We start from the raw sequence: 120,545 nt of genomic DNA, 5'->3' as shown, positions 1-120,545 counted from the left end.
GTGCTGCCGTCTGGACCCTCCACTCGCAGCCGAGTCCGGCTGTTGTCAGGTCCTGTTCACCTCACCCCCCACCCCACACCGTATCTCAGCCCCGCCTGCTCTCCCTCACCTTCAGAGCCACACACGGCATTCAGTTCCAGACTGCCGCCCTTCCCGCCTGGACCTCTGCAGCCGTCCCCTCGCTCTCACCCCTACATCTGCCTTCCCTCCAGCGCCCTGCACATGGCAGCCAGCTGCACTTTTTCCTTTTCCCAGATTTTTGAAACTGTAATAAGATTTTTAAAAGATCATGACTCAGAACTGGAAAACATACATGTTTAGCACACAAATGTTGTAATATGAATAAACTCCATTTTAAAATGTGTGAATCAAATTACAGTTTTAGAAGTTAGTAATTCACACTTAGGCAAGTTAGTGCCTTGCTGAATTCAACCTTTATTTTAAAAAAAGACTGACTGCATATTGCAATGGCACAATGTGCTTCTGTGCTGTTTTGCTGATTTTCTTCACCTTATTAAACAAGATCAAGTTCTTGAAAGTTGATAGATAATGGCTCGCTTCCTATGATGTGATGCTTCCAATGGTAACAGTTACATTTTGTAGCAGAATACTTTTCTGTCGATTTCTTTTCCTATCTTAAAAAAAAGCAATCATTTGCAAGGACTGCATCAACATCAATTTAGTAAAGGAAGCTCAAGCTTTATTGAAACTGCTTGCATACAGAATATATTGCACTATAACCAAACAAATGTCAAAATAAATACCAATCTGTTGTCGCCAATATGTATGAAGAATATTGCCCAAGAGTTGTTACATTACAAACTCATTCTACCTTGGTTAATTACCCACTATATTTTAAACCAAACAGTTTACTGATGATGTATGCAAGGTACCAGTTTCTGTTTTCAGATACTGTGCATTCCCAGGGTAATTAACTAGAAATCAACAGTAATTTGGGGGGATGCTTTTAAAAGACTTTTAAATACTCTTGAAGCCATGTGCAGTTTGTTGCCATTTTTATATGCTTATTTGCAAGCAAGGAAAAAGTAAGTGTAAGACAAAAGTTCGGAGAAATAAACACTAAATGCACCAGAAGCAGAACTTTGGTTTGTATGGCTCTGTACAGGTTCGGTGGTACCCCAACTTGGAGTTGGTTGGTTGGTTGTTTTTTTTTTTTTTTTTAAGAAAAATGCCAGCTGTACTTTTCAAATGCAAATATGCTTCTATCAACCCACCCACTAAAAACACTTTGCTGGCTTCTCCTTGGTCTTACAAAGACCGAATGTCTTCCTGGTCTGGTCCCTAGTCTCCTTCATGACACTTCCCTTTCTGTGACCTGCACAGCAGTCCCGGTTTCTTTGGTCCACCTGCCTGCCCCCCTCCCTCCGGGCACAGGGCGTCACAGGGGCTCTTTCTGGTGCTTGGAGTCATCTCTCTTGCCCACCTCATTGCTTCAATCTGCTAATGTCTATTTGTCACATCTCCAAGACGGCTGGTCTAGATCTGCCTTCTTGGCCGCAGATGCTTGGAGAGCCGACCTTCGGACGCTTCACGGTGCAGTCATGCCGTCAATGGCATTCCTGTCCCCTGGGGCCTAAGCTCTAGGAAAGCATAGAGTGAGTCTGCCTTTCTGCTCGTCGTGACTGCTTGGCACCTGGTAGTAGACACACACAAAGCACAGGTAGAACAGAAGCGAGCAGGGCAAGAGTACAGGCACATTGCTCACAAATAATGTCTGCCTTTTCTAAGAACATGTCAGTGGTTTTGGATTAATCTTAGCCATGTATTTTATTGTGGACGAGCATGTGCGCAGTTGTCTCTTTGGCGAACATAGCTGTGGAGCTCACATGCGCTGAGTGGAAGCCAGCCGAGGTAGGGGCGTGGCAGCCGGAGTCCAGCCCCTGGTGCTGCACAGGTCTGCACCCTGAGGGGGCTGGCACTTGATGATAGCACTTTTGTCCTGGAGCTGGAGCCCTCCAGGTACCGCACACCCACAGGGCTTGCTCCCTCTTCCAGTTTTCATGAAAGTGAGCTGAGGTACAGTCTCTGGGGCCAGTGTGAGATTTGTCTCTCTTCTGTGGCCTCCCAGTGGCTGCCTTTATGCCAGATGGTACCTTAACAAGTGCTGGTGCCAACTCCGGGGGGAGCCAGATGAAAGGGTCGGAGAGGTGCAGCGTAGCACCCTCACTTTCACACCCAAATGGACACTGAAACCACAGCACCAGGACCTAGACTGGTACCAAGCGGGCTGGGCACGCGGAGCACACCTGCACGTGCTGTGACATGCCCAGCAGACAGGTCCTCGGGTCTGACTTCAGGTTCAGGATGACTCGATGCCATCGCTGTCATGCACTTTCCTGAATCGTGAAAATAGTCTTGACGAGTCCCACTGAGCCACATTGCTCCTTCCTTCTGTGCCGGGAGGGACCGTCCCTGCAGGAGCAAAGCCGTTGCCTGCAGTTTTACGTGCCATTTCTCATGCGCCCATGCCGAAGTGCTTGGGGTAGTAGTGGGCTGATGTCTGCAAGTTTCTTTGCCTGCATCCAAAACTAAGTAAATAAACAAGGATGGACCAAGAGATGAAGAGTTGGGAGGCTGGGTGATGGAGTGATGCAGCCAAATGTTAATTGTAAGACCTGGGAGATGGTGCTCACTGCACAATTATTTCACTTTTCAGTATGTTCCAAAGTTTTCATGAGATGTTGAAGGAAACTTCATTCAACACTTATTATTAAAATTTTATTATATTTATGAAAGCATTCATCTCTTTGTATTAAAGTAGCCTAGGCATCAGGGAGGCAGTGATGAATAGGAAGGCGTGGTCTCTGGAGGAAGGGTGTGGCCTTCCTGAGGGAAGCGCATCCGCAGGGGAAAGTAAGACAACACAGTGAGTGCAGTGAGAGGCGCTCACAGGGTGTTCTGGGAATATCAAGTCCCCACCACATTGTGTCATGCGTCACACTGAGTATGGTGGTGGCGGCGAGGGAGATCTTTCTGGAAGAGAGGCCCCCAGAACTCAGCCCTAAATGGCAGTGGGACAGAAGTTAGTTCAGGCAGTGGGGAGGGAAGACATCCCATGAACAAACCCGGTGGTGTTTGCGGGAGCGGAGAATGGGCTGGGCTGGGTCAGTCTCAGGGAGCTGGAATGTGCGTGCTGACCCTCTGGGCTCGGTCCTGCGGAGGACTTGGGGTGGCGGCAGGGAAGAAGGGGAGTGACAGGGTCAGACAAGCTCGTAGCTACCTAGATCACCAAGGTGGCCAGCATGAGAAGGCCCCCGAGGCACCGAAGCTGGAGGCCGGTAGGTGCCGGTGTTGGTGTTCCTGCCAGGACATGGCCTGAACGGCCCCATGAGGTTAGGGCTGCAGCTGAGCGAACCGGTTTGAGGAACATTTAGAAACTGGGGAGTTGGAGACGGGGGAAGTAAAGAATAGGGCAGCACGCTGCTTGCTGTACGAGAGGCTGTTGAGGAGAGGGTAAAGGGTATAATGTTAAACATTTTGAATTTGAAGTACCTCTAAAGCACCCAAGTGGGTGCTGCCCAACTGGCCGCCAGAAAAATAAAAGTGAAACTTAGGAAAGCAGTGGAAATCCCTATTTTGAACTGAAACAGCGAAGCCTGAATCTGCTGCTGTGATGGAGAAGGGAGAGCAGGCAGAGTCACACAGGAAAGGTGCGGGTTTTCCGTGCCGGGTGCCGTGCCTGGCACTCGGGACGCATCTGATGGAGGGAAGAGCCAGCAAAAGTGGGCAGGACCCTGAGACGCACTTTCCAGGATCGGTGAGGAAGGGAAGCTGATGAGGAAGCTGGGAGCCATCAAAAGGCAGAGACGATTGGACGGCCCGTTCAGGGAGTCGCCAGGGAGGCAGAGGGGTTCCAAACAGAGAAGGATGAAAACCTGTTCTTGGGTTCAACAAGGAGGAGGTGACTGGTGACCACCGCGCTGCGCAGAGTGGGGCGGGCCGCGGGGTCGGGGGGCGGCTGAGAGCCTGAGGACTGGCCCAGGGTGGGGGGGGGGGCAGCAGAGGCCCTTTGGGGAAGTGTGCCCGAGCGCTCTCAGCGGACTGCAATGGCCCGGAAGGCTTTGGCTTGACTTTCCCTCATACTCAGTTTCTCAAAGGAAGGCACAGGGAGAGCTAGCACGCCCACTTACCGCTGCAACTCATTGTCAAGTCATAATTCGTAAGTATAAAGCTGTCCTTCAGTTATGGTCAACCAGACGTTTATATGGTGCCTGTTATATTTTTAGTCACTGGGCTAAAACTGAGCAGAAGGTACAAGTGGGGGGGGTAATGACTGGACCATGAGGAGCCTGCAGGGCGGGTGCACCAGGCCCAACCACCGACAGGCTGGTCTTGAAAACGGACAGACACGTGCTCAGAGACGGGCTCTCCGGTCAGGCTGGTTGTTGAGGAAATAGGTGCGCATGCAGGGCTGGGAGGCCCAGGGGGACCGAGTCTGATGGCCTTGGTGCTCTGGAAGAAGGAGAGTGACCTCCCCCCAAAAAGGACGTTGAGGAGAGGCAAGTGTTGCCCAGGGAGCCTCAGTGAAGTGGGGAAGGTCCGGAGCAGTCATTAAGGGGCGGGCCTAGGACAGGGACCGGTGGATGAAGGTAGGTGGCAGCACGCACGTCTGGCCTCCTCAACTGCAAGCTCCCTGAGGGCGGTGCAGGTCCTCTGGTCCCTGTGGGCACTTGACTCAATGGATGAAGACCCAAAGCCATTTTGAAAGCTACTCCATGTTTTCAGTCATTTTGAAAAATGTGTTCTTGCTTCACAATATTTAATAAATCTAGGCAAAAGTGAAATTTAAAGCCCTGTAGGAGTTTTCACAAATGTATGCGATTAACCTACAAAACACATAGTGGCTCTGACTTAAAAATCAGAATTCTCAAGCAAAGGTGTGACACGAGGGTTCGTAGACCAGTCAGGGGGAGACCCTGTCCACTCAGTTCACCAAGGTGTATCACTCAAGGACACACTTGCAAAAGTCCTGATAGCCCAAGTTCTACCCTCCAATGGCATGGCAGGATTCTCCTCCTAGCTAGTTCCTATTGGCCCTGAGATGTGGGCGGGGCCGTCCATTCCTGCTGCAGCCACTAGCTCCACCCCCATTTCATGCAAATGAGGTCAAAACTCTGGTGAGCCCGTGATTGGCCACGTGGTTGATGACACAATTGCCCCACCCCTTCAATGACGTCATTACCCACTCAAACTCTCACGAGAGTTTGCACAGATGATGGTGAGGGGCTAGCAGGCCAGTCCAGGAGGGCAGGAGGGTGGTCAGGGTAGGGGGCTCTTGCAGGACATCCCCACCCCCACCCCAGAACCTCCAGTCCAGGTTTGGGCAGGGGCCCCCAGGGGTCTGTGGGGCCCGGCCCAGGGGGGTCCCAAGCACCCTCTCTTCCCATTGGCTGGTTGCACTGGCATGCAAATAAGGATGCGCGTCACTTCCGGAGGCAAATCGAGCGCCATTTTCTCTTTCTGGCAGAGCTAGGAGGAGGGGACAGGGTCGCGCGAGGGTGGGAGCGCGCCGAGGCGGGGGTCCCGCCGCGCGGGGCGGAGGCGGGCGTGGGCCCCGGCGGGGCGAGGCGAGAGGCGGCGGGGGACGCGGTGGCGCTTCAAGCGCCCAGCGGTAGGTACGACCCCGGCCCGGCCCCGCGACGACGCCCCCGACCCGGCCGGGCCCGCGAAGTCCGGGCGGCGGCCCCGCCCCGCCCCGCCCACACCCGCGGCCGCCTCACGAATCCCGAGGCGTCCTCCAGGCGCGGGTTCGCGGCCCGAACGGTGCCGGTCGTTCCTCCTCGTCACGTGCAGCCGGGTGGGCGCCGAGGGGCGGGGCCGTGGAGGGGGAGGGTCCGGGACCGGGGCGCAGTGGCGGGCGGCGGGGGAGTGGGGGTGGCAGCGAAGGGACGGAGCAGGGAAGAGGGAGGGGGCGCGGGTCGGGGGAGGGCGGCTCGATTCTTCCCCAGCCTGGCCCGGGAGCAGCCTCGGGTGGCGGCGGACGTGGGCCGCGGAGGTACGGTCGCACCTTCGTCGGCCCCGCGGCGTTTCCCCCCAGAAGGAGCGGACCGTCCGAGCAGCGCCGACGGCAGACCCTGCTCCTCTGGCCTTGAGCGTTTCGCGTGCATGTTGATCATTTAATGGGCAGGTGCTAACATTAAAATTTTAGCTTTTCGTGTGCTCGTGCTGACTGCGTTGACGTAGATTGTTTGCCCAATTTCTGCTGACATCCGGCTTTGGAATGTCAGAAATTCTAACTGCCAGATGAGATCGGGCGCAGTTGCAGAATGGCCAGTGACGAAATATTTAAAGTATTTTCCCTGCGTCTGGAGGAGAGACTTGCCCGGACGCTGTTCAAATTAGGGCGAGGGTATGCGGGCTTTATCAGTCGGGCTCCGGGGTCCGGGAGGCGCTGGCGGGGGTGGCCCCACGGGAAAGCCGGAGGGTCGTGGAAGTGGCGCGTTCGTCTCCGGTCGGAGCCGCGCAACTCGAGGGACTCCGCGCTGCTGCCGGAGGGTGGGGACGAGACCGAGGGCACCCGTGCGGGGCCGAGGCCGGAGTCGGGGCTGCAGTGATGGTGGCTTGTGGGGGGCCTGCCCAGTCTCTAGCCGGAGAGGTCCGGGGGTACCTCTTGAACCTGGACCCGGGTTTGCGTAGGCGGTTGGTGGGTTTGTGGTGCTGGCCCCTTTGCAGGAGCAGGCCCCAGCGTTTTGTGTTCCCTCCACTCCGCTGTCACACACCGGTTAAGGCAGCACGTTTTGGGGGAGGACGCACCAAGGCCCATCACTTGCTGAAGGCCCCCCAAGACCTTCTGAGTCGTGCTTCCGTGTAGGACCCAAATAACAGGTGTTTTTTGAAGTTTTTAATTTTAAGCCCCGTATTCCAATGCTTGGGACATTTCATGTAGATTTTTGGAATTAGACCCGTAGAGACTCAATGTGGGTGTTCTAAGCGCTTTCCTTGTATGAACTCACTGATCTTCACAACTGCTCCCTGGAGTAGCTCGCCTGTCCCAGTGTCCCAGGCAGCTGAGGCCCGGGGTTAAGTGAATTGCCACAGATTGCAGGGCTAAGGCCCTGGGGAGCGGATCTGCACCCGGGCAGTGTGGCACCGGAACCCTTGCTGGTGCCGTGGAGGTGCTGTGGTGCCTCTCAGGTGAAATTCTTGTAGAAGTAAGATTTCAGAGAGACTCTCGGGAGGTTCTGTGGCTTAAAAGGTGTCTATTATCTGGTTGGCTGTATGTTCTAGAGCAGGGGCGTCAAACTCGTGTTCACCAGGGGCCACATCAGCCTCTCGGTGCCTTCAAAGGGCCTTAGTAACTCTAGGGCTGTACAAATGTACCTGCTCCTTAATCAGGGACAGGCGGCTCCGCGCTGCCATTGGGTAGGATCAAGGTGCTGGGCCAGGTAAAACAAGGTGGAGGACCGATTCGGCCTGCGGGCCTTGTGTTTGCCACCTGTATTTTAGAGGGTATTTTTTCCATAATGGAATATTCTTAACTGGTCCTGATACTAGGGGGGAAAAAAAGAGAACCATTTAAGTGCCCCTTTGGGAAATAACATTTGCTTGTACCCATCAGTGGACTTTTTGGTAACTCCAGGTCTGTCCAGCACTAAGAAAGTAAAGGTAGTTTGCTGTGAACTGAGCCTGAAAGACCAGGGCAGCTGCTGTGGCCTGCCGATTCCTGACGTGCCCCATTCACCAACGCACAGATCTGACCGAGTGCTAAGGACGCGTGGAGAGCAGTGCCATTGGAAGATCTAGAAGTGCAAAAACACTGAGCAGTTTCTTCCCTGGTTAATCCACTGGGCATTTTGTATAGAATCCTGCATCTTAGACTAGATAAATTATGGTATTTTGGAATGGAAAAATCCTGGTAAAACTCAGCTGCTTTTCCCCAAAATGACAACATTAGACCTGGGCTCTTGAAAGGTTATGAAGCTTATAATTTACCTGTTTGGTTTTTTGTTATTCTTAAACAGTTAGCAAACTGCTAAAAAGGGGATCAGTGTGCTTGGTTTGGGGGGAACCACAGTAACAATGATGAGGCAATGGGGGCATGTACAGTTTGAGAATAAAAATTTCCTATTCTCCAAATTTAAGAGAGAAGATTGACAGTTCCTTGACCTTGCTCCTAACCTTGAACATCAGGTGACTGTGGAGCCTGTTTGAAACTTGCCCAATCACAGCCTCTTCACAGTCTCCTCTTCCTGAGCCAGCCGTTCTGCTGCAGCCTCCAGGCACCAGCCTGTGAAATCAGCCCATCCCCAAACTGCTGCTGGGCAGTCCACCAATCCCTGTTCTTTGTGTTTCTCAAAACGTGTAATAGGATCAAGTGCTAGGTCGGGCCAGAGTTCTGTGCAAGCAATAAACTTGGCCTCCTTGGGATGGAGAGGACAGTGGAACTTCAAGGCGGGAATGAAAACAAATCTGACGGAGTGGAAAGCATCTAACAGGTGGTTTTGTGGAGGCCTCGCTCTGCAAAGAAGGCAGTTTGGGCTGGAAAGTGGCCTTGTCTGTAGTTTTTTAAGAAAGCCGTCATGAGGTTCTTGACAGTTCCTCTGTCAGATGATGCTTTTGAAGACTAGAACCCAATCCAATGTATTTTACTCTTGATAACTTTCTTTCTTTTACCGAGGTCTATAATACTAAATGGTCTTTTCCGAGGCTGTCCAACATTTTGGCTTCTCTGCACCACACCGGAAGAAGAAGAGTTGTCTTGGGCCACACATTAAACACACAAACACTGATGAAAACTGATGAACAAAAAAAAAGGTTTTAAGTAAATTTACGGTTTTGTGTTAGTCCACATTCATTAGCCATCATTGGCTGCAGGTTGGACACCCCTGCCTCCTCCTGAGCCTACCATACTTTCCACATAAATGACTCTTCTGGAAAATTTACCCATTCCAAATCGGTTTTTCAAAAACTTCATGTTTCCTTATTATTGACCACAGCCCCTCCTCCTCACATGTTAACCTTCCCTGCTCTCCACCCGTCCCCCATTCGGTTCCAGTCTACCTTTTTGGCTTAATTTACGTTTTGCCAAACAGATTCAGACTTTTCCTCCTTTACTTCAGTCACTTCAGCCCTTTCTCCATGTCTCATGATTCTGGCTCGGAATCGCTCATTTATTTTATTTTATTTTTATTTATTTATTTTTAGAGATGGGGAAGGGAAGGAGAAAGACAGACAGAAACATCAATGTGTGGTTGCCTCTCTCATGCCCCCTACAGGAGATCTGGCTCACAGTTCAGGCATGTGCCCTGACTGGGACTTGAACCAGTGACCTTTTGGTTCCAAGATCCTTTTGCTCATTTATTATAAACATTTGCTATGTATTATGCTCTGTGATAGGTCCAGCCATGCAAATAAAACATGATTCCTCCCCCGAAGCTTAGTTCAATAGGGGAAATAGATATAAATAGATAATTATAACACAGTGAGGTAAGTGTGATAAGAATTATAAACTGGTCCTCTGGGGATTCCTGGGAGGGGCACTGAATTCATCCTTGGTTGAGGGGTCACAGGAAAGGCCCATAGTGGAACTGCTGACCCTCGGAAACCATCACTCAACATCTTGGGAGGCACCGCCCAGTTGCCCTCTAATCGTGAATAAATTACAATTTTTCTACTTTCATTACTAGTGAATATTGTCAATCTTTAAAAGTTATTGTTTTGTGCCCTGGCTGGCGTAGCTCAGTGGATTGAGTGCGGGCTGGGAACTAAAGTGTCCCAGGTTCGATTCCCAGCTAGGGTACATTCCTGGGTTGCAGGCCATAACCCCCAGCAACCGCACATTGATGTTTCTCTCTCTCTCTCTCTCCCTCTCCCTCCCTTCCCTCTCTAAAAATAAATAAAATCTTTAAAAAAAAAGTTATTGTTTTGATAATAAAAATTCAGCATTTGTTATTTTACCTGGCATTTCTTTAACTCAAATTATACTGATTTTGTTTTTAGCTTTTAAATGTAGTTGATACATTTAAAAACTTTTTTAAAACTAATTGCAGATTTATGGAAAGTTGCAAGTACAAAGAACTTTTGCCCCTGATTTGTTTGAAAGTGGGTTCCCAAATAAGATGCCACATTACCTCAAATATTGTCCATTTCCTATAAATAAGAACATTCTCTAACCTATCCAGAACACAACCATCAAAGCAGGAAATCAGTACATTATTGCCATTAAAGTTTTACCAATTCCTATAACATTTACAGTAGAATAATCAAGGTAGAATTGCATACTATATTTAATTACCCAGTTTCTTTCAATCTGGAGCAGTTCCTCAGTTTTCCCTTCTGTGATCTTTTTTTTTTTTTAAGACTTTATTTTAGACGGGAAGAGAGGGAGAGAAACATCAATGTGTGGTTGCCTCTTGCACGCCCCCTACTGGGGACCTGGCCCACAACCCAGGCTTGTACCCTGACTGGGAATTGAACCGGTGACCTCGGTTCTCAAGCCGGCACTCAGTCCACTGAGCCACACTAGCCAGGGCCACATGATCTTTTAAGTGTGTAATTCATTGATTTTTAAATGAATTCGCAGAGTTGTACAACCATCACTACAATCCAATGCTAGAACATTCCCAGCACCCCTCTGGCCCTCGTCCCAAACCTGTGCATTTGCAGTCAGTACCTGTTCCCACCCTGGCCAACCACTAATCTGCCTTCTGTCTGTAGGTTTGTCTTCTCTGGATGTCCCCTATCCGTGGGATCGGACAGTCTGAGGACGTCGGCATTCGCCGCCTTTGACCCAGCGTCGTGCTTCCGAGTCGCACTCGTGCTGCGTCAGCCCCAGCCCCAGCCCCTTCCCAGTGCCGCACTGCGTTCCTCGGTGTGGCTGTGCCTCGTTTGTTCCCCCTTCACCGTGCCATGGGCTGGGGGGCTGCTCACGCTTTTGGGCTACTGTGAGAAGTGTTGCCTTGTATGATGTGGGCACTTGACCATTTTAGGCTAGTTGTTTTTTTTACACTGTCTCTTAATTTGGGGTTCTCTGCCAGACTTCTGTGAGCTACCCTTTTTCCTTGGTTATTAAGTGTTTTGTTGGGAGATGCTTGGACATCATGTAAATATCCCATTTCTCATCAAGCTTTCATTTATTTAATTATAGCACCATGGACCTAAGTTTGTATTCTAGTGGATTATATTTTAGTTATCATTGCATGCCCAACCACACCAAACCAGACTTGGGTGGAATAAAACATTGTATTTAAAAAGCTCAGGAGCTCTTCGGTCAGGAGCTCAGGCAGGATTCCCTGCACTGGACGGCCCGCCCCTGCCCCGCAGCCTCTGGGCCGTGGTCTGGGAACTCGGGCTGTGGCCCACCAGAGGGGTTCCCGAGGCGTCTGCTCTCGCACTCCTGGTGCCTGGTGTGAACCTCCCACCCGTGGGTGCCAGGGCTCCTTGAGCTTCCTCACAGGGTGGGGTCTGGATTCCAAGTGTGGTGGGCCCCAGAGAACAGGCAGAAGTGAGGCATTCTGATGGTCTAGCCTTGGGGGTCCCGTGGCATTGACCCCGCCGTACCTGGGGAGGGGGGCAGCCATAAGGTGCTGTCCAGGTTCCAGGGGCTCTGACGCCCTCACTTCTGGAAGGCGTGTTGACGTCCCGTTAGAAGAAGGGCACGTGGGATGGGAGATAGTATTGCATTATCTTTGGAAAGCTGATCGCCACAGGCTGCACAAGCTGGTACTGGGATTGTTTAATGCCCGAGTCGTCCCATACTTGGCTTGTGGGAACTTCCTCAAGCTGGCTTCCATTGAGTCCTTTTGACACGTCTCACCGTTCTCTGGCCGGCTTCCTTAGCTTCTGGCACAAGGGGTTTCGGGAGCAGCTTGTCTTTTCCATGTTCCCGCCCTCAGATCAGCTGCTTTTTAAGGAGCCTGTTTCCTTTTCATGGACAGCGGCATTTAGAAATCGAGGTTTGCACCCAAGGAGTGTTCACTGCTGCTGGGCTGTGCGACTGCCCCTGGGGCAGAGCTGTGGCGTATACACACCCAGTTATCTTCTGTGGGGGGGGGGGGGGGGGGGGGGGGGTTCAAAGCAGGACCGTGATGCCTGTGCCTTCTTGTCCAGTCAGGTGTCACAGGGCTTATTTTAATTTTATGCCTTTTCAGGTATTTTGAAAGCAGATTTATTGGGCTGTAATTTATGTACCATACAGTTCACCTGTGTAAGGTGTACTGTTCGCTTTTAGTGTATTTGCAGAGTTGTGCTGCCATCACCACAGTCAGTGTTAGGACGTTGTCTTTAATCCGAAAAGAAGCTCCCCCTGCTCTGACCCATGTGTCTCTCAGTGGGTTGGGCACTGTCCTGCAGAGCAAAACATCGCCGGTTTGGGTCCTGGTTGGGGCAGGTGCCTGGGTTGCAGGTCCCCCGTTAGCGGTGAGCAGGAAGCAACCGATGGATGTTTCAATTGTGCTGATGTTTCTCTCCCTCTCTTTCTCCCTCCTTCCCCTCTCTCTAAAAAAATAAAAATAAATAAAATCTAAGAAGAAAAAGGAAGAGTGGTTCTCAGCCTCCACTCAGCTGTCCCCTCCTCAGCCTGGGCAGCCAGTGTTGTTGACCTGTGTCTGTGTGCGCTTCGTCTGTTCTGGGCACGGCACGGCAGTGGGTTCCGACGACACGTGGCCTTTATGTCTGGCTTCTGCCACTGGGCACCATGTTCCCCAAGGCTCCTCCACACTGACACGTGTTGGTGCTTTATCTCTTTAGAGCCAAACGATACTCATTGTGTGAGTGCATGACGCTTTAGTGCATTCGTGGTGGGTGGGTGTTCGGGTGGTGTCTGCGTTCTGGCTGTTAGGGACACTGCCACTGTGACTGCCCCTGTGCAAGTGTCTGTGTGGATGCATGCTGTTCATTTCTCTGGCGGGGTCGCTGGCGCAGGGTGCCCCGGTGTGTTCTGCTGAGGAAGGGCCAGGCTGTCCTCCTGCTGGCTGCACCGCGGACAGTGCTGCCGGCGAGGTTGAGAGGGCGCCTCCCGGTGTCTTCGCCGACAACTGTTGTCTTCTCTTTTCAGAATCGCAGCGTTCCCAGCAGGTGTGAAGCAGTGTCACCACGCTGGTTTCCGTGTGCATCTCCACCTGGCTAATGCTGAGCATCTTTCATGTACCGAGCCGCCATTGGTGTGTTGTCTTCGGAGAAGTAGGGATTCAGGTCCTTGGCCCATTTGTAAGTTGAGTTATTTGTCTTCTAGTGATTGAGTTATCAGGGTTCTCTTTATATCCCAGGAATAAGTTCCTTATCAGAATAAAATTTGCAAACATTTCTCTCATTTTGTGGATTCTCTTTTGGCTTTTTGCATGATTTCCTTTAAAGCACAAAAGTTTTAAATTTTCAAGAAGTCCAACTTACCTGGTTTTTCTTTTATTCTTGGAGCTTTATGGTGTCATCTTAAGAATCCATTGCCAAATCCAGGGTCATAAAGATTTATGCTTGTGTTTTTTCTGTGCGTTTTAAAGTTTCAGCTCTTCATGGGAGGTGTGTGATCTGTGTTGAGCAGATGTCTGTGGGGGCGGGGGCAGAGGAAGAGTGCGACCTCACTCTTCTGCACGTGGTGAGCTGAGCGAGTCGTCCCAGCAGGACTTGTTGACAATCTCTCAGCGTTCTACCAACCCTGTTACTTACTGCCACTTTGTTTTCTCCTTTCCAAGGAAAACTTCAAAAATGTTTCAAATTCCCGTGGAAAATCTCGACAACATCAGGAAGGTACGAAAAAAGGTGAAAAGCATTCTTGTGGACATTGGGCTTGAGAGCTGCAAGGAGCTGCTGCAGGTAAGAGGGCGTCGGGGTCAGGCGGAGAGCAGCCAGTGGCCCTGGGGGTGCCAGGGCCCCAGGGTTGGGCTTCTGGAGCTGAGAGTTGACCTGGGAGTTTTGGGAGGATGGGTGAGATTCCTCAAGGTGGAGATCATCATTCGTTCTAATTTATGTCTCTGTGATGTAAACTGTGTTATTTTAAGCTGTGTAAGTTTTTAAAGTGACTTTTATGAGGGTTTTTTGTAGTCGCTAGTTTTAAAACGCCGCTGACCCTGAGCGACAGGTGAAGATGCGCGGGCCCATGTGTACTCGGCGTTTCCGGTGGACGTGCGGTCGGCCCCCTGTGCCCCTGGTCTCAGTCTGTGGGTCCAGCCAGCAGCAAACCGGAAACAGCAGTTCCGACCTGGGAGTTGCAGGCGCAAGGGGCTGACTGGGTGCACTGTTCTAGGCCGTTCCACAGGGGGACTTGAAGGTCCCCGGACCCTGGTCTTCGTGGGGGTCCTAGAACCGATCCCCTGTAGCTGCCCAGGGACAGCTATACTTCTGGGGTGTTGAAAATTGTATGTGGGTTTTCAGCTGTGGGCAGAGCTCTGGGTTTGGGGGTAGGGACCCCTAACTCCCATGTTGTTTGAGTGTTAACTGTGTTATTTGTTTTTGCTCTTTGAAGGGAACATGTTGAATTATTATTTTAGCAGAAGACCCTAACTTAATCCCCCAGTATTGTTTGAGTAACAAATAAATGGGATGCATATGTGATATGATAGGGTATTGTTTTTTCTGACTTGTGAATTTAATATATTTATTCTTACAAAAGTTTAAAAATTAAGGTCACAGCCACACTACTGATAAGTTGTGTTCACTTACAATTTTATATCCTTTCTTAGAGCTTGAGAATCCATGGTTGGCACGTCTAGTAAAGAAGTAAAAATGGTTAAACAAGGCACGTTGTGTGACCTTATGGCCACTGATAATTCTATACGTATTTTATTCATAACTATTAAAGTAGTTATGAATTGTCAGCTTTGATTTTTTTAAAAACTTGTGAAGAATTTGATTCAAAGTATTTTGGCCTGGGAAGAGTTTAGTTTCTTAAATTTTCAAATCTCGGACTTCCGACCAGATTGATTTTACTTATAAAAAGGCAGTCTGATGCTGCTAGGGTGGTAATGTCCAGGGTTCTCGTTAATGGTCAGCAGGTAGACAGATGTTCATCTCTAAAGGACCCCAGGGAGCTCTTCTCGCTCCGACGGGGCCTCCCCACTGGGCTCTGCTCTGCCGCCTGCTCTGCTGCCTTCGTGGCTCCCAGGGTCCTGAGGTGCCAGGTTCCTTCTCTGTCTCCCACTCCCGAGTGTAGGGAGGCAGGGACCTCACTGTGTGGTTGTCAGCTCTCCTACCTGTGGCCGGAATTGTGTTTGGCACATAGACACTTAACAAATGTACATATATATTTTAACCAAAATTTTTAAATGACTCAGTGAGAGTAAGTACTTTTGGTAACAGATGGACTGAGAGTTCATTCGGAGATAAAGGGAGATGCTGAAATGGAAGCTCTCAGACAGACAGACAGACACGACTTCTCGGGAGCCGTGCTCAAATAACACAGCTCCGAGGGCTCTTTGCAGCCCTGTCTGCAAGTCAGATTTATGACTTCCATGAGGAAGAAGGCAGGGTAATTATTTGGATACAGGATTGAGAAGGTGGATAATAGACACATAGTCCATTAATAATAAGAAAGTATGTGCCTTTAGTATTTGCAGAGAGTGTAAAAACAAGCTAAGAACACAAGTGTATGTGTGTAGACTGAGGAAATCTCAACCAATAATAAAGGGGAAGCTCCTCGAATGTGCCCTGTGTGTGGCAGATACTAAAAAAGTTAACCCGGAAGGTATAATAGTTCCCTTCGGTGAACAGACAGAACACTGCTGAATTATTTGAGGGATAAAGAGATGCGTTTTATTTCAGTCCTGGCTATTGGGAAATGGTGTGACCTCGGCAGTGCAGTCCCCCTTTGGGCCTCAGTGTCTTCACCAGGACGGTGACGGAGGAGAGAGACTCAGTCGGACCCTGAGGCCCAGGAGGGAGGTGACGGTCCAGTAGGAGCTGAGAGCCCAGCTGAGACAGCCCTAGAGAGAAGCCCGCAGAGGGGTCGCGTCTGACTGGCGTCCCTGGGGCCTTGGTAGCGGAGGTGGGACTGGAGCTGTTGGAAGGAACGGGTGGGGTTTTCCAGGTGGGGTTGTCCGTTGGAGAGAGGGCGGGGGCGCTCCGGGAACTTGGGGTAGACGGCCATGCCCAGCTGACAGGCCTCCGTCAAACCAGAACGGGTTGATGAAGGTTTCTTTTTCCAGTTGTTCCATTTGGAAATAATTTAAACTTACAGAAATCTTACAATAATAAAAATAGTACAAGGGACACTCACTACCCTTTACTTGGATTTAACACTTGTTAACATTTAGTCCCACTTGCTCTAACATCTCCTTCCTTTGCTCGTGCGGGATGTGTGTGTTTGTGTGGGTGATGTTTCCCTGAGGTGCTTGAGAGTCAGTTGCACATCTCATGACCCTTACTCCCTAAATGCTTCAGGTGCGTTTTCTGAGAATAAGCGTAGGCTCTTGCCTTGGCTGGTGCGGCCCAGGGGATTGTGTGCCAGCCTGAGAACCAAAGGATGGCCGGTTCAATTCCCAGTCAGGGCACACGCCTGGCTTGCGGGCCAGGTCCCCAGGAGGGGGTGCACGAGGGACGACCACCAGGGATGTTTCTCTCCCCCTCTATCTCCCTCCCTCCTCCTCTCTCTAAAAGTAAATAAACACAATCTTTTTTAAAAAGCAGAACAGTCCCATCACAGGATGATTACCAGGCTGAGTGGGTTTGACGTCGGTAAGGTGCCTGTGTCTGGTCTCACCGCTTAGAGCACCTCGTTCTCCACTGTGCTGGGCCCCGTCCAGGGTCAGGTGTTGCTCTGGTTGTCACGTCCCTTTAGGCCCTTCAGTGTGAACCCGGTTTTATTTTTATTTTATTTATTTGCTTTTAAAGAAATATATATTTTTAAAGGTTTTACTTATTTATTTTTAGAGAGAGAGGGAGAGGGATATCGATGTGAGAGAGAAACAGGACCAGACCCACAACCCAGGCCTGCGCCCCGACTGAGAATCGAAGTGGCGACCCTGGTTCTGCAGGACCACGCTCAACCGACTGAGCCACCTGGTCAGGGCTGGCCTCGGTTTTTAAATGAAATTCTGTTACAAAATTGGTTTCGTTTTATTTTTAAATAAAACACCAGTAACAACTTAAATGGAAATTTTCGTCCTGGAGTCCTTCTGTAAACGTTGGCATAGAACTGAACATCCTTCACTGACTTGTGCTGCCTTAGTCGGCCTGATGGGTTTGCTCGTGTGATTTGCTCAAGACTCGACCTTTTCTTCCAGGGCAGGACACAGCTGTGCACACACCTCACAGGGCAGGTTAGGAGGTCTGAATCGCTTACAAATATCATTGGTTAGACTAACTGTTGGGTTAAATGTTATTAATTCTTTTGTGGGAAGTTTTTTGTTTTAATTAATTTGTAGTTGGTTCTATATTTACTAAATTTTTAAAAATTCAGGCAGTGTAAAGGTTTATCACAGAGCAGTCGGAAGATGCCGTGCACACAAATGTAGCGGAGAGGGGAGACTGGGCCGTTGCCCCGAGTGCCCGCGGCTGCTGCTGGGTGTGTCCTCCGCGTCTTCCCAGACGGGGCTGCCCCAGCGGGACCGTGCGGGTCTGCTTTCACCTTTCCACGGACTCTCGCAGTGAGAGCTTTCCCCACGCCACACGCCACACGCGCCACCCTTAGTGCACCGTAGTGTTCAGAGCTTCTTGTTTCCAAGCAACAGAAGCTGCGCCGACCAGCTCGGAAGGGGTCATCCGCCGGGAGACGGCGAGCCCTGCAGACGGCCCGCAGTTGTCTCTGCATCTTTAATTTCTGTCGTAAATGGCTTCGGTTAGTCTGGTAGCATTTTCAGTGTCCTCGACTGTCACCTGCCTGGTTAAATTTATGCTTAGGCAGATTATTTTCGATGGCATTGAAAAAGGAATTGTTTTCTTTATCTCCTTTTCAGATCGTTTATTGCAGGTTTGTAGAAACACAACTGACTTGTGTGTGTGTTGGTTTTTAACCTGTAGGTCTACCGAATTATTACTTCTGGTAGGTTTGTGGGGGGGGCAGGGCTGCCATTTTCTACAGATAGGATTATGTGATTTGTGAGTAGAAATAGTTTTCCTTCTTCTCTTTCAACTTGGATGTCTTTTATCTCTTTTTCTGACCTAATAGCTCTGGCTAGAGCTTGAGTACAGCACCGTTGACTAAGAGCGGTGAAAGCCAGCACCCTTGTCTTCTGCCTGATCTTAGGGGAAACCTTCAGCCTCTCACCGTGGAGCAGGATGGCTTTGGTAAAATGCCCAGTGTCCTGCTGAGGGAGTCCCCGAAAGCGCTTTGTCCTGGGAGGATGCTGGGCTCCGTCCGAGGAGCTCTGTGTCGGTGACGGCCAGTGTGAGGCTCTCTCCCTCCTCCTCCGGTGGCGTGTGGTGTCGTGTCGATGGGTTTTCTCATGTCGAACACTCCGCCCTTGTGTCTTTGGTATCAATCCCACCTGGATGTAGTGTGCAGTCTTTTTAAGTATACGGTAGGGTTGTGTTTGCTAGTATTTTGGTGAGGATTTTTCATCTTTATTCATGAGGACCATTTGTAATTTTCTTTTTTGGCGATTCCTGGGCTGGCTCTGATAGCAGGGTCCTGGACATTTCCGCGTTGGACGCGTCTGATTGCTGTTTTAGTCTCCACTTGTTAGTTGTCCTCTGAAATTTTCTGTTTGTTCTCGAATCAGTTGAGGTGATTCTGTATGTTTCTGGGACTCTTTCCAGTTCATTTCATTTATCTGTGTGCATACGGTGTCAATAGTGTTGGTGCTTGTCTGACCCTTTTACTTCTACGAGCTCAGTTGTGATGCCCCCACTTTCATTTCTGATTTTAATTATTTTTATCTTCTCTCTTTTTCTGTCAGTATAGTTAAACATTTGTAAATTTTGTTAACTTTTTCAAATAAGCAGCTTTTGGCTTGATTTTACTTTTTTAATCTTTGCTCAGTTCCCAGGTGATTTTGATCTTAATGTGCTGCTGGACGTCGAGACCCCTTCTCCCCATGTGTTCTGCTCGGGTCCGCTCTGCACGCCAGGCAGCTGAGGCACGGAGCACAGGAGCTTCTGCTGAATTATATTTTAATGCTACAAGACAGTCGTGTGAAATTTTCTTCTACGTTTGCTCTTAACCTGCTTTCACTTACACTCATTATTTTGCTGAGAGTCCCCCATGTGAAACGTGACAAGAAGTTTCTTTATAGAGCCACCGTTGGGAGTGTATGTGGCATGTGTGGGCGAACCGGACGCACCTCTCGGGTCAGCCCGCCCCTCCTGCTGAGAGGTCACCCCGGCCAGGTGCACGGCCCCTCCGATGGCGGCTCTGCTTCGCACCCGCTCGGAGGCGAAGGACTGCGGCGCTGGGCCGGACTCAGAGCACAGATGATGGGGTCAGTGGAGAAGCAGGGGAGACACCAGGGGTTCTTTCTGGGTGTGGGGCGTCTCTGTGTTTATGGTGAGAATGTTGGAGACAGCATGGAGGTGGGCCTTGTTTTTGTACCCAGCCTGATAGTCTGTGTCTCTTGATTTGAGAATTTTGACCAGGTGCAGGCACACTGTGGCCCAAGGTGGGGGCCGGGTCTGGCTGCTGTGTCAGCAGACTTTCCAGAACACAGCCGCGTGCTGGGGCCTGCGTGTCGTCCCTGGCTGCCCCACGCGCGACGGTCGGGTCGAGTCGTGGGGTCAGAGCCTGCGGTGCCGCGGGGACTTGCCGAGGGCCTGGCTGCGCCTTCACGGAGGCCCGCCAGCCGCCATCTCTGAAGGTGCTCGTTGCCCGTCGGCGCCGGTTCGTCCCCCAACTCGCTGCTCCGTTTTACTCGTCTGTTCTTTGTTCCTTTTCCCCTGCTTTCTTCTGGCTGGCGTATTTTTGTGATTCCGTTTTCACCTCCACTACTGGCTTACGAGCCCCGTGCTGTCGCTGGCTGTTTGGATGGCGTGCTGCTTGCTGCCCCGGTGGCGCGCGAGCCTCACAGTGCATGCTCTGTCCTTCCTGCCTCTGTGCCGCCACCCCGCTGCCTCCCTGTGGTGTGCGGCAGCCCCACGGCCGTGTTCCCGGTTTGCATCCCTGTCACCGTGGGTGCTGTGCTCTGGCTCCGAACTGACTCGTGAGCAGTGCGTTAGCACAGGTGTATGCAGGGACAGCGATGGCATTGACTCTCTCTTTCTGGTTTAGGTAGCATTTTTTCTTTTTCTTTTTCTTTTTTAAAATCTATTTTATTGATTATGCTACTACAGTTGTCCCATTTCCCCCCTTCACTCCCCTCCACCCTGCACACCCCCTCCCACCCACTTCCCCCCCTTTAGTTCATGTCCATGGGTCGTACATGTAAGTTCTTTAGCTTCTACATTTCCCACACTATTCTCACCCTCCCCCCGTCTACTTTCTACCTACCATCTATGCTACTTATTCTCCGTACCTTTTCCTATTCTCTCCTCCTCCCACTCCCCTGTTGCTAACACTCCATGTGATCTCCATTTCTGTGGTTCTGTTCCTGTTCTAGTTGTTTGCTTAGTTTGTTTTTGTTTTTGTTTTTGTTTTAGGTGTGGTTGTTAATAATTGTGAGTTTGCTGTCCTTTTACTATACATGTTTTTTTTTAATCTTCTTTTCTTAGATAAGTCCCTTTAACATTTCACATAGTAAGGGCTTGGTGATGATGAACTCCTTAACTTGCCCTCATCTGAGAAGCACTTTATCTGCCCTTCCATTCTAAATGAAAGCTTTGCTGGATAGAGCAATCTGGGATGTAGGTCCTTGTCTTTCATGACTTGGAATACTTCTTTCCAGCCCCTTCTTGACTGTAAGGTCTCTTTTGAGAAATCAGCTGACAGTCTGATGGGAACTCCTTTGTAGGTGACTGTCCCCTTATCTCTTGCTGCTTCTAGGATTCTCTCCTTCATTTTTACCTTGGCTAATGTAATTATGGTGTGCCTTGGTGTGTTTCTTGGGTCCAACTTGTTTGGGACTCTCTGAGCTTCCTGGACTTCCTGGAAGTCTATTTCCTTTGCCAGATTGGGGAAGTTCTCCTTTATTATTTGTTCAAATAGGTTTCAATCTGTTGCTCTACCTCTTCCCCTTCTGGCATCCCTATGATTCAGATGGTGGAACGTTTAAAGATGTCCTGGAGGTTCCTAAGCTTCTCCTCGTTTTTTTTGAATCTTATTTCTCCATTCTTTCCTGTTTGGTTATTTCTTTCTTCCTTCTGGTCCACTCTATTGTTTTGAGTCCCGGTTTCCTTCCCATCACTATTGGTTCCCTTTGCATTTTCCTTCATTTCTTTTATGGTAACCTGCATTTGTTCATCTAACTTGCAACCAAAATCAACCAATTCTTTGAGCTTCCTGATCACCAGTGCTTTGAACTGTGCATCTGGTAGGTTAGTTATGTCTCGGTTGCTCAAAAGGATGAGTTCTGGGGCACTGATATGTTCTTCTGTTTGAGCCATCTCTCTCTCTTTTTTTTTTTTTTGGTCTTGTCACTCCTGTTATGGTGAGGGGCGGAGCCTTAGGTGTTCACCGGAGCTGGGCACCCCAGTTGCTAGATTGTGACGTTGTATGTGGGGGCGGGGGCGGGGGCGGGAGGGAACAATGGCGGCAGCCCCACTCTCCTGGGACCTCAGTCCCTTCCCTGGGATCCTGGGCTGCGCGCTCTGCCCTGCTCCACAATCGCCGTCTCACTGGGTCCGCCAGCTGCCGCCTGCGTACTCAGGGTCCACCCGCTGCGATCCTGCGCGCCCCAGATGCCTTACGCGCTCCCGGTTGCCTTGTGCGCCCAGTTCTCCCTGCTCTCCGTGCTGGGACCCGCGCCCGGATGCTCCTCTCCGCCCCTCCTAGGTCTGGATGAACGGGTCTGCTTCAACTTCTTGGCTGTCCGACTTCCATTCAGATAAATTCCCTATCAGTTCTGGGTGTTGTTCTGCCTCTAAATTGTTGCTGTTCCAATCTTGGTTGTGGGTGGAGGTACGGTGCGTCCACCTATGCCTCTATCTTGGCCGGAACTGTATTTTTAATAAATTAAAAAGACCTTATTACAAAAACAGTAATACAAACTGTGAAAGAGAAACTGCAGGCACTTATTTCTTTAGAAAGTAGAATTTTAAACGCCACACTTCCACCATGCAGGGGTCACCAGTCCTGACACCTGAGTGTTCAGCCTTGCCTCCGTGTGTGGTCTCTACCCCTGGAGCTCGCGTTGATCGCCCTTGGCTTTTCTCTGTTGCCTTCACCTTTCTGTCTGTCTGTCTTATTGCCCAGTTTGTACCCAGACTTCTCCAGTTCCCCCCAGATACCTTTCACACTTGGTTTGTTGAGCCCTGCAGGACCAGTCTGGGCCGGGCGGCCTCTGGTGGCTGGGTTCTCAGCGACGCCATCCCCTTCCGTCTCGGCGCCCTCGCTGTCCCAAGCGCCGCACCTGGCCCACAGGGCCTCCCTGTGGCTGGCGCCTGGGGTCCTGGTTTGCGTGCCGGTGCTGCTCCCCCCGCACACCCCAGCGCCCGGCAGTCCTCACTGCCCGTGGGGGTGGTGCAGGCTGGGGCTTCTCTCTCTTAGAAACTACTTGTGGGAAGTGCCATCTGTTTATTTCTCATAAAACTGTAATTTTAACTTGGGTTCTTTCAGCCTTTTCCTCGGACTCATACTTAACGGGCGCTCTGTCACGGTTTACTGGTGGGCTGCAGTTTCACTCAACTTTCCCCACGTAGAGCCCGAGGGTGCCGAGGGGCCCCTTCAGGCTCTAACGACTGTTTCTTTATCTGCTGACATTCCGTAATGATCTCTCTCCTTTTCCCCTTTTTCAAAAAGGACCTTAAAGGCTTTGACCCAGGAGAGAAGTACTTTTATAACACATCATGGGGAGACATTTCTCTCTGGGAACCTTCTGGAAAGAAAGTGGTATGTATTTTTGCATTCGATTTTTGTGTTTCCTCCAAAGTGGGGCGTGAGGGCCAACTCAGTTCTGAGGGGCGGAGGGGGTGCATGGGGGCCATTGCTGTCCCCAGCCTGTGGCTGCTCCTGCTGGTTTTGCACTCTGGCTCTCACCGAGCGGAAGCTGTCTGGCCGTGATGGGGTTCAGTGTATTGTTTCTTCCTTTTATGGATTGTGTTTAAGACGTTTTCTGCCAGCCGAGAGATCCGTTCCACACTAATAGATGATGACATGCAGTGAGTTCTGTTGGTTCTTCCATTGAGTGTAATTTTTGCTGAGTATCTTGTGTTTCAATATAGTGTTTCATTGATATAAGACACTATTTTTTGGTGAACCTCTGATAAAACTAAAGTCATGCTTCACTTAAACTGTGTGCCACTGAGCCATCCGCTGTAAAGTGTTGCCAGATTTTGGAGACACTGAAGTATGAAGAAGGAGTCTCTCAGAATCTTTGAGAAATGGAGGTTTCGTGTGTGGTTGGCTGTGGGCCTGGGTTTTTGGTCGGTTCTCCCAGAAATGCCAGACCTTGGGGCTGCTGGCTGCGGAGGAGGCGGCACGGGCCGCTGCGTGTGTCTGGGTGGTCACCGTGGCCCGTGTCCTAAGACGAGGAAGTGCCAGAGCGGGAGTGAGCCAGGGTGGCAGCCACAGAGGGGCGCTGGGTGTGGTGAGGGAGGGACTTGGGGGGTGCAGGCCTGGGCGGGGGGCTGACCTGGGGACACTGTGCTGCAGGGGGCAGGGCCCTCGTCCCCCCCCCCGTGTGGGGTGACATCCGCACAGCCCACAGCGGGGCCTTAGAAGAAGCGTTGGTCTGTGCAGGTCTCACCAGGGCCGGGGGTTCCGTGGTCCGTGTCTCTGGGGTCTGGAGGTTGCTGAGGCCTGAGGGCCCCTCCTCGGACAGCTGCACAGATGAGCGGGTGCCTGTGCCCCCGCCCCCCCGCCGGCCAGGGGGCTCAGATCCTGCTCTCGTGCCTGAGCGTGTCGAGTTCCCCCACGTGGGCCTCAGGGGGAGAGTCCATCTTTGTCAGCACTGTCTCCTGCGGCCTGAGCCCCAGTGAGACCTGGCTGAGGATTGGTGGTGGTGACACACGCACGGTGTGCCACGTGGTTTGCTGGGCGCTCACACCTGCTGAGCTCGGTCCATCAGGCTCTTAGCCTCCCCAGGACTAGAAATGGGCGTGGGGGGCAGAGGTGGTGGTAGGTTTCACAGTTTGCTAGTCAGGCTACCTGGATAAATTCTGGAGGTTTTAGAATGTGGAGTAAAAATCAGAAAAATAGGGTGGAAAGAGGAGAAAGAAACTATATCTTTGCAGAGAACTGAGCTGATTTTCATTGATGCAGTTAGTTCGAAGTATAGGACGAAGGAAAGAGATTTGTGGTTTTAGTGGGTGGTTTGGAAATGGATCATGTTGTGTGTTTTGTATGGACTAGAAGCTAAGAAGAGTTGTTGTTTTTAAATGTTTGAGAAGGAAAAAATGGAAAAGAATGCCGTTCTGTACATGGAAATCGTTAAAGTTTGAATGAGCACAGTTTTACTGGCACAGAGCCACGCTCACGGGTGTTCACGTGCTTTGTTCGTTCACCTGTCTTACCAGCCAGTGCTGAGTGGCTGCTGTGGAAGCTGCTGTGTAGCCCCAAAAGCCTTAAATATTTACTCTCTGGCCCTTTAAGAAAAAGCTCGCCCTGGCTTAAAACGCACACAGTTCCCTGAGAGGTGACAGTGTCAGCTGTCGAGCACAGCACAAGGGAAGAGTCGTGTGCTTGTGAACTGTGTGCGGTGCGGCTAGCATCGCGTAGCTTTATTAAAGGATGTTCGACTTTTTCTTTTCACAGAGATACCGAACAAAGCCGTACTGTTGTGGCCTCTGTAAATACTCTACAAAAGTGCTTACTTCGTTCAAAAATCATTTACACCGCTACCATGAAGAAGAAATTGACCAAGAGCTGGTGATCCCTTGCCCAAACTGTGTGTTTTCCTCTCAGCCCAAGGTGGTGGGGAGGCATTTCAGAATGTTCCACGCGCCTGTTCGGAAAGTCCAGAACTACACGGTGAACATCCTAGGTGAGGCTAAGTCGTCTAGGAGTGATGTCATCAGCTTCACGTGTTTGAAGTGTAACTTCTCCAACACTTTGTACTACAGCATGAAGAAGCACGTGCTGGTGGCCCACTTCCACTACCTGATTAATTCCTACTTTGGCCTGCGGACGGAGGAAGCGAGTGAGCAACCCAGGACTGACGACCCGCCTTCGACGGAGAAGATGCCGCCCTCTGACAAGTATTACTGTAAAAAATGCAATGCCAATGCCAGCAGCCAGGATGCACTAATGTATCACATTCTGACATCAGACACACACAGAGATCTGGAGAATAAGCTCAGGTCCGTGATCTCGGAGCACATCAAGAAGACGGGACTTCTGAAGCAGATGCACATCGCCCCCAAACCCGCGGCACACTTGGCCATCCCCCCGAGCGGCGGCGCTCTGGGGGTCCCCGCCACGCCCCCTTGCTTTCATCTCGCCTTGCCACCAAGCAGCCAAAGCCAGACCGCCGTCCAGCCAGTTCAGGGCACGGTCCAGCCTGTGACGGTGACCTCGGGCGTCTCCGGAAGCCTCACCCATTCTCCGCCCTCCGCTGCCCAGTCCCACGTGACCCTGGTCTCCAGCCCCCTGCCCGGGGGCCAGAGCGGCCTCACTCTGCCGCCCGCACCGCCGCAGCCCGTCTTCCTGTCTCCTGGGGTCCCGCTCCGCCAGCCAGCCAACCCCCCTGTGCTGCCCCTGAGTCGGCCAGTGGGGCCCGTCAAGTCCGTCGGGACCGGTGTCCTGCCTATGAACCAGACCATCCGACCAGGGGTGTTACCCCTCAGCCGGCCTGTTGGGCCCATAAGCCGGCCAGTCGGGCCCGGAGTCCTGTCGGTAAACAGGCCCGTTGGGCCAGCTGTCCTTCCTGTCAGCCCCTCTGTCACTCCCGGCGGCGTTCTTCAGGCGGTCTCCCCGGGAGTGATTTCTGTGAGTCGGACTGTCCCATCAGGCGTCCTTCCTGCAGGCCAGATGACCCCTGCGGGGGTTATCCCTTCGGGACAGACAGCAACTTCTGGGGTGCTCCCTGCTGGCCAGATGGTCCAGTCTGGGGTTCTCCCCATTGGCCAGACGGCTCCGTCGGGGGTCCTTCCCCCTGGGCTGACAGTGCCGCCACGGCCGCTCCCTCCCGGCCAGGCAGTCCCGCTGCGGGTTCTCCCCGCAGGCCAGGTGGTCCCGCCTGGGCTCCTCTCTCCCAGCCAGACAGTCTCGTCCAGCCTGCTCCCTGGGAGCCAGGCTGTGAACTCCGGCGTGCTGCATCTCAGCCAGCCGGTTGTGTCAGGGGTCCTTCCCGTGAGCCAGCCGGGGAGGCCTGGGGTCCTGCAGCTCAGTCAGTCTGTGAACCCCAACATCCTGCCCGCGAGCCAGCCGGGGAGGCCTGGCGCTTCGCAGAACACCGCCTTCCTGACGTCGGGCTCCATTCTCAGGCAGCTGATACCTACAGGGAAGCAGGTGAACGGGATCCCCACGTACACACTTGCCCCAGTGTCCGTCACACTGCCTGTGCCCCCTGGAGGCGTCGCAGGGGTCACCCCGCCGCAGGTGCCCATCCAGCTCCTGCAGTCGGGCGCAGCCGCACAGATGGCCGGTCCCGTGGCCGGCATGCCCTCCCCGTCCGTGGTGGTGAGCGCGTCTCCGAGTGTGTTCCTGCAGCCCCCCGCCCCTGCGGCAGAGGCGAGCCCGGGGCTCAAACCAGCGAAGCAGTGGAAAACCTGCCCGGTGTGCAACGAGCTCTTCCCGTCCAACGTCTACCAGGTCCACATGGAAGTGGCTCATAAGCACAGTGAGTCCAGAGCCGTTGAGAAACTGGAGCCGGAGAAGCTGGCCGCGTGCGCACCCTTCTTAAAGTGGATGAGGGAGAAGACGGTCCGGTGCCTGTCCTGCAAGTGCATGGTCTCGGAGGAGGAGCTCATGCGCCACCTGCTGATGCACGGCCTGGGCTGCCTCTTCTGCCCACGCACGTTCCACGACGTCAGGGGCCTCGCGGAGCACAGCAGGACCACGCACCTGGGCAAGAAGAAGCTGCCCGTGGATTACAGTAACAAAGGTTTCCAGCTGGACATCGACGCCAACGGCAACCTGCTCTTTCCCCACCTCGATTTCATCACCGCGTTGCCAAAGGAAGAGCTGGGGGAGCGGGAGGTCTACTTGGCAGTCCTGGCCGGGATACACTCCAAGTCGCTCGTGCCCGTGTACATTAAGGTGAGGCCGCAGACGGAGGGTGTGCCCGGGGGCCCCAGCAAGCAGGTGTTGACCTGCCCTTTTTGCTTTGGCACCTTTCTGACCAGCGAGGCGTACGAGCTGCACTTGAAGGACAGGCACCACATCACCCCCACGGTCCACACCATCCTGAAGTCTCCAGCTTTCAAGTGCATCCACTGCTGCGGGGTCTACACCGGGAACATGACGCTGGCGGCCATCGCCATCCACCTGCTGCGCTGCCGGAGCGCCCCGAAGGACAGCAGCTCGGACCTGCAGGTGCAGCCCGGCCTCATCGAGGACGGCGAGCTGCTGCTGGTCAACGGCGAGGTGGAACACGACGCCGGCTTCGCCGTGAAGAGGAAGCTGCCCGAGGGCCTGCCCGGGGCTGAGGACGCGCGGGAGGGGGAGCAGCGGCCCCTGGTCGTGAGCGCGGAGGCGGGCCCGGCTCCGGAGAAGGCGGTGAGTGTCCTGCCTTTTAAACGGCAGAGAAATGAGAGCAGGACGGAGGGACCCCTCGTCGTGAATGAGGACGCTCTTCAGATTTTAGCATTAAATCCCAAAAAGTATGAAGACCGTTCTTACGAAGAAAAAAAGCAATTTCTTAGAGATTATTTCCATAAGAGACCGTACCCCAGCAAAAAGGAAATAGAGCTGCTGTCCTCACTCCTGTGGGTGTGGAAGATTGATGTGGCTTCGTTTTTCGGGAAAAGAAGATACATTTGCATGAAAGCAATAAAAAGTCACAAGCCTTCTGTCCTTTTAGGCTTCGATATGTCTGAACTTAAAAATGTTAAACACAGATTGAACTTTGAGTATGAACCACAGAATGTGTAAAAAAATTAGGAAAGTAGTTTTTTCAATTGAGGTTTTTTGAAAATGTTATTTTCTTCACTGTATATTGAACTAATCAATTTCAGTGGTCTTTATGCTGCTCTTTAGGTGTACTTCAGGTGCTCAGCAGGACTTCTGTACGAAGAAGTGATAGTTCTTTCAGAGTTACTATTCCCTGCAGTTTGGGTTTTGTCAGTTATTTTTAGTTTGTTTTCTCTGTCGGGTCAATTAAATCTCTCGATGTTCCACGCACGCCTTGCTTTCCCGGTAGTGTCAGGACCGCACGATAAAAACTGAAGTCTACACATGTTGGTGTTTTCATTTAAGGAAATTTCAGCTTGTTTCAGAATACTTAATCACCTGCAGCTCTCAGCTTCGGTCTCCCTCAGCCTCGCCGGAGCTGCAAGCGATGCAGTGAGCGTTCGGTGATGTCGGCACCGACCCTGTGACGTGTGCGGCTCCTGAGGGTGCATGGCCTTCACTCTGCCGGTTGCTTCTGTGTAAGATACTTGCTTATTAGGTTATGGTTTTCATTTATGTTGTTTCAGGTTTGTCTTAGCCATTTCTGATCATAACTCATAGAGAACCAAATATTTTCATTGGTTAGAAAATAATACCTGAAGTCTGGTATTTTAGCTCATAAGTCAAGAGTTATTTTACAAATACAGTAATTCTGTAGATGCAGGAATACTTTTCATTGTAGACGGTCCCTCTTTTTGATATAGTGATGAGTCATTTTTCCGTTCAAAGGTGAGACGACAAATCTTTAGTGCCTTTAGATTAAACACTGAAAACACATGAGCTCTTCTACTAACCTAGCTACTCTTAAACCGTGGAAGGGGAGGACGAGGACCACGTTACTCAGGAATAAAGTTTTTACCCCTGAGTGTGGACACTGACATGTAGACATAGGTTTTCAGGGACAAGGGGAAACCAGTAGACCAAGAGCTAAGTTCTGCGGTTGGGCCGTTACTTTTTGACAGTTTCCTAGCAGTCAGCATATCCGTCCTGGGGAATGGGTGCTCCACAGAGCACCCCGGTGGCTGGCTGACGGGCCGGGCGTCGCTCAGGAACTCCACTGTGTCACTGTTCTCTGGACAGTTAGACCTCGGGGTTTTTCTCACAGTCACACAGCGTAGAAGAACTTGAAGCACCAGAACCAGTAATGGAGACCAGCCAGGTGAGACGTAACCTTAAGTCCTGTTTACTGCTGGTGACACACAGCAGAGGCACCTGTCCAGTATGTTCAGAGGAGATGAGTCTCTGGGAAATAAGATGATGTTACTATATGGATTTAAAATATAATACTTGCATGTAATTGCTCTAAGTGTGCATTTTTTGAGGCAGTTGTGAAACTGGTCTGTGATTATTGGTGTACTCTTGTAAATTCAAACAGAGGTTGTTGAAGTTTATTTTTTTTTTACCTATTGTTTTCAGAGTGTCTATTTTGAATTAAAATTTGTTATACCACTACAAATAGAATGGTTTAATTCCTTAATCATTAAAATGTCGCTGTGACTTCCAGGAAGAATGTCAGCATGGAAATAGGCACCACGTGTAGTTTCTAAAAAAAAAAAAAAAAAAACCACACGTGCCTTGTCACTGTGAAAAGGAGCCAGTATAAGCCAAGAGGGCTGGTCAGTTCCTGGGTTCACCGGGGAGATGCGGTTGGACCTTTGTGACGTGCCTGTGTCCTCACTCAGAGGGGTCGCCTGCACCGGGGCCCGGTGGGGGGAGCCGGCAGCCAGCTGCGGGCGGCTGGTCCGTCCCACATTGCTGTAGTTGTGTGTACCAGGCTTTCTGTTGGCATTTTGGGCCAGACAACTCGGTGGGGTGACTGTCCTGTGCATTGCAGGACGGCAGCAGCGTCTCGGCCTCTGCCTAGTCCTGACAACCAAAACTGTCTTGTCCCAGTGTCCCTGGGGGCGGGCGGAGTCAGCCCTGGCGGGAATTGCTGTGAGTGAGAAATGCTGACTGGGATTGTACGTCAGCTGTGGTTCAGCTTGGGGTGCTGAGTCTCATGTTAGGCCAGCCATTGGTTGTTAAACCATTTTTCAGGTTCCCAAAGCAAGGCAACATGTGGTGTAAGCCGAGCTTCCGAAAGCCCCTGCAGGAGTTCCTGCAGACGTGAGGAGACGAGGGGGCAGGGCAGGGCAGACACAGGCCCCCAGTGTGGCTGGGCGGGCCATGCAGGGGAGGGCGGTCGCAACAGCTCTGCCAACTCAAGAATGTCCCAACTGTGAACCTACTTTTGCCCACCCCGTGTTTATCGTTTGACAAAGGAAAACCACTACAGAGTAATAGGTGGTGGGGGTGGGGTTATTAAAGCTGTCTTAAAAGATGATTAGAAATTGAGAAGGGAAGGAAACTTTTTTTTTTGATGGGTACAAAAATTGTGTAAAGTAAGTACGTAGAATCAGTTTTTAAAATATTACATACTTGAAGTCTTCGGTTAAAATACAGCATACTATTTTAGCTTCTGTGAATTCAGTGTCCTTTAACAGTGTTTTTAATAAATAAAAGCCATACCAGTTCCCTTGTTTTCCGTGAATAAGTGAGCGGGCCCAGAAAAAAACAGCGTGACTCCCTGAAGCTGCAGGGTGCCAACCTTCAGCTGCTCCGTTGAGTGGGCCATGGTGCAGACCTGGGGTGCAGACCTGGGCAGCAGACCTGGGGTGCAGACCTGGGCAGCAGACAGGATGGCGCAGGGACCGGCAGGTGCTGGGCTCGCTCGCAGCCCGGGCACCGGAGTCAGTCAGCCAGGATGGGGCAGCCTGAGCCTGGAGCTGATGGTGCCGGTGCTGACGGACTGGGCCAGCATCCTGGGCCGGGGAGCTCCGCCAGGCCGCTCCTCCTTGTCCTCCACCTCCGTCCCTGAGCGCTGAGCGCAGCCAGAGCTGCCGGTCAGCGAAGAAGCCTCCAGGAGACGAGCGTCCGTCTGCCAGCCGAGGACACGGCAGTGCAGGCTCTGCCCAGCTGCCGCGGCACCAGCTGGACGCTGGCCACAGCCCGACGTCGGTAGTTTGGGCGCAGGGGGGCTTCCGGTGCTGCCTCCGGGACTGCCGGGCCTCGCGGTTGCCAGGAAGGGCTGCCGCTCACCCAAGACCTGCCCCCCGCCTGTGGCACCACCGGACGCAGGGCCCCGGGGCCCCGTGCTTCTCGCTCTTTACGAAGCTCCGACCGAGGGCTGGACGTGCTGCGGTGGACACTCTGGAGGCCCTCTCAGAGGTGGCAGCCGGCCGGGCCCCCGGCGGGTGGGTGTCCTCTGAGCTCAGCGTGGCCTTGCCCCCGCAAGCAGGTCCCAGCGAAGGGCACGACCCGGGAGCGGCGCCCACTGCGCTCTTTCCCAGTGGCCCCCGTCGTCCCACGATGGAGGTGCGCTCCACTGGGCAGAGCATCTTGACCCTGTCTGAGAGAAGGAACAGCTCAGCCCCCAAACCAGACCTTTTTCCCATAGGACTCAGGCAGGCCCTCCTAGTAAAGAATACGCATTTATCAGCCATTGCTGGAAGTGAACCAGACACTAACAGCAGTGACGGCGTCACACTCGGGGCTCGCTGGGTTCTCTGCACCGTTGCAAGGGAGGCGTGTGTTTCCCCACAGGGTGGGTGGTCCTGTTCCATTTCGCACACGCAGCCCCCAGGCCCGGTCTGCCCCCAGTCTGGCCTGGGGGTGGTGAGGTGGGGAGAACTGGGCCGACCAAGGGGAGGCCTGGCCTCACTGAGAAGACAGCAGCTCTGCCTCTGTGTCACCGCTCACACCTCAGCAGTTGGGTGACGCGGGTGTTACTTCGTCGGCACTGGACAGATGAGGAAACGGGTCCAGAGGTCAGGTGGCTGCCTGCGCCGGTTTGCTCAGGACTTGGGTTTTTCGGGACTTTCAGTCCCCAGACTGGAAACATCCAGGTGAGCAGGGCCAAGTGGGTACTGACCTTCTCCAAGGTCAGATTCCTCCCCAGGTGACACGTCACTGGATGCTGCAGTGCTGTGTCTGAGACCCTGCTAGCTAGGCTTGCACGCAGCTCTCCAGAGCCAAGATGCCCTTTCTGACACCAGCATCGACGAGCCGCCCACTGCTCCAGGCGCCAGGTGCCACGTGCACACGTTGCGGGGTGCAGTGAAGGGCGAGAGGGACGCTTCGGTTGGGTCAGGGTTGGGGTCCGCACGACAACAGAAGGCCCATGGTTTTGCTTTTGAGATGCTGGAGGGTGTCTCCCCATGTTCTCCCCATGTTGCTAATAGCTGAACTTTTTTTTCCCTTAACTCCTCACCAAGGATGAGTTCTCACTGATTTTAGAGGGTGGGCGGGGGAGGGGAGAGAGTGCGTGAGAAACGCCCACCGGTGGCCCCGGGCATGTGCCCCCACGGGGGGTGGGGCTTGAACCCTGTTTGGTGAGCAGGGTGGCTCTCCCACTGATGGAGCCACTGGGCCAGGGCCATGCTGAGCTTCTTATTGACTAAGGAATAAAAAGTCCATGTAGGTGTTATTTCCAGAAAACTTATTCTTAGCTTTAAAAACTTGAGCCGAATTTTATTCTCTGTTGCTATAATTTTAGTGTTTTCAAACCAGCTCTCTTCTCGTGGGTGGTCGGTCAGAGTGCACACTAAACGGACATTTCTTATGTCTGAAGCCTCACTTCGTAGCACAGCCGCCAACCGATGCTTCCGGAATTCAGGTTTTCTGTTTTGCAGTGATTAAATTTCAGCTTGGGAACTTTTCTAATTTTCAATAATTTGTGTTACTTGGTCTTTAAAAGTGACCACAAGTTTAAAAGTCATTTTCACAGTGAAGATGCTGCATAGGAAACTCCTTACCTTCGGTGACTGTGCCACCGGGACACACTCCTTGCAGCAGCCGCCGGCAGTGATTTCAGATTCCAACCTCGGGCGTCTCGTGACCCACGCGCCATGGAGTGAGATGTAAATATCAGCGGGAGTTTAAGTCTGGATCACAAGGTCAGGTTTCCCACAATGCACAGCTGAATTTACCTGCGCCACCAGCCTCCAAGGCCTGTGATAATGGCACATGGAGACAGACAGCATACACAGTGCGAGAGCCTGGGGTCGTGTGTCCAGGAGGGCCACCCGATGAGACCGACGAAACCCAAAATCTGTTGTATCTGATGGAGGCCCATATTATCCACCATAAATCCACCATATTATCTGTTTGAAAACAAATACTGCTAATACTAGTCATTCACACAAATCACACAAATAACCTATTTACACACGTTGAGAAGGAAAAAATATATAATACTGCCAAGTAGCAGTTGAGGTCTGTTTTTTACAGCCTTTAGAAGAGGATACTTCCCGCAGCGGCTGGTGTGGCTCTGGGCTGAGCACCAGCCTGCAGGCTGGAGGCTCCCGCTTGGGGTCCGGGTCAGGGCAGGTGCCGCGCTGCAGGCCGGGTCCCAGGTGGGCGTGAGAGAGGCAACGGATCACTGTGTCTCCTGCACATCGATGCTCTCTTCCTGTCTGTCTCCCTCCCTTCTCTCTCAGAAAAATAAAAATAAAATAAAGTCTTAATAAAGAAAGAAAGAAAAAGAAAGCACTTCCCAAACCTCTTTATCCCACTCATGAAATCATGAGCAACATGATTGCTTATTTTTAAACAAAGTACATAAAGTCGTTTTCAGAAGGGGAGCTTTTCCAATAAAAATTTAAAATTTTGTTAATATTTAAATTACAATCCACCAAACCCCTGCTGCTGTCCTGGACACGAGCTGTGTGCTAGCTAGGGTCACCCAGGTGCTGGGCGGGACCGGCTCGCAGGGGCGGTGCACACAGGTGCACGTGGGCTCATGGAGCTCAGGGCCACAGGAACCACTCCGTCCGCAGCGCAGAAGGCCCCGTGCGCGAGGGCCCTGTGCTCGCCTGCTGGAGTCAGAGCAAGGGGCCGGAGGCTGCGCTGAGTTGGCGTCTGGGTCCTGGGTGTCTAGGTGGACAACTGTTACTACAGCGTTTGTATTGCATGTAAAAAAATTATAAACCAAAATTCAGCAACCGTATCGACATGTTTACTGGGCACAAACTAAGATTGTGTGCTTCTACTTTCCAGTACAAACTCAGAATTAGTAGCCAGAAATGATGATCTGTTTTCAGAAATTAGTTTCTTACAGTTCCAACTCACAATATGGAAATTTTAATACAATGTTAAATACTTTACATAAAGGTAAAGGGTAAAATTGAATAATTAATAGCAGTGAATAATAAGGCTTAATGGGTTCAACAACTTTTCTTAAGGCGGTTTCTCCTGAAAACACTGGAAGGAGCTCTCAAACCGATTCAGTGGTAAGGCCTTCTCCTTCAAGGAGAGCGTCTGGGGTCCTAGACAGCCGAGGAGCCTCATCCACGATGTGCTGTTTTGTGGGAAACGACTTCTGAAAACAACGGGGAATGTATGAGAACTCATTTTAGATAAATTGTTAATTTTGCAGGGAAGGTAATTTCTGGTTAATTTAAAAACTAACTTTGTCTAGATTTTATAAATGCTTAAAAATGTTTATTTATTTTTAGCGAGAGGGGAAGGAAGAGAGAGAGGGAGAGAAATACCAATGTGTGGTTGCCTCTCACATTCCCCCACCGGGGACCTAGCCCACAACCCAGGCGTGTGTCCTGACTGGGAATCGAACTGGTGACCCTTTGGTTCACAGGCTGGCGCTCAGTCCACTGAGCCACACCAGCCAGGGCTATAAGTGCTTTCAAATAACTAGAGTGAATGTGTAGACCAAGGAGACAGCCTGCAGGAAAAAAGGGGGCACAGCAGCTGATGCTGTGGGCAAACCACAGGTTCAGCCCCCACCTGCGACTGCCCGCCCCTCTGGTCACGTGACGAGGGCACCAACGAAGGCCTGCTGCCTGCCGGGCTCTGAGGCGGGTGCCCTTCAGCAACTCACTGGACAGTCAGTCGACTCCGACCAGAACTGCGTGGTGCTGCTGCAGCGGTTCTGGGTGCTGTTTTCTGCCACCACTTCACTGTCGACTTGTTTTATTCTCCGGTGGTGGTGGTGAACATCCCTGTCCGACGTGTCACTGACTTAGAAGATAGCAGAATAAACACATAGCAGCAATTTTCTAGTACCATACAGTTTTCTAGCCATAGTCCAGCTATTTCTTGCCATTTTTTCGTCTTTTACATAACATTCTGTGTTAATGGATTTGATGAATAAAGGTAAAAGCTGAGATACTAAAAATAGATGTATTGCTACAGAAAGGTTAAACATAGTATCAACTCAGTATTTTAACCATGAAAATGACAAACTTGGTAATTTCGTTATGAGATGTATTCAGTAATAAAGTGAGAGTATCTGGGGACAATACCATATTTAAAGTTTTTATCATTTTGAGTCCCACCTGGAAGTAAGTCCTTAAATACATGTTTAGAGTAGCACAGTATTGTCCATTTGAAACATACTTGTTTCCAGGATCAAATATTTACCCATATCTGAGGGACTTGGTAATATTTCAGCAAAATGCCCAATCTAATCTCTCAGCACTGAAGGAGTTCTGAATGTGGACTGTTTACCCTATCCTGTCCTACCTGAGACCCTGCGCCCAGTTCTTGCCGCGCCTTGCCTGTTTTGCCACTGAAGACACGGCGGGGAGGAGGGGGGTTAAGCCATTTCATAAGAAGTGGCCTCAGTATAATCACACATTTTGCTGTCCGTGCCCCGGAAACGGAGAGCGGGCCTTTGCTGCTTCCCGAAGGAGGACGGAGCAGCGGGCGTCTGTGCCGCGCTCTCCCTCCGGTTCCTGACGAGACTGCAGAAAACCAGAGAGGACTGTCGTCCTCCTAGACGGGAAGATGCTGCGTGCTCTCGGGGGCAGCCCCGGGTCTCTGCGCTCTGTCAGACGGAGGCCGCCTGGGCCCTGGGCGTTTGGCCGCCCACCCCGCACCGTGGAGACGCACACACGAGCCTCGAGGCTGAGACTGTCCCTCCCACCCGGTCTGTGCACCTGGGCCGCCAGGTCCCTCCGCCTGTGAGGACGGCGAAGTGCAGGAGGGACCTGCAGGAAGGCAGGGCCGGACTGGTTAGTGTTTAATTTAAAGCTTAATGTTCATTTATTTAAGAAATTAAGCTGCCCTGGCTGGCGTAGCTCAGTGGATTGAGCGCGGGCTGCTAACCAAAGTGTTGCAGGTTTGATTCCCAGTCAGGGCACATGCCTGGGTTGCAGGCCACGACCCCCAGCAACCGCACATTGATGTTTTTTTCTCTCTCTCTCTCTCTTTCTCCCTCCCTTCCCTCTCTGAAAATAAATAAATAAAATCTTTAAAAAAAAAGAAAAAAAAAGAAATTCAGCTGCTAGCTACACTGGGGAATGTGATGCTCTCCCAACAGTGTTTGCAGCTGGTAACACGCTGTTTGCTGCATCCAGTCAGGCGGCACACAGTTGCCACTTGGCCCGTGGCCGGCACTCACGTCCATCCATCGCTTGGTGTCTGGCAGGCTTTGCACCGTGAAAGTCCGCCATTTTCCTTTGTAAAGAGTACCTGTGTGGGCAGGTACTTTGAAGTTATGCGATTGTCCTATTCCTCATTAAAAAGAAAGCATTATTTGTATGCACACTGGCGGATTATCAGCGAAATTATCTTATAAAAAGTTCACTATACATGGGACAACTGTAGTAGAACTACAGGAAAAAAAAAAAAGAAAAAAGAGAACAGAAACCCAGTGCCCTAAGGAGGGGTAACAAAAAAGCTCTCTGTGCAGACAACGCTTTTCTCGCCGAATCCGTGAAGGCCCTCTGCACCGGCCGTCCCTGGGAACGTGCTGTGCACGTTGGTCTGCCCGTCGAGGCCCCGTCAGACTGGGTGATGGGTCCAGTGCTGGAGGGGCCCTAACGAGAACGCAAAGGGCAGCTGGACACCCAGCCGCACGAGATGAAGTGCTCCAGCCGTCGAAGACACTCCTCGTTCCGTGGTGCTTTGCGGGTACAGTGTCTTTATCACCATCGAGGCAGATCTCCCACCAACACACTGCTCACGCGACTCGCGCTACTGCCACACTTGATTGGCTGTGAGACTCGCCTCGCTGGGGTGGTCCGGAACCAAACCTGCAACACCTCCGAGGCATGTTCGCACGTAATTTTGGATAAATGTGGCCTTCGTCACTATATTGTATATAGCACCGGTTTCTAGAGCCGGCCAAAACCCGCCATCAGTGTTGGGAACGGGAAGTGTTCAGAGGCTCCTGGGGCCCCTGCAGAGCCCGTGCGACTCAGGCAGCTCTGGGCCCTGCCCTCACTCTCACGCGCTCACATTCCCCCTGCCAGTTGGTGTCACGTGGCTGCGGACCAAAAGCTCGAGCTGCCCTAAGTGTTTATTGCGTGTTTAATATTTATCAGTTTTAGGGAGAGGAAGGTGTTGGCGGTGGGTGGGGCAGCGGCGGGGGGCGGAGACAGTGATGCATCATTGGTTCCTTCCTGTGTGCGCCCTGACCGGGGCTGGAACCCCCAACCTCGGGGTATCGGACGATGCTCCAGCCCCCTGAGCTGCCTGGCCGGACGCCTTGTTTCAGAACTCTGTGTGCGTGTCTGGCCCCTGGGCAGCCTGGTGTTTCTCTCTCGGACAGGGGCTGTGACTCTGGGCCTCTGTGACTGGATTCTGCACAGCACAGGACCGTCAGTGAAATTAAGTGAAAATCAAACATTGGTAGCACAGTTTGGCAACCCCTATTAAAGGGCTTAGAGACACGTGCTCTCTGTGCTCTGCTGGTTCGATGTCTAGGAGCTGATTCCACTGAGACAGTCAGAAATAAGTGAATTCAAGAAACACAGCTGCATAAAAGCTAAACATCGGAAACATCTTAGATATTCTGTGATGGAATTGTATCCAGAATTGTGGCTGTGTTCATATGTGCAGCTTCTGAAAACCATCTTTCCCAAGAACACCAAATGAAAATGTTCTTTAGACAACTTGGGGCCACACGGGCAGGCTGCCAGGCTGCACCCTCACGATGTTGTAAAACACGTAAGGGCACGTGCGGAAGACAAACCGACGTCGGAATACACGAAAAAGTCAACAAAACGGAATGCTGAGTGGTGCGATTATTGGTGGTTTTCACTTTCTCCCTTTCATTTCTTCGCATTCTCTGCATTTCTCTTACAATAAGTTTATACACAATAAACTTTGTGAGGATTTTCTTTGGGTGGCAACAGTCGGTGCCCTCTGTCTGCCAGCGCGTGCGCTTCCACGAGCCTTGGCACAAGTCTTTCCCGCTCGTCTGGCTGCGCCGGGTGTGCGGCAGGAGTTCGCCGCCTGCAGAGCCTGCGCCTTGACCACCCACCATCTGGCAGCTAGCGCAGGTCGGGGTGGTTCCAGGTCGGGCAAGACCAGGCAAACGTCGGCCCAAAGCGGCCCCCTCCCCGGACAGGGCGGTGGGAGTGGAGGCGAGCTCCGGGGAGAAAGCGCGGACGCTGAGGTGGGAGGGAGGCACCCGGCGGCAGGGCTTTGCTTCTGGCCTCGGGCTCCCGCTGGCGCGGGCAGAACGCGCACCTTCCGCCACTCGCAGCCTCCCGGACAACCCTCGGATAACCGGACCCCCGTGTTCTGGGGGCAGGTCCTCGGGGAGAGGAGTGGGGCTTGGAGGATGGTGTTGTGGGCACTGGGAGAGGGTTTGATAGGCCCGGGAGATGGGGGGCGGACCCTCGTGGAGCGGGCCCGCGGGGAGCTAGCGGGGCGGGGATTAGGGGGGCGGACGGCAGGTCGGGGGGCGGTTCCTTGGGGCGCGGGGCGGGGATTGGGGGGAGGATCCTGGGGCCGGTTCTCGATTGCAGGGCTGGTGCGGGGGGGCGGGTCCTTGGGGCCAGGGCGGGGTTGGGGGCGGATTGTGGGGCGGATCCTTGGGGTGCGGGGCGGGGATTTACGACCGGTGCTCAGGGTGGCGCGCGCTGGCGTCCTCCGCCCCTCCCGCGCGCGCGGCCCCTGAAGTCCCGGAGGCGCGCGGCCAGCCCAGCTCGGGCCGCCGCAGTGCTAGCAGCGCCGCGGCCGGGGAGCGCGGGCCGGGGCTGGGGCCGCGGCGGGGGGCGCCGCCCCCAGCGTTTGTCTGCAGCCCCTAGAGCGGGGCGAGGGCTAAGACAGGGCTGAGGGGGGCCGGAACCATGAACCGGAGTTTCCACAAGTCTCAGACCCTGCGCTTCTACAGCTGCAGCGCGGTGGAAGTCAAGAGCAAGGTGAGCCCGGCCGGCGGTCCGCTCCCCCGGCGAATGAATGGGTTCTCGGCGGGCACTGGGAGGCGCGGGGGCCTGCGCGGGCGATGGCTTTGGCCCGCAGACGCCGTCTGCGCTGTGCAGGGTCCGGCCGCCCTTCCCGCCCCTGCGCGCACACAAAGCCCGCACCCCAACGCATCCAGCGGGAGCCCCGGCGCTCGGAGGGCTGAGCCCCGGCCCGGGCCGCGCGGGCTCGGGACCCTCCGCGGGAGCGGCCCTTTTGTTCCCCGAGCGGGAGGCTCCTGGCACGCCGGAGGGTGCGGGAGTTTCGGGGGCCCGGCCGGGGGAAGGCCCTGACCGAGCCGCCTCCTTAGCTGCGGAGGAACCTCGGAACCCGCGAGGGGGAAACGGCAGCCGGCCCTGACCCCCGGCCCCGACCCCAGTCTCCCGGCGCGCCCCCGGCCCAGCCTCCCCGGGCGCGCCCGCCGCGGCTGCTCCCTCTGCCTGCGCCCGGCCCGAGCGTGCCCGAACTTGTGGGCAGCCGTGCGCTCTTGGGTTCCTAGCTGATAGGATCTGGCGCTTCTGTACTTTGCAGGGGCGGCTCCTTCTCCCTGGACGCTTTTGTCTGCGAGGGTCCAGGTGGGAAACCCGGCGGGCGAGGCAGAGCTGCAGCTGCTCGGGGTGCCGGAGAAGGGGCCCCTCAGGCCTTTCGCCGCGGAATCCTGCCTGGTAGCCGGCCCTCTCGCCTTTCTCTCTGCGCGCCCTCCCTGCGGTCCAGCGGGGCGGAGCCGCCCGGAGGGTGGGCTCCGACCCCCCACCTGTGCGCACGGTTGGGGCGGGTGCACCCTGGCCGGGTGTCTGGGGAGACTCGTCCGCGGCTCCGCACCTGGGCTGCCCCTGCCGGAGACGGGGGTCCTCCGGTGTAGGATTTCCAGGGCATCCGCGGACGAAGGGGGTTGTGGGAGTTTCGAAGCTGCAGTCAGTTGCAGGATTTTATTCTTTCTCATCTTCACTCTTCGACTTCTTATGAACCCCTAGTTTTCCGTAAGATCAATCCCGTCCCCCAGTGCTGGCTCTGTGGCCCCCTCGTCCACCCGTCCGCTCTGGAGCCGGGCACTGCCCCGCTCCCCAGTCAAATGTGCCCCCCCCCCCGCCCCCCAGCCGTGCGGGAGAAAAAGCCGCAGGCATGAGTGTGAGCTCCAGATAACTCGGTGTGTTTAGCTCGGAGGGAGTGTGGCTTTTTCAGCTTGTTGTCCACTACAGTGGCTGAGCAGGGTGGCGTTTCGTGTTTTGAACTTTTGTTTTGAGATCATCCTGGATTCCCAGGCAGCTTCAGGGTAAAACACAGAGACCCCTCCTCACAGGTGACCACTGCAGACAGTGTCCCACCCGGGACCTCGGCAGACACGTTGGCATGTGTGGCCGTGTGCACATTCCTGCCACCAGCAGTTCTGCCTCCGGGCCCCTCCTGCTGCCCCTCCACGGTGGCCCCTGACACCCACGTTAACGCTGTTCTGGGCGGCACCTGCCACGTTCCCTGTGCTCACCCCCGGGGGAGCTGGCAGCTGTCTGCTTCACAGCTCCTGGGGGTCCCCCGGGAGCAGACGCCCTCCCCAGGGCCTCCTCCGGCCAGTCCGGACTGCGGGCTGCGGGGGCTAGAGAGGGAGGGCCCGCCTCGGTCTATGGCAGCGCTGGGGCTGTGGGTGTGGGGGAGCCCAGCAGGGTGTCTCATGCCTCCCAGATCCTGGGTTCAAGTTCAAACGCAGTGAATGCTCCCCGGCGGCTGAGTGGCAGCGCTGGAGTTCTGGTTGAATTTGGGAGCACTCCTGGAAGGGCCAGCCAAGCGGGTGGTTGGTTCTGCAGCCCCTGCCTGTGCTGGGCAACCCCCCACTCGCCCTCTCAGTAGTAGTTCGGGCCTGCTCCCAGCGTGCCCATCTCTGCAGGGGTCCTCTACTCCTGCCGTCAGAATGCAGGGGGACCCCTCGCTGGAGCGGCGCGGGGGGCTGGAGGGCACGCTGGAGCCAAAGGGTTGCCGTTCTGATGTCCGGTCAGGGCTCCTGCCTGGGTTGCTGGTTGGAGCTTCAGTTCCTGATCCCAGGTCTGGGTGCCCGGGAGGCGATTGATGGATGCTTCTCTCGCATCCCTGTCTCTCTCTCACATCTGTTTCTGTCTCACATCGATGTTCCTCTTTGCCTTCCTCTCTCTCTAAAATCAATGAGAAAAAAATGTCCTTGGGTAAAGATTAAAAAACAATACAGAAGGCAGCCCTGGCTGGTGTGACTCAGTGGACTGAGCGCTGGCCTGAGAACCAAAGGGTTGTTGGTTCGATTCCCAGTCAGGGCACACGGCTGGGTTGTGGGCCAGGTCCTCAGTAGGGGGCTCGCGAGAGGCAGCCACATGTTGATCTTTCTCCCCCTCTCTTTCTCCCTCCCTTCCTCTGTCTAAAAGTATATAAATAAAATATTTTAAAAAATACAGGAGGCAGAACTCTATGACAGGGTTGTCTGCATTTGACCACAACTCCTGGGTTTGTGCGCGAGGAAAATGGCGCTGGGGAGCCGAGTCCAGACGGTTCTGCCGCCGACCAGCCCTGTGAGCTCGCAGGCAAGTCGTGTGACTTCTCCGGGCCTCCGCGACTCCCCTGTGACACGGGGAGGGGCTCTGTCACCTCCGCAGACCAAACGAGCCGGCGGGTGAGACAGTGTCCTGGGAACGGCTCGGGACCCACAGTCGTCGGAGTTCAGGCCGCAGGGCAGGGTGCTGGTGCGTTTCAGGGTGCTGGACCTGAAGTCGTGTCTGATCCTCTCCGAACAGTTGGGGTCAGCCGCCTGTCCCAGCCGGTCGGTCCTCAAAGCTCTGGGGACCGTGCTTCTCGCCCTGGTGGCTCTCCCGTCGTGTGGCCTCTTACACTTCCCCAGACACTTTTCCTTAGCACCTGTGATTCCCCAGTCTTGGCTGCGGGCCCCCATCTTTCCACCTGCTTGGGCTTCTGCCTCTCCTCCCGTGGGAGCTGCCGTGGGGACGGGGGCCGTGCAGGCAGCGGGGAGGAGCCTCGGCCCTCGGGAGGGCAGCAGGAAAGCCGGTGCTGGGAGCAGTGCAGGCTCAGGGTGACTAGAGACCCCGTGTCCCCCGGGAGAAGGTGGGAAGCGACACAGAGCCGTCGAGGACTCCTCGGTGCCTTTGAGCACGCCAGTGCTCCACAGCCCCACCAGCACCCGTGGGGGCCCGCGAGAGCAAAGGGACGCAGGTCTTCCATCTGGGACGCATGCGGTGCCCTCGCCGGCCCCACGCTGGCCCTGTCCACATTCCCCGGCCCCTCTGGGAATGCTGTCTCCGAGCCTTCCCAGCCGTGACCGCCCTCCCGAGAGCCCGTCCCCTGCCCGCGCCGGGGGGTGGGGGGGCGCCCCCTCGGCCCTGGCCCCCGGTCTGTGGTCCCTCTTCCCAGGGCCCTTTGTCACCTGCTGACTCCAGGCAGGGACCGAGGGCGTTTGGGGCAGAATAACAGGACGGAAGCTATCAACACAGCTTTTTGCTACTTTGTTTAAATAACGTTGGAGGCCTGTCAGACTCCAAACAACTACACGGTCATGGCAGACGTGGAAGACAGATCGGGCAGAGGAGGGGGTACTTCCCGCGTCCATGGGGGAGCCGCGGCCCCGCCCGCGCTGCGCATGCGCCGCCCGCCCTTCCCGCGGAGGACGCGGCAGCTCCGCTCGCGGGAGCGGGATCGGGCGTGGCGGGCGCGGTGCCCGGGCCGCTGCGCTCCCCGAGCGTTGCGAGGGTTTTCTCCCGTCATGGGTATTTTCAGGAAACACGTTAGAAAAACGTCTACGCAATATCCCGTCTCCTTTGTAAACTGTAATTAATTGGACCAATATCCTGTGTCACGTCGGCCACGGCCCGCAGCGCTGGCGTGACAGCGTGGTGAGTCCGTGTGTCCCTGGTCCCCACACCTCGTCTCCGCCCGCCCGCTGGCGGGGACGCGCCCTTCCGCTGGCCGTGCTGGCCCCCGGCCAGGCTCCCCAGGGCGCTGGACCCTTGCCTTCCAAGGCCCGTTGGGAATTGCCTGACACGTTTGACTCAGCGTGTGTCGGCTACACCCTTTTAAGGCCCTGGTTTTGCACCTGAGCGAGCCCCGTTCAAACAGGTTTGGTGACCTGGTCCGTGACGTGGCACCGAGAGGAGGCTCTCCTGGGGCCGGGTGGGCAGGCCGGTCTGTGGGCACTGTGGGTGCCAGTGACGAGCTGTGTGGCAGGAAGCCTGGTGAGCCTTCCTGGGGACCCCAGCCGGCGGGCGCTCAGGCCCTTTCCCGGCACCCCTGGCACGTCAGACAGCTGGCCCCCCGACCTCAGGAAGGGAGGAGTGTCCAGGGTGGGAGGATGCAGCCGTGTTCAGGGTGTCAGAATCTCTCGCTGGTGAGTCAGCACCGCGGGGAGGCCCCCTGGCGTTTCCCGAGGCCACAGGCCCGCCTGGGCTCCCACAGGCCAGCGAGGGAGGGGGTTGGGGCGACCACAGCAGGGGCCCCATGGCTTGGATGCCTAAGGGGTCCTGGGGCTCACTTGTTCCGCTGGCTGTTGTCATGGTTACCGGCTCCCCGCTTTCTGGGGGGGATTTCTGCTCTGCTGTGAACCTGGAGCCATGGCCGCCCTGATGGCCCAGGTTGGACATTGCCCTCGGTACAGGCTGTGTGCACGAGTCTTTCTTCAAATTTATTGACCACCCACCCCAAGTAGATAGGCGTTTATGTGCCAGACGCTGTTCGGGAGGCATTGTGATTGCAAAGAATAGCTCACGAGTCCCCTCCACTACCGTGTGGGGTGGGTCTGTGTGTACCCCCACCCTAACAACACGGCGTCCGGGGAGAGTCATGGAGCTGCCCCAGGCCGGAGTCCCCTCGCTCTCCCGCCTCTGTCCTGGCCTGACCCTCCCTCAGGCAGCCCTGGAGTCCGGGTCCCTGTTGGCGCGCCTGTTCCCGGCTTGCGCTGCGCGCCCGGAGACGGCCCCTCGGCCGTGTGGGTCCAGAGCCGGGGAGGGCGAGGTCTTGTGCTTTGGGGGAACAACTTCTGCTTTTCCTGCTTCTCTGCAGCTGTTTCCTGCTCTGTGGCCTCGGGGGAGGGCCTGGCCCCCCGCCCTGTAGCCGTCCTTCAAGTCTGGTCCCACCACCCACTCACGTGCTCGCTCACAGCCACCGCGTGCCAGGCGCGGGGCCCCAGCCAGTCGGCGTCCGCACCTCAGGTTACGGGCCGGCGGAGGTCCGCCCGGCCAGTGGGCCGAGTGACAGGGGTTTGCACCTCCTTCCGACCCGAGGTTTCATTCGGGGCAGCCTGCCGGCGCCCGCCTGCCCAGCAGGACCCCGCAGGACCTGCCCTTTCCTTCTTTCTCTCGTTGGCCTGCCCTCCTTGGGCCCCGGTCCCCCCTTTCCTCACCTGGGGACCTTTCGGTCCTGCCCACCTTCCCTATTGCCCTCCAGCTCAGAAAGTTGGCCACATTTCCCAGCAGTATGCTCCATGGGAAATTCAGCGTCTGCAATGAGAGGGGCTGTGCTTTGCATACAGTAGGCACCCAATAAATGTTGGGTACGTGACTCGGAGGGGGAGTCACTGTCTTTTCCTGGTCGCTGCTGGTTCAGAAGTGGTGGTTAGGGTGTGTCAGAGGGAATAACTTTGTGAGGAGGATCGGCAGAGCTTGACCCACCTGCTGGCCGGGCCCCAAGGTGCCTCAGGGGCGTCAGCAGCCTGTCCCCTCCCTGCTCGTGCCACGAGGGAGCGAGGGAACCAGTCGGGAGAAGAGCTGAGCAGACAGAGGGGCGTTGGGAGCTGAAGGGAGACTGGTGTGGAGGCTGTGGGGGCAGTTCTGCAGTCACGGCTCCAGCTGCAGGCCTGTCCACTGTCGGAGCGCCAGCTCTGCGTCACCACCAGCTGCCCCTGCCTCCGCCTCGTTGGCGTGGGCCTCCAGGTGTCCCCTCCGGAGCCACCAGGCAGCCTGTGTCACCGCGGGTCAGGGCTCATGGTGCGGGTGGGGACCCAGGTTTCCTTTGATCCTCAGTCCCCTGCCCCTTAAAGTCTGTTCTCCCAGGTTCCTGGTGTCCAGGGGTGCGTGTCCTGCAGCCGCTGTCCACCCCTCTGTCTCCCCAAGGCCGTTCTCCACCAAGCCGGTGGCCCAGTCCCCATCCCCAGCCCAGCGTCTGGCCTGCACTCGGGATGCGTGTGCAGCATTTCACTTGGAGGGGGAGGAGGAAGGGCCGTTGCCACCTGGAGAGCTGGAAAACCACCCAGGTTCTCCCGCGTGGTCTGGCCATTAAATCCTCACTTCGTCCCCACCCCGTCCACGGCCGAGTGTCCAGCAACCCAGCCCTTTCCTGCTGTCGCCCACAGAAGCTCAGGCTCTGGAAGCTGCCGTGGGCCGCCTTCCCTGTCGGGGGTGGGGGCGGAGCTCGGTGGGTGTCCAGTGGGCGTGACAGCAAAGCTCACGGGTCCCAGGCTGGCAGCGCGATCAGGCTCCGTGTGTGTGTGTGTGTGTGTGTGTGTGTGTGTGCACCCGGTGACCGCTGCTCGGGGAGAGGCTCCTCCGCGCCTGCCCCGTCAGCCCGCACCCCCGCGTGGTCCCCGGCAGGGGTCTGTCACCGGGACGCAGTGTCAGCACGCACTCAGGGGTGCGGGGGTCCCTCCGTGTGCCGGTCTGTGCTACGGTCCCAGCGGCCCCTGTAGGTTGCTGCCCTGAGCCGCACGCTCCTCCGGAGGCTGCGCGTGGGCTCCTGGTGGGCGCCCTGCGGTCCCGGCAGCCGCCTGCGCTGCCACGAGCCCCTGCTTCACAGGACGGGCGGTGCCGCCCCGTCTCGCCCTCAACTTGGGCGGCTGCTCCCGAATCAGGTGTGTGGACGTGGACCCCGGCCCCGGCTGCCGTGGACTCTGAGGGCTGGGAGTTCCCAGAGACCTCCCCCGAAGCTCACGGAGCACTGTCCACGCACACGGGGGCGGGGGCGGTGCCAGAAGATGTCCTCTGCCCCCCAGAGTGCCGGGGCCCCACCACTGAGAGCAGAGGGCTCTCCAGGTCCTTCGTTCGGTCCTGTGTCTGACTCGTGGCTCTCATGCCCTTCCGGGCGCCCCGTCATCCTCGCCCCCTTCTGCGAGCCGCCCTGGGGGGCCTGGGGGCTCCTCTCGGGTCGAGGGGCAGCTCGGGCCACAGGCTCTTCAGTGACGGTGGGAAAACAGTTTCCCACGCGGGAGGGAGGGAGGGAGGCCCCGCAGCCTCCCGAGGGTGCGCTGTGCAGACCTGCGGAGCGACACCTGCAGCTCACACCTGTGTCGCCCGCGGAGGGCGGGGGCTCTGCGACGGGGGTTTCCCCGCCCTCCCAAAGCCCCCGGCCTAGCCAGCAGGTGCGTTAACTGTCCACGTGGCCTCAGAGGCACCCCACAGGGTCCACGGCAGGGTGCTGTCGGGTGCCGGATCCACATTGGTCACACCACCCAGCGGACCTCCCGGTGCCTTCGCTTCTGAGACGTGACGTGAGCACTGGTGTGTGGTCCGGAAAGGCCCCTGCAGGGGCCCCCGTCCGGGCACACGTGCTGCTGTGGACGGACGGGCCCTGCGGCCCCTGGGTTGGGGCTCTGGGACCGAGAGCCGTTTGGACAGCTGTGCTGGGAGCTGGACACCGAAATGACGCTAGTATCCTGTTTTCCATGGCCTGGGGGCCTCAGCCGCTGGCTCCCCACCCGCAAGCCCTGACCTCACTTCCCTCACTGGTCTGGAATAATACCGGGCGTTGTTATGGCCAAATGCGCTGCTCTGCCTGTAGGACACACAGGGGAGGCAGTGGCAGGGGCCCTGGGCAGTGGCCCCCGGCCCATCAGCCGCCCTGCAGGGGCAGGCGTTGGAAGGTGGGGATCAGACCTCACCAGAAGGTGGTCCCCGTGCCTCGAAGGGGACGCGGGAGCTCTGTGAGCTGCACAGACGGCAGACAGACCCCAGGCGTCAGGGCACACGCCTGTGAGAACGGTGTGCTGAGGGAGCCCCACTCCACTGCTCGCCTTGGGCTCAGAGGGACCTGGCCTGTCTGACCCTGTCCTGGGCTGGGAGCATGCTCTGGGGACATCGCGGCCCCTTGCTTGTCAGTGGTGCTTCTTCGTGGCTCGGGGTCCGCACACTCTGGCCGCAGCCCGGCCGAGCGCCAGCCCTTCAGAGCGGATGGGCCGTGGGGCTGCCTTGCTGTCCCATCTCGGGTGTGTTTCAGGGGTCGCCCAGTCTCTGGGTTCCTTCTGGCTGCAGAGAGGAGGCCCCAGGGGCTTGACCTGGAGGTCCACTCACCCAGCCAACCGTGGTCCCGGCCGGAAGCAGCAGACCCAGGTCCTAAATGCTGAGCTGCCACACCTGTTCCCGTCCAGTTCCCCTACCCCTGGGTTCTACCTCCTGGGAAGTAGACGACACCCACCTGCTCCGACACGGTCTGAAGTCACAGCTTGTGTCCCAGCACCTCCCTCCCCAGGTGTCCTGGACCCTGGCTGCCTGTGGACCCCTGACAGCACGGCCTGTGTGTGTGTGTGGGGGGGGGGGCGGCGACTGCAGGGGGTCCCTGGCTGCCTGTCTCACTTCCTCCCGTCCTGCTACATAGGCTCTTTGCAGCTGCCGCCAGAGTGTCCTCAGTGACTTCCCAGGGCCCTAGCACACCCGGACATGTCACTTAGCTGAGGCCCCTTGAATTTCACGGCGGGGTGGGCACACCTGCTGGGCGGAGTCTCCATGGTGAGCACAGCCCTGAGGGGTAACGGCCTGCCCACAGGGGAAGGGACAGGCCTAAGGAAGCCATGGCCCCGATCAGCACTGAGGAGGCACCTCACAGGGTAGGAGGCGTGCCCGCGACAGGCCTGCTGGCCTACTGTTGGGAAGCCACACGTGCAGGAGGGCGGCCGTGTGCGTGCCGCAGAAGGTCCCCGGGAGGCGTGTGCCCCCCACCCCCACGCTCAGCCTGGAGGAGGGGCTCCGTGGAAGGCCCCTGGTAAGCTGCTGCCGAGCTGCTGCTGTTTGGGGGTCTCCCTTGGCACGTGCACTTGGATTTCATTCTGATAACAACCCCACTAGACATGCGCTTTTGCCCCTTTTTTGCAAAGGGGGAAATTCACTCAGGGTGAAAGGGCCCCAAGTCGCGCAGCCAGCAAGGAGCCAGGAGTCTGGGCTGCTGTTCCCACCCAGGCCGTGCTCGGAGCGGCTCTGCCCTGCCGTCTGAGAGGAGGCAGCCCTGGCCGGGCCACACCCCTCCCCAGCCTGTGCCCTCGGCCTCCCGCTGCTGCTGGCACGTGCCTCTGCTTCCCCGTGCACATCGGGGTCCAGGCCCCTGGGCCGAGGTGCTTTCTGCTGTGGGAACGTCCCAGGGACGTGGGGCCCACGAGCAGCCCCGTCTGCAGCTCATCTCCAGCACCCAGGTCTCCCTACACCTGCACCCCAGCTCCCCCCCTTGCCTGCAGAGTCCGCTGCCCTTCCCTGTGGGGTTCTCCGCTGCCATGGGCCCTGCAGGGCTGCCCCTCCCCTCCTGTGGCAGCCTCCTGGGTGACTCTGTTCAAGAGCCCGGGAGAGCGGGCAGGTTCCGAGTCCTGCAGGGCCCAGGCTGCCGTCTGTGAGCGGAGCAGGGACACTCGGTTGCTGTGGGGATGAAAGAGCGTGCACACAGCGCTGGGTGCCGGCCACACCTTCTCCCCCAGACCGCAACTCTCTCTCTGCTGGGCAGAGGCCACAGGCCGGGGCCCTGGACCTCCCTGCCCTCCCCGCAGCCCCGCCCACGCCCGCAGGGCAGTGCTGGGTCCCTGGGCGCAGGTGAGGTGCAGGCCCACCGAGGGGACCGCGGGTGCAGCGGGTCCTTGGTCCCCAGCGGGAGCCGGGTGGCTTCTGCCAGGATGCGGGCTTGTCGGGGCAGGTCCGCCGTGCTGACGGCGGCCCATCATCGCCCTGGATCGCGGTGGGCTCGCGCTCGGCCCCACCCTGCTGACTCACGGGCCTGCAGCCCGACTACAAACTGCCCCAACGGGCCAGGCCAGGAAGCCGTGCCGGGGCAGAGCCTGGCGCTCCAGCCGACTCGGGCAGGTGCCCAAAGGGGGTTCAGTTTTCCCCCTGGTCCCTCGGCCCTGTCCCCAAATGGTCCCGAGAGGCTCCTGGGGCCCTACCCCTGCACGCTGCTAGGTCTCTTCTGCTTGGGTCCAGCCCCCGCCGGTGACAAGTGCGGACCCTGCCCGAGGGGGCAGGCTGTGAGGGTGGGGGGGTCCCGCTCCCCTGCAGGGACTGGCTCAGAGAGGGGGTGGGACACTCCCCGACCGTGGGACAGAGGGTGCTCTTCCTCCGAATGTCGTGTTGGTTGTGACTCCAGGACCCACCTCCACGAGCAGGGGGACGTCAGCGGTGCCAGCGGGCCTGCGGGCCTGCGGGTCTGGCCGCCCATGCTGCCTCCGCGGTTCTGGGGCTGCTGTCCGGGGGCGGCACCGTGGGCGCGGCGCCCCTGCCCTCCCCCTGCCCTCCCCCTGCCCTCCCCACCCAGCCTGGGCCGCCGCGGTCTCTGCGTCTGCGTCGCATCGTGTGTGACTGCACATGGCCCGCCATCGGCCGTCAGACAGGCCCTCGGCCCCATAAGGGCTCAGGGCCGGGCCCCTGTCTGCGTCCGGTCGGTTTTGTTGAACGAACCGGCCTGGAGCCGCGACCAGCAACTGGATGTTTCCGACCCCGCGTTTCAGACCAGCGCGCGGTCGGGGTGCAGACCGGGCGTCTCGGCGGGCCCAGGTGCTGCTGCTGCTGCGCCTTCCACAGCCGGGCTGGCGTCTCAGAACCTGGGGGCCGGCCCAGAGACCCGGGCTTGCGGCGGGTGGGCCAGGTGTGCGGGGCTCCAGCTGCGAGAACGCCCGCCGCCCCCGGCGGGCCCTGCCGCCTGTTCTGTGATTTTCGGCCTCCCCGGAGCACGCCTCGAGTTCAGCCTCCGTGGGGTAAGGCTCCCAGGGTCAGCCCCAACACGGCACGCGGGCGGCTTCACATCTCGTCCCTGGGACGTGCTTCGCCCGTTCGATGAGCTTTTACGGTTCCCGTTTTTCACTGTTGTAAATGCCTTGATGAACATTTTCCATCATCCTCGGTTTCTGATAACTGGCCGCTGCTCACCCGACAGGCCAGCCCACCTGGGAGCGGCCGGCGAGGGTGGGGCCTCGGTGGGGGCGGGCCTCAGTGGGCCAGACCGCCTCCAGCTCCCCCACTAGAGGCTCAGGGTCCCCCCGCCCGACCCCCCTCCCCACCAGCCTCTCACACGTGCTCGGTTCAGGCGTGCGCGGCAGGGCAGGTGTCAGGGCCTTCCTCGTGTGAAGGGTGTCGTAGCCCCCGCTGCCCACGGGAGCCTGTGTCCCGGGTGACCACGACCTGTGACACTGGAGAATGACCGAGGGGTCCCAGGCTCCTCGGCCAGCCCCGGGGCGGGCAGCGCTGCTGGGAGGGAGTGGGGGGGGGGTCGGAACCGGAGGGTCGGGGGCCAGGGCCCTCGGTCCCTGCAGAGCAGGGCGATGGTTGTGTTGGGCCGGAGCGGTCGCGGCCCCAACCTGCTCCGTGTGCGAAGCCCCGCAGCCCCGCCCTCACGTGCCCAGCGGGAGCCCAGGGAGGCCGGAGCGGGCCGTGCGGCCGGGACTGCCCCAGTGCTGGGACGGCCTGAGTCCGCTCGTCGTCCCCAGCGGAGGAGGACCGTGAGGTGGGCTGCAGGGTCCCTCCCATCTCCTCCGTCCCCTCCCCCTCTCCCCCCCCCCCCCCGCCCCCGCACACCGGCTGCTCAGGTGTGCTCGCTGCTCTTCCTGGAACCGCGTCTCTCCCCCACGAGGAGGCCAGTTCCGCGAAGGACAGGCGTTTCTCGGCTTCGCTCCCGCGCTCCCCGGTGTGTAAGGAGCCGCCGGCCCAGAGCCGCTGGACAAAGCCTGAGGGTGGTTGGAAGCGGGGCCCACCCCCCACTCCCGTCCCTCCTTCCGGAACGCGTTCCGGGTGCCTGTGACCTCCCGGGCCTGTGGGGGACGACATCGGGTCGCTGTCACCACGGCTGAGAAGCCCAGTGCGGGGCCGTGTCTGCTCAGTGAGTTCTCGTTGGCAGTTTGGGGGAGGGGGGTGCAAGGAAAGAGACGCACCTCACTTTAAATGACCCTTCTGGGAGAGGGCCCCGGTGGTCTGGGGCGCCTGGGGCCGCCCTCCTAGAGGCTGGAGGGAGCAGTGCAGGAGGACCGTGGCCACCCCGACTTTTCTCGGGGAGATGCCCAGGGCCTTCTGGGGGCCTCCGGTGCATGGAGAGCCCGAGCGACTTTGTGTCTTTCAAACAGCAGCCGGCGTCAGGCGTCGATGCCTGAAGTGAAGCCACGGCCAGCGCCCCACTGGCGCCCTGCAGACGGCGTGGGTCTGACACGCGGGGAGGCCCCGCTCACATGTCCGTCTGCAGAGGAACCCATGTGTGTGCCTTCTCCGTGGTGCCGTGGGAACACCGCCTGCTGACGCGTGGCCGTGGCCGCTGCTTCGGGGTCACGGGCGAGGCAGGCGCAGGCAGCCCGCACCCTTCCCCCCGTCCTGTGACTGTCGGGCCACGCTGGCCCCGTGGAAGCCTGTGGAGGGTCACTGGGAATGGTTAACGGCGGTGCAGCCACGAGCGCGATGAAGATCTGGCTGCCTGCTGCACGCAGAGCGTGCCGGCGCCCGGGCCAGACCTGCTCTCCCGGCTCGTGCGTGCTGTGGCGGAACGTCTGGGGCTGCCCGGGTCTGGGCGGTGTCTCGGCGTGACCCACTTTCGGGGCTGACTTCCCTGGTGAGCGCTCTTCCCTAGCGCCTGGCTCCTGCGGCCTCGCCTGGTGAGTCTGAGCACGCCCAGCGTGCCCCGTGGGCACCTTCCAAACCCAGGGCCTGGTGCCCTCGCCTTTCTCCAGTTCAGAGCACATTGGGTCCGAGCTGCCGCCCCCACGGGACCAGTCGGTGTGGGGGTCGAAGGGCACTTCCCAGTGGGAAGCCTGCCAGCGCTGTGGGGGGCACGCCGACGGCGGCCGGCCTGGAGGTGCCCAGCACACAAGCCGTTCCTGCCGAGTTACACTGGTTTCTCCCCACGGCACAGTTGCTCACACTCATGGGTGAGTGTGGAGACACTAGGTATCAAGAAGAAGAAGAAGAAGAAGAAGAAAAGTTTGCATTTTAAATGTCCTTAACGTGCAAAAAGGAAAACAATCATGGCAGTGGATTCCCCTTGGGGTCGCATGACGTTGAGAGATGAAACAGACTTACGTTGCCAGAGCTTCGTGACTCCCGAAACGCCCTTCACAGGAAGCTTCGGGCTCCGAGCTGGGGAGGGGAGGCTGAGGGCCTCCTGTCGTGCATGCGTGTGTGCGTGCGTGCGTGGTCAGGGTGGAGAGGGGCGTGGGAGAGGAGGCAGGTTCCGTCCTGCTCCGGTGCCCGGCCCGGATCCGGCTCCCAGTCCAGCTCAGCCGGACCGATTCGAGCCGGAAAAGCCGGCCCTGCCAGCTGGGACCCAGTGTCACCTCCCGCTTCCCCGCTGCGGCCCGCTGTCACCGGGGGCCTCCCCAAGCTCTCAGGTCCTCACCTTCTGTACTGACGACAGCCCGTGGTTGTGCCCCGTCCGCTGGGGCCCCCTCTGTCTGGGGCAGAAGCAGACCCCCCACTGGGTGACATGTGCAGTGCCGCCCCTGGGGTTTCCGTGTTTTCGAATGAGGGTTTCAGTCACCTTTCAACTATCTTTCACATTTTATCTATCTATCTATCTATCTATTTATTTATTTATAGAGAGAGGGGAAGGGAAGGAGAGAGAGAAACATCAATGTGTAGTTGACTCTCATTTGCCCCCACTGGGGACCTGGCCTGCAACCCAGGCACGTGCCCTGACTGGGAATCAAACTGGCGACCCTTTGGTTCGCAGCCTGAGCTCAACCCACTGAGCCACACCAGCCAGGCAAAAAAATGATCCTTTAAGGTGAAATATTTAGACAATCGCTCTCTAAGCTATAATTCACACGGAGTAGAAACCGTGGCTTTAAGGTGTGAGTTCAGTAGTTTTTCGCACATTCTCAGCGGCGTGCGGCCGTGACCACCGACTGACCTCAGAACACTTCCCGTGCCGCCGCCCCCTGGCCGTGCTTCTCAGTCCCCCCGACGCCCAGCCCCCGGCGACCCCGGTCTGCTTTCTCGGGGGCTGCCTGCTCGGCGTGCTCCGTGCACATGGAATCGTGGGGCCGTGGTCCTGGGTACCTGGCGTGTGTCCCGGGGTGCATGTTGCCGAGGTTCCTCTCTGCCGAGCTGTGTGGTGGCTGCGTAGCAGCTGTCAGGGTAGACCACGGGCTTCCCTCCGTCGTCCGTGGGGGCACCTGGCTTGCTCCCACTCTTGGCTGTGTCGTAAATTATGCTGCCGTGGACACTCCCGTGCAGTTCGTGTGGGCGCCTGTGTCCGTCCCTCTGGAGCGGGGTCTCCAGGCCCTGTGCTAACCCTGGTCAACACTGTTCAGAGCCTGCACACTGACTTCCAAAGCAGCTTCCACCGCTTCGCCTCCCTTCCTGCAGCGGAGAGCTCAGATTCCTCCACCGTGCTCCAGCGCATCGCCACCTGTCTCTGTCTGTCTCTGTGGCCCGAGTCACCCTGGGGTGAAGTTGTACCTCATCACAGGTTGATTTGCATCTTTCTAGTGAGGAACCACGCTGAGGTCTTTTCATGTTTATGGGCCATTTGTGCATCTTCTTTGGAAAAATATCTATTCAAGTTTATTGTCCATTTTTAATGGGGTTGCCTTTTTATTGTTGAATTTTAGGTGTTCTTTTTTATCTTTTAAATATATTTTATTGATTCTGCTGTGACAGTTGTCCCATTTCTCCTCTTCATTCCCCTCCTTCACTCCCCTCCGCCCTGCACACCCCCTCCCACCCACATTCCCCCCTTTAGTTCATGTCCGTGGGTCAAACATGTAAGTTCTTTGGCTTCTACATTTCCCGTACTATTCTTGCCCTCCCCCTGTCTGTTTTGTACCCACCGTCTATGCTACTTATTCTCCGTACCTTTTCCCCCCTCTCCTCCTCCCACTCCCCTGTTGCTAACCCTCCATGTGATCTCCATTTCTGTGGTTCTGTTCCTGTTCTAGTTATTTGCTTAGTTTGTTTTTTGTTTTTGTTTTAGGTGTGGTTGTTAATGATTGTGAGTTTACTATCATTTTACTGTACATGTTTTTTAATCTTCTATTTCTTAGATAAGTCCCTTTAACATTTCACATAGTAAGGGCTTGGTAATGATGAACTCCTTTAACTTGACCTTATCTGAGAAGCACTTTATCTGCCCTTCCATTCTAAATGAAAGCTTTGCTGGATAGAGCAATCTGGGATGTAGGTCCTTGTCTTTCATGACTTGGAATACTTCTTTCCAGCCCCTTCTTGCCTGTAAAGTCTCTTTTGAGAAATCAGCTGACAGTCTGATGGGAACTCCTTTGTAGGTGACTATCTTCTTATCTCTTGCTGCTTCTAGGATTCTCTCCTTCATTTTTACCTTGGCTAATGTAATTATGATGTGCCTTGGTGTGTTCCTCCTTGGGTCCAACTTCTTTGGGACTCTCTGAGCTTCCTGGACTTCCTGGAAGTCTATTTACTTTGCCAGATTGGGGAAGTTCTCCTCTATTATTTGTTCAAATAACTTTTCCACTTGTTGCCCTTCCTCTTCCCCTTCTGGTATCCCTATGATTCGGATGGTGGAACGTTTGAAGATGTCCTGGAGGTTCCTAAGCCTCTTCTCATGTTTTGAATTCTTGTTTCTTCATTCTTTTCTGTTTGGTTGTTTCTTTCTTCCTTCTGGTCCACTACATTGATTTGAGTCCCCTCCTACAGGTCTGGATGGATGTTTTTTCTTTAACTCCTTGGTTGTCAGACTTCCATACAGTTCAATTTTCTGTCAGTTCTGGTTGGTTTTTGTTTCTAAATTTTTGTTGTCCTTATTTTGGTTGTGTGAGGGGGCACAGTGTGTATACCTATGCCTCCATCTTAGCCGGAAGTCTCGAATTTTAGTTGTTCTTTATGCATCTCGGACGCAAGTCCCGTATTGTACACATGATTTGCAGTAGTTTCTCCCATGCTGTTGGTTTTCTTTTCATTTTCTTGGTGGTGTCCTTTGAAACACAATAGTTTTCCACTTTGATGCTGGCCAATGTATCTGTTTTGTTCTGTTGTGGCTTATGTTTTTAGATAAAAGAACCATTGCCTAACCCAAATTTTAGAAAATGTAATTCTGTGTCTTCTAAAAGTGTCATAAATGTATTACATTTCCATCTCTATCCAATATGAGCTAATTTTTGCTCGTGATGTGAGTGAGGTAGGAGCCCGGCCTCCTTGGTGTGCATGCGGTGTCGAGCCAGCACCATCTGTCGAAAAGGCTGCTCTTTCCACCACAGACTCTCCTGGCATTCTTATCAAAGGCCAGTGGATCGCAAACCTGAGGTGGTTCTTTTTTGGACTCCAAATTCTATTCTATCGATTGCATGTCTATTTTTATGCCAGTGCTGCACTGTAAGTTTTGAAATTGAAAAGTGTGAGTCTTCCAACTCTCTGTTCTTTTTCAAGAATCTTTTGGATTTTTGGAGGGTCTCTTGCATTTCTGTATACATTTTAGGAACAGGTTGCCAATTTCTGCAAAAAAGGCAGCTAGGGTTTCAATATGGGTTGAACTGAATTTTCAACCAACTTGGGAGGTATTGCTACGTAAAAATCTTGTCTTCCAATCCGTGAACATCAAATGTCTCCCCCCTCCTGTTTTTAATGCCTTAAGTAACTACCTGTTCTGTGAAGACATCTGCCGATAACTTTGAGCAGAATACCAGGCGGAATGGAGAACTGTAGTTTGTGTATCAGAAAGGAAGAGCAAGGTGACTGTATTTCAAATAGTCGACCGTCACGAATGAAGGTCTGTTTTCTTTTGCTTTATGCTGTTGAGATGCCCACAGGATAACCAGGCACCTAAACACTGTGAAGGGTTCAGTTAAGTTTGCACTGTTACATGCACGGTAGTTCTCAGTGCACACGTCTTTTCACTTCTTCTGTTACATTTTTTCCTAAATATTTTCATCCTTTCTGATGGCGCTTTAAACACTGTGTCACCACCCTGGAATTAAGGCGCTTCCCTCTTGAGGTTTGTGGTTGGTGCTGGTGTGTGTGTGTCGCGACTCTCCGGGGCTCATTCTGGACCGAGCGTTCCTTCCCGTGTGTGGCCGCCCAAGCAGCTGCCTAGTCAGCCCGGTGGCCACGTGACGGCCGGGCAGAGCTGCCTCCGTGGCAGGAGCGGAGCCTTCCGGCCTGTGTGTGTGGCGGGCGGGGCGCACCTTCCCCTGCTGGCACGTCACGCCCTCGGCCTTCTTTCCCTGGTGGCAGAGCATCCCACGGTCAGCCAGGTGACAGGTCAGCCAGGTGACAGGTCAGCCAGGTGAAGGGGCCCGCACACAGCCCGCACCCACCTGAGTGCCCTCCGGGTTCCCAAGTGCCAGGCATTTCCAAGCCGCCCATGAGCCTCTCGCTCCCCAGGGTGCCTTTTCCCTCGTCTTGGCATCAGAGGAAAGCACGCAGGACGGCATTTGCCGTCTGAGCGTGCGGTCCCGGGCTATTCAGCACCTTAGCGACGTGACGCCGCCGCCGCCAGCACCTGCGTCCTTTGGTCTCGGGATGCTGAACGCTGTGCCCTGGAGACCACCGCCTCCCGCCTCCCCGCTTCCAGCCCCTGGCAGCCGCTCCGCTCGCCGTCTCCGTGCCCGTGCCCGCGCGGCCAGAACGTTGTGTTGTGCCTGCAGTCGCCCGGCTGTCGCATCCGCCGGAGCCCCCTGTCGGTGAAGGCGGAACAGCCCTGCCGAGTCGCTCCTGCGCTTGGCCACCGCGGAGGAGGCCGCCAGGCGCGGCTGTGGGGCGGGCGGCTCCCCGAGACCCCCAAGACCCTCCTCTCCGTTTTTCCGGGTGCGCGCTCAGGAGCACAATTGCTGGGTCAAAGGATAATTCTGTGTTTAATTGGGGTTCTGATTTCTCCGTGTCTTCACCAAACCTTGCTTTTTGGTGCGAGCCTGTGTTTTTTACACACTGGCTGCCCCGACAGGTGTGAGTCCCCAGCTTTCTCTGTGCCCTTTGTCCGGTTCTTGCCGCAGGGACCGCCTCGCCTTGGGATTCTCTCTGAGACTCCTTTACCCTGGACGCCTTCAGACACCACAAGCCCCTGAGGGAATCTGGGGACTTTCACCTGTACAGGTGATGACACATGTGGGAGGTGGCATCTGATTTTCCCCAGTAAATGTACAGTTACAAAGCACGTAATTTCTACCATGTTGTGAAAATCTCCTTTAAAAATAGGACTTTCCTCGTATGACCTTGCACCGCGAAGCAGTGGCCGCCGACTGTCCTTCACGGATGCCCGGAGGCACGGGGTTTTGCCCGAGGTCGCTCTGCTCAGGCCCAGTACACACAAGCCCTGCGAGTGGGGCGTCTCCAGGGCCGGCTCCTGGGCGAGGGGCTCCGGGTGGGCGCACCCCGTCCTGCCCTCTCGGGCTGTTAAGCGGCTGCTCTTCGAAGCCCAGGGGAGAGGGCGGGGTGAAACCTCCACAGAGCTCGCTGCCCTGAGGTCGGAAGGACCCTCCTCAGACAGTTACAAGCCTTCGGTCGGTCCCCACAATTCTGGGAAAGTGGGTTTTGGCCATCGTCGCCAGCGTCCTTGCTGCCTGCATGCGGCGTGGAGCGGCACGGACTGTCACTCCACGGTCCCCAGCGGCTCTGAGCAGGACTGGCAAAACGGCAACGGCTCAAGCTTCCCGAGTGCCGAGCGGTCTCAGGGCTCTACCACGTGGAGTCTCCTCGCCCCTGGGCCAAGGAGGAGTGCCTTGTCCCGGGGCACAGACCTTTGGCCGTAACCCGTTCACGTGGCGGTGGGTTGTTGCTTCTGTAACAAGTGGAGTTTTTCACCCCCAGGAGCACTTGTGGCCGCCTCCCCTCCTTGACTGACAAGAAGTTAGATCAGTGGGTGGAGAGACAGGCAGACAGACAGACAGCCTTTCTTCCCTGAGTGGAGCATGGTGACCTTACCACTGTTACTTGTCTACTGTTTTTAAAGCAAATAGAAATGAGTTGCATTTAGAAGCCGGTTGATTCAGTTTTGTTTATTGGCCTCCTTACTTTGTGTTTGAGATAATTTTTTTAACTTTAAGAGGAACCCCGCTTTTTACTCTTCTCGTGTAGGAATGCTAGCTGGGTTCAGCTATGAAATACAATAATTATTATCAAAATAATAATAGAAGGACAGTTTGTTTATCCACAAGCTCTGGGAGGCAAGGCGTTGTACTTCTGTGAGTTCCCTGGTAACAGATGATGTTACTTTTGAAAGAGTGCTTGATTCTTTACCAGTGTTCAAAAACGGTGGGTTAGTTCCCTGGCCTCATTCAAAAAGTAAAAGAGAAATTTTTGGTTATTATAATCAAATGTATTTGTATATACACACTGTATGTGTTCCAGCCCTTAACAGTTATGATCCTTGCTAATGATTAAATGCACAAATAATCCCATCTTTGGCTTTTGAGAGATTATTTCTTTTAAAAGATTGTATTTATTTGTTTTTAGAGTAGAGGAAGGGAGGGAAAAGAGAGGGAGAAAAACATTAGTGTGTGGTTGCCTGTCATGTGTCCTGCACTGGGGGCCTGGCCTGCAACCTAGGCATGTGCCCTGACTAGGAATTGAACCGGCAACCCTTTGGTTCGCAGGCCAGTGCTCAATCCACTGAGCCACACCAGCCAGGGCTGCTGGGAGATTATTGAAGCTAGTTCCTGGGTCGTTTTGGTTTGACCCTAGTAGTCTTCAGGTGTCGCGGGTGTCGGCACCTCAGGGCCCTGCAGGACATCTGCTACGTAGGCCACTCTGCCAAGACCAGGAGATGTAGCAGATCACAAACGCAGGGAAGCAGCCAGAGTGACGGAAAAAAGAAATGTGTCCGAAATGAAAGAACAGGACAAAATTCCAGAAAAAGAAATAAATGAAACAGGCAAGCAGTCTGCCAAACACAGTTCAAAGTACTGATGATAAGCATGTTCAGGGAACTTTGGGAAGAGCAGGTGAGCTCAATGCGAACCTGCGTGAAGAACTAGAAACCACGAGAAAGAACCAGTCAGAAACGAGATGCAGTCACTGACACTAAGAATACAGTAGCTGGAACCAGTAGGAGATGTGATGAAGCAGGGGATGGACCAGTGGTTTGGAAGATAAGGTAGCAAAAAACTCCCAGTCAAAACAGCAAAAAGGAAAAAAATTAAATGAGGATAGTTTAAGGGACCGGTGGGACAACATCAGATGTGCCAGCGTTCGCTTCTAAGGGTCCCAGAAGGAGGAGAGCAGAGTGAGGGCCCGAGGGCCTGTCTGGAGAAAGGACGGCTGGAAACTGCCCTGAACCGGCGAAGTGCGGGGAGCACAGAGAGCTCCAGGCAAGAGGGACCCAAAGAGGCCCACTCCCAGACACATCTTGGTTAAAATGCCAAAGGTTGGAGACAAAGAGAGAGAGTCTTAAAAGCGGCAAGAGAAAGACAGTTACCTGCAAGGGAGCTCCCACAAGAATGTTGGCTGATTTCTGAACGACACTGTGCAGGGCAGAAGGGACTGGCCTGAAATATTCCAGGTGATGAAAAGCAGGGACTGACAGCCGAGACTGCCCCTCCCAGCAGAGCCACCATTTAGAACCAAAGACGGACGAGAGCTTCCCGGACAGGGAAGGGCTGACGGAGTTCACCACCAGCCAATCAGTATTGCAGGAAACGTTAAAGGGACTTCACTAAGGGGAAGAAGGAGAAAGGGGAAGAAATACGGATAATAAAATGACAATAACTACACACCTATGAACAATTTCTTTAAATGTAAGTGGACTCAATGCTCCAGTCAAAAGACACAGGGTGGCCGAGTGGGCAGGAAAACGAGACCCCTACACGTGCTCCCTCCAAAGGACCCACCTCCGATCCGAAGACACAGAGACTGAAAGTGAAGGGCGGAAAAGGTATCTCCTGCCGATGCCCACCACCAGACAGACGGAAAGGTTGGGATGGCAGTGCCTAGATGGGGCAGACTGTGAAGTGGAGAGTGTAACAAGACAGAGACGGACATCGAATGCACAGTGACCACCCTGCGGACACAGCCTGAGGTCTGTTGGTCGGCAGAGGAAGTCGGGGTCCAGAGGTACAGTCGACTGTGATCAGCCGTGGAAACAACGAAACCTTTCCACTTGCGGCAACACAGCTGGACCCAGAGGGCATTCTGCCCCGTGGAGAAAGTCAGACAGAGAAAGGCATCCACCACGTAATTTCCCTTGTGGGATCTAAAAAGCAAAGTGACTAAAACAAAAACAAACTCACAGACACAGAGAATAGACCGATGGTCGCCAGGTGGGGGGCGGGGGGCTGGGGAACTGAGTGGAAAAGGCGAAGGGGGGAGAAGTTCGGATGGGCAGGTCCAGACCAGCCGCAGGGACGCACAGCGCGGCCGGGGGACAGAGTCGGTGATGTCGTTGTCAGAACTGTGAGTGCGGCCAGGCGGGCGCCAGGCTCCCTGGTGTCACTCAGTAAAGCGCACGGTCGTCCCACCACCATTCTTGCACCTGGAACCGGTGCAATAATACTGCATGTCACCTGACGCTGGGAAATAAAGAAATGAAAGAGCGCTTAAGATGGTAAAGCTTATGGTACGTGTATTTTGCCACAACTGCAAAAGGGGAAAAAACGCTTTTACCACGTCGCATCTCACACCCTTCTTTCAAACTCCGTGGCTCCTCCGGCAGAGCCAGCCGCACGGTCGAACGCAGGTCAGACCTGCGTCCGCCAGGAGAGATCTGTGCTTGCTTTCGCTGCAAGTCACCGGGTTGTGCACCCGGACGCAACGCGAGTTTGGAGGACAACTGCGTGTCAGCTTCAGAAAGTCACGCGTGGACCTGCTCAGACACACGTGAGGAGGGTCACTGAAGGGGCCGAGAAGCACATGGAGGTGCGTCTCAGACCAAGTGCCACGATGTGCCGCGGTGACGGAGACGCTGCCGCTCCCTGCTCCCCGCTCCCCGAGTCGGGCCTGCGGTTCCCATCGCTGCGATCGCAGGGTGGGCGCGAGCCCGGAGGCCGTGGGGCGCGGGGCGGTCGGTGCGCCCCGAGGAGGGCGAGGGTGTGGTGCTCCGTGCAGGGGACGTCGGACTGAGGGCTCTGCGTGGGCGCCGGAAACACTCCTACGGTTCCATCAGACGGGACGAAAGTCTCTGTTTTATGTGCCGAGTGAGAGACCGGCGTGCACTGGCGACAAGCTGATTGCCCGGGAAGGCGGCAAATGTTAGAAGCGTGAGAGGGGCGTGGGACGGTGGGTGACACCCGTGAACACGTCCGGTGCGACTGGAAACCAGACCTGGAGAACCCCGCCTCCCACTCGTGTCCTGGGCTGCCGTCCCCTGTGTCCCGGAAAGCTCTGCGCACACTTAGAGCAGCCACTGAGGACAGGGGAGGCCCTGGGCTTGCTCCCGGCTGGCCTGCCCCAGGCCCTGGCCCTGCCCCGGCCCCAGTGGGCCCTGCGAGCCCCCAGCCTTGCTGCCCTGACCCAGCCGAGGGAGGAGGACCGGCCCAGACCGGTGCCTCGCCTCTCGCTGTCCCACTGCCCGCTGCCCTGCCCCTGGGGGTGTTTGTCCCCGGGGCAGCGCAGGGTGGGTGAGGGGTCTGGTTCCCTTTGCGTTTCAGAAGGGAAGCGCCTCAGGAGACTGGCTCTCCGAGCCAGTGGGAGCCGACGTCTGGACAGTGGTTCCCTTAAACCCGGGGGTTTTGTGTGGGGGGTCCCCAGGCTCCATCTGGGAGCTTGTGAGAAGGGCAGACCCTCGAGCTGCCAGCGGCAGGCCTGGGGGCCGGGCCGGTGCCCGCCCAGCAGTGAGAGCCTGGCGGACCTGGGTGGTTGTGAGGGGTTCGCCTTCACACGGAGGCCAGAGGATGCGGCGGCTGGTTTTGTGTAAACATCAGGCATCCCCCTGCTGTGTATCTTGGAACCGGTATAATGCCTTCGCCGTTGTGTTGAGGAGCGCAGACTCTGTCCTGCCTGTTGCCAGGCGAGGAAAGCGGCCAGACCTCCGTGCAAACAAACAGAGGCGGTGTCTTTGGACCCTGCGCCGGCCACCCGATGGGAGGTGACCTGGGTCCTCTCCTGGAGCTCTGCCAGGGCTGTGGCATCCGAGTCAGGCCCCAGGCTGGGAAAGGGGGGCGGGGGCGGCTCCCAGCGCAAGGAGAGTGAGGAGCACCGTTTTGGAGAGACCTGCTCTGTCCCCCGTGGTGTGTGAAGCCCCCTTTCACCGGTTTCTTCTTTCTCTCATCTGCTTCCCCTCTGATCCTTTCCCAGGGCCTCTCTTTGTCCTTTTAAAATGCAAATTACATCAGGTCACTTCCTTGTTTAAAGGCAAAATTGTTCCAGGACTTCCCCTGCCCTTAGGAAAAAGTCCGAAAGTTTCAGCTGTGCTTGTCCCGCTGCATCCGAGCCGCCTCAGGGCCGTGCAGGCGCCAGGGCCTGGCCGGAGAGGGGGCCCAGGGGAACTCCAGGTCCCATCCTCGGTTCCATCTGCTTCCTTCCCCTCCTGCCCCTTGGCCTGAGCTGGCCGCTGCCCCCTCGGGGGCTCCCGCTCTGCCCCCTGAGGACCCCATCCCGCTCTGCCCTGGGCCTCCGGAGGCCCAGCACGCACTTGTTGCTGATTCTCGGTGGCCTTTCCCTGCTGCTCACTGACGCCCGTCTCTTGCGTTGTAGTTTGGGGCTGAGTTCCGAAGGTTCTCCTTAGACCGGCAGAAGCCCGGCAAGTTCGAGGACTTCTACCAGCTGGTGGTGCACACCCACCACATCGCCAACACCGAGGTGACCATCGGCTACGCGGATGTGCACGGCGACCTGCTGCCCATCAACAACGACGACAACTTCTGCAAGGCCGTGTCGAGCGCCAACCCCCTGCTCAGGGTCTTCATCCAGAAACGAGGTACGGGGGGCGGCGCCCGGCCCGAGCCGCAGGGCCCAGTGCCCTCGCCGGCGTGAGAGACCAGGGCGTCGCACCGCTTGGCCAGCACGGCTGCGTTAGAAAGGCGTAAACATGTTTAAACTGAGTTTCCCGCTGGAAACAGTGTTGCTTTCTGATTTTTAAGTGCCGAGGAGGAAACAGTGTCGATACTTTTGGTGTGAATGGAAGCGAGTGAATTCAGTGACAAAAAGGCCGCAGTCAGTTACCCAGGCAGGAAACATGAGTTTGCCGGTGTGTGTGGGGTTGGGAGAGGGTGCTCGCCTGCCTTCTGGCGTCCCTGAGTTCAGGTGGTGTCCCTGAGTTCAGGTGCGCTGGGAGGCCTGGCGTTGCCGTGACAACGCACCTGCCCCTGAGACACAGGGCCCGAGGCGGGGGTCCTGGGAGGCCGGCCTGGCGCCGCCCACTCCTAGAGCCGTGTTTCAGGTCTGGCTTCTCTGCGCCGCGTTGGGGAGAACCCACACGTTTCCAAATGATGTGCCGTCCACCCGGGAACTACACGGGCTTTGGGGTGGCACCCTTGAACATGCGCGAATGCCACTCCCCGAGTGTCGTTGTCTGTGGGTCCCCGGGGGAATCGGGGTCGGGGCGCCCTCGGGTCCCCCCGGGACGGCCTGGCCCAGGGCGCCCGGTTGGCCCCCTGCCTCCGCGGCCCTGAAGCAGCGGGTGGTCGTTGCAGGAAGCTCGTGTGCGACCTGACCGTGCAGGCCGTGCGGTGCTGTCGGGGGGCCGGCCGTGCTGTCGGGGAGAGGTACCCGAGGGGGCACTGGACATCCTGAAAGTGGCGTTTGGTGGTTGATTTGGTCCCGAGGGCCTCTCCTTCCCTGAGGGCACCTTCTGCCCCAGGTGAGCACTGAGCGCCCGCAAGGAGCGGCGTGGCCGGGGCCCCTCGCAGCTTGCCTCTGTGCTCCTGTGACCTGGAGCTCGGCAGGACGGGAAGGGTCCCCATCTCCTGGTGGCAGCGGCTCCCTGGGGCAGAGCTGAGCACCAGCTAGAAGCAGCAGCCACAGTGTCCTGGGCGGAGGCCCTCGGGGACTCGGGGCCGGCCGGTGCCGCTCTCCGCCCAGGTGGTCAGGAGGTGAGCGGGCAGCGCGTGCAGAGCTCAGAGCACGCTGGCCGGGGCTCCGTGGCTGTGAGCCTCTGCGTCTTGTTTGTGGTGACACAGGCAGCAGCAGGAGACCGCTGGCCCTGCTTTGGCCGGCGCCCTTCGGCCGGCCCCCTGGCACGAGATCAGAAAGCTCCGCATCTGTGTTCTCGCCGAGCCTGGTGTCCTGCTGATGGTCTGAGGAGTCAACACAGCTGTCCCTCCTCACCGTGGCCGGGGTGGGGGTGGCTGCGGCATCAGGGCCCTCCTCCGCCTCTGCGGGGCCCGGCCCTGCTGTCGCTGCCCCCGCAGCCCCCACCACACGCCACCCTCTGCGGAGGGCGCCCCCCACTGCCGTCGGGGCTGGCTGGTTCCCCGGCTCTGCCCGCACGGGTCACGCCAGCTGCGTGTGGGTGTGGGAGGTGAGCAGTGGGGTGAGGCACCCAGTGCACAGCGACGACCGGGCTCTGCCGCCTGTGGGGCGGCGGGGTGGGGCGTGGGGCATGACCGAGGGGGCCGGCTGCCCTTCTCGGGCCCGTCCTCCTGACACTTGGCAGCTCTCTGCTGGTCCCCTGACGCCCAGTGACGCAGGAAGCCCCGGTCCGGGTGTGCAGGCGGGAGCGTGCGAACTTCCTCGGCCCTGCCCCCCCTCCCGAGGGGTCGAGCGCCTGCATCCTGGCCGCCCTCTGCCTCTCCTCCTCCCTGCAGCCGCGGAGACCAGGGCGCCAGAGTGCGACCGGGGCCCCCTTCCCGCCCCGCCTGTTCTCGGCCGGCCTGAGCGTGTCACCTGCAGTCCCTGCCTGTCTCTGCCGCGTGACAGCAAGGTGCCCCGGACCCTGGGTGCCGGCCTTCCCGCTGACCCCCGGCCCCCGGCTGCGGCCCCCGCGGGTTGTTTCCAGGCCGAAGCAGGAGCGTCAGCGTCCTGTTGGGGCAGCGGGCCTGGGGCCCGGCCACCGCTGGAGTCACCGGCCCTGTGCTGTGCGGGGGGCGGGGGGTGGGGGGGTGGCGGCCAGAGGTCTCAAGGGTCAGTCGCAGTAAATCGTTAGTTTAAAACAAGGTGCAGACCGTTACTTAACGTGTTAGCGGGGAAGCACCTCAGCCGGCCCTCCCTGCCCGTGGGCTCGGTGCCCACCAGGTGCACCGACCTCTGCCCTGTGTTTGCAGACCCGCGCTGCGCAGGGAGGCGCGCAGCGAGGCCGCAGTGGTGGCATCTGCACGGAGCGTGTGCAGACTTTCCCTTGTCACCCGGACACCCGGACACGGTGGTGTGACGGCGGCCCCCAGGGCATTCGCACTGTACGTGGGGGGGGGGTTGTGAGGAATGCAGAGATGACTTAAAGGACGTGGAGGCTGGTGTTGGTTGTGCACAGACACGAGATGGTTTCACAGGAGCGGCTCGAGCACCGTGGATTCTGGTGTCGGGGGGTCCTGGAACCGGTCCCCAGGGACGCTGAGGGAGGGACAGCAGTCCCAGGTGGTCTCCCCTTTGCTGCAGCAGCACTTTGATCACTGTCTCCAAAGCGACGACCATTGGCTGTGATGCCCTGCGTTTCACTCCGGGGCTCCAGGAGCGTTGCTCCGAGACTCGCTCCCACGGGCCACGAGGCTGCTGACGGGCCTTGTGCCTGGGGTTTCGGCCCACAGTCAGCGCCCGGGGCTCGGACCACAGGCCGGGACTGACTGGGCTGTCCGCTCAGGGAGCCCGGCCGGGGCTCTTCCCGAGGACACTGGAGGGTGATTCTGGCGGCAGTGGGGCCCCTGCGTCTGCCGGCCCTGTCCGCCCTCCGTCCAGGCTGGCCGCTGTCGGGAGCCGTGGCTTCTCCTTGGTCCAGGACGGCTGTTCCCGGGCCTTTCGCTGCCACGCTTTGCTCACTCAGGCGAGAGGACAGAGAGGTCACAGAGGCAGAGTTGGGGTCCTGCCTGCGCCTTTGGGTCACAAGCGCAGCCGGTGTCAGGACGCACTTCCCTCTGCGCCCCGCCGGCCCCCGTCCTCCCCGAGGAGCTGGACCAGGGCAGAGAGCTCGGGGGACGGGACTGGCAGGGACACTGGGAGTCTCTCTCCCTCTAATTTTAGCAGGATAAACAGGAAGTGCAAACACCATCACATAATTACTTGAACTGCCAGCGTACCCTGACTCTTGTCATTACAGAGCGGGGCCTTGGCGTGGCCCCGGCCGGCCCGGGAGTGGAGGTGGGACCCTCGCGAGTGCCAGCTGCTGCCTGTCCCTGGGACTGGGGCCGCCCAGGGCGCCGGAGGCTGACGAAGCCTTCTGGGTGCCGCGGGATTCCAGAACCATCCGAGCACGCCAACTGTTTACTTTTAAACCAGCCTAAATATAGCACGTTCGCATATGTTTGTTCACTGTTCCCTGGCACGTCTTCGGGTCCCTAGAATGCGGAGGACACGTTTGTAAATATTTTTTACCAGAAGTTGCGTGACTGGGAGCCGGGGCGAGGGGTGGCCCCAGTGATCTCACTTGAGTGAGTTGCCAGGAAAGGCGGTGAGGGTGTCCTCCACAGTTTCGTGCGTGGAGCCGCCGAGACCGTGGTGGGGGCGCCGGCAGGACCTCGGGGCCCCGGGCGTGTCGGTGCCGGCCAGGGTGGCTCTTCGCCGCCTCTTCCTGGAACGCCGCTGCAGGCGTGCTCGGTTTTCGGTCGGGGCTCCCGTGGAGCAGGAAGCCCTCCGTGCGCCTGACGTTGTGGCTGCCCCCCCCGGTTCCTGCCCCCCGTCCCGTGTTACCCTTTGCTCAGACTCGGCCAGGCTGCTGGGGCCGGCCGAGCCCAGGGCAGGGCAGGGCAGGGCTGGCTGGACCGGGCCCCGGGGTCCCAGGCCCGGGGGCTCCACAGCCTCTGCTTCTTGACTTGTCACCGGTTCCTGGAAGTGTTCGTATCTGGAGAATTTCTCTCTTTCTGTTTTTATTTTTAATGGAAAAAGAGGGCAGAGCCTCTCCCACCACCTCCCGTGGGAAGACGCAGGAACCGACATCTGACCTCCGCCCCCTCCCGCGGCCCCTCCCCCCCCAGCACCGTAGTGGGAGTGATGGGAGAGAATGTGCTGATGTGGCGCGTGGGGAGGAAAGCAGAGCCGCCCACCGGCCGGGAGCCCAGGGCTCGTCCCGGATGGCTGGCCGCCCTGAGCGGCCACGGGCAGGCAGCGCCGTCCACCTGCGTCCGGGCGGCCTCTCCCCCCCCCCCCCCCCATCTCACCCTCTGACGGCCCAGCAGCCCCTGGTGTGTAAACAGCCAGAGTTTGTGCAGTGGAACTGAATTCTGTTCTTTTCTTATTTGTTTCCTAATTACATGTACTTTACATATTCAAGTCCATAGTATATTTATAATTTGGGTTCATGCATTTAAAAAACTGAACATGAAAACCATGTCCTATGCCATTAAATTCTTTGTAAAAGTTTTTGTTTTTAAGAGCCTTTTCCGTTTATAGCATATCTGTAAAAGGAGATCAAAACCATGGAAGCAACCCGCACCCCGAGGTGACCGCTGTCTGCATTTCGGTGGGGTGTGGCGTCACACGTGCAGACCGGGACGTGACCCACGTACCGTACGCAGGGGTTGTTCTGGCCTAGGGTGACACTTTCCGCCTTCTGTGCCTGCAGTGAGGTGTGTATCACCCTTTTAACGGGCATATCGGTCGGCGGCGTGAACGTAGGCAAAGGCAGCCAGCTCCTTACTAACTTGTGTTTCAGCCGTGCCAGTTTCTCATGGTCACGAGCAGTGCTGTGCGTGTGGGCGCTGTCAGCGCAGGCTGGCTGTTGTGTCCCTGTGGGACGGAAGGGCACGTGTGTTCTCGCGTGTTCTGGACTAGGGTGTCTGCGGCCAGGGCGCCTCTCTTCAGCAGGGCGTGAGCGGCAGGACTTTGAACTGGAGCCTGTGCCGTGGAGACAGGTGGGCCTTGAACTTGGCCTGTGGGGCGCTGTGGGGAAGACCCAGGGGGCATGGGGTGGGGCCTGCCCTTGTGCTAGGACAGTGCCCAGTGGGGGCTGCCACAGACCCCGAGAGCTTGGGGCCCCTGACTGCCCTGCCCCTGACACCTGGTGCTCCAGGTCCTGTGGTCGGAGGGCCTCGTGCAGCCGTCCCCAAGGGGGCCATGCTGGGGACCGGTGGCTTCCCTGGGGGCCAACGTGTTGGTGGCTGGACTGGCCACGTCGCCGTTTCTTTTCTGTCACATTGGAGGGGCTCACGGTGTCAGGGACACGTTTATTCGGGCTGGTTTGCAATGAGGACGCGCTCGAGGATTCGCATGTGTGATAGGAAACGGGGCCAGCAGGGTCTGGGGCTCTCTTCCCAGGGCTGAGCCCGTAGCCCTGACCCCAGTGACGGCTGTCAGGCCCCTCCTGTCGGCAGGATTCCTCTTTGGAACGAAGAGCAGCCGACTCCTTGGAGGGTGAACCGCACCGTGTCTGCCTGCAGGAGGTCAGGGCTCTGGCCTGTGTGGCTTTCGGGGTGGGGGGTCCTTGACCCCTGAATGGCCCTCCTGTGTGCCTGACTGCTGGGATGGGGCTCGGGGTGCAAAGCCCTGGTCCCCCCATCCCACCCCAAGCCGCGCAGGCTGCACGCTGGCCACTGTCGCCGCTCTGCTCCGCGAGCACAGGTTTCCTGAGGCTGTGGGTGCACAGCGGAGCCCCAGAGGTGGGTGCTCAGGCTGTGCTGCGTCCGACCGGGACACGGGGGAGCTGTGCAGCGGCTCCTGCGGCAGGTGCGGCTCGGGAGGGTCCTGCTGTGTCTGGAGAGCGTGGGGTTAAAGTCTGGCTTTATTCAGTGCCCCCCGCCCCCGCCCCACCTGCTTTGGGACAGAAGGGGTTAAATCCATGCTGCGAGGCCCTGGTGGGGGTGGGTGGCCACAGGTGCTGCCGCAGAGGTTCCGGCCTCTGGCACCTCCCAGAGTGGGTCCGTGCTTTGTTCCCCTTTGACCCGGAGGGTGGAGCCCGGCTCAGCCAGCCCCGACGGCACCCTGACACCTGGACCCCTCAACCACCTCCCTGGTCCCCACCGGGACACGGCGGACTCCCACGGCGCATCAGCACGAAGCATTCTGTGGACAGAGGGTTTTGCCTGCACCGATTTGGAGCCCAGAGATACAAAAATTTCCACCCTGGCCACTTCTCTGGCCCAGCAGCGTGAGCAAGACCGGGATTTCCTCCTGCTTGACGGTGTGTCTTCCTGTTTTCCCTGGGGCTCTGTGCCCTCCTCTCTGTCCTGTGGGAAAGGCCTCAGCACGGGGCTCCCCCTGCCCCCGGGTTCCCGTGCACACAAGGCCCTTCGCAGCCTTTACCAGATGCACAGGGAGACCTGGGGTGAGGCCGGCAGCTGGGCTTGCAGCTGCTCACTCCTGAGCTGCTCCCTGTGGGGGCTTGGGTGCAGGGCACGCCCCACGGTGCCGCCCGGCCTCCTGGGAACCACGGGGTGTGACGGCGGGCCGGTCGGGGGCCTGTACGGGAGGGTCGCTCCCCCGTGTGCTGAGTAACAGCAGAGGCCGGGCTTTGTTGGGGTGAGCACCTGCAGCCTGGAGGTACCACTGTGACCGTGTGTGACTGCGACTCACTCCTTCAGGCTCGTTCACGGCGTCGTGTGCCCACCACCCCTCTCCCGGACGGGCGCCTCTTCCCTCCTGGGACGGCCGCGGCACAGCTGTGTCTGCTTGGCTGGCCGGAGTCAGGCTCCGAGCAGCAGCAGCCCTGCCCCTGTGAGCGCAGCAAGTTCCTGTAACACGTGCGTGGACTCATTCGCAAGTGAGACCTGCCCTGGGTCTCGTGAGAAGTTTCGAGTCACAGCAGGTCACAGGAAGTCATGGTCACTCGTGGGCGGAGTCGTGGTACCCCTGCAGAGACACCAGGCCCTGCCCACAGGTGCTCACACCTGTCCCTGAGTGTGGGCTGCCTCAGGGCTGCGCGCGGCAGGTGGTGAGACTCGAGTGACATCACCAGGAAGGAGCCCCTGCTAGCCCCTCTGGGGGTGCGGCCCCGGCAGCGACTTGGGGGGTGGGTTGTGGGACCCCTCTGAGCCGCGTGTCTCGAGACGCCGGTGCTGTCAGGGCTGGCGCAGCCGCAGGGACGCTCTGGATCTCCGCGCCCTCCAGACACTTCCGTCTGTCCCCCCAGAGGCAGGCGAGGGGCACCTGGTGACTCCCGGCCCCCACAGCCCCCCCCCCCCCCCCCCGCAGCTGTGAAGCCCAGAGGCTGTCTGCCGACAGGGACAGGAGCAGGACAATGGGGAGGCTTGGGCTGCGGACCCTCCCCGCCCAGGGCGACCTGCTGGAGGTCCCTTCCTTTGTGCCCCTCGAGTTCTTGCGTCTTGGTGTCGCTGGACCCTGGGCTGTGCACACAGCAGGCCCACCCGCTGCCCTGGAGTGGCTCTTGGTGGCGTCAGACCTGCCCTGCCCAGGCCGTGGCTCCCCCGGGGCTGGGGTTGGCCAGGTACCCTCCTGGGCTCCTGCTCGGGTGAGCCCCAAATGGCCCCACCCACCCCCGTGGGACCTGAGCACAGAGACCACTGAAAACCAGGGTGTGTCGAGGCCGCTGGCCTCTTGGGAGCACGTGCCCGAGCAGGGGCGCCCCCCTGTAGAGCGCTGTGTCCCCCAGGGCCTTCGTTTGGGGTCGTGAAAAGTGGGAAGCAGCAGTGGGTGCACCAGGAACTGCTGGCTTGGACAGATTCCGGCGGGAGCCCAGTGGCAGGTAAGCCAGGTGCCTCCCGGTGTCTCGGTCCAACCCTCTCAGAACCTGGTCTCGTGCTCTGCTCCTCCTCCGGGAGGCAGGTCTCACGTAACAGAGGTGACAGGGGACACCCACCAGGCCGTGTCCCTCTGAGTCTCCAAGGCCTGCTGAGCGGAGACACAGGCCAGAGCTCGACCTCAGGTCACTGTGGGGGCCCTTCCCCGGCCTCCCGCTCGGGGGCTGCTGGCGTGGAGACGGACGCCGAAGGGGCCAGTGCCAGGGGAGGCTCAGGGGCAGCGACGGTGGCCCTGTGGAAGGGCCGGGGGCTGGTGGGGTGGGTGCTGCCCGGGGCCTCGGCCGAGCTGGGGTGGGACAGGGACCTGGCTGGCACCCCCGGGGCCCCTGTGGGCTCCTTAGTTCTCCTGCAAAAGGAAAGGAGACGGTGGGTGTGACACCCCAGCCACGGGGCCACGGCTGCTGTGTGCGCGTCTGTCGCTGGAGGGTCCACGCCACGTGTGGGGCTTTCCTGCCAGCAGTTATTTTCAGCTGTTTGATTACAGCCCTCCCGTCTGGTCACTGCTGCAGCGTCGTGTAAACAGGCGGAATCACAGCCCCGGGCTGCGGGGGCGGCTGGGGGGGAGGGGACCAGAGCTGAGCTCGGCCTCCAGCGTGCTGTGCAGGGCTGGAGGCTGAGCCTTGCATGTGAGCAGCTTGTCAGCCCCTAGAACTGCCCGTGTCTCGGTTCCGGGTGCTGGAAGCCGGGTTTCCAGGTGGCACCAGCACACCAGCCACCCACAAGGACTTGGGCCACAGGAGGGCCTGCGGTCACCCGCAGGCCACCACTCGGGGTCCCTGAGCCTGAGACGGAGAGGAAGGCGTGTCTGAGCGTGTGCGTCACGGCTCGGGGTGTAGGAACTCTGTTGAGCGAGGGCTGGGCTGAGTCCCGGGCACTGGCGTCTGGTGCTGCGAGGTCATGGCGTGAGCTCCTTTTTGTCCGAGACGGTCCCAGCGCCGGCGCCCCGTCCAGCACCCGGAGACCGCCAGCGTCCTCTCGCTGCGGGGCTGCCGTGGCCCCGGACAGGACCGCAGTTCAGTGACCTGCCCCCTCCGCTCACCAGCGTGTGGTGGTTCCTCAAAATGTTAAGCATCGAATTGACATGTGACTCAGCAATTCCACTCCTAGACATAGTTTTACTTTTTCCTTTCCCACCTGGATGCCTTTGATTTCTTTCTTTTACTTTAAAAAAGATTTTATTTATTTATTTTTAGAGAGGGGGGAAAAGAGGGAGAGAAACATCAACATGTGTTTGCCTGTCACACGCCCCCTTCTGGGGACCTGGCCCACAACCCAGGCACATGCCCTGACCGGGACTCGAACCTGAGACCCTTTGCGCTCAGTCCACTGAGCTGTGCCAGCCAGGGCTGGATGCCTTTGATTTCTTTTTCTTTGTTTTAATTTTTAAAATAAAGTTTTATTTATTTTTACAGAAGGGGAAGGGAGGGAGTGAAACGTCCATGTGAGAGGGAAGCGTCACTTCTGGTCCACGCCTTGACTGAGGCCTGAGTGTGCCACCCAGGCATGCGCCCTGACTGGGGATTGAACCGGCGACCTTTCAGTTCACAGGAAAACCCCAACCCGCTGAGCCACACTGGTCAGGGCTGACTTCCGTTTCCTGTTGAATACCCCGCTAGAACCTCCAGCGTTGGTCAAATAGAAGAGCAGGCGCCCTTGTCCTGTTGAGGGATGGTCGCCGGCACCGATCTGGCACCAGAAGGAATTCCCAGTTTGGGTTGTGGTGAAGGAGGAAACGTCACCCAGTGCAAGCAGCTCAGTGATGAAGCAGCACAGCCGTGCAGCAGCCCGGGTCTGCCCTGCTCGGCCCCGTGCTGGCAAGATGTCGTCTTTGGCGTTTCCGCTCTGGCTGTGGGAAATGCAGTCAGCAGTCTGCCGTGGGAAAGGACAGTGCCCTCCCCGAGCCACAGGGCAGCTGGCTCATACGGACAGAAACCCCCTCTCCGGGTCCCAGACGGATCTGTCCTTGTGCAGATGAGGACTCCAAATCCTCACCGTTTGATTGGTCCAAAAGGCACTGCCATGATTGGTCAGCATGGAGCCACTAGATTGGTCAGTGAGATGCTGATGGGGCTATGCTGCACAGCTCCGACTGGATGGAGAAAGCCTCATTCTTTTGGGGAAAGTCCTATTGGCTGAAGCAGGATCCCAGGAACCCTACTACAAGGGCTGCTCTGCCGCCAGCAGCCAGGGGCAGGCCGGCAGGTCCCTGCAGGCTCCTCCCTGCCCTGCGGTTTGGGTGAGAGGCCCCCGGGCAGGACCGGCTCCTTTCAGCCACCAGTTAAGGCACCAGGGGCCCCTCTTGGTAGGCCCCTTCTTTCTCAGGGTGCAGCGCTACTCCAGACCTGGGGGTGAAAGCACCCAGTCTTCCCTCAATGAGCACGGGGTTCTAGTGTTTGTTTCTTACGTCCGGGCAAATGCCTTTGGGGTGGGCGGTGATTTTAATTCCATCTTGTTTGGGAACTAGAAGGGATCAAAGACAGCAGAGCTACCTGACCACTAACACAGCTATAAAAAGAAAGTCCATAAAAACAAGAGCTGAAGCTCTCTCAGCCATGTCCAAGTTCCCTGCCCTCACGTCGCTGGAACTGCAGCTGCGGTTGGTGTCTGTGCGGTGGTGTCCTGGTGTCCTGGTGTCCCTGGCGCTCGGCCCACACCAGGGCGTCTGAGCCGACTGCCCGACTTGGGGAATTTAAGCTGTATACCACAGCTCTATTTAGGGGATTGGCTGCATTGCATTTTCCATTCCATTTTGTTTAAAAGTCGTACAAAACGTTGTCAAGGCTGGTTTTGGTAGAGGAGGGTCATTATGGCTGGTTCTGCTAAGTTCTCATCTTTGTGGTCTGGGGAACAGTGGGGCGCGGAAGCCAGAGGAATGTGCAGAGACCAGGGAGGTGCCGCCAGCCTCCGAGGAGCAGCGCTGGGTGTTCATGGCGCGGAGCAGGAGACAGAGACAGGCTCCCGACCCTGGTGCTGGGGGGGGGGGGCAGGGTGTGAGAGGCTGGCTCGGCTCGCAGCGGGGTTAGCTGGTCCCACTCTGCCGTGGAGGGGGGGCCAGTGTGCACCCTGGGGCCACGGAGAGGTTCCTAAATGTAGAGTAAAGGAAGGAGGCGATGCTGGCAGTTTTGTGCCTTCGGGTTTTGCAGTTTCATTGTTCAGAAGCAGCTTTGGGAAGACCAGCATCCTCGCCCACGGTGGCCCTCATGTGGCTCCCCGTCCCCCGCCGCTCATTTGCAGCCTTCTTGACGGACATCGGCTGTCACTGTCGCTCACCGGCTCTCACACGGCCACTTCCCCTATTCCTCAGTTTCCCTTCAGAGCCTCCTTCAGGCAGGGAGCTCACAGGGGTGGGCTGGGACGCAGGCCCCTCAGGGGGGACACCTGGGCCACGCGGGGCTGGGGGAGGGGCCTCTGCTGGCAGACGGGGCACCTGGGCGTTTGGGCACTTGTCGGCTTCAGCGCTGCGCCCAGCAGAGAAGGTCACGCTGGGGCAGCGGACTTGGAAAGGCGTCCGTGGGCGTCCGTCTCGCCCACACAACGACGGCAACTTTCTAAGGAGGCGATCCCGGCGCTCCCAGTGAGCTGCGTGAGTGTGCCGGGCTGCGGGGTGGCTGGCGCGGCCCGGACTTGGCCCAGGTGCTTCTGGAGGGGGCGCCGCACCTGTGGCTGCAGGAGGGTCTTCAGTGCCTGGGCGACCCCCTGCTTCCAGCCTCCGTTTCCCTGCCAGTGGGGGAAGGGTGCAGCCAGTGCAGGTACGTGGGATACTGCTGTGGGGCAGGCGCCGGCATCCTGCTGTCCAGCTCAGGGACGGCTGCACGGTCCCACCTGTCCAGCAAGGCCCTGCACCACCTGACACAGGGAGGGGCAGGCCGGCGGCCCCCACCAAGCAGGATGCGGAGCAAGGCCAGGCCTCTCCTCAGCACCTGCGGGGCCCAGGGTCCGACCCCAGGTTGGGGAGGCTGTGGGAAGGGTCCAGGCATCTCCACGGGAATTCTGTGTCCCCGATGGGAGGTGCTGGGCTGTGCCCCACCCCCCACCCCCGCTGGCCAGCTTGTGTGACCCTGTCTTCACCCGGTGCTGGCTGTCCAGTTTCAGCCCGGCCTTAGGACAGCTGAGCCTGCAGGTGCTCCCGCTGCTGGGAGCGTGGGTATGGTGGGCGTCCTGAGCACCTCGTGGTGTTTGCCTTTACCCCACCCATGGGATGCCAGGAATGCCCCCCGTCCTGACAACCACAAACATCTTGGTGGTCAACACCTGTGCCCTGGGGGTTGGGAGCCTCAGGGTCAGTCATGGCTATTCCCTGGGCTGCGGGCTGAGGCTGGCCTTCCCAGGAAGGCCGCCCTGGGGTCTCGGGGAGTGGGGTGCGCGGCAGTGATGGGCAGGAGCTGGGCCAGGCCTGATCCTTAAGTGTGCCAAACACCCGACACTGGTGTGATAGAGACAAGTCAGTTTAAAACCGATGGTCCTTCTGGAAACTTCCAGGGCAGCTGCAGGCCCCAGCCATTGGGTGGTTCCCAGCCCTGCTGCAGTCAGCGTCACCAGGCCGGGGAAGAACAGGGGTGCTGCGTCCTGGGCTCCACCCGGAGCCTGGTCGGATCGGGCTGGGGAGTGCCCGGGGCAGCTGGGCACGTGGCTCAGGGTCTCCTCGCTCTTAGGACGGCTGTGAACCCGTGCAGGGTGAGTCCACTCCTCTAGGCACAGAGCCAAGAGCTGCCCCATGGGCCACGCTGCCCGTCCCTGCCTGCTGTCACCCAGCTGTCACCGCCACACCCTGCTCGAAACTCTGGTCAGCAGGGCTGCCAGGACTGAACCCCCGGAGCAGGGCGCGAGGCTGCCTGCAGCCCCTCTCTGTGGAGCGCTGGACTTTCGCTGCGGCCAGAGGCACAGTGGGGCCGCGGGCAGACCTCCGCCTCCAGCGAGGCAGCTGCCCAGGCGCGGGGGAGCCTGCGGGGCTGGGCGGGGCTGAAGCCACAGCCCTCGGGATTGCGGTGCTGAGCTGCCGGTGCACCCACACCTCCCAGAGCCCCTGCTCTCTGAGGCTGGTGGTGACAGAGCACGGCCCTGTCGGGAGAGGGAGGGGAATGTTCTCCCCTGCCGGCTCCGGGGCCTGCCAGCCTGGCTGCTGGGGGTGCCCTGCGCCCTGGCCTCGCTGTGTCTGAGGCTGCCTCGCTGAGTGACACCTGGGTGACTCTGGCTCCCAGGATGACCGAGTAAAAATGTCCCCCTCTGGTAAAAAAACGTGACTGCAAACATCTTCCAGGCAGGCAAGGGGCCACGCCTCGTGGGCCCGGCCCTGGGCACAGTGCCGGGAGGTTTGGCGAGGAGTGCCCCCACGTGGGCTCGAGATGGGAACCCTGAGTTCCGATTGGTGCTTTGCTCTCAGCCTCCCTCTGTGGCTTCTGCAAAAATTCAGGGAATTGGAGGGTAGCTCTCTTCTGCCCCAGGCTCGGCGTGTCACTGCCCCACCGCAGCCCTGGTCGGCCCCTCCCACTGCTTCCGGGGCCTGGCATGAAACTGTGGGCTGTTCTGGAGTCACCATGGTCCTGTATGGGGGGGGCTCGGGGAAGGACATTCAGGGGTCACCCTGGAGGCTCCCGGTGTCCCTCAGCCCATTCGTCTTTGGTCCACGCCCCTCCTGAGTGGCAGGGGCCCTACATGCCCATCGCCAGGGCAGAGCCTCTGTCGCCCTCATCTGCTGCCTGGGTCGTCTGCCATGTGTGCCGTGGAGACGGAGACGCTCTCTGGTTTCCCAGAAGAACTGTGATGAGAGGTTTGTGCTAATGGTGATGCCCCTTCAAGCTCAGTGCCCCACCTGCCCGGCCCCTTGGGAATCACTGTCCTGGGCTGGCCCAGCCCGAGCGCCACCCACGACCAGGGAGTGTGCAGCCAGGGCTGCCGGCTGGCCAGCAGGGCCCGTGCGGGGTTCTCCCAGCAGGTCCTGCGGGCTCTCAGCCTCTGGGCTCCCTCTGCATCCTGGACTGCAGAGGGCTCTGGGGAAGGCTCCTGCCGTGAGCGCCGCTGGGGGTACGGGCGGGGCTGTTAGCTTGGGGCTGGGGGCCTGGGGCTGCGCTCAGAAACTCAGCAAGCTCAGGGAGGACTTGGCCCCAAAGGCACTGAGTGCAGTGCTCCAGCCAGAGGCAGAAGTTTCTGCCCTTGTACCCGGTGGTCTGGCCCTTGGGAGCCACCCTCTGCTGGGGCGGAGTTTTTTTTCTTGTTTTCTTTTTATTTAATTATTTTTAGAGAGAGGGGGAGAGAGAAAGAGAGGGAAGAGAAACATCAGTGTGTGGTTGCCTCTCCCATGGCCCACACTGGGGACCTGGTCTGCAACCCAGACCTGTGCCCTGACTGGGAATCGAACCAGCAACCCTATGTTTCGCAGCCCACGCTCAATCCACTGAGCCACACCAGCCAGGGCATGGAGGTGGAGTTTTTACTGAGAATGCCTTTTAGGTGATGGTTGTCGTCAGACGTAACTCACAGGTCCCTACCACTCTGCTGTTGCCGCCAGCGGTGGCTGCGCCGGACTCTCCCTAGTGGTCGGGGTTGTGGGGGGCAGTTTGCTTTCCACCAAGAAGGGAGCAGGAGACACACTTCGCACGTGGGCGACGGGCTCGGAAAAGCACGTTGAGTTCAGATTCGTCGCGGGGCACGTCCGTCAGTCTCGTCTCAGCGTGCGTGCGTGCGCTTCCTGGCAGGAAGTAGGAAATGCGGGTCACAAAGCACCGGTGCACGTCCTGTGGGGCTGGCCGGGTGTTTCGCTGCCCCGCCCCCACGGCTGCTACTGCCTGGAGTTCCGAGTGCTTCTCCGTCGCTGATACTTTTCAGTTAAACCCGAATCCCGACAGTTTCACGAAGTGTCCACTTGCCCCCGACCCCTTTGACCTCCTCCCAACTTTCCTCATGACTCCTCCCTCCTGCACGCCTGAGCCGGTCTCCCACAGACCCTGGGCGAGAACCCACAAGCCTCTCTCTCCTTCCAGAGCGCCCCCTCCAGGAAGCCCCCAGGACTGACTGTCCTCCTGGCAGAGTGGCCTTGCAGTGGCTGGGGGCTGGGGGACAGCGGGGTCACTGCCACTGGAGGAGCCAGCAGGGAACGTCCCGCCCTGGTCTCGGCTCTGAGCCCCGAGGCCGCACCTCAGGGAGAGCCCGTCAGGAGCAGCGTGCCCTTGGTGGCGTGGCAGCCAAGCTCTGCCCCGACACAGGAGTCGGCTGTGACGGCGAGTGCGGTGCTGGGGCCGGAGTGGTGCCCACAGCCCATACGGGGAAGCCCCGGCGCCAGGGCGAGGGTCCGTTGGGGCATTAGGGTTAAAACAGGCACAGGCAGGGTCGGGTCCTTGCATGGAGGGAAGAGCCTGTCGCTGGCTCGCACAGTGAGGACCCGGGCCAGGACGTGGCATCGCTGACCTGGCCACCACCGGGGCCTGAGCGCAGCCTCAGCCTCCGCAGCCCCACCGGGTGATGGTCTGCCGTTCCAGCCGCCACCTGTGCCGCCCGCCTGTGCTGTACACCTGTGCTGTCCGCCCGTGCCACCTGCCTGTGCCGCCTCGCTGCAGCAGCTGGAGGTGACTCGTGGGCTCCCACTTCCACCACCAGACGGCCCCTGAGCTGTTGTTCTGCGTGTTACTGCGTGTGGGGGGGATTTTGATGGTTAGTTTCATGTGTCAGCCTGTCTGTCCCCAAGGGTGCCTGTTCGATGGCCAAGACGTCACTTGTCAGTGTGGGGACGGTGCTTTCAGGTGAGGTGGCATCCCAGTCAGCAGACCGAGTCACGCAGACGGTGGGGGCCATCCAGCCCCCTGAGGGCTGCAGGCAGCCCACGTGCAGGGGCTGAGCGTCGGTCACCTCCGGCCCACGCCCGGAGCTCCTGGGCTTCCAGCTCTCGAGCGGCTCCCTGGGGGCCTCCCGGCCTGCACGCCTGCCCGAGCTGCTCCCGGGACAAAACTTTCACGTGTGTGTGTGTGTACCTGTCCCGTCCGTTCCATGGGTCCAGAGAAACTGGATGGACACGCATGTGTCTTGGCTGCACGGGACAGTCGGGGGACCGGCCCTGGGCAGCCTTCCAGGTGGGGCAGGGCCACCGGGGCTGTTCCTTCTGTGTTGCTTGTTGGTCCATTTGACCCACCGTCTTTGAGTTCTGCTCCCAGCACCTGGACTCCAGCAGAGGACAGAGTAGGCGGCTGCCCAGGAGCCCCCAAGCAGCCCCTGGGCACTGAGTGTGTCTCTCCAGAGCCCCCGGGGGGCCGTCCGAAGCCTCCCAGAGCCCTGGCGTGGCTCCTTGGCAGCAGGGAAACGCACTTCAGAGTTGACTGTATTTTCACTTTGAGGCGACCGCAGCAAAGATCTGTTGTTTGAGGAAACTTGTCACGGGAAAAGTGAAGACGGGTGTGTGCTTTCTCCCCATCTCCCAGGTGTGTCTGCCAGGGTTGCCGCCCTGCTGGGCAGCTGCTGCCGTTGCACGTGGTCCCGGTGCGTCTTCTCTGTGACGGGCTCCTTGGCACTCGCACGGAGCTGGGGAAGCTGGCAGCTGAACTCGACGGGACGTAGCTTCTTAAATCAGGACTGTCCACCTCGAGTGCTTGGTTTGCTCAATTTTATGTCACCCTGGTCCCAGGCTCCTCCTGCTGGCGCCTGGCGTTTCGGGCCGGGCAACTTGTGCAGGGCGGACAGGAGGACCTCGAGGCTGGCCCCCAAGCACAGGGTGTTCTTTACGTTTCTGTGGTTTTTGAAACAAGGGCCACAACCACGTTTGTTTGCGACTTTTCTCGGAAATGCACAGGATCACGACCTTGCACGAGGTGATGGTTTCCTAAACACAACACCAGAAGCACAAGAGCAAAAAAAAAAAAAAAAAGACTAGATAAACTGGATTTCATCCGAGTGTAAAACCCCCGGGTGTGGAAGAAAGAGCTTGCAAGGAGAACGGAGAGACAACAGAAGAGACGTGTTTTGCGTCGTCTGTCCTGTGAGACCCGGAACCTGGACTCAGCAGGGGACACTCAGCGCAGCTGAACACGGGCGAAGGGTCTGAACTCGACCGGCTCCTCCCAAGAAAAGCGCAAGGTGCCAGCATGCCCAGGCCAGTGGGAAGGACGGACAGAAACCAGTGCTGGGGGGTCGAGGAGCTGGGCCCCCAAGTGGGGGCCCCTGAGACTGCAGCAGCTCGACCAGCCACGCCGCTCCCGGGTGTTTGCCCACGTCCACACACGAGCTCGATCCCGACCATCCGTGGCAGTGACACTCGCCGCAGCCTAACAACTCGAGCATCCACCGAGGCGCACGGACCCCCCCAGTGGGGCCCACCCGCGAGGGGACCGGTCGCCCAGGAAGGGACGAAGCCCTGGCGGTGGCTCCGGCCCGCAGGGACCTGGAGAGCACGGCGCTGGGCGGCAGGAGGCACACCCACCGGCATCACCGCGTGCGGTTCTGCCTCCTGCAAAGCGCCGGGAACCGGCAAGTCTGCGGAGAAGGCGACAGTGGCGGCCCAGGGCTGCAGGGCGGCAGCATTTCGAAGCCCCCGGCCCGGCCAGGTCCGAGCTCGGGGGGCGCAGAGTTGGCTCCGGGCCCCCCCGGAGGCGTCTGAGGGGCTGGGATGCAGCGGCGCCCTCCAGGCGGGAGGTCCTCCAGGCGGGAGGGACCATTGCTCGCCAAGAGCCGCTCGCCCCCCGTCTGCGTGTCGCCGGAGCTGCGCTGCCCGCGGCCGGACGCCCGCGCTGCGCTCCCTGCGTGCGCCCCCGCAGCCCGTGCGGGTCCCTCGGTGAAAACGCCCACAGAACTTCCTCCGCGTCTGCAGCCAGTTCCCGGGAGGCCGGGGCGCGCGTGCGCAGTGGGGCAGCCCCACACCCTCCGACTCCGGGCCGCGCCTGCAGGGCTGGGCTCCTGCCAGACGGGGGCGCCGCCCAGGCCTCACGCCCGCACCCGGCGGGGAGCGGAGGCGCCGGGGCGGGGCGGGCACGTGCCGCCCCGGGCGCCTGTTGTGAGCGCTGCGCGTTGGGGGCGGGAGGGGCCTGCGGAGCGAGGAGACGGTTTAAGGCTTCGGGACAGAGTCTGGCGCGGAGGAGACCGCGAGGGGTCGTGGGTCCCTCCGTGAACGTGCCGCACGTTGTCTTTCGACTTGCGTGGTGGCCTTTGACGGTGTTGACATTCCGGAGCCGAGGCCTTGTCCTGACTTGCTCCGATCCGGCGGGGCGGCCCTTCCAGAAGGTTCGCGTGTGTCTGCGTGTTCGCTCAGGCGTGGGGAGCGCCCCTGCCCGGGACAAGTTGAGACTGGAGCGGCCTCGCAGCGGCAGGCGGAGGACGGACGTCCAGTCGCCGTGGGAGCGCTCAGGCCCCCCTGCGTGCGCACCGCAGCCAGGGGCGGGCAGCAGCACCCCCTGTACTCCCACACCGCTCCCGCCTCGAAGGGAGCCAGCGTCCACTCACTGGCCCACTTCCTGCGGTGTCCGGCCCTGACAATTCCCCGGGGACCAGGTCGGATGGGCTCCCGCGGCCCTGACGCCCAGTTTGGCTGCTCAGGAAGCTCTTCCCCCTCTGGCCCTGGGCGGGCAGGACGGCAGCGGAGGGTGCAGGGCCAGCCTGGCCGGCGGAGGGGGTGGCCGCGCAGCCCGCAGCCCAGCCGTCCTCCCTCCCAGGGAATACGACCGCCCTCCGCCCGGCGCCAGGGTCCCTGCTCCAAGAATGAAGCGCAGGGGTGGAGCCCCCTCCTCGCCCGAGCACCCTGTCATCCCGCAGGGCGCCTGCTGGCTCTGGGTGTCGAGTCTGCGGAGTGTGAGCCGGTGCTCACGGTCTGACGGCCGCTGTGTGGACGGCACTTTCTCGCGGCCCTTCCTGTCGTCGCCGTCACGCTGATGCGCGGGTGCGCGCTCCGTGCAGGCGGCTGCGGTGGCTGCACGGTGCCATCCTTGCCCGATGACCTCGCCGCAGCTGCCACTGCGAGCCCCTGCGACGCCCCCCTGCCCGCCTCGCTGCGGTGCGTGAGATGGGAAGGGGCCTCAGAGCTGGTGCGGCGCGAGGCTGGGAGACCCGAACCCGGGCCGATCGGTGGGGGGTGGGGGTGGGGGTGGAGGGGGTGCCCGCGGGTCTTTGAAAGGAGCTCGGGGAAGAACCTCCGAGGAGCGAGCGTTCCTCGCGGGCAGCGTGACGGCGCTCTCGTCTGGGACCTGAGTCCACCGCTGCCCCGCGCGCCTGGCTCTGGGTCGCGGCGAGGTCGCCGGCTGTGTCGCACGGAGGGGTTTCCGAGCAGCACTTTCCCGGGTCGCGGGAGCCCACGGGGCCGAGCTGTGCGCCGGGTCCTGCTCTGGCGGAGTCTCCTGCTGATGCAGGACCTGGGGGCGGAGCCGGGAACGTCACCTACTGTCAGTGGGGAGGGGGCGGGTGGGCATCTCCCCGGAGGACCCGTCCTGCCCTAGTGATAATGCACTTCGGGGAGAATACGAGACTTCAGCGGTCGCTTGGTAAAGCAGCTGTGACGATCTGGTCTCGTAAAAACGCGTTTTAGGGGCCCAGGTTTGAACCCTAGGAATGAGGCATGCTGTAGAGGGAATTTTTGTCTTAGGTCGGCTGGGAACTTCTGACTAACAGAGTCCACACTCGGAGCTTCCCGTGTGAAGGGGGCGGGGCTCCGGGTGCAGCGTCAGGCTCGGGTCAGCCGCGCCTTCTTCCAGCGCCCCGCCCGCCCAGCAGGCCTGCCCGCCTGCGCACCTCACCGGAGCCCGCGTGGCCCGGCCAGGGGAGCGGCTGGGCACAGTCACTGCCCCCCTCGGAGCTGCCGGCTGTGACAGACACCTGGAGCTGCTCACCTGTGAGTTTCGGCAGCTGGTTTCCAACGTATGGCATATCGTTAACCTTCGTCACCAGCTCAGACTCGCGGGTGGTGGAGGCGCAGCCTGGCCCACCCGCAGCGCCACCACCCAGACCTGGGTCACAGAGCCGGGGAGGCATCGCGCATGCACACAGCAGGACCACCCAGGGCCCGAGCCCACCGTCCTGCTCAGCATTTTCGGGGTCCCTCCCCCTCCTCCCACCTGCTCAGCGTTTGCTCCTGCCACACCCGAGCCTGGAGGTGCAGCCCCCATCCTGCAGGGGGGTGCGGTTCGCCCCTGGGTGTGCGAGGCCCCGACATGCGTCCTCTCTGAGGGTCCGAAGAGGCCCAGGGCCCGATGGTCAGCTCTGCTGTGGGAGCGACATTCAGACAGGACAGCGGGGACCAGCAGTGTGGACCCCACAGATACACTGAAATGAGAGCTCTAAGCTATTTCCCTCTAACTTTAAAAAAAATGATTTTAGAGAGAGGAGAAGGGAGGGAAGAGTGGAGGGAAACATCAACGTGAGAGAGAAACCTGGGTTGGCTGCCGCCCACAGGTGCCCCCACCGGGACTGAACCTGCCACCCAGGCAGGTGTGCAGGCTAGGGGTGCAACAGTGACCTTTCCGTCTGTGGGGTGATGGCAGCCAGCTGAGCCCACCCACAGGCTGGGGCACTGGGGCCTCTCAGACTCGAGGAGAGCATGCAGTGGGGGGATTCCCTGTACGTGGGAGGACCTGGACTCCAGGAACGGGACCAGGCACGCTGGCCGTGCTCTGGGCCTGGTGTCCCGGGCGTGTGAGACAGGCCAGGGGTGGGGGGTGCCCACAGAGCTTGGTCTGGGGTGGGGGCGGCAGAGATGGGCCTGCATCTGTGGCAGCAGAAAGACCCTGCTGGCAGCTTCACGGGTGTTCTCTGCTCTTCTCAGGTGTTCCGTTTCACTGAATCACGTTTTACCCTCATCGTTTGCACCCTGTGTCTCTCTTGGGCTTAGTTCACTTTTTCTGGGTTTCTGAGGTTGGGGCCCAGAGCGCTGACCTGACTTTCCCTCTCTGGTGCGTGTGCTGCTGCCCAGCCCGCACTGGTCAGCCGGGCGTGCTTGGCCGCCGGTCGGGTTCTCACAGGTCAGTGCGGTGTCTTCCTTGGAGACGCCCCCTTTGAGCTGCAGGTTAACTACCTACAAGTGTGTTGGTGGCTTTCTCAGTGTTTGGAGACCTTCCTGTGGTCTCCCTGGTGTCGGTTTCTGGTTTGATCTCATGATTCACATGTGCACAGCGTGTGGTGTCTGTGTTTAAGACTCTGTGGAGGTCGGTTTGCACCATCCAGGGCACCGTCTGTCTCTGCCATGTTCCCGGGGGCGTGAACGCGTGTCCCACCGTGTGGCTGCTCCGACGTGTCTGCTGGCTCCTGCCGGTTGGCTGCACTGTTGAGTGTGTCGCTGATTCTCTGTGAACTTGGTCCATGAGCTGCCGAGAGGAGGGTGGGCATCTCCGCTGTAACTGTGGGCCTCTCTTTCCTCAGCTCTTCTGGGGGTTTTGCTAGTCTTTTCAGCTGTTAGTTTTGCTTCCCGTGACTTTCACATAATTCGCATCATTTGTGGGCTACAGTTTTGTCCTCCTGTGTCCCTCCATGTCCCTGTTCCCCACAGCCCCTTGGCCTGGAGTCTCCTTTCTCCGATGTCAGCAGCGTGTCTCCTGTTGTGTTTTAATTAATGTTTGTGTGGGTCTGTGGACTGGCCTGGCCACTCTCCTTCTGCTTGGCTCCTCCTCCCGGTGGGTGGGAGGCGAGCTCCCGACCCGAGGAGGCACTGTCCCCACCACGTCCAGTGCTTACTCTTGTCACTGCGCTTTCCAAACAGCGTCACTCAAATTGTGTCTGCGCCTCTCTCTGCCACTAGCTTCTCGGTTTCTTCAGGACAGATTGTCTCTAGCTCATGGCTGTGTACCGGAGGAGCTCGGGGAGCATGTGGGAGCACGCCAGCTGGTCACCCACACCGGAACCAACGGGACAAAGGTGCTGACGGCCATACACGTGCCCAGTGAGCGTGTGGGAGCGTCCACATGCTGTGGGCACGTCTGTGGGGCAGAGCAGAACATGTTCATGGGTCACAAGTATAATTTTTTTTTAAAGATTTTATTTATTTATTTTTAGAGAGGGAAGGGAGGGAGAGAAAGAGAGAGAAACATCAATGTGGGGTTGCTGGGGGCCGTGGCCTGCAACCCAGGCATGTGCCCTGACTGGGAATCGAACCTGCAACGCTTTGGTTCGCAGCCCACGCTCAATCCACTGAGCTACTCCGGCCAGGGTTTACAAGTATAATTTTTTAAAACTCACCTTATTTCGAATGTCTTTCTGGACCTAGCTATATCAACGTGGAATAAAAAATGGTGATGATGTGTTTGGTGGTGTTGCCAGTTCACTGGTCAGTCAGTGGAAGGCTGGGGTCCCGGTGCCTAGCCCTCGGCACGCCCAGGTGTGCCGGCATCAGCACGTGCGGGCCCAGTGGCCCGACTTCCTGCTCTGCACCGGGTGTTCTTTTGCCTTCGAAGTCCTTTCCTGGGCGGGACGACGTGCCATCCCCACCCCAGAAGCAGTCACAAGCGGCGAGCAGGGCAGGACATGTGTGGGCCCTGGGGGGCGGGTGCCAGGCCCATCAGTGGAGGGAGGTGTGAAGGCCTTTTCCGAGGGAACCGAGCTGGGGGAACGCCCTCGTTTACAGGCGATTGAGGGCGTTCTCCTGGCGGCGCCCACGGTTATTCCCAGTCACTCTCCTCCGGTGTCCCCTTTTCTCCAACCCGGCTGCCCCACCTGTGCCTTCTGCGGCTTGTTTCTTCGACACCGATCCGTCTTTTGTCTCGCAGACACACGAGGTGGGGCCAGTGTTGTTGACATGCAGACTGTGCCATGGGTGCCGTGCGTGGTCCCTGCTGTGGCTGCTATGGGGCACCTGCCAGAGTTGGGGGGTGAGGACCCCCGCCCCCTTGTCAAGTTCCCATCAGTGAAGCTCGGAGTCGGCTCCTGCCGCAAACCGGCAGGCCCCGGGGTGCAGTGCAGACTCCTGTGCAAAATCGGACCTGCGCGTGTGGCTGCGCCCGGGAGGGGGCGCGGTTCCCAGGTGGCTCCTCCTGCCCAGCGGCCCTGCGTGGACGGCCCTGGTCTCCCGTCCCCACAAACCACCTCCTTCTGCTCCCAGTGCTTTCCTGAAAGAGCCCCCTTCCAAAACAAACACACACACAACAACAAAATGACGTAGAATGGAAAAAAGGGGAAGAGACCAAGCAGGCTGTTTTCCTGACTGGGGGGATGCTTGGCTCTGTGTCCCACTGGCGCCTGCCGGGCGGGCAGCCTCTGCGCGCGGCCCTCCCGCCTGTGGGTGGAAACGCCCCTGCTTCCCGCGCGTCCACCTGCAGCCTGTGACTTCGCCGAGTTCATGTATTGGATCTGAAACTCTTTGTGGAGTCTCTAGGATTTTCTACATGTAGGATCGTATCTGAAAATAGAGATGATTTTACTTCCTTTTTTCCAATGTGGAGGCCTTTTCTTTCTTTCCCTTGTCCAACCGCTCTGGCTGGGACATCCAGCGCCGTGGCCAACGGCAGCGGTGAAAGGGGGCCGCCGCTGTCACCGTGCTCTGTGCGTTTCGCTAAATTGCGGTTGTATTTTCACGCATCTCCACGTGTTTTCTGGTTGCCCTGTGATTTCAGCCCTGGGGTGCACTGGCTGTTTAATGGTGTGTTGTTTGGCTCCCACACGTCTGTTAGTTTTCCAGTTGTCTTTGTGGGATTGATGTCCAGCTTTATTCTGTTGCAGTCAGAGGAGATTCTTTGTACGGTGTGTGTCCTTTTACACCTGTGGAGACTTAACTGGAGGCCTGACGTACACTCCACCCCGGAACGTGCGCCCACCCTCCCGCGGAAAACGTGCGCGCACTCCACCCCAAACGTGCGCGCACTCTAGTGCGAAGTCTCACCCGGAACGTGCTCACGCTCCCCCGGAACGTGCGCGCAGTCTACACGTACGCGCACGCGAGGCAGCTCTGCGAGCCGCTGTGGGAGCTGAGTGCGCGCCTGTTGGGGGTCGGTGGGTCGTCGTGCCAAGTTTTCCGTTTCCTCGCAGACCTTCTCTCCGCTTGTTCGCGATGCAGATTCTGCGAGGCGTGTGCGGAAGTCCAGTCGCTGTTACAGAACTCTCTTCCTTCCGTTATATCGGTGTTGGCTTTATGTTTTGATGATCTGTCATTAGGTGTATAAATGTTTGTAATTGTTACATTTTCTTGCTCTGTTGAACCTTTTGTTACTGTGCAGTGCCCTCCTCTGTCTTGCGTGTTTTTCATTTCCAATCGACTTTGTCTGGAGTCAGTGTAGCCCCCTGCTCTCGCCGCCGCCGCCGCCCTCTCCCGCTCAGCCTGCGGCGGCTCTGGATTCCAGGCGGGTCCCTGGCGGGCAGCACGTAGTCAGACCACGTGTTTTCATCCATTTACTTCGCCAGTCTCTGTCTTTGGATTAGAAAGTTTAATCCGTTTACATTTAAAGTAATTACTGATCAAGAGTGGAATTACTTGTCATATTTCCGTTCGTTTTCTATGTCACCTTGTAGGTGTTTTGTCCCTCATTTCCTGCATTTGTCTTCTTTGTGTTTAGTTAATTTTTTGGAGTAAAATATCTAATTTCCTTTCTTCTTTTCATGTCTGTTCTATAGCTGTTGTCTTTGTGATTGCCACGTAGAGTACATTTATCTTCCTAAAGTCAGAACATTCTGATATCAGTGTACAGCTGTTTAACTTCAGCACAGACACAGCCCTGCTCCTTTACAGTTCCAAGTGCATTCTAAGTACTTTGGGTTGTCGGTGTCACAAAAACCACGTCTTTATACATGTGTGCCCCAAACATAAACTAAAACAATTCTTGTAAATGCTTTAGTCTTTTAAGTGTCATAGAAAACAAAATTTGATGTTACTAACCAAAGCAACAATAATACTAGGTTGTTAAAATTTTATAATTATTTTTTTCCTTTAAATTTTCCTTTCAGTGTATTAGTGTCTTAAATCACGGGGAAACAACAAGTGCGGTTCCTGGCCCTTGCTGTAGTAATGCTAGCGTTTGTAACTGCTCAGGTGCTCACCTTTGCTGAGGTCGCATTTCTCCACAAGTCTTCCAGGTCCTGTCTGGGGTCCTTCCTGTCGCCCACGGGACGTCCTGCAGCGTTCCTTGGGGGGTGGGTCTGGCGCTCACAGACTCTTCAGCTTGTGTCTGTCCAGGAATATCTGGATTCCTCACTCAGTTTTGCTGGATATAAGATTCTTGGCTGACGGTTCTTTCCCTTTTAGTGATACTTTACACAGGCCCACTGCCTCCCGTCCTCGAAGCTCCTGATGAGAAGCACGCAGCTGGTCTTACTGAGCCCCCTACCCCCTTATGCCGTGGCCGTCTTCTCTCTTGTGCTTCCAAGAGTCGCTCTTGTCTTTGTGTTTTGAAGTCTTCATTGTACGGTGCTTCGGTTTTGGTCCCTTTGACTTCATCTTACTTACGGTTTGTTGAGCTGCTTGGATGTTTACATTCAAGCATTTCACCAAATTTGGGGAATTTCAGGCACTGTTTCTTCAAATGTTCTGTCTACCCTGTTCTCTCCATCTGGAACTCCCGTGATGTGCACGTTGGTTGTGCTAACCTAAACACAAAAGGCCTTCCAGAAAGAGAAGCAGCACGCGTTTGTGTGAGATCAGTAGGGCTGGCTGTTCAGGAAGCACGGGTTCGGGCAGAAGCCCAGTAGTGGTCCTGTCAGGAAGCCAGGGCAGGGGGTGTTTGTGAGAGGGGAGGGGTGACTGTATCCTGGGAGGAGGGTGTTTCTGTTGGTGCCGATGACAAGGCACAGTGACCCCAGTTCTGAGTAACGTTTCCAGTTTTCAGTCTGGCCGTCATCCGTCTAGTGTCCGAACGACTATTCTCTTGTTATGTTTGCAGTTTTCAGGGGCTCGAGTCTGCTGGGGCCCCACCCGTTCCATGGTCCTGATCGAACAACCACAAGTTCGAGACCTGAGACGCGCAAGCCGGTCCCTCTGGGTGGGCAGCTCGGCTCCACGTTAAAGGGGCACCGTTTGTGTTATGATTTACGGTGTGCTTTGTGGGGTCCCGCAGGTCCTGAGGGCTGCTCACTCACTATTCTTCATTTTTTAAAAAAAGATTTTACTGCCCTGGCAGGCATAGCTCAGTGGATTGAGCGCAGGCCACGAACCAAAGTGTCACAGGTTCAATTCCCAGTCAGGGCACATGCCTGGGTTGCAGGCCACGGCCCCCAGCAACCGCACATTGATGTTTCTCTCTCTCTTTCTCACTCCCTTCCCTCTCTACAAATAAATAAAATCTTAAAAAAAAAGATTTTACTGAGTTTTAGTGAGAGGGGAAGGGAGGGAGAACAAGAGGGTGAGGGACATTGACTGGTTTCCTCTTGTGCGCGCCCGACCGGGACAATTCCACAACCCAGGCAAGTGCCCTGACCAGGGATCAAACTGTTGACCTTTTGCTTTGCAGGATGACCCCCAGCCCACTGAGCCACACTGGTCAGGGCTCAGTTTTCCTCTTTTGACTTCTCAGTAACAATAGTTTACATTGCACACTCTATTGTGACTTTGTTGATTCCTTGTTTTGTGTGTTCAGAGCGACATCTGAATCCCCCTGGTGAATTGTTCTTGTTGGTTGTTGTACCTTTCAGCTCCAGAATTTCTGTCTGGTTTCCTCTTAGGTTTTCTATCCCTTACTGATATTTTCGTTTTTTTCACACATTGCTTTCTTGTCTTTTCAGTCTTTTCAGAGACAGTTTCTGGTTTGTTTGGTTTTTTTCCTGTTGAATGAGCCGTATTTTCCTGTTGCTTTGAATTTCTTGGGTGTTTTTTTGTTGTTTTTGCTGTTGTTTTTAGTGGAACACTGGACATTTGTATCTAATAACTTAAGTCTAGAAATCAGAATCTGCCCCTTCCCCAGGGTGTGTGGGGTTTTTTGTCATTTAAAAACACTTTTTGCAGGGTTCACTTTGTGCCTGGAATCAGCCTGTGGTGTGAACGTAATGTCTCTTCAGGTCTGTTCTGAGCCATTCCCTGCGGAAGGGTGGTCGCTTTCTGATTGTCCTCTGTGTGCAGCTGTTTTTGAATGTTCTAGTCTCTCATGTCCGGCTCCTGCACACTCTCCCTTTAAATTTCCTGGAAGCCACGTAAGCCACCAGGCAGGAGCCTGCTGCAGGGCCAGGGCAGGGGGTGGGCAGCCACAACCCTGCTCTCCTCTTGGCCCTCATCCCCGAACCGGCAGCAGCAGTCAGTGCCCGGCATCGACCCCCAGTGTCTGGAGGACAGACTCCGCTGGCCTCTGCTGGCCTCCGTTGGCTCCCACCCCCACGAGCTGCGAGGTGACCAGTGCACAGCGGCCTGCCGGGGCTGGGGTGGAGGTCGCGCTGCTATGGCATCAGTAGGGGGATGTGCTAAAACTGACCACGGTTAGATGCAGCTCCTCTTCCTGGCGCTGCAAGCCTTCAGCGCGACTCCAGGGTTCCCAACTAGTGACTTTAGACGATCTCACCCTGCAGCCGCCCTGCTGAGGAGGAGGTCCTGGTGCGTCCTCAGCACCATCTTCCAGGGGCCCGGCAGGCCCTCATCACCCTCCTGTCCCGTGTTCATGTTCTTCCTCCGGGTGCCTGGTCTCGGCCTTCTCACCTTCCCCCATTTCATTGGCTGCTGTGGGTCAGTTTGGAGATGTGTAGAAAGTTAATTGCACTTGAACTTGGCCTCAAATATTTGCCTGGTGAGCACTGTTGGGCCAGCTCAGCGGGCACCAGGATGGCTGTGCACATGGCATCCTGGGGGCTGTTTGATACTTAACAGAACAGGGGAGTGTGAGGAGGGTGACAAAATGAACAGGCGGTTCCACTCCGAGGCGTGTGTGTGAGATGTGTGTGCAGTTCCCTGGGGCTGGCGAGTGGGGGAAGCGGCCGAATGGTGAGCAGCAGCCGCAGGCGGAGCCGCTACATGGCAGGAAGCCCGGGCTCCGGGTGTCCCCGTGCGGTTAGACTGTGCTTCATCCTTGCGTGTCCCCTGTCCTGACTGTCCCCTCTGCTCTTCCAGAGGAGGCGGAGCACGGCCTGGCCACCGGCTCGCTGTCGCGGCGCAGGAAGGCACTGGCGCTGCGGGAGGAGGGACCCCGCCGGCGCCCGCACCTGCACATCGGGCTCCCGCACGACTTCCGCCCCGTGTCCTCCATCATCGACGTGGACATCCTGCCCGAGACGCATCGGCGCGTGAGGCTGTACCGGCACGGCTGCCAGAAGCCGCTGGGCTTCTACATCCGCGACGGCACGAGCGTGCGGGTGGCGCCACAGGGCCTGGAGAAGGTGCCGGGCATCTTCATCTCGCGCCTGGTGCCCGGCGGCCTGGCCGAGAGCACCGGGCTGCTGGCTGTGGACGACGAGGTGCTGGAGGTGAACGGCATCGAGGTGGCGGGCAAGACCCTGGACCAGGTTACGGACATGATGATCGCCAACAGCCACAACCTCATCGTCACGGTCAAGCCGGCCAACCAGCGCAACAACGTGCTGCGCGGCGGCCGCGCGTCCGGCAGCTCCGGCCGCTCCTCGGACAGCGTGGCCAGCCGCCACAGCCTGCCGGCGCCCGCGCCGCTCGGCCTGCACCCCGACGACATGGAGAGCGACGAGGAGCCCGACGTGGTGCTCGAGGGCGCCCTGGAGCCCCGGCCGCTCCCACGGCCTCCCGGCAGCCTCACCCGCATCAACGGCGCGGGCCCAGCATCTGGACTGTCCGGCCTGGGGCGCGAGGGCAGCGTCCTCAGGCTGCTCAGCTCGCTGCGCTCCGACCCCCGCCACAGCCTGGCGCTGCCCCCGGGCGGGGTGGAGGAACACGGCCCGGCCGTGACCCTGTAGCAGGGCGGCGCCCCGCAGCGTCCCGGCCTGGCCTCCGCCTCGGCGGGAGCCCACTTCCCAAATGTGCACTCTCATTTTCAAATAAGAAAGTAATTGTATGTGTGACCCTTCCTGCTGTGTTTTTATTTATCCCTCCCCTTTCTTCCGCAACCCTGCCCTTTGTTTCAGCTTGAGGACAGAAAGTAACAATGCGGTCTATTTTTATAAATGTCTCCACAAACAGAAAGGGCACGCGCGTGCGCTCCAGGCCGGTACAGGTCCAGGGCTAATTTTTAAATTTCAAAAACTTTATTTTTAAAAAGAAGCTTTAAAATTACTTTTTAAAAGGACACATTCATGTCTTTAACTTCAGCCACGCAAACACGCGCTGCTTGTTGGCGCCGAGTCTCCTCCGCCTCGCGCGGACCCTGCGGCCCGGCCGACGCCGTGCGGAAGGTTCGGGCTGGTTTCCGAGGACAGATGCGCCCGCACCTGCGACAGGTGTGACCGCGGAAGACGAACCTCCGGCTTTCGTTGTTCGTGGTGCTCTTTCAAGTAGCCAAGTGGGCACCGAGCTCCCAGACCTCGTGGGGAGAGAGCGCGCCCCTGGGTGGTCCTGCCGCGGGACCGCGCGCGGCCCAGGGCCAGCGGGTGGGCGGCGGGGACGCGGCGCGCTGCCCCGGCGCCGGTTGGGGTGAAGCCGGTGTGGACTCGGAGACAAAAGCCAGCCCCTCCCGCGGCTTCGTGGGCTGCGAGCGCCTCTCGTCAGACGTGTTTGCAGGACTTCGAAAGCTCAGACTTCTGGGCACACAGGTTCTCTTCGCTTTTAAATGACAAGTCACACAAGACGTGGTGGCTTCTAACGTGGATTAAATTCGCTGTCACTTCACTTCGGTCTTCCAGCAATATTTACATATTTAGTAATTTTGATGTTTACTCATGTTTATACCAATGAAATTTTATATGAAGTGCATATTCTGTGTGAACCCGATGTTGAGGAGAAAATGTTACAGTTATATTTTCAGAACTAAACTTTGACCAAAACAACTTTCGTACGAGCCCAGGTAAAAGTATTTTTCTAGATGCCCTTTCCGTGCGGCTGCTTCCCCTGTGGCCCAGCACCCCCTGCTGGTGGGCGGCGTAATTGTCCCGCCTTCGTGGATGTCAGGCTGGTAACAGAAGGAAAACTGTATCTCACACTGTTTTCGTTTTTCCTGAATTTGTTAAGCGAGAAGCATGTTATTTTTCTTTTGTGCAGAAACTATTTATTGTTCAGAAATAGCTTTGACGGAGGAGTTGTTTCCTGTGCCTAGGTTTGACTTTTTTATTTGAATGCCAGGCTCTGTCTGCTTTGCTCCTAGGCACAGGGCAGACCAAAGACCCTCCCCCGCGAGGGCCGAGTGGGGGCGCTCTCGCTTCCGGACGCGCCCCACTGAACTGCGCGCCTGTGGTTTGGTGCGCCAGCAGCCCCACGTTTTTCTTTCCTTTTTCTTCTTTACTATGACAAGTAGTATATAACCAAAAATGTAATGCTAATTTACTACCACAAAGGAAATGTTCTTTTACTGTTACTGATGGTTCATGAGTATCTTGTCGAACAACTGGGTCTGTTACCAAGAAGGGAAGTTATATTTCTTACCTTATTTTAAGTTTTTAAGCAAATGTGAAGGTTTTTTCTAAAGAAAAGAAGAGGCTTACTCAAATTTGTGCACCACTCACTCATCATTTTAGGGGTAGAGACTGCCTGGGACAGCCACTTGAGAGTATTTTTCTACCCAGTTCGATCCTTCTGCCATTTTCTTAAACAAGAAGCAATGTTGTATCACATGTCAAAGTGTTCTTGGTTTTATATATCAAAGAATAAAAACGTTTGCTTTCCTTTTCCCAGTGTTCTCCCCTCGTGTTCTGAATGGCAGAAAGGACGCCAGCGCTGACAGTGAGCCGCGAGGAGCTTCCGGCGTGGGTGGGAGGCCTGGGACGCTTGCCACGTGCCCGGCGCGGTCCTGTCCGCTCACTGGCCCCCTCACGTTTCCCCGGAGGCAGGCACTGTCCTCGTTTTACAGATGAGAAAAATGGGCCCAAGCTCAGGTAGTAGATCATTTTAAATTACCCAATTATAGTCATGTTTGGTGAGAGGTTCTCGTGTCTTAGGCCAAGAACCTTCTTTTGAAGTCCTTTTGAGAAAGCTGTTCTGAATACTTACTTACTCACAACTTTTCCAAAATATACTCAGGTTTGCAAAATTTCCACGGACACACTATCATTCTGATATCACTGACTGCGGTGCACAGCCGCACAGTCCCCGTACGGAGGGAGTCACCAATGTCACGGTGACAGAGGGGGCACCAGTGACTCCGGGAGAGTCAGGCACACGCGGCCGTGTGAGCCGGAGGCAGCCCTGGCCCAGTTTCACGTCAGGGAAGCTGCAGCAGCTGGACACTCACCCTCAGAGCCTGATGGGACATCACCGAAAAGACGAGAAGTGCTGGCGAGGACGTGGTGAAAGGGAACCCTGGTGCCTGGTGGGTGGGAATGTCAACCAGTGCAGCCGCCGTGGAAAACAGGATTCACAGTCATCAAAAAGTTAAAAATAGAACTACCTTGTGATCCAGGAATTCCACTTCTAGGTATTTAAAAAACCCTCAAAATACTAACTTAAGACATATGCATCCCTATTTCATTGCAGCATTTTTTTTCAATAGGCAAGGCATGGCAACACCCCCAGTGTCTGTCGCTGGGGGAATGGATGGAGCTGGGTGCATCTCTACAACGGAATGTGACTCAGCGCTAAGAGAGAATGACAGACAGGACAGTATGGCTGGATGTGATAAGTAAAGTCAGTCTCCCAGGGCAGAACTGGCAGTGTGCCTGTGTGTGCAGTGACAGCACATGCGTGCACACACATGTGTGAGAAAGTCGACCCCCAGGACACTTCTCCACCAGGTTCCAGAAGGACCCACCCACAGGTCCCCCACCCCTGCCCAGCCCCTGCTCCACCTCCACACCTCGCAGGGCTGCCCTCTGCCCTCCGGGCTACAGACCCCTCGGTGCCTGCCCCCAGCTTGGGCTTCTCTGTGCCCAAAGTCCTCCTCACCCCACGTGTGGGGACAGTGGCCATGGTGCCGTGCCAGACCCTGCTTCCCTCCCGAGCTGCTGCCCACCCCTGAGCCCCACACCCACACGGCCCCACAGGGCTGTTCCCGAGTCCGACCGAGAGGGATGGAGAGGGGGGAGGTGGGCTGTTGCTGCAGGCACACAGACGTCCTGCCGCAGAGTGCTACCAAGTGCATTTCCTCACCAAAGTCGAAGCAGGAGTGTGTCCGCTTCTCAACTCCGATTCCCACATCGCCTGGCGGTGTCCTCCCTGGTTCTGCAGGGCGGACTCAGCTCAGCGCGTGGCTGTTGTGGGCCGGGGGCTCCGTTGGTTCCTGCTCCATCCCCAGCGTTAGGCAGAGACTTGGACGGAACGAAGCCCAGAGGATACGTGGAGGATAAATCATGGTGGTGACGTAGTTCCAGGACAGAGGCAGGAGGAAGTGCCACCAGCAGCCCCGTCTCTGCAGGCAGCTTACGGGGTGGGACGGGCCCAGCAGACAGCCTTACTTAAACTCTCCAGGTGTGGCGATGAGGGTTCTTTCCAACAAACATTAAATATGTGTCAAGACCAGAAACGTTTTCTGCTGCTTTCTGGCTCCTTGACTGTCTGCCCTGCAGAGAGTCTCTGTCCCCGGGCTCCTGGGCAGGGTGGGGAGCCGTGGGGTGTCCCCCCCCCCCCACTCTGTGAACATCCGGGAGACAGAGCTGCTGTGAAGTGCGTGCCTGCAGCCTTCGTGCGATGGGACAGGAAGCGGTGCAGGAGGAAGAGTTCCCAGAACACTTTCATGGGACTGGTTCTGGCAGGAGAACTTGCCCCTATAAGACACAGTTGTTCGTTTTCTTGCACTCAGTTCTCAGAGGTAGTAAAGACATTTTAATCACTCGTGTGTCCTGGAACTCAGCTGTTGGGGGCGATCAACAGTCAAGCCAAGGACCTGCTTGCTGCCCCTCCAATGCCAAGTGCTGAAAGGTGCACACAGTCGGGCAGCCCCTTCAGCAAGGACCGTGACGACCGTGCATGGACCTCGTGGGCTGACTGGACGTAATCACCTTCCCAACCACAACACTGCTGATGACACACCACTTACATTCTTAGACAAATAAATGCACATTGATTTTGTGTAAGATACAGAAGACACAAAGAAGAAACTGACTCCCAGCCTCACCACACACGTGTGGCTGGGGTCTTACTGCACGTCACTTCTTGTGACACGTGCTTCGCAGGTGAGCCCGACTGGTACCTCGGATACTCAGAGTGTTAGAAGCAAATGAGAACAATATTTTCACACCCATGTTCACAGCAGCATGATCCACAATAGCTGAACGTGCAAGGAGCCCAAGTGTCCACGGGCGATGGATGGGTGAGAAAAATGTGGCCCCTCCACACAGTGGGACGTTTCTCAGCCTCAGAAAGAAGGAAGTCCTGACTCCCATGACAACCTGGGTGAACCTGGAGGCCATGCTGCTCAGTGAAACGAGCCAGTCACAGGGACACAGATGCCGAGGGGTCTCACTTACGTGAGGTATGTGGAGTTGTCAAAGTCAGAGACATCTCTCCGTGCCGTCACAACGGCGCACACATGTGTCCTGGCTGATGCGCTTAAAAGTACCGACAATGCCGGAAAGAGAGGCACGTGCCAGGTCTTGTGAGCCCCTGCTTCAAAGTCACAGTCTGGTTTCCAACTCTGTGGATGAAGCATGGTTATGTTGGCGAATTTCAAGTTACTGATGACCACAGAGATGGCAGAATGGCTGTGAACCTCACAGGCAGCTTGGACAAGTGTGGAGCCATCAGCCCCAGCTTTGATGAGCAGCTCAGAGGTCTAGGAAAATGGCAGCTTGTGCTGTTTCCATCCCATCAGCTTGGTTTCCTTGTAGTGACAACCTCAGCGGGTGTCGTGGACCATGAGGAAGCCAGACAACACCACACAGGAGGGGAAATCCTGGGGTCCTTTCTGTAGGGATGGAATGCATGCATGCAAGTGATGCCTCAATGGAAAAATCAGAGACAGAAAGTGGGTGGTGGGCGTGAGGGGCTGGGGAGGCAGAGCGGCAGTGAGCGTTTGAAGGGGACCGAGTATCAGCTTGGGAGGACGAGGTGGTTCTGGGGAGGATGGTGGCGGTGGCTGCTCAGCCGTGTGGGTGTGCTAAATGCCACTGAGCTGTGCACTGAGAAATGGTTGAGAGGGTAAATTTTGTGTGTATTCTACCACAGTAAAAAAATGGGAAAAAGAGCAAATGAGACACAACTCCCAGTTGTTAGCACCCCGGAAACACGTTTCTAAATCCTTAGCTGATGTGTTCTTCGGAAGCCCCTGCCTCTCTCTTTGGGGTCCCTGTGTACCATCATTCAGGTGTTCACACCCCCACTGGCCTGCGGTCTGATCACACTTTAGGACCAGAAATAGAGGGAGCGATGTCATTTTTGAGGTCTGCACTTGAAGGGACCTCAAAGGCCACAAGACAGTGTTTTGAGGACACTCAGACCTCGTATTGCACGTCACTGGCGCGATTTTTTTACAAATTGAAGGCAAGACCCTCCACCAGCAAAAAAGCAGGATTCCCTTTGTAGTGAGACTCGCTTTATTGCCATGGCTGGTCCTTCACTGCAAGGAACACTTAAGAGCACTTTGGAGGCTTCTGGTGGGAAAAGGGAGGGCAGCGAGGTCTGGGCTGGCTGGTGGTAACAGGACGGTGGTGTCTTCCAACTGGGTATGACGTTCAGTCCCCACAGGGAAACCCAAACGAACTGCATCTCCTTCCAGCGAGGACAGGACCTGTGTGCCCCTTACGTCCTGTGGTTTTAAAGACCAGAGTCTTTGTGCCCTTCCTTGGCACAAGCACAGTGGACACAGGGGTGAGAGGACTGTCATCACCGATCTGGGAGAGCAGCCCCAGCTGCACAGAGAAGCTGCTCCAGCCCCCTGTGGGGGGCGTCTCTCCTCACCGCTGGGCTGTGCCGGCTGCCAGGCTTTCTTCTACCTTCTACCCGGATTCTGGAGGCCTCTGCAGGTGGGGAGGACCCAGTATTGCATCCAGTTGGTTGGGTGTCATCCCACAAAGCGAATGGTCGCTGGTTTGATTCCTGGTTGAGGCAGATGCCTGGGTTGCAGGTTCAGTCCTGGGTCAGGGCATGTACCAGAGGCAGCCCATTGATGTTTCCCTCTCACATCCATGTTTCTCTCCCTCTCTCTCTCCCTTGTCCTCGCTCTAAAAATAAATAAATAATTAAAAAAATACTTGTGTCATTCTTAGGCAGCATATGCTAGGAAATAAGCCAATCACTCCATTTGGCTCTTGCTTTCCCAGCTGCCCACTACAGGCCAAGAAGAGTTGCTTCACCCTCTGCCAGTTCGCTCGTCGGCAGGAAGAAAAGCTTCACATGCTTCTCCCACAGGACTGATCCAAGACTCCGATGGGCAGAGACTGCAGATGCCACACAAATACAAAGCACTGTCAAGATCACATTCTGTTGAAACATCAGAAAAAACACACATTTCTCATGTGGAATCTCAGAATTTGCCTTTAAAGAAAGATGCACTTATCATCAAACAACTTACCAGGTGCCAGTTCACGAATGCTCTCGTCCCACTCCCAGCATTGTATGGAAGCAGCAAGATAAGCTCAGGAAGTGGGTTTCCCACCCAGTCGACAGGAGACAGGTGTTGGATTCAAGTTCAGGTGTTGCACTTCTAACTGGGCACTTGTGGGCTCCCTCTGCCTTCAAGTTGTACGGATAGATGGTTGGGTGGCTAGATGGAAGGATGGATGGACGGACGGACGGACGGACGGATGGCTGCTGGGAAGATGCGCATGTGTATACTCTAGGTGCCCCTCTGCAGCTGCAAGACGTTTATCGTTTAACGTCACATACCTAGCACAGCACCCTGCATATGGTAAAGATGTTTGACTATATGTACTTTAAAATTTACACACATCAGAAACCACAGCCTAGGCTCCAGGGTTCCTTTTCGAAGTGACATTAATGAAACAAGAAAAAGTTAAGTTAAAAAAAACTCCTCTGTGTTGTCATCTAGTGTTCACCTTGAGAATAACACCTAAGTGGAGGTCACCAAAAAGGCTCTCCTCTGCCGCTGTCTAGTGTGCAACCAGTAAATAACCCTCGATTATACGTCAACAGAAAAAGTTACAGTTCCCATAACCCATGCATCTTGGGAATGACTTACTTACGGAGGTCACCATCAAATGCACCGCTATGCTGCCATCTAGTGTGCAATAATGAATAATACCTGAGTGTAAGTGATCCTAAGAAGTTATTCTCTGCTGCCATCTAGTGTGCATCTTGTGAATACCATGTGACCGCTTGTCACCAAAAAAAGCTCTTTTTTTTGCTGCCACTTAGTGTGCAAGTAGTGTTTAAGATTTTATTGTATGGCTTTGTCTGGTGAAGCTCAGTGGATTGAGTGCAGGCCTGCGAACCAAAGAGTTACTGGTTCAATTCCCAGTCATAGCACATGCATGAATTGCCAGCGAGGCCCTCAGTAGCGGGCACGCAGGAGGCAACCACACATTGATGTTTCTCTCCCTCTCTTTCTCCTTCCCTCTCTGTAAAAATAAATAAACAAAATCTTTTAAAATATTGTATGTCATCATAAAAATTATTGGAGGTCTGACAAGGCTTTTATAATAAAATGTTACTGTTGCCATCCAGTGTACATCTGGTGAATAACACCCGTCAATCAAAAAAACCCCTTCTCTTCTACCATTCAATGTCGCTTTGGGAATGACACCTAACCGCAGGTCATGGAGAATAGCGCTTCTATGTTGCCGTCTAGTGTGGAAACTGGTAATCACTCCATTTGAAGGTTCTCAAAAAATGCATCTCTTTTCTGCCATCTAGTGAACATCTTGGGAATAACACCTGAGTGGAGCTCACCTGAAAAAGCTCTTCTATGCTGCTATTTTGTTTGTAAATTGGGAGTAACATCTGTGTAAATGTCACTAGGAAATGCACTACTTTGATGCCTTCTAGTGTGCAACTAGTGAACAACACCTGAGTGCATGTCATAAAAACATTTTCTACTACCATCTAATCTGCATGTGGTGAATAACTCCTGACCGGTTCTCCCCACCTCTCTCTCTCTCTCTCTCTCTCTCTCTCACACACACACACACACACACACAGCTCTTCTTCGCCTTGAAAATATGCCCTGAAGGCATGTTATGAAGAAAAGCATTTTCCATTGTCATCTGGTGCATAAATTAGGAGAAACTCCGTGGTTGAGGTCACCAGGAAACACGCTGCTCTGCTGCAATCCAGTGTGCAATCAGTGAGCTGCACCTAAGTGTGCATCGTGGAGTTTTCTGCCGTTATTTAGAGTGCAGCAGGTGGATAATACCCGAGTGGCTGACACACAAAAAAGCTTTCCTTGCTGACACCAGTAAATGCTTCACTCGTCTTTACTGAGTGAACGCGCTCCCTTCCCAGGGCGAGACCGCCCTCCAGTCCGCGTCCTCCGCGCCCCGCCGGGGCCCCACTTGCTCAGCGCTGGGCTCGGCCCCCCTGCGGTTCTGACGGTCCTGACGGTCTGGCCTGGTCCCGGAGCCCTTCTCAGGTCCAGCCTGTCCACCCCCCTCCCCGCGGCCCTTCCGTCCCCTCTCTGCCCCCACAGCCGCGGAGGGACCCGGGCGCGCCCAAGGACGAGCAGGAGTGGGCGGAGGGGTGTCGGCGGGGTAGCGCGGGGGCCAAGGTCTCTGGAATTCGAGCAGAGCCGGGTGCGGGCGAGGCCGGTCCCGGAAACTCCGAGAACTCCCCCAGGAGGAGAGCAGGACGCTGCCCGGTGAGGGATGGAGGTGCGGGGGAGCGGTGGTAGGACTGCGGAGGTGCGTGGGGGGGGGGTGGGCAGCGATCCCGGTGGGTCGGGGTCGGGGTCGGGGTTCCGGGGCAAGCCCGGGTGAGGAGGGAGGGGCGGCTGGTGTCTGCAAGGAGGACTGGAGTCTGGTGCGTGATGCTGGGAAGAGGCGGGCACCGGGGAGGGTTGGACCGGAGACGCCTGCGGGAGGTTTGAGCGGGTTACACTGGTGGCGGGAGGGGTAGGGCCGCGCAGAATTCGGGTGGACCGGTGAGGAGTGAGGTTTGGGGACCGGGACCTGCGGGTGGGCGGAGGTGCGGGAGACCATGACAGGCTCGAGGACCCTTTGGGGGGAAGGGCGGTGGGGTGGAGACGGAACACGGGTCTCGGGTTCCGATAGGTTTGGGGGTCTCGTGGGAACGAGGAAAGAGCGGCGCGGCGCGCACAGTCTCCAGCCTCTCATGGGCGGGCGGGGCGCAGCGCGGTCCGGGGGTTCCAGGAGCGGAGCGGGCCGAGGGTTCGCGTGGACGCGCTCTCCAAGGCCGCTTAGCTCCCCCCTCTCGTTCCTGGTTATGAACAGAAGGAAAATCGGGAACATCGGCGTCCTGCGAGCGTGGTAAGGGAGCGAAGGACGCCTCCCGTTGTCCGACGTTCGAGGACCGGGACAGAATCGTGCTGCGCTGGGCCCTGCGTGCGGACGCGGAGGCGCCGGACGCCTGAGCCGGGGACCCGCACACACGGGCGGCCTCCAGGCAGTGGGCTCTTTACACGCGCGCTCTTCTCTCCAGACCCTTCTTCGGCGGTTTGGGGGGCCAGCGTTTGTGTCAGAAACGTCCCTGGTGAGAGGAAGGTCCGTGTCAGAGCAGACCACGCCCCAGGGGACCACGGCCCGGGGGCGTCTCGGGCTCACCGTGTGCTCGGCCAGGGGAAGGGCTGAGACCGAGTTCGGGGACAGTTCTGGTCCAATAAGTGGCATGATTAACGGAGAGGGTCTTCTTTGCTGTAGTCACGGCGACCAGTTTTCCCTGCAGATGTAAGTCAACCTTGATATTGTAGCCACGTTGGGTGGGTCCCACATGGCCTTGAGGAACCAGGTCGACGGTGTCAGCGGGTAATTGCTTCTCTCTCGGGCTGCTAAACTCGGGACTGTCTGGCCAGGAGCGTCTGGGGGGTCTCGGAGCTGGTGTGGGTCTGTGACTCGTCGTCACTATGTAGCTGGGACCACGGCGCCGGCTGCCTTTGTCCTTGTGTTCCAGCAGCGAGTGACGTGGACACGAGACGCTTCTTTTCCTGGGGGCTGCAGTTTGCAACCGCAGTGTAACTACTTTAGGAGAAGTCACGGCATGTGCGGCTACATTGCTGCTGGAATTTTCCCAAGTTCAATCAGGAGGGCTAGAAGGGGCCCCCGGGGCCGGCCCTGAGCTGCGAGGAGTGGGCTGCACGGCCTCTCCGACAGGGGGCGCCAGAGCCGCCTCCTTGTCCCACAAGGTGCTTGGGCACACACATGGGGTGATGGCATCTCCGCACGCCCAGCAGCCCCCAGCTGGCGCCTCCTGGGACCAGGAGGAGCAGGTGAGGCAGAGGCAGTGCCAGTCTGCGGAGGACCAGCAGAGGTTGGCCTGCTCCTAGAGGAAAATTGTGGGTTTTGAAGGTTTTTGTGTGGTGTGGTGTGGGGCAGTGCGAGTTTGGGTGAGGGTCAGGCTGATGGAGCACAGATATAGTTGTGTTTTGCTGCAAATTATAGAGGAACTCAGGATATTCAAGACTATTAGTAAACTTTTCTTGTGGAATATTAAAAAATTTGTGTTATAGATGTATTTCTACAAGTGATTGAATTTGTTTATAAATATCAATCTAAAGTTTACTGGTGTAACAGGCATTCCATATTTCCTTCCTCTTAGTTTTCACTAGGAATGAAGGTTTTTAAAAAGGTTCAGAGTTCTAATTAAAGTACAGAAAAAGCAATAGAGAAAATAACTATAATGGAAAAACAAGATAGGTTGTGACTGAATAAGAAGGTACGAAATATGGGCATGCATTTTTCAAAGAAAGGGAATTAACTTTGTCCTAAGTGACACAGGGAACCAGGATACAAGGCTGAAGTGACAGGACCCCCAGCTTTCCCAGGAAGCCCCCGCCCCCCCCCCCCCCCCCCAGTGCACAGGTCCCATCACACTCGAAGGCAGGGATGGTCCCCGCTGTCATGGACCCCGAGCCTCTGTGCACCTCGCAATCACAGGGCCGGTGTGGCCGAGCCCTGTGCTCTCGGAGGGGGGCTGTCTTCAGGCTCCCAGGACCCATAGCTGAAGTGACAGGTCCCCCTGCTCTCTCAGGTCAGACCCCTCCCCACAGTCACCGGGACCAATGGTGAAGGGCCAGGATACTTGCATTTCACAGGGAGGAGCCTTTCTCAACCCTCACAGGACACAGGTGTGCAGTGACAGGACACTCCGGTCTCTGGTGTGGTCCTCTCCACACTCAAGTGGCCCAGGCCTGAGGTCACAGGACCCTTACACTCTCAGGTGGAGCCCCTCTCCTTGCTTATAAGATCCAGAGCTGACCTTACACGACCTCTTATGCTCTCTGGTGAGGACCCAGAGCTCACGTTATGGGGCTCCATCCTCTCTTAGGTAATAGTACTTCTCCCAGCAGTCAGAGGATCCCGGGCTGATGGCAGCACCCCTGCTCTCTGAGTGGGACCTCTTGTCACACTGCTGCACACTGCCTTCTAGTGAGCATCTTTGGAATAGCATCTGAGTGGAAATCAGCAGGAAATGCTTTTTGTTGCCACCTAGTGGACATCGTGGGAATGGCATCTTTTTCGTAGCATCTGCTCCTGTCATTTTGCAAGGTCACTGTGAAGCCTCAGAGCCCCTCCCAACACCACAGCCTCAGTACATTGTGTGTGCCCACGTTTCCTTTCTATGTCTGATGCTCTTCTGCACGTGGGGTTCCTGACTCTCTCATGTGAGTGAGGTTCCCATGCCCATGTCTTTCTCAAATTTGGTTGTTTCATTTGCTAATCTGTGTCATACCTGTTGGATTATCAGACCAACTCAAAGATTCTTGAGGTTAGAGGAAGGATCGTTTCTCCACCACGTAAGCAAGCAGTCAGATGTTTAATAGGAGGTGAATTTGAGGGGTACATGTTCGTAATCATTTACTTAAACAATTTAACTGAAGTAACTTATTCTCAAAACTGAATATGTCAGTGAAGTGTGGAACAATGTATAAATTTAGCTTGTGGATATAAAACTTCTATTTAAAGTTTCAAAGGTGGTCATGAAGAGGGCCAACATTTCGCACTTGGCAGGTTGATTTTAAACTGGCTGTTAGGGAAGACTGGGAAATTACTTAGGATTGTCATCTCATTTATTCCTGAGAGATTTAGTTGCCAAAATTTGGTTCAGGATGAGACCTTCAGCACAATCACCTCAGCTTCAGACAGTAAGACTCCTAGCAAGAGATTGTGGACCCTCTTACCCTACTCCTTGTATCTCAAAGTTGTGGGAGTTGCCCAACAAAAATCAACCTGAAAGGTATGTTGCCTTTTACCTAAATTACCTGCATGTCCCTCATTTCACCTGTGAAATCTAAGACTGTGCTCTTCCATTTTCCAAAATACCCCATATACCCAATATTACCTCATTGTGTTTGGTATTCATTTGAATATAAATTCTTGTACATGTATTAGATGTTGAATGTCTCCAATTAATCTGATTATGTTAATTTGATCATCACCCCAGCTGTTAGAATTTAGAAGGTATGACAAAAATAATGTTTAATCCCCCACAGTGTTGGTAAGCCGGCCATGTGGCATTCATGGCCAGGACACTAAATTCTGGAAAGTGCAGCGTCTGAGAGATCATGGACATCTCCTGGCAAGAGTAAGCATTATTATTACTTTTTGCTCTGTCAGTCTTTTTGGTCTATTTCTTCAGGTCTTGGTATGATTTAGTAGTGCTGGGATTCAGTAGTGGTATAATTAAGAGGTTCTTATTTTCTTCTCTTGTACATTTGCATTAGCATGAAAAAATATTTGTGAGGCCAGCTGCTTGGACTTAGAGGGTCGGGAATGTTCTTTATTGGCTCCTGGCTCTGTTTACATTGTGAGGACTCCTGCTCCTGCATCTGGCAGCTGGGCTCCATTGCCCAGCTCCAGCTCTGGAGTCTGGCTGTGGGGTCCTGTTTACAGATCTGGGTTCTGTCTCCTGGGCCTGTGTCCTGGGGTTAAATCTGTCTTTGGCTGTGTGTCTGGGATCTGGAGTCTCTTTGGGTGTGGCTTCACATCCTGGGTTGGTGCATGGGGTCCGTGTGCAGCTCTGGCTCTAGGGTCTGATGTACGGAATCTGGTTTTCAGGGTTCTCCGTCAGTCTCTGGTGTTGAGTGCCTGGCATTCAGGGTCAATGGTCTGGCCTGGGTCGTGGGGACAGTTTTGGGACTGGGGCCAGGGTCTGGGATTCAGCTTTTGGTTCTGGGTCTGCTTGGGGCCCAGGTTCTGGAGTTTAGGGCCTGTGTCCAGTTCTGAGCCTGTCTGTGGCATCTGGTATATGTGAAGTGATGGTCACTGGCTCCAATTCAATGGCAGCAGGAGTTCCAGAGTTGGGGTGTGGGGAAGCAGGAAACTCTTTTTAGTGTGAATACCTCTGTTTTGGTACTAATGGCTGTGAGTGCAGCATGGGGGTCAGCACTTCTCTGCCCATTCAGAGCTGGTCCGGTCATTTCCTCTCTGCTTGACTGCATTTGTGCACAAAGAAGCACACTTTGGAAAAGGGGCCCCTCTGAGTGAGGAGGTAGGGCTGGGTGAGTAGAAAAAAGGCCTCTGGTGTTGTCACCACAGCAGTCTATTTATTAAATTATGCCAAGTTTTCCTTTTGTACCTTTTTTTTAAAACCCAAACTGAGACTGCCTTTTTTTGGTGGCAACTTACTTAAATTATACAGAAAAATAAAAAATAATTCAAAATCCTACCCAAACAGGTAATAGCTGCTATTATTTTAGGTATATACCCTTCAGGACATCTTTCCTTGCCTATTTCCATGCTTCTATTTTCCAGTATTTAATTTATTATTCTGGGTTTGTAGTATGGATGCAAAACATGTGAATTTTCAACTGTTTTCCCCTAATGTGCAGATTTATCACTATGTTTTTCCATAGGTTTTTAATGTGTCATTTTAAATATTATTTCATTGAAATGATATTTCAACTCCAATTGTGATTCTTTTTGAGGGATATTTAGAAGTATATTTCATAACTTCTAAATGTAAGACTTTTATGGTGACCTTTGCAACTGATTTCTAGATTATCTACAATTAGAGCAAGAAACTTCATGTCATTTCAATCCTTTGAATGTTTTTTAAACTTTATTACCATATGGTCAATGTAAAAAAATGTTCCAAGTGTGCATCTCTGCTGCCATGTCGTGGTCATTTTGGGAATAACACCTTAGGGCTGGTAAGCAGGAAAAGCTGTGCATAGTGGGTTATCTGTGAATGTTGAGTCCAGTGTGCTGCTGCTCATGGTGTTTCTTACATCCTTACTGAATTTCTTGAGGTGGGGTCTTGTTTCTGAAAAAGGAATACTGTATTCCTGATGAGAGAGGTTTGTTTAATCTGTTATGATTATAGATTTTTTGTGTCTCTGTTCTCTATAATTCAAGTTTATGACATTGTTTATGAATTTGGACTTCCTGGTAAATGAAACTCATTGATAGGAAGTGCTCTTCATCTCCAGTCATGCTTTCTATCTTGAATCCCACCGCATGTGATTATGTAATTTTCATGTGGTTTATGTGTGCATAAGACAGGGTGGGGCAAAAGTATGTTTAGAGTTGTGAGGATGAGAAACAAAGTTTATTGTTGTCTTATTATTTAATAATGATGACATTATTTTTCATGTGAACAACTGTAAACCTGCTTTTGCACCATCCTGTGTATCTGTTCCCATTCTTTCTCTTTTGATCTTTTTTCATCCCATGTTTTAGGTAATTCATATTTTCTCCCAGTTTGTGTCTTGTCCTTTTATTCTCTGAGCTTTTTCAGAGTATTATTTAACTTCATAAAGTATACGTTATTAATGTATTTCTTCACTGCACTGCATGTCCATAGGTATACTTGATTGCTGGCTGGTTTTGTTTAAATGGACCACTAAAAAGCAAACTTACAGTTGAGGGCGGGGTCTGTCTAAGGTCAGAGACAGGACTGGCCTGGAGGTGAGAGGTGGCCACAGATGTGGGTGGGGCTGGGCGGGAGGCAAATTTAGGCTGGTGGGCATGAGGGGCGGGCAGTTCTGGTGGAGAGAGGAACAACTACGTGGACTGGAGGGTAGGGGCTGCCGGCTGCAAGTCTCCGTGGTCACGAGGCAACGCTCACAGCCTAATGTGATGCAAACAACGCAGTCCAGGGGCAGGAGGCGAGCTGCGTGGGGGCTATGAGTTGAGGGGGGTGGGGGGCAGATACAGCCACCCTGTGGGGAGCAGGAAAGGGGGGGCAGACTGTTTCTGGGGTACATGTCTCGGGTCCCAGTTTAACTATTTCCTGTGGGACCACTTTTCTATGTTTATCTGGATATTTCTGTTGTAGATAACTTTGGTAACTGGATAAGCTAAGATAGCTGGTTTTTTTAACCCCAAAACAAGATGATATTTTTCATTTGTTCAAGTTTTTGTTATTGTGTAGCAATTTCCAATTTCATTCATACAGATCCTGTAAACTTAAGATTCGTTGTTAAGTTTATTCCCAGGTTTTTTTTTTCCCCTTGTTTTGTTGCTACTGAGTCTTTTCTTAAATTTATATCTTTAATTTACTATTTCTACCTATTTATTTTTTCATATTATTTCCCTATCATTGTCTTAAATTCTGTTTGTGATACCTTTCCATTGAACCTCATGAGTTACGAGGGTAAACTTGCTCTCATGCAATAATGATCATTCCATGGTTGTAGCTGTAGGTGACCTAGAAATAGTTAAAGCTTGAATGAAAACATGAAGTGAGGTAATGTGAGGAGTTAGGAAAATTGTTTGTTAGTCATGAATATATTGAGTAAATAAAATAGTAATATCCTTGTTAGCATATTAAATGAGTTTAGGGCCTGGAAGCACAGTGTTGTAGAAATCAGAAGTATTTTGTGACAGGAAATGTGCCTCCAGGTAGGTAATCTGAAGAACACAAAATGTAGCAAATGTCCACATTTTCAAAGAGGAAAACTGGAGATGGTAAAATCTGGAATCTAACAGAATAAGACTCTTTGTTCTAAGTGACACTATGAATCAGTTATTAAAGTGATATGTGAGCAATGGAAAGAAGCAGGGATCCTCAGAGGACTACTGTGTGTAATCACACGGTGATCTGGTCTCCTAAGTGGACAGATCTTCCTTTGCCTCCTGACTATTGCCTAGGACACTTCTCCCCGACATTTGCAAGATGGCTTGTATTTTTTGTTCTTTAAGTTTCAGCTTCAGGCTTTCTGTTCCAAGAAAGGCAGCCTTTGAGAGCTAGGATGCAAAAGGACATACTGTTTGTATTCTAATGAAGTCTTCATGATACAGAGTAGGGTTTGTCATTTTCAGTGCTGTGGAGTTTTTGGTCCAGAGGATTCATTCTGGGGGAGGGGGGTTGTCCTCTGCATTGTAGGTGCTCATTAGCATCCAATACCTCTATTCACTGCTGACACCCTCGCTTCCCTTCCACTGAGGACAGTCTAACATGGCTGAGAACATTGCCTGAAGTCCTCTTGGGGGCAAAAATCACCTTTGGTTGAGAAAGAGTTTGAAGCTTTTATTACTTTTGAAACCAGAAAGATCTTGGTCTGGTATGCAGTCTTTTTATTATTTTTCTATGCAAATTACTTTGTACTACGTGATTTATTTTGGGAAGGTATTTAGAAGTGTATTTTAAAACATCTAAATATAGGGAATTTCTAGTTACCTAATGACTGGTTTCCAGATTAATGGCAAAGAGAACAGTAAGCATAGTTTGTGAGACATTTGTTGAAATCTGGTTTATAGCTAAATATAGTCATTCTTAAAGAAGTTCCAAGTGTGCTTGAAAAGCATTTTAAAATTTTTTTTAAAATTTCATGTATTTATCTTTAGAGAGGGAAGGGAGGGAGAAAGAGAGAGAGAGAGAGAAACATCAATGTGCGGTTGCTGGGAGCCATGGCCTGCAACCCAGGCATGTGCCCTGACTGGGAATCGAACCTGCGATGCTTTGGTTCATAGCCCGTGCTCAATCCACTGACCTATGCCGCCAGGGCTGAAAAGGTCACCCGTTTGTAGTGAAAAGTCTTCCCAGGCACCCATTTGTAGTGAATTCTGGCTGAAGTGCAATAGGAGCACTTAAGAAACATATTGTGTGTAATTTCAATTCTGTGATGCTTGTTGAAACTGTCTTTATATTGGCTTCGCTAAAAGTTAAAAACTTTTGGGAAGATGAAATAATGAAGATGCTAGAAAGTTTGCAGAATAGTGGGACAAGATGGTTAATACATTGTTCAATGAAGTTATTGATGAAAAGGAAAAACGTCTCTTTCATTTTGTCTTCACCTACAAACTGAATGAACCTTTTGGCCAAGCAAATAGAAGTTTCCGAGTGTGCATCACTGCTGCCATCTCGTGGGCATTTTGGGAATAACATGTTTGTAGCTGGTCAGCAGGAAAAGTGGTTGACTGTAGGAGAATATGCATGAATGTTGATTGAAATGTTATTTAGACGTGCATTTAGTAAGTTTTAAATATCAGTGATGGGGCTTAAGACTTGGGAAAATTTAGCTTAAGGTAAATAGTCATCAATCTAGCAAGTCATGTGTATGTTAAGTTTTTGTTTCAGTAACCACATATCAGGCCCATCCTGGTGCCTGAGAATAAGCAGCTGACCTCCTGGAGACATCTGTACCAGGAAGAAGCAAGTGACTACCCTTCCCCCGTGGAGGCAACTGTTGAATTTGAAAGCCTTTCGCTGACACCTTGTTTGCCCTCCCCCAACCCCCTTATAAAAGATCTGGCCAGGAAAGAAAGAGTAAGATGGTTTGTTAGGGTATGAACCCGCCATCTTCTCGGATCGCCGGCCATCTGAATAAAGTGCCTATAAAAGATTCAATCACTGTCATTGCTTATTGGATTTGGTAGTGACAGGCAGCCCGAACGCCGGTGTCTTTTCCGGTTACATATTTTGGCGAGTCCGCACCGGGACAGACTTTGGGACTCTCAGGTAAGTTTGGGTGTTTGGCGGGGAGCCCCATTGGCTGCCTGGATTGAGGGGACCTGGGGGGCTTGGGGTCAGAGAATCCCAAGCAGCTGCCAAGTGATTTCACTTGGGGATTCTCACCCCTTGCTCCCAGCACCTCTCGTCGTGCATCACACTGGACTGAATCATAGCGCTTTCTGGTTCAGGTTGAAATCCCGGGTCACAACCTAAGTCATCTGTTCTGTTTGGGTACCGTCTGTTTGGAGCTCCGTCTGGTCCGCAAGGACATCTGCTCTGGTCCCAAAAGGGCATCTGTTTGGAGCTCCGTGGAGTGCTGTCTGGTAATATGGGGGCGGGGAACCCTCTGTTCCAAAAAACAGCCCGCTGGGGTGGGTTCTGGTAAATTGATTGACGTATGAGCGTATATCGAAAGCGTATGTTGTTTTGTTGTAGTACTGTTCTGTTTGTGTCCTGTATAATTTAGACTCAGGAGAGTGCTGGTCACTGAATGGGTCTTTAAATTACTGTATTATACTGTAACTAAAGTTGTTTTGTCAAAATCAGGGAAGTAGGACAAATTGCCTTACCTAGAAGTTTTTGAGTTTACACGATAAAGATGCATGCAGAGTTAAAAAGGAAAAAAGAGAGGAAAGTGAGTTAATAGCTCAGAGAAAAGAGAATTTACATATGAAAGATAGAAGGTCAGAGGAGAGGGGCCAAGAAGATCTAGGTATTAAGACCCGCTGCAGGCTGGTCAGAGTTCCTGCAGCCCCAGGGGATCCACTCCTGTGAGTGAAATGGGAAAAGTGCGCCTGAACTGGCATCGCTATCTTGAATCGGTCAAGAAACCAGATTCGGTGGAGGAAAAGCCCCCACCGGGGCAGGGCACTATCCTTTTTGGAGACTTTTCAGTGAGAGTAAGGTCAGAAGGCCAGTCTGCTAGATGTTGTCTGGCACATACTCTGTTTCCTACAGTGGACCTGTGAAACTGGAAAAGCTCAAACCCTTCTTATGGACATAACCCTGCTAAAATGACTGATTTGATTGCATCAGTTTTTGCCATTTATCATCTCAATTGGCCAGACATAGAAGCCTTATTGAATTCTTTGCTTCCGTAAGGGGGATGAGCAGAGGCTGGTGTTGGATAAGGCAAATGAAGAGGCTCAGAGTGTTGACGGGAGAGACCTGGTTCTTCTTGCTGACGCATGTGAAGAATTACATATCAGCAAATCTAGCAGTATGTAATCAGTTTATTAGTGGTCCGCTTCCATGGAAGAGAACAGGACTGGGTAGATCAGGGGGTGAAAGGGAAAGTTTCAGAGTAAGTCAGGGTGAGAAAAGCAAGAGAGGCTGGAGACCAGGGTGGCAAGCCCCTGGGCAGCCTGTGGCCAGAGGCCCTGTGGCCCGAGAGCCAAGAGCCCCCCTGAGCCCCTGAGAGCGAGAGCATCCTGAGCCTCTGAGAGAGAGAGAGAGTGAGTCCTTTGTTCTCAGGATTTATATAGTTGGTGGGATAGGAGGGAAAAAAGTGACATATTGATTAACGGGTAAATGTGGTGCCAGCTTTCCTGGGGGAATGTGACTACCCAAATTTAGGGATGCATGGGGGTCTGTCTGCCCGAATTCTTATCTTGCTGCAGACTCCATTTGGTCATCCTGTTGTAAAATACATACGTGACAGGAGGCAGTTAATTAAATCTTGGGGCAATTTCCAAAGTTATTTATGGGCTCTTTCTGTAAGCATCAGGGACTCCCTTGTAAGACAGATAGTGATCAGAGGTGGGCAATTAACCAAACTCGAATTATGGGCTCTTTCCTGCTAATACAGAAACCTGCCTTATATTTGTAGACATTAGATGTTTGTGTTTCAAGGGTTTACAGGTTTAAATAGGAGGACAGACTGTTCTCTGGAGTATGATGTCCAGAGCCAGGCATCTGGAGTCAGGGACAGGCTTCAGACACGCAGTCCAGTGGCATGGCTTGGGGTTAGGGTTAGGGGTTGCGGTTGAGGTGGATGCCATGACTTATATTTAACTTCATTTGAAACCCTTTTTAAAAAAATTTATTGTGACAGCTGTCATCTTCGCATGCATTAAAAAATCTGACCAGAACTCGTGAATATTTGTGTGGCCATTGTCGTATGGAAGATGGATGAACATAGCAACATTATTGGCACATTAGGGTTTGTCACTTCCAGAAAGGTGAAAACACAACTGAAATGCACAAATAAAGATTAGTCGTGTGTATGGAGAAGGTGCTGTAGGTGATGAAATGTGTCAGAAGTGGTCTGTGAAGTTTCATGCCCAAGATTTCTTGCACAAAGGTGTCCCACGGGTCTGGCAGACCATTTGCAGTTGAGAGCCACCGAGTCCAGATGTTAACTGAGGACAGACCATGTTATGTCGTGTGGGAGAAAGGTGACATATTCAAAGTATCCAGATCTCGCATTGAAAATCATTTGCACCTACACGATTACATGAATTGCTCTGATGTTTGGGTTCCACAGAAGCTAAGCAGGGAGGCGGGAGCTTTCTTCACCTCATTTCCACATGCGGTTATCTACATAAACATGAGGAAACCATTCTGGTTGCAAGCAAATTGTGAGGGGGTATGAACCATTACAATTTGAGAATAACACGGAATGGGAGAGATTGTGGGCCAAGGAAGGAACCACCAGCAGCCCCTCCACAGGGCGGTCTTCATCCAAAGGAGGCGATGTTGCCTGTGTGGTGATACCAGAGGGAGTGCTGTAGGAGGAGCTCTTTGGGGAAATTCGCAACTCGTGCTGCCCCATCAGACCAACTACAAGCACCATCTGAGGGAAAGGGTCCAATCAAAAGTTGTAAAAGCTTCAGGATGAGGTGGGAGCTCACATTTCTCTTTGGTGACCAGGGAAAACTGGTTGCAGCCTGGCTGCGCAGTCGTGATTCCTCTGCAGCACTTACCAGACCTTGCACCTTCGCGAGGCCATTTAGTTCAGTATTCCGAATCTCTCCTAGGGGAGAGAAATTTCTGTTTCGTGGAAGGTGGCAGAAGGTACCTGGAAGAGCTCTCTGCTCCTAAAGGTAACAGGGCTGTTGGATGGTGGAATGGGAATTTGCCTGAGAGATGGCAGAGGGCAGTGGAACTGATTGGCGATGACATTGTGCAGTGACATTTTGGGGGGAAAATGAAAAGTGTGCCCATCATTGCATCTTACACTAAAAAGTGAAGAAACTTTTTTCAGCCGAGCCATTAGTGGGATATGCATTGCATATGTCGGCCTCTTTCGCCATTTTGGGGAAGACCCCTTAGTGCAGGTCCGCAGGGAAAGTGGTTGGTTGCAGGGGGAATATCACTGACTTTTCACAGTGATGTAATTTAGAAGCGCAGTTGGAGACGTCCAAATGCAGGACTGTGTGGTTACTTCATGTCTGGTCTCCGGATATCAGCCTAGGGAGGAATAAGCGTGTTTTATGTGATGTTTCTTGGAACTGGCTTTGTAGCTGATAGAGGCAGGTTTTTACAAGTGCCGAGCGTGCTTGAAAATCATCTGTGATTAGCTTTTTCCATTGCAGCTTCCTTAAATAACGGGGAGGTGAAATGTATTTGAAATTCTCCACCAGGAGGTAAAAAAAAGTAAAGTAAAATACAAGCGCTCTCATTTTATATACATGCCCCTCAGGAGGACATGTCTATGGGCTCGTTTCTCTCCTTTGCCTGGACTTCATCAACTATTTTAGGTTCTTGGTTCCGGTGCAAAAGTTGTGTATTTCCAGCTTCTCTTTCTAAGCTGTGCATTCAAAGGTGAAGAGTTCTTTCTCAAGTTTTGGTATGGAGCATCTTTACTATCAGTCATGTTGAGTTCTTTTGTTGTTTTTTATTTACTTACTTTTATTTAGTTTTAAAGTGTTTTGCTGATTATGCTATTACAGTGTTCTCAATTTCCCCCCTGTACTCCCACTCCGCCCTGCACCCCAACCCTCCAGCTCCTTCCCCTTAGTTCATGTCTGTGGGTTGTACATATGTCTTTAAGTTCTCTGTTTCCTATATCATTTTTATCTCTCCCCATCTGTTTTATACCTGCCAATTAAACTTCTTCCCTGTACCTTTCCCCGTATTCCTCCTTCCCCCATCCCCACTGAAATCCCTCCACATGATGTCCATTTCTCTGATCCTGTTCCTGTTGTAGTTGTTTACTTAGTTTTTGTTTTCATTGTTTTTCTTTTCTTTTTGGTTCATTTGTCGATAGTTGTGAGTTTGTTGTCATTTTACTGTTCATATTTTTTTTTATCTTCTGTTTCTTAGATAAGTCCCTTTAACAATTCAAATAATAAGGGCTTGGTGATGATGAACTCCTTTAACTTGACCTTATCCAGGAAGCATTTATCTGCCTCTCATCTCCAAATGAAAGCTTTGCTGGATAGTCATCTTGGATGTGGGTCCTTGTCTTTCATGACTTGGAATACGTGTTTCCAGCCCCTTTTTGCCTGCAAGGTTTCTTTTGAGAAATCAGCTGATAGTCTTATGGGAATTCCTTTCTAGGTAACTCTTTCCTTTCCTCTTGTTGCTTTTAAGATTCTCTCTTTATCTTTAAACTTGGGTAACTTAATGATGATGTGCCTTGGTATGTTCTTCTTTGGGTTCACCTTCTTCAGGAGTCTCTGGGTTTCCTGGACTTCCTGGAAGTCTATTTCCTTCACCAGACTGGGGAAGTTTTCCTTCATTATTTGTTTAAAGAAGTTTTCAATGTCTTGCTCTTGTTCGTCTCCTTCTGGCTCGCCTATAGTTTGGATATTGGGACATTTAAAGTTGTCCCAGAGGTTCCTAAGCTTCTCCTTTTTTTGAATTCTTGTTTCTTCATTGTGTTGTGGTTGGATGTTTATTTCTTCCTTTTGTTTCAAGTAGTTGATTTGAGTCCTGATTTCCTTCCTCTGACTGTTGGTTCCCTGCATATTTTGTGTTGGGAACCACTGTGCCTGGTATCAGAAGCTGTAACCCTCCTAGGCTAAGGCTAAGGGAACGCCCTTGAAACCATCAGCCAGCAAGGAGACAAGCTTATCTCCCTGACAGGAGCCCCGCTTCTGCTCCTTTGTACCTCACCCAGCCTCGACCCCAATGCTTGGTCGGTTAGCCAATGAGGGGTAAAATTCCCCAAGGGGGGAATGACCCCAGACAGGCATGATCACGTGGGAGGTCCCCAAAAGAAGGACTTTGGGGGCTACGGCAAAAGGGGGTGATGGACTCTCGCCCTTTGGCTTTGACAAAGCCCGAGTCCTCCTGCTCTGCAAGAAAATCTCTTAATCTCTTGGCTGCCTTACTTCCCTTGCTCCACCTAAGCCTGAAACAATGACAGGGTGGTGCCGCCCTGTGCTGGAAAGGGCGGATTGCCCCGGTGATCAGGCCTAAGAAAGAACATGTAAATTCCTGTGAAACCATCTTTGTTTAGAATGCTCTCAGTTGAATGAGAAGGGTCCAAGGAGGAAGTTAGTTTGTTCCTCAAAATCTTACAGCTCTTTGACCCTGACTCAAAATAGACCCTCAGAGTTCCTTGTTACCTATCATTTGATCCTTACTTCCTCGCAATGAGTAATGTGCTTTACCTGAATTCTTATGCCAAACGAACCCAATAAAAGCCAGTTTGGATGGTAAATGGACACGCTCCCCACTAGAGGGGGTGACCGTTCCGTCCCTACTTCTCCACAGAAAGTGGTCTGTCTCTGTGCATGTTTTTTCTTGAGTTTTGATGAGCCATCCACAGCGTTCCGTGATCACTGCTGGCCAGTGACCCAGGCATCAATTTTGGTTTATTTCACTTTGGGTAGTCTTTATTCATTCTTTCACTTTGTGAACAAGCTCAATCAGTTTTGTGAACATTTTGATTACCAGGGCTTTGAACTCTCCAACAGCAGACGGGTTTGGTGTCTCATCACTTAGCTCTTTTTCAGGAGTTTTGCTCTGTTCTTTCATCAGGGCCATATTTCTTTGTTTCGGTGCACCAGTCTGGTGGGTCTGGGTGACTGTTTCTTTAATAATTTTGCTGCCAGACTGCCTTGCAGCTTGATATTCTGACACTTCTGGTTGTGTATTGATTTTAGGTCGGTTGTTATCCTCATTTTGGTTGTGCAAGGAAGCGAAGAGTTTCTAGCTATGCTTCAACCTTGGCTGGAATCTCAAAGAATCTTCTTTTTTAACATTTTTTAAAAGATTTTTATTTATTCATTTTATAGAGGGAAGGGGGGGAGAGAGAGAGACAGACAGACAGACAGACAGACATCAATGTGGGGTTGCTGGGGGTTATGGCCTGCAACCCAGGAATGTACCCTGGCTGGGAATCGAACCTGGGACACTTTGGTTCCCAGCCCGCGCTCAACCCACTGAGCTACGCCAGCCAGGGCGGAACCTCAAAGAATTTTATATTGCTTTTTGAAACTTGCTCCACAGTACAATACGGTCAATGTAAAAAAACCCAAAAAGTTCCAAGCGTGGTTCTGTGCTGCCATCTCCTGTTTATTTTGGGAATAACACCTTAGTGCCAGTCAACAAGCCAAGTGGTTGGTTCAGGTGGAATGTCCATGACTGTTGATGGCAATGGTATTTAGAAGCATATTTTAAAATGTCTACATGTAAGGACTGCCCAGTTCCCTTGTGACTGCTTTCCAGATTAGGGCAAAGGATGCCATAAACCTGTTTTATGTGCCATTTTTCAAACACACTTATAACTTGTGAAAACCTAACTCTATTACGCTACAAAGCCAGTACCAAAAAATGCCGCATCTCAAATATTTCCCCACAGATCTAAGGAGATATCTTTGTCCTGGAAAATGATCACAGCACCTCTCATTATTGCTGCCTCGTTTATGCTTTCTGTGTGTGGGGTTTCTGACTCTCTCCTGTGAGTGAGGTTCTCCTGCCTGTGTATGTCTGACATTTGGCTGTTTTCATTTGGTAATCTGTGTCATAGCTGTTGGATTATTAGAGCAGCCCTTAGATTCTTGAAGTCACAAGAAAGGTTGTGTCCCCACCACATAGGCAAGTAGTCAGGTGTTTCATAGGAGGTGAATTTGGGGAGTACATGCATGTCAACATTTACTTAGGCAAAATTTAACAATTTAAGTAAAGTAAAGTATTTTCAAAATGGACTGATCATGTCAGTGAAATATGGAACAATGTGCTAATGTAGGTTGTGGATATAAAACTTGTATGTAAAGTATCAGAGGCGGTCCTGAGAGGGCCGGCATTTTGCACCTGGCATGTTGATGTTAACCTGGCTGTTAGGAAAGGGAAGGACAGGGAAATGACTTAGGATTCTCATCTCATTTCTTCCTAAAAGGTTTAGTTGCCAAAATTCGGTTTAGGAAGAGAGCTTTAGGACAATCACCTCAGCTTCAGACAGTAAGATTCCTAGCCAGAGCTTGTTAACTCTGTTACCGTATTCCTTGTGTTTTAAAGTTGTGGGAGTTGCCCAACAAAAATCAACCTGCCAGGTATGCTGCCCTTCTTTCTAAATTAGCTGCATGTCCCCCACTTCATGTTTGAAATCCAAGACTCTGTTCTTCCATTTTCTAAAATACCCCATATGCCCAATATTACGTCATTGTGTTTGGTATTCATTTTAATAGGAATCCCCCTTGCGCATGTATTAGATGTTGAATTCCTCCCATTAATCAGATCACGTGAATTTGATTGGTATCTCAGGTGTTAGAATTTAGAAGGTAAGACAAACGTAATTTTTTAGTGCCCCACAGTGTTGGTGAACTGGCCATGTGACATTCATGGGCGGCACACTAACTTCTGGAAAGTGCAGCGTCTGAGAGATCATGGACATCTCCTGGCAAGAGTAAGCATTATTATTATGTTTTGCTCTGCCAGTCTTTTTGGTGTATTTCTGCAGGTTTTGATATAATTTAGTAGTGCCATGAGTTATTTTCTTCCATTGTACACTTACATTGTCATGAAAAGCTATTTCTGCCGCCAGCTGCTTGGACTTAGAGAGTCAGGAATGTCCTTTATCGGCTCCTGGCTCTTTTCACACTGTGAGGACTCGCTTCTGCTCCTGCATCTGGCAGCTGGGCTCCATTGCCCAGCTCCAGCTCTGGAGTCTGGCTGTGGGGTTCTGGTTACAGATCTGGGTTCTGTCTCCTGGGTCTGTGGGCCGGTGTTCAATCTGTCTTTGGCCGTGTGTCTGGGATCTGGAGTATCTTTGGGTGTAGCTCCGTGCCCTGGATTAGTGTGTGGGGTCCGTGTGCAGCTCTGGCTCTTAACTCTGATGTGTGAAATCTGGTGTCCAGCGTTTGTCATCAGTCTCTGGTGTCTGGGGTCTGGTATTCAGGGTCCATGGTCTGGCCTGGGTCGTGGGAACAGTTTTGGGACTGGGGCAGGTTTCTGGGGTTCAGCTTTTGGTTCTAGGTCTGCCCTGGGTCCCTGGTTCTGGAGTCCAGGGCCTGTGTCAGGTTCTGAGTCTGTCTGTGGCATCTGGTGTCTGTGAAGTGATGGTCACTGGCTCCAATTCAATGCCAGCAGGATTTCCAGAGCTGGGGTGTGGGGAAGAAGGAAACTCTTTTTAGTGCGAATACCTCTGTTTTGGTACTAATGGCCGTGAGTGCAGCATGGCTGTTTCCGGGTGAATCATGAAGCAGCAGCTCTGTGGGTCAGCCCAATGCTGCTGCTGCTTAGTTGTGAAGCCTCTTGGCTGTGAGGGGGTCCTGGAGTGAGGCAGCCTTGGGGCAAGTTCCCCCTCAGCCTGTGCTGGTCAGCACTTCTCTGCCCATTCAGGTCTGGTCCCATCCTTTCCTCACAAAGAAGTGCGCTTTGGAAAAGGGGCCCCTCTGAGTGAGGAGATCGGGCTGGGTGAGTAGAAAAAAAGCCTCTGGTGTCACCACAGCAGTCTAGGTTATTTGTATTCTTAAGTTATGCCAAGTTTTCCTTTCATAACTTTTTCTTTCTTTCTTTTATTTCTTTCTTTCCTTTCTTCTTCCTCTCCCCAAACTGAGACTGCCTTTTTTGTGGTAACTTCCTTAAATTATACAGAAAAATAAAAAGTAATTCAAAATCCTATGCAAACAGGTAATAACTGCTATTGCTTTAGGTATATACCCTTACAGATATCTCTCCCTGCCTATTTCCATTCTCTTAGTTTCTCTGGATTTAATTTATTATTCTGGGTTTGTAGTGTGGATGCAAAACATGTGAATTTTCAACTGTTTCCCCCTAATGTGCAGGTGTATCACTATGTTTACCCACAGCTTTTTAATGTATTGTTTTAAATATTATTTGGTTGAAATGATGTTTTAACTCCAACTGTGATTCTTTTTGAGGGATATTTAGAAGTGTATTTCATAACTTCTAAATGTAAGAATTTTCTGGTGGCCTTTACATCTGATTTCTAGATTATCTACAATTAGAGCAAGAAACTTCATGTAATTGTAATTCCTTGAATTTTTTTAAACTTCATTACAATATGGTCAATGTAAAGAATGTTCCAAGCGTGCATCTCTGCTGCCGTCTCGTGGTCATTTTGGGAATAGCACCTTAGGGCCGGTCTGCAGGAAAACTGTGCCAAGTGGGTTATCTGTGAATGTTGAGTCCAGTGTGTCGCTTCTCATGGTGTTTCTTACATCCTTACTGAATTTTTTGAGGTGGTCTGTTGTGTCTGAAAGAGGAATTCTGTATTATTGATGAGAGGGTTGTTAAATCTATTATGGTTTTAGATTTTTGTTTGTGTCTCTGTTCTGCATAATTTAAGTTTACAAATTTGGACTTCCTGGTACATGAAACTCCTTGATAGGAAGTGCTCTTCATCCCTAGTCATGCTTGTTACCTTGAATCCCACCGCATGTGATTATGTAATTTTCATGTGGTTTGTGTGTGCATAAAATAGAGGGTGGTGAAAGTAGGTTTAGAGTTGTGCGCATGAGAAACAAAATTTATTTTTGCCCTATTATTTAACAATGATGACATTATTTTTCATGTGAACAACTGTAAAGCTGCTTTTGCACCATCCCGTGTACCTGTTCCTATTCTTTCACTTTGTTTTTTCACCCCACGTTTTAGGTAATTCATGTTTTCTCCCAGTTTGTGTCTTGTCCTTTTATTCTCTGAACTTCTTCAGAGTATTATTTAATTTTGTAAAGTATACATTATTAATGTATTTCTTTGTTACACTGCATGTCCACAAGTATACATGACTCCTGGCTATTTTTTTTTTAAATGGACCACTCAACCTCAAAGCTACAGATGAGGGGCGGGGCCTAAGGTCAGAGGCAGGACTGGGCTGGAGGTGGGAGTGGGCCACAAATGGGGCGGGGCTGGGTGGGAGGCGTATTTAGGCTGGCGAGCGTGAGGGACGGGCAGTTCTGGTGGAGAGAGGAACAACTATGGGGACTGGAGGTTAGGCGATGCTGGGGCGCCACTCTCCGTGGGCAGGAGATGACGCTCTCGGCCTAACGTGATGCAAGCAAGGCGGTCCAGGGGCAGGAGGTGAGCTGCGTCGGGGCTATGAGGTGAGAGAGTTGGGGGGCAGATACAACCACCCTGTGGGGAGCAGAAAACGGGGGCCAGACTGTTTCTGGCCGTAGTTTAACTGACTATTTCCTGTGGGACCACTTTTCTATGTTTATCTGGATATTTCTGTTGTAGATAACTGTGGTACATGGATATACAAAGAGAGCCATTGTGAACCCCCAAACAAGACCATATTTTTCATTTGTTCAAGTTTCTGTTACTGTGTATCAATTTCCAATTTCATTCGTACAGATCCTGTACATTGTAGTTAAGTTTATTCCCAGGTTGTTGTTTTTTTCTTTTTTTTTTTCCGTTTTGTTGCTTCTGAG

General features: G+C 55.3%; 2 protein-coding genes across 5 annotated transcripts; both read left to right on the top strand.

The window, feature by feature from the left end:
• The first annotated feature begins 5,489 nt into the window (after positions 1–5,489).
• ADNP2 (ADNP homeobox 2) lies at positions 5,490–29,419 on the top strand. 4 transcript variants are annotated; one of them, XM_036010134.1, is made up of 5 exons: positions 5,490–5,632; positions 13,016–13,167; positions 13,650–13,770; positions 22,718–22,807; positions 24,671–29,419. In XM_036010134.1, the coding sequence occupies exons 3-5, from the start codon at positions 13,663–13,665 to the stop codon at positions 27,947–27,949; spliced, it is 3,477 nt and encodes a 1,158-aa protein (XP_035866027.1). In that variant the 5' UTR covers positions 5,490–5,632; positions 13,016–13,167; positions 13,650–13,662; the 3' UTR covers positions 27,950–29,419. The 4 variants fall into 4 exon arrangements, with proteins under 4 accessions (XP_035866027.1, XP_028380786.1, XP_035866029.1 ...); XM_028524985.2 differs by lacking the exon at positions 13,016–13,167; XM_036010136.1 differs by lacking the exons at positions 5,490–5,632; positions 13,016–13,167 and adding an exon at positions 6,564–7,172.
• A 9,475-nt stretch (positions 29,420–38,894) lies between these two features.
• On the top strand, positions 38,895–93,529 carry PARD6G (par-6 family cell polarity regulator gamma). Its single transcript, XM_028524218.2, has 3 exons — positions 38,895–39,117; positions 62,869–63,091; positions 90,856–93,529. Exons 1-3 carry the CDS (start codon positions 39,046–39,048, stop codon positions 91,665–91,667), a joined length of 1,107 nt encoding a protein of 368 aa, XP_028380019.1. The 5' UTR covers positions 38,895–39,045; the 3' UTR covers positions 91,668–93,529.
• Positions 93,530–120,545: the final 27,016 nt, after the last annotated feature.

The sequence above is a fragment of the Phyllostomus discolor genome, chromosome 9, assembly GCF_004126475.2.
Source record: "Phyllostomus discolor isolate MPI-MPIP mPhyDis1 chromosome 9, mPhyDis1.pri.v3, whole genome shotgun sequence".
Classification (NCBI taxonomy): Eukaryota; Metazoa; Chordata; class Mammalia; order Chiroptera; family Phyllostomidae; genus Phyllostomus; species Phyllostomus discolor.
This window is presented reverse-complemented; position numbering and strand designations above follow the sequence as displayed.

What these genes read in the sequence shown, in the direction of transcription:
- ADNP2 (XM_028524985.2), top strand. Translation starts at nt 13,663, where the DNA reads ATGTTTCAAATTCCCGTGGAAAATCTCGACAACATCAGGAAGGTACGA. An exon ending in GCTGCAAGGAGCTGCTGCAG is followed by an intron (nt 13,771 to 22,717) that starts GTAAGAGGGCGT and finishes TTTTTCAAAAAG; the next exon opens with GACCTTAAAGGCTTTGACCC. An exon ending in AACCTTCTGGAAAGAAAGTG is followed by an intron (nt 22,808 to 24,670) that starts GTATGTATTTTT and finishes TTCTTTTCACAG; the next exon opens with AGATACCGAACAAAGCCGTA.
- PARD6G (XM_028524218.2), top strand. Translation starts at nt 39,046, where the DNA reads ATGAACCGGAGTTTCCACAAGTCTCAGACCCTGCGCTTCTACAGCTGC. An exon ending in CGGTGGAAGTCAAGAGCAAG is followed by an intron (nt 39,118 to 62,868) that starts GTGAGCCCGGCC and finishes CTTGCGTTGTAG; the next exon opens with TTTGGGGCTGAGTTCCGAAG. An exon ending in GGTCTTCATCCAGAAACGAG is followed by an intron (nt 63,092 to 90,855) that starts GTACGGGGGGCG and finishes CTGCTCTTCCAG; the next exon opens with AGGAGGCGGAGCACGGCCTG.